General features: G+C 46.6%; 1 protein-coding gene across 2 annotated transcripts; it reads left to right on the plus strand.

Moving 5' to 3' along the window:
• The first annotated feature begins 21868 nt into the window (after positions 1–21868).
• LOC138299175 (proteasome subunit beta type-7-like) lies at positions 21869–111638 on the plus strand. 2 transcript variants are annotated; one of them, XM_069237266.1, is made up of 8 exons: positions 21869–22604; positions 69363–69456; positions 77290–77387; positions 97735–97875; positions 106129–106244; positions 106383–106441; positions 109566–109717; positions 110254–111638. In XM_069237266.1, the coding sequence occupies exons 1-8, from the start codon at positions 22540–22542 to the stop codon at positions 110363–110365; spliced, it is 837 nt and encodes a 278-aa protein (XP_069093367.1). In that variant the 5' UTR covers positions 21869–22539; the 3' UTR covers positions 110366–111638. The 2 variants fall into 2 exon arrangements, with proteins under 2 accessions (XP_069093367.1, XP_069093366.1); XM_069237265.1 differs by lacking the exon at positions 21869–22604 and adding an exon at positions 43942–44852.
• The last annotated feature ends 32541 nt before the right edge of the window (positions 111639–144179 follow it).

Genomic DNA, 144179 nt, shown 5'->3' on the forward strand with positions numbered 1-144179 from the left:
GCCAGCAGCAGCGCCCCGCCAGTAGACCGCCGCCGGCCGTATTATGAGAATAATACAGCCTGGCGGTGTTCTGTTGGTGGACGCTGCTGGTGGCAGCAGCGCCTCGTCCCATCTCCTGCCGGAGGACCCCCTGGATCCAGGTAAGTGGGTTCTCCGACAGGGGAGGGGGGTGTTGTGTGTCTGTGTATGTGTATGTCTGTGCATGCGTGTATGTGGGGGGGTGTTGCGTGTTGTATGTGTGTGCATGTTTGGGGGTGTGCGTGCATGTATGTTGAGTTGTGTGACAGCGTGTCTGTGTGTATGCATGTAAGTGTGTGTGAATGGATGTATGCATATGTGGATGAATGTTGGAATGGGTGTGTGTATGCCTGTGTGCGTGTGTGAAGGGAGGGGCGTGTATGAAGGGGGTCTGGAGAGGAAGGGGGTGGGGGGAAACCTGGGGAGGGAGAGGGGGAGAGGGTTGAGGAAGACCCCTATCAGTGACAGGGAAGGGATTCCCTGTCACTGATAGTGCCTACTGCCATGGTTTTCGTGGTGGTAAGGATACCACTAAAACCATGGCGGTAGGTGTGGTCATAATCCGGCAGGCGGGCAAGTGACGGCCGCCGGGCTGGAGATTGAAGTCTCCAGCCCAGCGGTTGTTACCGCTGTGGTGGTCGGTGTGGTACTTTGGCGGTTTGTCTTCAGCCAAACCGCCAATGTCATAATACGGAGGAAAGTACCGGCAGCCAAGTACCGGCAGCCAAGTACCAGCAGCCTGTTGGCAGTACTTTCCTCCATAATAATGCTGACTGCCAGGGTCACAATGACCCCCATAGTGATTAAAAGTAATTTAAAATTTGCTACAGGGTATGTGTATACCTTTGCTCATGCATTCCTGGGCGAGGACTGTCACGGTGTGAGGAGGTTCCCAATGACGAAGCATGCCACCTTTGGTGGGTGAGGGAAATCATCCTTAAAAAGGGATATCCCAATATAGTTAGGTTACATTTGTTCCTTTTCTCTTTCTCTCTTTCTTTTTCTTGCTAAAGACCCAGGCGTTTTTCTGTGTGTTATACTGGAAGTAAACACCTTCATCGCTAAACCCACTTGGACACCAACATCAGAAGACATCAGAACCCTGCAATGTGTAACCGAGTTTTACCTACTCCAACTTGAACCAACCTTTCTATTCTACAGCACTCGGTAGCTTTATAGCTAGGCTGGTACCATAGAAGTGCATTGCCACTATGGTGCTCGCTGGCTGGTTAAATGCACAAAGCACAATGTAATGCAAAGGTAAACAAGTAGAATATACGGTCCAGGGATGTTTTGAAGGCTACATGTAGCACATGCAGTGCAGTCTGGATTTAAGGTAAAAACATAGTAAATGCAGTGCAGTTTTGTTTAAAGATCAACTAGTCTATTGTCCTTGTCGCTTTGCATATTTCTCCCTCTCCCTGTTGCTTCAGACCACCACCCTCCACATTGCTCTGCCCACCCTTAGTCGTCCTCAGTGTTGCTTCCCCTCACCTGCTTTTTATTTTAAATGTACTTTAATCGTGTTGTACTCTCTCTGGTGTCCTGTCTGTCCTCACTAGCTCCCCCTTCACTCTGTTAGTTACTGACTTCTCCCTCCTTCCGATTGCTTCTTACCATGGGCCAGGAGATGAGAGACTGGGCAGGATGCTGGTGATGTTTCCTCCTCAAGGTCTTATGGCTTTTTGATCATTATCTCTCTCATTTTTTTTCCACTCCCTTCTCCCCCTCACAACTGTGGTGGGAATATACCCTGTGTATGTACGCCCCTTCCCCCTTTTTCTTGGGTAGCTATATGGCAAGTGTGTTAGCCGCTGATGTACAGAGGGTGTAGCAGGCAGAATGTATCATGTTACTGGGACTTTGTATCTCTAGGAGCTATTTTCATGATTTGGCGCAATGGTAGCCTTGTTGTTTTACAGCGCCAGGAGTCCCTCACCGATGTGACCTATCCTAAGAAGGCTATTCTACACCCATCAAGGAATTTGTATTAAGCTATTGAAACTGCCAGAGTTGGATACGCTCCTCAAGGGTGTGTGTTACATTGTCAAATCTGCTATCTGATACTAAAATAGTTTATATGAGCTTCACGAATAACCCCATTATCTGACAACCTGGAGTTGGAAGGGCAGAAACAACTTGTCTACTTGTATGTTTCAAGAATGTGCAGAACACAGTTGTATGCAAAACGCCCATAATGTGCCTAGGAGGGCAGTAGTATGCTCACATTTAACATTTCACTGTTGACAGGTCTTCCAATTGGTTTAAATGAAGTAAATGAGTACTACATATCCCAGAATGCACTCATAAGCACTGTGTCATGTCAGCAGCACTTACAAACTTCAGAAAACAGCATGCAGGGCTCTTGCCAGCTACTGCTGGCAGCAGTGAGGGGGTGAGCCGTTATAGAAATGGGGGCTGTAGGGATTACCTAGTAGTGATGTCAGCTGCACAATAAGAGGCATTAACTTGGAATCATGTAAAGACTAGGACTAGCTTCAGAGGCCATAGACGGCAGGCATGCCTGATGCTGGACTTATGTGAGCGCGGTCACGGGTCCATCTTCTCCCCCAGTCCGCCAGGGAAGCTGAAGGCACGGGTTGTATGTACTTTATTATGGTAACACAAATACTAAAATACTAAAATACTCCTCTAGAAGGTGAGTAAACACACTTTTATATACACATTAGTAGTCAGGAATTCGCATAGAAGGCAATAGCAAACAGTGAAATAACAGAAAATAATGGGGACTGTAGAGGGAGACCAAACCATATACTACGTAAGTGGAATGCGAAAGTCAGTCCCCCACCCAAGGAAGTGGAATCTGTAGGAGGGAGCTGGAGGAACTAGGAATCCCAAAAGGTAAGTACCAGGGTGCCCCCCCCAGTGACTAGGAGCAAAGAGGTAAGTACAGTAGCGCTCACTTCGCTCACAAGGGGTGGGTGCGGCGCACAAGGATGGGGGAGTAGGAGGGGTTAACATTTAATTAAAATATTTTTTTTAAAATAAAAATGTACCTGATCCTCTTTCTCCCATCGCTGCAAGCAGGCAGAGGCTCCCAGACTGCCCTCCAGCAATCCTGACGCTGCTTTGAGCCCAGCCAGGGCGCTCCCAGGCAGACTGGGAGCCTGTGCATGCTCTCTCCAGCCCGGCAGCTGTGTTGCTGGGCTGGAGAGAGCCCTCTGCACATGTGTGTTTGGCCGGCCCGAGACGGCCAGCCAAACATACATGCGCACTGAGGGGAGTGCACTCCCCTCACTGCTCATCACCCAGTGGCCCCACCCCTTGAACAAACGAAACGATAATAAACATGGTTTATTATCATTTTCTTTGTTAAAGTTTAAGTTTTTGCACCTTCTGCTGATGGCGGGGGGAAGGTTGAGCCGCCACTGGGTAAGTACCTGTTTTTTCCCTAAATCCACAAGTAAGCTTTGGAAAAGGACTGTGCAAGACCCAAGCGAGACTGGAAGAAACCAAAGGTAGATTATGGCAGAAGAGGGCTTGCAAGAGAAGGGGACCAAGACTAGTTTGAGTTGGAGTGTCTGGTTTGGGCAGGAGACACTACCCACCTTTCTGTAGATGTAGGACCAGGTCGATGGTGAAGACCAGGAGTTGGCTCTGCAGCACAGGAGCAGAGGAAGAGTTCCAGGAGCGATGCAGTCGATGTCCCATGTCGGAACAAGAGTTGCAGTCAGTCAGTGGTGTGGAAGAACCACCAACAAGCCTTGGCAAAGGCAAAGGCAAGAGTTGCAGATGAAGAGTTGCAGAGCTGCTGGGGACCAGGAAGTTCCAGGGGGACTCAACCCATGGAGGGGAGACCCAGGGGAACCTCAGCAGTGAGGAGAATTGGAAGCCGAGGATGCAGCCCCTATAGGCAACTCACAGGCAACAGGCACAGGAGTCTCAGTGAGGCCCACTCAGGACACCTGGAGAGGAGTCCCACGTCGCTGGAGCAATATGAAGGAGGAATGTGCTTTGCTGGGAAGAGTGCTGGAGACCGGGGCTACAAGGAGCCGGAAGATCCCTTAGAAGAAGAGCCAACAAGCCATGGTAGCTGAAAAAGTCACAGTGCACAAGAGTACTGTCCTGCAAGGACAGGCAAGGGCTTACTGTCTCCCAAGTTTGACAGCTCATAGAGAGGACCGAGGGGACCACTACAGACCACCCCCTGTGTTGTAGGATCCATGCAGTTTTTCAGGAGAGAAGATCCATGCAGCCAGTCGCCGTTGCAATTGGTGCCTTCTGATGCAGGGGAGTGACTCCTTCACTCCAAGGGAAATTCCTTCTTGCTTCTTGTGCAGGCTGAATGCTTGTTGCCCTCAGAGGATGCACAGCCAGGGAAATGTTGCAGTTGCTGGAAGGAGCCGGAAAAACAATGTTGCAAAGCAGAGTCATCCCTGGAGTTGCAGATTGTTGGCTCATGGAGGGTCCAGTTGCAGTCCTGGTGGCCAGAAGATGAAGTAAACGATGCAGGGGAGTCCTGCTGCAATCTTGCACATCGAATCTAAAGCCCCATCCTGGAGGGAAGACCCTAATTAGCCCAGGAAGGGGGATTGGTCACCTAGCACGGTGACCACCTATCAGGAGAGGGCTGTAACATCACCTGTCTGATCTGGCCACTCAGATGCTACCAGGGGCTTCTGTCCACCTTGAATTCAAGATGGCAGACTCAAGTGGACACCTGGAGGAGCTCTGGGCACCACTGCTGGGGTGGTGATGGACAGGGGAGTAGTCACCAAATGTGCCCTACAAAGCATACCGGTGGCTTGGGGAGGCTACCCCTCCCAAGCCATGTAACACCTATTTCCAAAGGAAGAAGGTGTTGTCTCCTTCTCCCAAATGAAGTCCTTTGTTCTGCCTTCTTGGGCTTGAGCTGGTCAAGCAGCAGGAGGGCAGAAACCTGTCTGTAGGATGGCAGCAGCGCGAGCTGCCTGGGAAAACCCTGCAAACTGGTAGGAGCAAAGCTGGGGGTCTTCTAAGGAGCCCCCAAAGTGCACGGAATCATACAACCAATACTGGCAACAGTATTGGGGTATGATTCCGACATGCTTGATACCAAAGATTCCCAGGTTCGGAGTTACCATTACGTAGCTGGACCTGCGTCCAATACACAGGTAAAATGGTTTCCACACACTTACAAAGTCCAGGGAAATAGATCTGGAGTTTGTCACACACAGATACCTTCACCCTGCTCTCTGGGCTAGGAAGGCCTGCCATAGGGGTGACTTACAGTAACCTGGTGCAGTGACCTGCAGTGAAAGAGTGCATGCACCTTTTCACGCAGGCTACAATGGCAGGCCTGCAGACACATTTTGCAGGGGCTTCCATGGGTGGCATAATACATGTTGCAGCCCATGGGGAGCCCCTAATGCCCCAATGCCATGGGTACCTAGGTACCATATACTAGGGACTTACATGGGGGCATGTGTATGGCAATTGTGGGGTGTACTAAGTCAGGAAAACCGAATTTAGAGGGAGAGAGCACAGTCACTGGGGTCCTGGTTAGCAGGATCACAATGAACACAGTCAAATCTCACTGACCTGAGACAAAAATTGGGGGTAACCATGCCAAAAAGAGGGTACTTTCCTACAGAGACCAATGAGCAGAGTGTTTGTTGTGTTCATTTATTGGGTGAGAGACCAGTTCTTCAATGGTGTTTGCGTAGTGGAGTTATAGATATTTACAAGTACAGTCGCAAGTGTGCAGATTTAGGGTGTGTTGTGGATGTACTCTGAGAAGGATCAGGTCTGCAACACTTTGAGACTGTGAGTGTGTCATTCTAGCCAGGATATTAGTCGTTTTTTTAAAAACATACAGTGGTCCCCACCTAATAAAGAATTAGTAACAATATATTGATATTCAAAATTCAAACTAACTTTCATTAACATCCGTATTAGTGGGTAGTGAAGCAAATAGGATGTGATGGTGTGCTCAGACCCCTCTCCCTTTTGTGTGCACGGCTGGGGCCTGCGCAGACCCACTCCCCATTTCCAAATTTGCGTGGCCCTGGGGTTGGAGGTCCCCAGGACCAAAATCGGCCTGCAAGGGGGCTACTCAGCCCCCCTGGCCTTTTTCATATGTGGCTGGGTCATGGAGGATGGGAAGCCAGGACCGTAATCAGCCTGAGGAGGGGGTCACATACATCCCTTCCCCCTAATATATGAATGAAATTGCCCTGTACCCAGCCTGTGCTTGTCCTTTTTTGTTTTAAAATCCTTCAGATTCTCCTCGAATTTGCCAGAAAATAAAAAAAAACAGTTTTGCCACCAACACCAGGCCAAGGGAGTCAGGGTTTTCCTACCTTGCCCCTTCTGTTTTTCACCCTTTTTTCTGAGTCCCGAGTTGGCTGCCACCACTTCCTGGTTGATATTTAGGATTCAATATTCCCAGACAACACCTTTAGCCAGATTTCTGTCAGTATAAGGAGGGCTCATGTTTATTGATGATATTTTATATTGTGTTGTGAGCCATGGCTGGTCTACAATTATGAAGAGTATAACTAAACGAAGACTGTTCAGAAGTGATGGCAGACATGACTGGCGGTGGACATGTACCAGGTTAACAGCAGGTTTTGACTGCTGTTTGTGTATGTTTACATGGGAGTTTGGGTGCAAATTATGGTGTTCCTTAAAAGGTGGACAACGGAGGTGACCATGTGAGAGCGCGTGCTGATTGTAGATAATGCTAGGATGATCAAGGTGGCAGTGGAGTCCAGGCCAGCCGGTGGCTTTGAGGGGGTCTGAACTAGGGTTAGCCCCTTCCACTGTAGGATGGCCAGCAAGATCTGGTGATCCCAAGGTATTCGGTAAATGGTGAGACTTAGAGATACCATATTAAAAGATAGACTTGTGTAAGGGTGTGGCGTCCTCCATTAGGTTCTAACATTGTGCTGCTCAAAGGACCTAATCAAGCCAGGCATGGGCAGCTGTCAGACAGGGCGACTGAAGAGTTATGTGAGATCTGGTTGACATCCATGGAGTTCAAGGGAGGAAGTCCAATGTTATGTGGATGGAAACATCCAGGTCTTGAGTGCTTGTCATAGGACTGTTGCAAGAGACCCTTGTATTTAGTTATATTAAGGTGCTCTAAGGACTTTGCATCCACAATAACCTGGGTAAAAAGTGGAATGGGTATACCGGGGGTGGGATCATATGGGAAGCTCTGGAATTTCAAATGGAGGTGTCACGATTCTTTAGACCCTTGCCCCTGGATAGGACAAGAGGTTACAGTTTTATTTGACTAACTTCAGGTTGTGACATTTTTTGTCGACTAATCATACTGCAGCTGAACTCACAGAAATTATATACAGGAGTGCTTACTACCAATGTAGTGATGATCAATGATGTTCAAATATGCCTGCCTAGAAGTCTAATATACGTGAATTAGTTCTATGGATGGTTTCTATTTAGCTGTGATGAGTAGAGGTTCATACTGTGCCTCTAACATGAATAGTTCATAAGCTGGTAACTTGAATTTCCATGTACAGCCTTGGCTAGTTTACGCATTACATGAAATGCATGTATTTCCCATGGGAGTACATACGAAAAGACACCACCAAACATTTACTCATACTTGGAAATGTGGAAAGTAAGATTTCCTGCTTCCTACTCTCTGTGACAGTGTCTCAAGAAAGGAGCATTGGAAGTTGGGGGGTCACTCTGATGGGCTTCACCATGATCTGAGGAAGCAGGTGGGCTGTGCCTTCCGGGCTAGACCGAGAACAGGTATTGGGGACAGGGACACATTTCTAGAAATCGACAGAGAATAACATTCACCATTTTACTACCCACTACCTAAAATGTTAGGAATGTTTTTCTTGTTTACATTTATAATGGGGGGTTGGACTAATGCTATACGTATGGTTACAACAGCAGCCTTTTATTTTTATTAGTTTGTAATAAAAATGCTAAGTGTATGATTGTGATATTTATTGACATCTTTGGTTCCAAATTGGGAGAACCATATATACAAACAACTTCTGGGAAAGATCTGAAGTAGTCACATTAGTGACCAAGTTGGTGAGCCCCTCTACCCTCCCAGCCCAGATGCCTCACAGGTTCCTGCAGGAAGGAGGGGGCTGGGGGAATCTACCCCAGGAGTGTGGCTGGGGGTGGCAGAGAAGGAGAGAGCAAAGATCTCCTTAGCTGCCACCAGAGGGGTCGGCAGGGGATCTGGAAGAGTCGTAGTGGACTGGGCATGAGTGGTAACCATAGTTTACTGGCTTTCAGTTGATCTTTCTTGGGGTGTTTAGGATGGGTAGCATCAGTGGAAGCATTATTAATCAGTGGCTGAAGAAGGGAGTGTGAGTGATGGAGAAATTTGTGAGTGAGAGGGTATCAAAGTTGAGTGGGGTCCTAAGTTACAAGCTGCATCACAGCTGCCTTTAAAGTCTTTAAAGGCACAACACCGGACCAGAATACCTCAATAGACGGCTCTTCTTCTACACCCCGACCCGGCATCTCCGTTCCGCCGACCTCACCCTCGCAACCGTTCCACGCATCCGCAGAACTACAACCGGCGGCATATCATTCTCACACCTCGCCGCCAAGACGTGGAACCCTCTTCCCACCCACCTGCATCAGACCAAAGACCTCCTTACCTTCAGGAGACTTCTCAAGACCTGGCTGTTAAAACAGTAGCAGCACCTCCCCTCTATCCCCCCCACCTCAGCGCCTTGAGACCCTCACGGATGAGTAGTGCGCTTTACAATTTCCAGACTGATTGATTGATTTACACTAAAGTCTTTACACTTGATCCCTATTAAAACTTGGGTCTTAGCTAAAGTCATTTGTTTATAAACAGTTGCCACATTCAGAAATAATTGTGAAATCATCCACTCTCGCCCTCCTTTCCCTTAGCCGAACTAGAGTTGGTGCTAATGCCAAAGTGAAATGTAGAGGCGCCAGCCTTGTGTGTTTGGGGACAGTCTGGAACAACTGGACCTCACACCTGAGAATCTTAGAACAGCTCAAGTCCTTCCAGTAGAACCAATTAACTTTTCTCTCCCAATAAACACTTTATTTCTTGTCAAAGCGCTGGGAAGTAGCACAGCAACATTTCAAGCAGCATCATGCAAATCCCCAATAATAACACCCTGTCTGTTTGGCCATCTATCTATCCATCCATCTATGCTTCCTTAGTTTCTTTCCATTTCATTTTTCCCTTTCCTTCTCTCTTCGCTTTTTAATTCCTCTTTATGCTGCCTCTTTCTTTTTTAATGCTTTATTGCGTTTTGCCTCCTATTCTCCTTTCCTAATTATTGCTTTTTCTTTCTCGTCCTTCATTTTTTTTTCATTGCCTTACTCCTCTTCCAATTTACTTTTCTCTATTGCTCTCCCTCTCCTTCCTTTTTAGGTCGAGCGCGCAAGCGCTTTGACTTGTTGTAAGTATTGTGGGCTGTTAACCATGCCCATCACTATCATTCGTTCCTGGGCTTCCTTTAAAAAATCCTTTGTTTTCATTGGTAAATGCTTTATGATTGTCTCGCCTTGGGGCGGTTTTGTTACCCCTTGCAGACTGGGCCTGTTACATGGAAAATTGCGCGTTTGCCAATACGTTTGACTGCGTGCAAACTTCTTTTTCCTTTTGTGTCTCTCCTTCGTGCTCAAGGCGGCCATAGCACTTTGAATCGGCTCGCTTATGTCCACTGTTTTACTTTTCATTTTCAATTTAAGTGGCAAGAAAAGTCCAGTTAGGAATTTACAATGTTAACAGCTCTAACTCGAGCAAATGCGAGATCCATTGCATTGCAAATGCTTGTTTGCATTTTGTCACCATTGCATGTGAGACACAAGATATCCCTAACGAGGTGTACAAGGCCTAGAGCATACTGACCATGACAGGGGAGACACAATTTTGCATTAAACCATACTGCCTGAGATGGACACAGCCTCACTCGAATATGTTGCCTCAGTGGGTTAAGAAATGTGTAGTAGAAATGTGTGTGTATACTGTAGGTCATAGCTTTAATGACTGGCAGTGTCGACTCGGTCTTTTATCCTGGGAAGTTCCATACAGTGAGAACCACTGCATTGGATGATAACAGCCATTATTGAAGTCCCCAGACTCTCAGTCTGTGATGTGCACTATACAAACATATAATCTGTCTATGTGTAAAATATCACGTTTATTAAATCACGTCAAATGCATGGAATTTTGCACTACTTGGTATTAATTGTGCCACTTGACCCCTGATCCCAGAACTGCTGTGGAAGCAGAAAGCTTGTCAAGCAGGCCTCTGTGCCCGCCTGGACAATGGAAGGCCTTGGCGCTCCCACAGTCCAGGGCGGACATTTCATTAATGGCCGCTTGTCTGGGGCGCAGTGAGTCATCGAGCAGGGAAAGCAATGTCTTATTTTTCTCTCTTCCTCCTCTTCTGCTCTCCCTTTTTCTTGCCGCTGCTTGAACCCGAGGGCGAGCATGTGACGCGTGCACCCAGGCCTGGATTCCTTCGTCCCCCTTAAAGACGGGGACCTTTTGGGACGGTAGGGGGGACAGAAGGGCTCTATTGTTCGCCTTTGGAATTCCTTCCTCCCCTCCTGGAGGAAAGACAGAGGTGTCCTCTTGTTCTCCCACCCTGGCATGTGCCAGTGCTGCAGCACCCCTCCCGTCAAAGCATGGCACGAGTCCCGAGACTCCCGCCAAAAGAGCAAACTAGGCTGAGGCCACGTGCCCGCTGTCTGGACTGATCCAAAATGGCCGCCGCTTGCAGCCACCTCCTGGCCTGCAGGCAGATGATGGGTGCAACCAGGTCCACGTCGGCTCCAGTTTCGTTTCCTCAATATTTGTATTATGTTCAGTTAAGGACAAATCTTTGTCAGGTCAGAGGTCAGTAGCGGACCCAGAGGCACCTTTCAGTAGCTCTAGAGAAAGGAAGCTGGGTTTAGATCAGAGGGAGCACCTGTGCATTAGGGACCTTATCCTATTCAACTACGAATAATGATTTCTTCTGTCAGAGATAAAGCCTGTCACACCTTTAACAATGTGTTCGGGGGCAGCGACAAAGCCGCGCCTGCATGATGGACTCCGACTAGGGTTATAACAAAGGCCGCAGGCACCTGCAGAGGGATGTATTGCACTCCACCCTCCCAAAAACAAGAGACCTCCGCCGCCGCCAACCCCTCCACCCACCCCCACCTCCGCCCTTAAGGAATTTTCAGGCCCATTACATGAGCTTTCACCATGAAGACAATTGATCCATTGCTGATCTCGTGGCACACTCTAGTGGTTTTTGCAGGTACTGACCCAGCATCATCTACGTGAAACTGCCAGGTCTGCTCAGGGATTGATCGGAGTCAGAATTCAACGTCAGTCACATCGACAAGGCTGACTTTGGCTTGCCATTTTTGGCAAGGGAGCCATTGTATTTATAAGAGAATTGCTTCTAAGCCGCGAGTATCGATTCTGTTTTCTGTTAACTGTCGTTAAAGTTATATAAAATCCTCAGCAAGAACATAGCAGTTAAGTTTCCCAGGTCCCCTGCGTGATGTGCTGCTCCAGTCCAGGTTTTTTACTTTGAATTATGGGGCCTGATGTCATATTTTATAATGGGATAAACAAGACTACAAGTTTCAGAATGTCAATGAAAATACTGGGCTAGAGCAGCACATCACGCATGGATCTGGGAAACCTGGCAAGGCTACACACAAGAAGCGCAATAAGAACACAGCCCCAAGGGGCTCTTCCCATGTTTGATACATCCAGCCAGTTGAGCATCTATAGGTCTTGCCAGCGACGGACCATGCCCTGTATGTGCTCTCGATTGCAAGAGAGATTGTATACAAGAGGCTTGTAGCCCGCCCATTGATTAACATTCATTGGCTTCATTGTCACTCTTATTTGCTGCCTTCTAATTGGTCAGCGTGTGCTGGCTTCGCTTCCTCTTCTTTTGGCTGGAGCATGGACCAAGTACTAATTGCTCAGCTTGATTGCTGACCTTCTGCTCATCGCGTTGTGAATGAGGTGTTCACTTTTTATGGGCGAGCACAAAGTGCTCTGTCCATTCTGTAATCTCTCTTTGGGCTTGAAACCACGCCCATGCCACTTCAGTCACTTACATTGGTTCGTGGGCTTGCCTTTTAAAATCCGCTTGCTTTCATTTGTGAAAGGCATGTATACGTCATGCCTTTTCCTGTGTTTAGCTCGCCTACACAGCACCAGTAAAGTACCAAAAACATACGAGGCTCGATGTTTTCAGCTTGAAGTCCGGACTACTTTATCTGTTTATTTTCCACGCAGCGCGATTGCGCTGCATTTTACATAGCACGATCGCGCTGCGTTTTTTTTTCTTTACAACGCTAATAGCTCTAACTCGAACAAATGCGAGACCCGTTGCATTGAAAATGCTTGTTTTTATTCTTACCTGTCATCCTTGTTGCACCTCTTGCCATTTGTAGCTATATTTTACTGTGCCACCCACACTACAAAGAAGCAATTTTCTCCTCTGAAATGTATGTTTATTGTTACAATGGATGGTATCAGCTGCTTCGATTGTGGCAACAGATGTCTGCTCCCAAATGTATTTTCACTAAGACTTGGATATGGGAGCAATTGCTTTCTTTATGCGTTTGGATTTTTTTGTCTAATGTCATATTGTTTTCTTTTTGCACGCCTGGGGAGATTAACTCATTTGCTCAGAACCACAGGGGTGTTGTGCCGAGACATAACAAGCATTGGCAAAGCTAATAGGTCTTGCCTGTCAGACCTATTGACTTTGCCATTGTCTTTTGATCATGTTGTGCAAAATGGCCATGCAGACTTTGGCAATGATCTGAAGCCATGCTGAGTAGCAGTGGGCCCTCTGTGCAGCAAGTCTAAAAACAATAGTAATAAAAAAGGCACCACAATGAAGTATGTACATTGACAGGGATGATGGGTGGCCTGTTGTTATATCACATCCTAGGGTCGCCATCGCAAAAGCCCTCATTTCAGATCCTTTTCTGTCAGATGCCATGGTGCCTTCAACTTAGGTGACCCTCCAGGGTGAATGGGAGCTAGAACTTGCTCCCAGGATGTCTGTCTTTTACACAAACCAGGTCTTCCACTTGTAGTTTTCTATTGCACATGTATTTTTCCATCTCAAGCTCTTCATCGTTTGATGGCTTTTACATTTCAAGTTTATCGAAACTGAAATGACACATCCTCTTTCAGGGTTGCTGCCGCCCAGTCCATATGGTGGGGAACCATATTGAGCACTCGACGGCCTGAACATCTCAGGCTTGGCGCCATGGCTGTGGGCATATGAGGGGTTTGTCTGTACTCCCAAAAGAATTAATAGATGGCTCATTCTGTGCCTTGGCCTTTAACTTGAAGTGCGGATAACCTTAGCTAAAATTCTCAGGAAGCGTTCGGCTTCCCCATTTGCCTGTGGCCACCAAGCCATGATTTTCTTATGTTTGGTGCACCAAGACTGAGAGTATTCTGTTATCTCTTGCCTGTTGAATGGGAGTCTGTTGTCTGTGCGGCGTTCCTTGATGAGACCATGTGTTGCCATGATTTGTTTCCAGCTTTGGATTCACTTCAGCAGCTGCTGTTGGTGACACCACTTTCACCTCCAGGTATTTAGATTAGTAATCAACGACAATTATCAAGTACGGTCCATCTGCCCACCCTTCTTCCCTCTGTTAAAGCTGTTGCTTAGTGACCAGACACGCTCCCCTCCATTCACTGCCATTGCAGTTTACTGACCATCTACCCCTCCATCTTTTGCAGCTTTGTGCTCATTCATCCACCCTCCCTCCATTGCTTTTCTCCACCCATCCTCTGAGAAATTTGCACTGTTGCTCAGTGGCTGCCCATCCGCCTTGGCTACTTTTCCCCCTGCTCCCCTGCCTTCCATTTCTATTTTCTCCCCAATTCTCCGTTGCCATTGTTGCTTCCCCTGATTAATTTGTATGCACTTTTGTGAAATTGTCTTTGTCAATAGGTTTCAACGGCAAGACCTATTAGTTTTACCATTGCTTGTTATAATTTCTCTTTGTCATCCTGTGTGGCCTCCTTGCCCACCCCCAGCCCCACCAAACAGACGTGTCATGGCATCTTGCTTTCCTTAGGTATTTATCAGCATCAGCTCCTGTCTGATGACCTTCCAATCTCAGGGCAAGGTTAAGAAGGTCCAGAAAAACAATTTATTCTCACTCAGTAGCACCCCTGCTGAAGGTGGTGTAGTGGGTGCTTCCCAACACTTGCAGCCAACACATGTGTTGGACTTTTTGCCTTACGCAGGGTCATCCCCAGTCTTTTTGCCTCCTTCCTCCTGGTTTTTCTGACCTCTCGCTGTTGGCTCTAGGACTCTGAGCACTTCATCACTGCTGACCAGTGCTAAAGTGCAGGTGCTCTCCCATCTAAAGTTGGTATGATTGGCTTATACCTAATTGGCATATTTAATTTACCTATAAGTCCCTTGTACAGTGGTGTCTCTATACCCAGGGCCTGTAAATTAAATACTACTAGTGGGCCTGCAGCGCTGCTTGCGCCACCCACTGAAGTAGACTTTTAAACCTGTCTCAGGCCTGCTAGCGCAGGGCCTGTGTGCGCAGTTTCCTGCCACAGGGACCTGGCATCTAAACTTCCTTGCCAGGCCCAGAACTCCCCTTTTACTACATGTAAGTCACCCCTAAGGTACGCCCTAGCTAGCCCTATGGGCAGGGTGCCATGTATGTAGAAAGGCAGGGCATGTGCCATATTGCATGGCCTGCCCTGGTAGTGACAAACAGCCTAACTTGGTGTCTCACTGCTGTGAGTGCTGCCTTCTCATAGGATTGCATTAGAAATGCCATGCTTTATGTGTAAGGGGTATTGTCTGATTTATAAGGGGTAGCGTAGGCGTGTTTGGTATGGTTGTGATGGTGATAATAAATGCTGCTTACTGGTGTGGGTGTATTTTTTATTACTATCACAGAAATGCCACTTCTAGAAAGTGCGCATTTATCTGTACTTATGACTCTGGTGTTTTGCAGCTTGACTCCAATCCACGTCTGGGCAGAGTGACAGTTGGGGCTTTGTGCATACTTTTCAGACAGCCTGTACACAGGGAGGGTGGAGGTGTCACTGAGGTGCATCTACATATTGTAAAGCCTTCCTGGGCTGAGAGAAGGGAGAGGCGGGGTACACCTACATTTGTAAAGGCTGTGCCCTGGCCTCACACAATAGGGTCGTTAACCCCGCACTGATGTTTGGAGCCTGTGCTGAAAGGAGAGAGGGGGCACTCCCAGAACCAGTTGTAACTGGCTGGAACCTCCTCTCCCTACCATTGTAAAGCACTGTAAGAACTGACTATAAGTACAGGGGAATTTTCCCCACAATTTGGAGACTCTTGGAATCGTCTTGGAACTGGACACCAAAGGCTGAAAGGACTCACCAGTAACCGCCATGGACTGCTGCTGATGTGCTGACCTGTGACCTGCCTGGTCACTGTGAAGGACTTGCCACTTGCTGCCTTTCCCTTGTGCTGGCCTGTAGCTGGGCCCTCCACCTGAGGACCTTGTCTTAAGATTCTGCTCCCCAGGGGCAGGGTGCTGTGGCCCCTGACCCCCGCATCCATTTCTTCACGAGGGGTGCTTCTCCGTGGTTGCGGCTGCCATAGCGCTGATTGCAGCGCACTTATGGAGCCTTGGGAGCTCGTAGGCTCCTTGCTGCATTGTGCCCCTTTAAATAAGATCACCGCAGCGGCCCGGTAAGCTGGAAGAACACTCTGCACCGCATCGGGTGCAGGCGAGTGTCTGCTCGGGCCCCAGGAGGGGTCTGATCTTCTTGTGGCTTCATGGCAGGACCAGGGGAAGGCGCGGGGAATGCCCTCTTCCCCCTGGCCTCTGCGTTAGGAGCAGGACGCTCCTTTTCTGCTGTTAGGTAAAATGGGCATTATTGTGCCCCCCCCAGCTTGGTGGAAGGGCCAGTGGAGGCCCGGGGGGGCTCCCAGAGATCACAGGTCCCAGGAGGGGCCTGTCATTAAACCGGAGGGGGTGCGTGGTGCCCCCCTCCTGCCCTAAGTTGTTTTTGCTGTCTTTGGCCCCCCTCGTGAGGGCCGGTTGAGGCCCTGGGGGGCCCCCAGTAATCACGGTCCCCAGAGGGGCCTGTCTATAAAAGAGAGGAGGTGCATGTCGCCCTCCTCTGACCCCAGAGTATAAGGGAGGCCCCCGTTTTGCGCATAGGAGCGCCGGGGGCCCCATTGTTCGCCTTCTAGGCACTGGAGGTGCCTTCATCCAACCAGGTACTGTTTAAAGGACCAATATAGTTGCAATCCAAAGTTCTTTCTACAGACTTTTGTTTGATTCATATATTACCTACATATGTGTATGCAAATGTTCCTTTTATGGACATGCTTGCTAATATGTTTTTCTAACTTGCCATATGTTTTTGAATGTTCCTACTATGGGCATTTTATGATATTCTTATGACAAGTGCTGTGATGTAATAACATGTTTTACTGACTACTGCTTATGTTGCAGAATACTGAGTAACCTCTGAGTGTTATGTGTGACTACTGCTAGGTTGCAGAGTAACTAATGTGTAACGTTCTGACAACTGCTAAGGTAGCAGGATAGTACTGATATGTGATGTTTGGTCTGCTAATTGCCTTGTGTACAATACAGTATATTTTCATATAATCTGGTGTTGTGTTTCCTTTGTGGTGGGGATATTGCGTCACATGTGTGTGTGTGTTGTGCAAACGCTTTACACATTGCCTCCGGGTTAAGCCTGACTGCTCGTGCCAAGCTACCAAGGGGGTGAGCAGGGGTTATCTTGGACGTGTAACTCCCTTGCCCTGACTAGAGTGGGTAAGTTCTGCCTGGCTGAGGTGCATACCCTAGCCAACCAGAAACCCCATTTCTAACGTTGGTCGTCAGCGGTGAGGATAGGATTTGCGCTTGCACAATGCCATTGTGACTCATTATTTCACTACAAGGATTGCGTTTAGACCATCACGTTTGGCTTCTCTTAACTTTCTCTCTTTGGTCATTTTTCCTGTTTTCAGTTCTCACGCTTGGGTATTGTGGCTGTCCCATTTGAGTTATTTGTACCTTTTCAAGATGGGGCTTACCTTTGATTTAGAGGACCTGCCGTTTTACACGCGGGGGAATTAGAGGGGTTCTGTAGAGAGAGAGGGCTGCCTGTAGGAGGGGACCTCAGGAGATCTCTGAATTTCTTTGAAAGGTTTGTGACATATACCCAGGGAGGGAGTGTGCTTAGGGGGTACCCAGAGGATCCTGAGTGTAGCGAGGGTTCCCAATGGGAGGGCTCCCAGACCTCATCCCTAGAGAGTGGTAGAGAGACTGATCAGGAGGGTGAGAATGACCGGTTGGGGACGCCAGTTGACAGGGAAGACCCCAGTGATAGGGAGTCCCTTGCTGGGTCCAGTGTAAGAAGCAGGGCTACCTCTCATTCCTTGGCGCCTTATGAGCTAAGAGATAGGCGGGAAGAGAGGGACCTGAAGTTGCTGTTAGCGCGCCTAGCTGTTGAGGAGGGAAGGGCTGAGGTAGAGAAGGCCTTAGTACAGGAGAGAATGGCAGAGGCAGAGAGGGCCCTTGCCAGAGAGGGACTCGCTGTTGAGCGCAGTCTGAAGGTTCTGGACTCACCAGCGCTGCAGGTGGAGTCCAGTGGTGGCAGCAATGTACAGTGTTGTAGCAAAGATGTTCCTCACATACCCATAGATCTGGTACCTAGGTTCCAAGAGGGGGGTGACATACGTCAGTGGTTAAAGGAATATGAGAGGGCTCTGGTAGAGTGCAGGATCCCTGAGAAGGATTGGGGAGCTGGTCTAGGGAGCTTTATTCCTGAGGAGGGGAGGGATGCCCAACTGACTCTAGAAGAGAGTGACAGGGAGGGGTACTCCACTATGAAGAACGCACTGAATGAGAAGAATGGTTTTTCCCCTGAGGAATACAGAAAGAGGTTTAGGGGCGGTAAGAAACTGTCCCACCAGTCTTGGGAGGAGTTTGTGGAGGATTGCTGCATTGCACTAGATGGATGGGTGAAGGGTAGCACAGTAAACAATTTTGAAGGGCTGTTTAATCTGATTGTCAGAGAGCACCTGCTTCGTTGTTGTTTTTCAGAGTTACACCAACACTTGTCAGTGTGTGAGATCTCTGACCCCAGGGAGCTTGAATAGGAGGTAGACTTCTGGTTGCATACCAGAGGGTCTGGTGCGGCATTAGGGGGTGTTCCTAATGAGAGTGGTCTAGGTGCTTCCCAACCAGGTGTGGTGGGAAAGGCTTGTGTCCCAGGTAGGTCCCAGTGTATTGGGGTGGGTAAGGCACCCCATGTCCAGTCTCAGAAGAGAGGGAATGGGGTTGGGCTGAGGCCCAGGGTACCCGAGCTCCAGTCCCAGGTCTTGGAGGGTTCCATGAGTGAACGCCAGGAGGTGAGCCTAGCCTGTGCCGTAGGGCCAGCTGTTCAGAAGGATCCCATTTTGTCATTAGGACTTGGGCGGGTGGCTGGTGATAGCGTTCCGCCGGTCCTGGTGTCTGGTAGTCTTGCTCTACAGCAGAGGAGGCAGAAATCCAGGCATAGGGTTGAGAGGGGGCTGCGGGCCCCATTGGAGAACCTGGAGGGTCAGGGGTCAGCTCTGAGAGCAGAGCCCCCCAGGAATGACCTTGGTGAGACCATTTCTGGGCTGGGGGGAATCCAGACTCTGTCAGATGGGCAGAGGTCAGGAGACCTGCGCCAGCCAGACTCTTGTGTGGCCCTTGGGGAAGGTGTTTCCCTGGTGGGGGTAGGTGTGCCCCCCAGGAAGTCCTGGTGCGCCAGGCAATGATTCAACCACAGGGTGGTGACTCTGGGTTGGATGATCAGGTTCAGGGGGTAAACTCTGACCTGATGGGGAGTAGGTGTGCTCCCAAGGAAGTCCTGGTGCGCCAGGCAGTGGTTCAACCGCAGGGTAGTGACTCTAGGTTGGATTGCCAGATTCAGGGGGTAAGCTCTGATCTGGTAGGGAGTAGGTGTGCTCCCAAGGAAGTCCTGGTTCGCTGGGCAATGGTCCAGTCTAAGGGTGTCGTCCCTGGACTAGATAGACAGGTTCAGGTGGTAAACTCTGACCTGTTTGGGGGGGCGGTTAGTGTGCTCAACCCCCCTTGTGAAACTTCTGGTGGCTTCTCCCGAGGTGGGGAGATGCAGGACTCTGGAAGTGGGGTTCAGGGAGGGGGAAGCTCGCCCCGGACCCCAGTGCAACCCAAGGGTGTCGTCCCTAAGTTGAGTGGTCAGTCGCCAGTAGTGATCCTGGGCTGGCGAGAGAGTTGTGCAGGGCTGCTGTAACCAGCACCCTGGCAAGTGTGGATTCTGGTGATACCCCTCCTAGGAGAGGAGGGCGGGATCCTAGAAGGAGGGGTAGAGGGAGGAGAGCCTCGCCTCTAGTCCCTGTAGAACCTATGGGTGCGGACCCTAGGTTGGTGGATCAGTGGCAGGGTAGAGCCCCTGAACGGATTGGAAGTGGAGTGGAGAGAGGTTGCTTTGCACCTGGGGCTACCGTCCCCCACTCGTTATGGTTTCAGAGACCAGAATCTCCTAGATGGCCTGGGGCCTGGTTCTGGCCATTGGCAGCTAGAGAACCCCCGTGGGTTGGTCTAGACTGCCTGGGAAGCATTAACAGAGAGATCCAAGTGGAGTCAGGAAGGCGTAGAACTGGAACATGCCCCTGCTGTTATGGGCCTGGGTCCTTGTTCTATCGCCCCAATCAGGGAAGTACATCAAGGTATTGATTGTTCTCCCCTGGCTTTTGGCTGGTAGGGGTTGTGTTGGACTTTTTGCCTTACGCAGGGTCATCCCCAGTCTTTTTGCCTCCTTCCTCCTGGTTTTTCTGACCTCTCGCTGTTGGCTCTAGGACTCTGAGCACTTCATCACTGCTGACCAGTGCTAAAGTGCAGGTGCTCTCCCATCTAAAGTTGGTATGATTGGCTTATACCTAATTGGCATATTTAATTTACCTATAAGTCCCTTGTACAGTGGTATCTCTATACCTAGGGCCTGCAAATTAAATATTACTAGTGGGCCTGCAGAGCTGCTTGCGCCACCCACTGAAGTAGACTTTTAAATATGTCTCTGGCCTGCTAGCGCAGGGCCTCTGTGCACAGTATTCTGCCACAGGGACCTGGCATCTAAACTTACTTGCCAGGCCCAGAACTCACCTTTTACTACATGTAAGTCACCCCTAAGGTACGCCCTAGCTAGCCCTATGGGCAGGGTGCCATGTATGTAGAAAGGCAGGACATGTGCCATATTGCATGGCCTGCCCTGGTAGTGACAAACAGCCTAACTTGGTATCTCACTGCTGTGAGTGCTGCCTCCTCATAGGATTGCATTAGAAATGCCCTGCTGTATGTGTAAGTGGTATTGTCTGATTTATGAGGGGTAGCGTAGGCATGTTTGGTATGGTTGTGATGGTGATAATATATACTGCTTACTGGTGTGGGTGTATTTGTTATTACTATCACAGAAATACCACTTCTAGAAAGTGCGCATTTATCTGTGCTTATGACTCTGGTGTTTTGCAGCTTGACTCCAATCCACGTCTGGGCAGAGTGACAGTTGGGGCTTTGTGCATACTTTTCAGACAGCCTGTACACAGGGAGGGTGGAGGTGTCACTGAGGTGCATCTACATACTGAATAGTCTTCCTGGGCTGAGAGAAGGGAGAGGCGGGGCACACCTATATTTGTAAAGGCTGTGCCCTGGCCTCACACAATAGGGTCGTTAACCCCGCACTGATGTTTGGAGCCTGTGCTGAAAGGAGAGAGGGGGCACTCCCAGAACCAGTTGTAACTGGCTGGAACGTCCTCTCCTTACCATTATAAAACACTGTAAAAACTGACTATAAGTACAGGGGAATTTTCCCCACAATTTGGAGACTCTTGGAATCATCTTGGAACTGGACACCAAAGGCTGAAAGGACTCACCAGGAACCGCCATGGACTGCTGCTGCTGTGCTGACCTGTGACCTGCCTGGTCACTGTGAAGGACTTGCCACTTGCTGCCTTTCCCTTGTGCTGGCCTGTAGCTGTGCCCTCCACCTGACGACCTTGTCTTAAGATTCTGCTCCCCAGGGGCAGGGTGCTGTGGCCCCTGACCCCTGCATCCATTTCTTCACGAGGGGTGCTTCTCTATGGTTGCGGCTGCCATAGCGCTGATTGCAGCGCGCTTATGGAGCCTTGGGAGCTCGTAGGCTCCTTGCTGCATTGTGCCCCTTTAAATAAGATCACCGCAGCGGCCCGGGAAGCTGGAAGAACACTCGCGCACCGCATCGGGTGCAGGCGAGTGTCTGCTCGGGCCCCAGGAGGGGTCTGATCTTCTTGTGGCTTCACGGCAGGACCAGGGGAAGGCGCGGGGAGTGCCCCCTTCCCCCCGGCCTCTGCGTTAGGAGCAGGACGCTCCTTTTCTGCTGTTAGGTAAAACTGGCATTATTGTGCCCCCCCCAGCTTGGTGGAAGGGCCAGTGGAGGCCCGGGGGGCCCCCCAGAGATCACGGGTCCCGGGAGCGGCGTGTCATTAAACCGGAGGGGGTGCGTTGGTCCCCCCTCCTGCCCTAAGTTGTTTTTGCTGGCTTTGGCCCCCCTCGTGAGGGCCGGTTGCGCTCCGAAGATGAGCTGGAAAACTACAGTGTACAGTGGTTTTCAGCTTGTTTTCACTGCCACCGTGTGAAATTGGCTTCTCACTGGGTGATTGTGTGAAGAGAGCCTGCGGGCGTGGGGGGGGGGGGGGGTTGAGGAAAGACGGGAGCACATCCCTGCCTTCCTTGATAGCTTTACAACGCAGAACAAAAATCCCCTTTGGGCAGGGCCTTGGAGTCAATCCAAAAACACGTGTGACTTCAAATTGAAAGTGAAAGTGCTAACACAGACAGGGGGAGAGAGTGGGGAGGCAGCAGAATGACGTGAAACGAGGAAGAGACATGAGGGAGAGAGACTGAGGTGAGACCGGGGGGAGACAGACGAAGAAAGAGCGAGAGATAAAGAGAGGAGCAGAGGGCAAGAGGAGAGACAAGGCTTGAGAAGAGGCTTATAGAGAGAGATAAAAGAAGGTGTGACTGAGAAAAGACAAAGATAGACCAGGTGAAGAAAGAGAAGGTGAAGAGACGGACGAAGATAGATCAAAGATAGACTGGTAAAGAGAACAAGGGAAGAGACAGAGGACGAAAGAAGAGAGAGAGAGAGATAAGCAAGAGAGCTGGTATAGAAGCTGAAATAAGAGACAAAACTTAAGGGAAGAAAGACAAAGGAAGAGACAGAGGACGAGAGACCTGTCTACATACTGCCGGAGCGAGCCTGCTGTGAGTCTAATCAAGAGAGACTGGCGAAAGGTAACTTAGAAGAACCAAAGAGAAACCAGGGAAAAAAGTAGCCGAAGAGATACTACGTGTGTGACAAAGAGAAAAACCAGGAGAAAGACAGGCTGAGTCTAAGAAGAGACAAACAAAGAGAAAGTAGAAGACAGATCAGAGAAGACGACGAGACAGCACTATAGGCACCAAGTGAGGCGGTTGTCGACTTGGCAAGTTCGTGAAATCTTGTGAACGGAGGATCGTGTACATCCTGCCATGCTCGCCAACGGGGTCTCATTCACAGCCCCTGCAGGTGGATTCAGCTTTGAAAACTGTCTCAGGTGAGACCTAGTAATCAGTAGGCCAGAACCAAGTAGTTTTGAGTCTTAAAATAATAGCTTCTTGCTATTTAGGAGTGAATGAGCTCCATGAATGTCCTGTGGGAGGGGTTCACTGCAGAAACAAGACCATCTCCTGTGAGGAGTGTGGAGTTTGAGGGGCTCTCTATGGTTGATTTGAGGCCTCCACATTAGGATCTATGGTTGATGAATTTGCACACCAACAACCAAAAACGGTCAGCTCCATGTTAGCATTCTAAAAATGAATCGTCTGTAGCCAGGGCGGGCTCAAAATATTTTGGCGACATACAGCAAGCACATTTTTATGCATGCCATCCCATTTTTGTGTGAGCAAAGCATGTGGGACTCTGCTTATAATATAATGCGATATAAAGATCTCTATGTGGTCTAGTTCAGTGTAATTCTGAACATGTGAGCAAACCCTCCATTTCATACCCTCTCTCACAAAGCTGGCTGGGTAAAGCAAACAACTTTGTGAGCTTACAGTGGGCTTACAGCCCGCTCATTGTTAACCAATCATTGGCTTTATTGCCACTTTTGTTTGCTTGCTTCTTATTTGATGACTTGCCTTCTTCATCTTGCGTTTGTCCTTTCTCTGGAGCATAACCTCGTCATGATCCTTTTGATTGTCTGACTTGTAGCCTTCCACTATATATATATATAATCTCTCTCTCTCTCTCTCTCTCTGTTATTTTTGCTGGGACATGACTGAAAAGTATATTTTAAGGGTTGTATTTATTTTACCTTCTACATTCCACATACTTCATGGAAGCACAAGCTTTGGAACACAAAGCTTGTCCTTTTGTGGCGCTGGGGAAAGGGCCATCTGCTACACTCATTCAGATGGTGTCTGAGGCAGAAGGTGTACATAGCATGACATTTTTCCTGGAGACCCATAAATAGGCTGTTTCAGGTACTGCAGAGACAAAATGTCTACTTCATGTGGAACGTAAATTAGGCCTTGGCAAGCACTCCCATTTACTTTCTGACACTTTCTTATTCTTTTTAAATTCTGTTCAGAGTTTCCCTAGTGAAAGGTATTTAAAAAATGAACCATGCCATTTCTAAAGATTGAAAACAACGCACTCAATGTATAGTTTTGAGGTAACCTTAGACGTGTTTGCTTTTCCTTCAGGATTTTTTTTTATTGTTTTAAACAATACTTTACACACATTGACAAAGCCAATATCTCAGCATTTGCATTATAAAAGCAAGACCTATTGGCTTTGCAGATGCATGTTTAAAATGGCAATTATTTCTCTGTGTGCTTTAATACCCATTTAGAATTAGAAATGATTTAGACAGCTCTCAAATACTTTCTAAATGATTCCTTTGTGAGTTTGCTGTCTTGGGCCCATATTTATACTTTTTTAGCGCCGCATTTGCGACGCTTTTTGATGCAAATACGGTGCAAACTTACAAAATACAATTGTATTTTGTATGTTTGTGCCGCTTTTGCGTCAAAAAATGACGCAAATGCGGCGCTAAAAAAGTATAAATATGGGCCTTGGTGTTATATTTCAAAAAGTCAAAAATACTGGATTTTACTGCTTTTCTTACTGGCTTGGACATGCAAATATAGGCCAGACGGGTAAAATACCAGCCAGGTGTCAACCCCAGGAGGTGTCTGTTCCCATTTGATGATTGAGGTTCTCCAATTCTCGAAGGCCTCAGCATTCCCATGTAGTTGGTAGTCAGAGGTGGCTTGCTATGCACTGCGACAACCACGGGCCGGTAGCCTCCTGATCCTCAGACTAATCTCTGAGAGTCTTGCAATGGCTGACTTCATGGCATGAGATGCCTAGAGGAATCTACATGACATTGCTTGACGAGGCCTAGTGCCTGGAGGTCCAGCCCTTGAGTTTCCTTGGGTCCAGTCAGCGCCTGGCCCAAGATGGCCTTTCTCCACTGATTGTATTAGCTGCCTCCTATGCACCATGCTGATCTTGGAATGGCACCGACCCTCCTCGCGCCGCTCCTCAACTCTCTCGACCGTCTGAAAAAAACATATACTCGAATGTGCATTCAGTCAGCCAATCAGACGCCAGCCCTATAATGTCAATCATCCACAAGTCTGTTGCCCCACCCATCATTCTTCCTTCCTTTTCGAGGTTCACTGTCAGCTTCTGCAAAGCCTAAAGACACGTGGCTTACCTCGTGCTCAGCTGGCAGGGCACGTGCTGCAGCCGCATAGGACCCCTTTATGCGCACTCTCACATACCAGCAGGGACGGCGGACCTACACATGTAGCTTAAGAACAAATATTTACATCTGTCCGCAATCTGTTAGTAGTGCCTTCGAGTGAGTCTAGCGGCAAACCAGTTTCTGTTGTGAACTAGAAAGTGTATTTTATTTGCAGGGCACATTCTGTGAACTGAGCTGCCTCTGCACTCAAGTTTGAAAGCGGAATGTAGTTGTAGGGGGGCTGCTGGAAAATGTTGGTGCTTGATTCTAATATTTTCAGAAGTGACAATGGGCTGTGCTGGTGATTCCGTACAAGTAAATGACTTAGATGTCTCTGGCAGCCTAATGCTGCGGGGGGAGTTTTATGGTAATTACGGGTGGAAACAGATTTCCTTAAAAGCTAGGAAGAAGTTCTAAATATGTTGGAAATAGCTTCTGGAAAGTTGATACCCCACAGCCATTTCTGCAGAACACACGTTTGGGTAGCTGGGGGTTCAGCCCAGGTTCATTTATTTCCACAATGACATTTGGGCACCTGACCCTACCTCCCCCACGTGCACACGGCCGTGCATAGTGTTGTCCTTAGTGCTCTGTGTGAGTATTTGAGACACATCTGCTGTGTCTTCTCAAAGCTGCCTGTGCTCTGTTTTTGCACAATATGGTAAACATTGCCTTGATGTCTTTTAAGAAAACATAACTAAAATCAATAAGGACTGTCATTTTAATTTCAGAAATGAAATTAGTAATATTGTGCTTTTATATTAATATGCCTATCTGCACAGCACATCCTGCAACATGTAGATTACATGTTTCATAAATTACAATCCTTCCAATATAGCAGAGTGGTGTATGAACGGGCATCAGGGAGCTGCACGCAGACTGGAAGGCATGGGTGTAAAACCGGGGGCGCAGCTTGGTCAGTAAGATGGGTGGGGGGGAGGTAGACCTCAGATTTTCGGACAATTAGGCTGGCATATAATGTTTAAATATGTTATACCACAAGCAGGGTGCATGGGGGGGGGGCTAAGGGCCAGGGGAAAGAGAGAGGAATGCGGATTGGTAGGGGTACTAAGTGAAGGAAAACACATTGGGCGGGATGTACCAACACATTTTCCCATAGACACAGAATGGGTAAATCCCCTTGGTACACCTGGCCCAATGTTCTTAAAATTGCCAATATTTTTGACAATTTTAAAAACTGAGAGGAAGTGAGTGTGTTCCCATTTTTGTGTGAATGTATGTAAAAGCTCCTGGTGAAATCCAGCAGACACCTACCATACCTGACTGAAAGCATCTGTTCCCAACTACTTATCAGAAAATGCATTTATTAGGGGGGTGTAGCACCCCAAACACTCCCCCTGAAGCTATGCCCCTCTTTAGAAACGTATTGCATTTTTTTATAGTCATTCATTATTCTGAGATTGAGAAAAATGGTTCCTTCATGTAGTAATAAAGACTTATTACAGGCAACCACAGCCACTGAGTTAAATTTTAAATTCTGACTTTGTATTCCTCCAGTCCATGCATTTTTATCATATCATGCCTAGCAGTATGGATGATTTGCGAGTCCTGTAACCTTCTGTTTGTAACCACATTGTAACATTTCTTAACAGTGATTAACTTTACACACTTGTATGACTTATTCTCTCTGTATTATGTTTGTGTGTGATGTAAAGCACCCTGGCACCTCACATCGGAATGAGTAGTCATGTGAAAGAAAAAGAAAGAAATAGTAAGCGCTATTTAAATTGTTATTAGTGTCATTACTCATACAGGTAACATTTGATATTTTACGGTGAATGCTGGTCTCTTATATATAGAGGTTGAACAAATTAAAAAATCCACCTCCAAATCATAGTTTCTCCTAGGTATTTGTGAAGTGATAACAAGCTGTGTGCAATTGTTTCCCACCATTGTAATGGCATGCAGGCGTTAAGCTCCAGATAGCTCCGAGCCAGGATGATACTCAAAGAGGAGGGCTGATGGCCCTTTAAATTATGCCTTTGTTTTGGGCCAAGCTGGAAGTGAAAATAAGAAAACCTCCTCACTGTGGAACCGAAAGAAAACAACATATTAGGGGTGCTCCTGAATGTGTCCTAGTGTTTGCAAATTACTCCAGACAATTTAGCATATTTTAATGGGGCCAGCACAGATCCCTAATCTGCCTTGAAAATAGCCACCTGATCTAGGATCCGACTGGATCCCCTCACTTCCTGCACTGTAAATTCCCTACATAACCGTACTGATACACAATGGATGTGGAGCACCTACACATGGATGGCCCTGAAAAAGGATATCCAATGCGCACATGAACTGCAGCGCAAATATAAAGGCTCAATAATTTTCACTGTGGTCACATTCATTCATTTTTTCAGCTCCACTCTTGGATTCATACAATGTAAAGTAATGTGATATTAATTCTGAGATTGAGAAATGCATGTTATGGTAGTCGATTGTCTAAAAGAGGTACTGAAGAACCTGTGCAGTGGTCTTATTATAACTTGTTTCAACTTTGGGTTATTGGGTGATAATTGCAGCGGGTTCAAGCACAGGCCCTCCAATTTTTATTCACCAGCTCTCTTTGTGCCCACCCTGGAAATTCTTCACCTCTTTCGCGTTATTGACAGTGACCTACTCAGATGACGTCCAGTCAGTCAGTAAAGCAGTAGTCCTATATTTTTGTCTCGAGGGGCACCCATAGGGCAGCGCTTTCCACAATGCAATATTACTGCTTCAACCCTTGCTTAAAAAACGTGGGGCATTTTACTTTCTACAAAATATTCTAGTACTGGGACTAGAATAGTAAAAAATGCCTTTTGGAATATTTTGAGAAAAGTGGCACTTTCTGAAAGTATTTTAGGACTGAAGTTAGAATAGTAAATTTGACCTCCCAGTGTCCGCCACGCCCCCTGCTGCTGTCAGGGTGCAGATACAGCCCAGTTTTTCCATGTTAGGACTCTTGAAGTTTTACTGTTTCTTTTAACAAGTCACGTAATGCAAAAAATAGGACTGAATAAGTTAGTAACTAGCTACTAAACCTGGAATTGGTGAAATCCAAGTAACTTGGAGCAACTATAAATTTTTTAACCTACTAACACCCAACACAGCCCGACCAGATCTATTGGTGAGGTGCAGTGAGCATGGTAGTAGAAAGAAGGGGGCGTGCGTGACAGTTCACGCACTGGGGTAAAAGGTAAATCTGCAACGTGGCCTCATGTCTTGTGTGATACATACTTCCATTTCTGAAGTTTTAGTCACAAAACTTTGCGTTCGGGGCTTTGTAGTTTTGCTTCTAGCATTGAAAGTTTGCATTAGAAATCCCAGCTGGCAAAGTGCTGTAGGAACAATGCCAGAGTGGCTAAAGGTCTGTACCTGACATGGGCCACGCGCCATCTCTGGGTAGTGGAGGCGGGTGGAGCCCAGTGAAAAGGAAAGCAAAGCATGAGGAAACAAGCTGAGGACTGGATGAAGGCAAGCAGGGGGCGGGATAGAGGAGGATACCTCTGGGTGGCCGGAGCAGGTTCAGGCTGGCTGTGAATGACACATACTGAGATAACGCTGTGGGTACAGCGTCTTTGCCAGAGATCCGTGTGTAACCTGAAGGTCACAGATTCAAGTCCCAGAACAAAATGGCGGCTAGGGTAGGGCATGTGGTATAAATTTACTAATTCAATACATTTCTGATTTCTATAGCATATTTTGGTTATTGCAGTTTATGGTATTTAAAGAGACCTAGTAATGGGTGTAGGGACCAGAGGCTGGTGTCTTAGTGGACTTTTGCATCAACTGGAAACAGTTGTGTTTGACCCCAAGTCACATGGTTAGAGCCTGTCTGTTTGAGGCTGGCTTGGCTTATAGTGGGTCCCTTGTGGTACTTACATCCTGTGCCAGGTTGTAGGAGGCTGGACTGGCTTGTAGTGAGTACCAAGGGGTACTTGCACCTTGCACCAGGCCCAGTTATCCCTTATTAGTGTATAGGGTGTCTAGCAGCTTAGGCTGATAGATAATGGTAGCTTAGCAGAGCAGCTTAGGCTGAACTAGGAGACGTGTGAAGCTACTACAGTACCACTTAGTGTCATATGCACAATATCACAAGAAAACACAATACACAGTTATACTAAAAATAAAGGTACTTTATTTTTCTGACAATATGCCAAAGTATCTTAGAGTGTACCCTCAGTGAGAGGATAGGAAATATACACAAGATATATATACACAATAGCAAAAATATGCAGTATAGTCTTAGAAAACAGTGCAAACAATGTATAGTTACAGTAGGATGCAATGGGGAAACATAGGGATAGGGGCAACACAAACCATATACTCCAAAAGTGGAATGCGAACCACGAATGGACCCCAAACCTATGTGACCTTGTAGAGGGTCGCTGGGACTATTAGAAAATAGTGAGAGTTAGAAAAATAACCCTCCCCAAGACCCTGAAAAGTGAGTGCAAAGTGCACTAAAATTCCCCTAAGGACAAAGAAGTCGTGTTAGAGGAATAATGCAGGAAAGACACAAACCAACAATGCAACAACTGTGGATTTCCAATCTAGGGTACCTGTGGAACAAGGGGACCAAGTCCAAAAGTCACAAGCAAGTCGGAGATGGGCAAATGCCCAGGAAATGCCAGCTGCGGGTGCAAAGAATCTTCTACTGGACAGAAGAAGCTGAGGTTTCTGCAGGAACGAAAAGGGCTAGAGACTTCCCCTTTGGTGGACGGATCCCTCTCGCCGTAGAGAGTCGTGCAGAAGTGTTTTCCCGCCGAAAGAACGCCAACAAGCCTTGCTAGCTGCAAATCGTGCGGTTAGCGTTTTTGGACGCTGCTCTGGCCCTGGAGGGACCAGGAGGTCGCAAATTGGACCAGGAGAGAGAAGGGACGTCGAGCAAGACAAGGAGCCCTCTCAGCAGCAGGTAGCACCCGGAGAAGTGCCAGAAACAGGCACTACGAGGATGCGTGAAACAGTGCTCACCCGAAGTCGCACAAAGGAGTCCCACGTCGCCGGAGACCAACTTAGAAAGTCGTGCAATGCAGGTTAGAGTGCTGTGGACCCAGGCTTGGCTGTGCACAAAGGATTTCCGCCGGAAGTGCACAGGGGCCGGAGTAGCTGCAAAAGTCGCGGTTCCCAGCAATGCAGCCCAGCGAGGTGAGGCAAGGACTTACCTCCACCAAACTTGGACTGAAGAGTCACTGGACTGTGGGGGTCACTTGGACAGAGTCGCTGGATTCGAGGGACCTCGCTCGTCGTGCTGAGAGGAGACCCAAGGGACCGGTAATGCAGCTTTTTGGTGCCTGCGGTTGCAGGGGGAAGATTACGTCGACCCACGGGAGATTTCTTTGGAGCTTCTGGTGCAGAGAGGAGGCAGACTACCCCCACAGCATGCACAAGCAGGAAAACAGTCGAGAAGGCGGCAGGATCAGCGTTACAGAGTTGCAGTAGTCGTCTTTGCTACTATGTTGCAGGTTTGCAGGCTTCCAGCGCGGTCAGCAGTCGATTCCTTGGCAGAAGGTGAAGAGAGAGATGCAGAGGAACTCGGCTGAGCTCTTGCATTCGTTATCTAAAGTTTCCCCAGAGACAGAGACCCTAAATAGCCAGAAAAGAGGGTTTGGCTACCTAGGAGAGAGGATAGGCTACTAACACCTGAAGGAGTCTCTGACGTCACCTGGTGGCACTGGCCACTCAGAGCACTCCAGTGTGCCAGCAGCACCTCTGTTTCCAAGATGGCAGAGGTCTGGAGCACACTGGAGGAGCTCTGGACACCTCCCAGGGGAGGTGCAGGTCAGGGGAGTGGTCACTCCCCTTTCCTTTGTCCAGTTTCGCGCCAGAGCAGGGCTAAGGGGTCCCCTGAACCGGTGTAGACTGGCTTATGCAGAATTGGGCACATCTGTGCCCAACAAAGCATTTCCAGAGGCTGGGGGAGGCTACTCCTCCCCTGCCTTCACACCATTTTCCAAAGGGAGAGGGTGTCACACCCTCTCTCAGAGGAAGTTCTTTGTTCTGCCATCCTGGGCCAGGCCTGGCTGGACCCCAGGAGGGCAGATGCCTGTCTGAGGGGTTGGCAGCAGCAGCAGCTGCAGTGAAACCCCAGGAAGGGCAGTTTGGCAGTACCAGGGTCTGTGCTACAGACCACTGGGATCATGGGATTGTGCCAACTATGCCAGGATGGCATAGAGGGGGCAATTCCATGATCATAGACATGTTACATGGCCATATTCGGAGTTACCATTGTGAAGCTACATATAGGTAGTGACCTATATGTAGTGCACGCGTGTAATGGTGTCCCCGCACTCACAAAGTTCAGGGAATTGGCTCTGAACAATGTGGGGGCACCTTGGCTAGTGCCAGGGTGCCCTCACACTAAGTAACTTTGCACCTAACCTTTACCAGGTAAAGGTTAGACATATAGGTGATTTATAAGTTACTTAAGTGCAGTGTAAAATGGCTGTGAAATAACGTGGACGTTATTTCACTCAGGCTGCAGTGGCAGGCCTGTGTAAGAATTGTCAGAGCTCCCTATGGGTGGCAAAAGAAATGCTGCAGCCCATAGGGATCTCCTGGAACCCCAATACCCTGGGTACCTCAGTACCATATACTAGGGAATTATAAGGGTGTTCCAGTAAGCCAATGTAAATTGGTAAAAATGGTCACTAGCCTGTTAGTGACAATTTGGAAAGAAATGAGAGAGCATAACCACTGAGGTTCTGATTAGCAGAGCCTCAGTGAGACAGTTAGTCACTACACAGGTAACACATTCAGGCACACTTATGAGCACTGGGGCCCTGGGTTACCAGGGTCCCAGTGACACATACAACTAAAACAACATATATACAGTGAAAAATGGGGGTAACATGCCAGGCAAGATGGTACTTTCCTACACAGGTCCAGTTAACCCTTATTAGTAGAATAGAGGTGTTTCTAGCAGCTTAGGCTGATAGAAGGTAGTTATGGCTAAGCAGCTTAGGCTGAACTAGGAGACATGCACAGCTCTTACTATACCACTTATATCATATGCACAATATCATAAGAAAACACAATACTCAGAGTTACTAAAAATAAAGGTACTTTATTTTTATGACTAATATGCCACAAGTATCTCAGTGAGTACCCTCAGTAAGAAGGTAAGTAATATACACAAGTTATATGTTCACAAACCCAAAACAGGTAAGTAAGAGTAAGAATAGTGATGCAAACAGTGTAGAATTACAATAGGATGCAATAGGTAAACATAGGTCTAGGGACAACACAAACCATACACTCCAAAAGTGGAATGAGAATCATGAATGGACCCCAGACCTATGGGAGCTTGTAGAGGGTCGCTGGGACTGTAAGAAAACAGCCAGGGTGTCCAAGATACCCCACCCCAAGACCCTGAAAAGTAGGAGTAAAGTACACCTACTACCCCAAAAGAACACAATAGTCGTGATAGGGGGGTTCTGCAAGAACCACAAACACCAGCAAAGCACTGAAGACTGATTCCTGGACCTGAGGACCTGCAAGGCAAGGGGACCAAGTCCAAGAGTCACGATAGTGTCCAGGGGGGGAAGGAGCCCAGGAAACCCCGGATGAAGGTGCAAGGAAGCTGCCTCCGGATGGAAGAAGCTTGGAGTTTCTGCAACAACGAGGAGGACTAGGAACTTCTCCTTTGGATCAGCAACTCAGAGAGCCCCCACAGAAGCAGGCAGTAGCCGCAGAAGTACCCAAACAGGCACTTAGAAGATTTGTGGACCGGAGCTGGCTCAGAGTCACAAAGGAGGGTCCCACGACGCCGGAGGCAAACTCATAGGGTTGAGCACTGCAGGACGGAGTGCTGGGGACCCAGGCTAGGCTGTGCACAAAGGACATCCTGGAAGAGTGCACAGGAGCCGGAGCAGCTGCAAATTACACAGTACACAGGTTTGCAGTCTAGCGTGGGAAGGCAAGGACTTACCTCCACCAAACTTGGAATGAAGGATCACTGGACTGTGGGAGTCACTTGGATAGAGTTCCTGTGTTCCAGGGACCACGCTCGTCAGGATGAGAGGGGACCCAGAGGACCCGTGATGCAGTCTTTTGGTGCCTGCGTTAGCAGGGGGACGATTCTGTCGACCCACAGGAGATTTCTTCTTGGCTTCCAGTGCAGGGTGAAGGCAGGTGACCCCCAGAGCATGCACAACCAGGAAACAGTTGAGAAAGCTGGCAGGATGAGGTGCTACAATGTTGCTGGTAGTCGTCTTGCTACTTTGTTGCGGTCTTGCAGGCATCCTGGAGCAGTCAGTGGTCGATCCTTGGCAGAAGTCGAAGAGGGAAGTGCAGAGGAACTCTGGTGAGCTCTTGCATTCGTTATCTGAAGAATTCCCCAGAGGAGAGACCCTAAATAGCCAGAAAAGGAGGTTTGGCTACCAAGAAAGGAGGATTGGCTACCAAGAGAGGTAAGAGCCTATCAGAGGGGGTCTCTGACGTCACCTGCTGGCACTGGCCACTCAGAGCAGTCCAGCGTGCCCCCAAAACCTCTGTTCCCAAGATGGCAGAGGTCTGGGACACACTGGAGGAGCTCTGGGCACCTCCCCTGGGAGGTACTGGTCAGGGGAGTGGTCACTTCCCTTTCCTTTGTCCAGTTTTGCGCCAGAGCAGGACTGGGGGATCCCTGAACCTGTGTAGACTGGCTTATGGTGCCCATCAAAGCATTTCCAGAGGCTGGGGGAGGCTACTCCTCCCCAGCCCTTCACACCTATTTCCAAAGGGAGAGGGTGTAACACCCTCTCTCAGAGGAAATCCTTTGTTCTGCCTTCCTGGGCAGGGCTGCCTGGACCCCAGGAGGGCAGAATCCTGTCTTAGGGGTTGGCAGCAGCAGCTGCAGTGGAAACCCCGGAAAGGCAGTTTGGCAGCACCCGGGTTCTGTGCTAGAGACCCGGGGGATCATGGAATTGTCCCCCCAATACCAGAATGGTATTGGGGTGACAATTCCATGATCTTAGACATGTTACATGGCCATGTTCAGAGTTACCATAGTGACGCTATACATAGGTAGTGACCTATGTATAGTGCACGCGTGTAATGGTGTCCCCGCACTCACAAAGTCCGGGGTATTTGCCCTGAACGATGTGTGGGCACACACTAAGTAACTAGGTGAAGGTTAGACATATAGGTGACTTATAAGTTACTTATGTGCAGTGAAAAATGGCTGTGAAATAACATGGACGTTATTTCACTCAGGCTGCAGTGGCAGGCCTGTGTAAGAATTGTATGAGCTCCATATGGGTGGCAAAATAAATTCTGCAGCCCATAGGGATCTCCTTAAAACCCAATACCCTGGGTACCTAAGTACCATATACAAGGGAATTATATGGGTGTACAGTGTGCAAATGAGAATTGGTAAATTTAGTCACTAGCCTGCAGTGACACATTTAGAAAGCAGAGAGAGCATAAACACTGAGGTTCTGGTTAGCAGAGCCTCAGTGATACAGTTAGACACCACACAGGGAGCACATACAGGGCACATACTATAAGCACTGGGGTCCTGCCTAGCAGGATCCCAGTGACACAGGGGCTAAAACATACATACATACAGTGAAAATGGGGGTAACATGCCAGGCAAGATGATACTTTCCTACACTGTCTGAGTGCTACTGAGTTAAGTAACAACATATATCTGTTACACTACACTGTAACTGATTGCCTTACAAATATGTCATGTTACCTAGTAGTGGGATTGCTTAGCTTAGTCAGTGAGTGTGGGGTCCATGATGCTTTTGTACTGAAAGAGCTCAGCTTAGAAAAACAGAAAGGTGATTGATCTCAGACACAAATCTGGACCACATTTGAGTCAATCGTTCTTGCCACTGTGCCACTTTAGACCAGGACTTACCATGTCCACATCAGCCTTTGCCCTGCTCTACTAGGAAACATCCAGCCTGAAATGCCAGGTTGTTCCCCACTGTAGCTTAACATATGCGACCTCAGGAGGGTTTCACTCTTCACTGGCCTCATCATTGAACATCTTAGATCCTATAGCATAGCAAGCAGGAGACACAACTGATGATATCCGTCATACTCAGGATGTTCCACTGACAGAAACATAGCTATGGATGGAATCTGTGAATTCATCTCAGACACTGATAATTGCTCTGCGTTATGTTCCAGCTTGGACTCAGTGGGTTTGTGGAACCATGAGGCTGTAGTATTGGGAGAGCTCAGGTTGGATTCAGTGAGTGTGGACCCATGAGGCTGCTCTACAGAGCATGTTTGGCCCGGTGTCAGTGAGTGTGAGACTTATTAGGCTGCAGTCATGGGACAGTGCAGACTGGAGTCAGTGAGTGTGGGACCTAAGTGTGGGACCCATTGCTTTAACTGAGATGAAAAATGTCTGGGAACTTCTAAATGGGGTATGGCCCGTGGTCGAAGTGTAACTAGGACTCCATTACAAGAGGTGTGGCTTGTGTACGTTGGATGTGAACGAGAATCCTGTGCTTGGCAAAAGAGCCTTATTAATTAAACAAATACATGAAAATCTCAATAATACAATGTCAGTAATACATGCACTGGTAGCTAATGAGGATGTAATAGGAGGGGACCAAAGGGAATTAGGCAAGGAGGTGGAACATCCACAACTCTAAACTTTATCAGGATTTGAAACTAGATACAAGAGAATGTTGGACCTTGAAGAAGCACCTGTGTCTTAGACTGTTCATCCACTGTCACCACACAAAGTTTGTGGTCCAGTTTAGGATAAATGATTTTGCTAACTGAGACACAAGTGGTACTGGTAGAGTGTGACAAACCTTGTGTTTTATCAGTTCCTACTCTTCAACATAGGCAGAAGTTTGACTAGGGTCAGCCAATCACAAGCACAGCAAAAAACACTGCTTCATTAAGGGAACCAAAAAGACAGAAGAACATATATAGAGGGTGTCAGAACTGTTTTGGTAGTCCCGGGAGCACTCAATGGTCACTAGGTCACATCTGAGGTGGTTGAGACCTTTTACCTCTGATAACCCAGGGTCTGAGCTTACTCTGGTTTGAACCCTTGGATAGCAAAGCGAGCAGTCTAAAGCATCTCAAGGTTTGTAGCGTGGGGGGCAAATACTCTGAACTAAATGAACACACAGTAGAACTCAGTAATGTCTTTGCAGTCCAGTGCTTTAACTGTATGAAAAAGAGAAAGTAGTTGATTATAACAACTACATAATACATCACAAAGAGATTATGCAGCCCTCATCCTCCTGAGCCTCTCCACAGCATTTGACATGGTCTCCCATCCCATCCTCATCCACAGTCCTCACAACCTTGGCATCCAAGGACACACACACTCTGAAGGATCTGCTCCTTCCTGACAGTAGGTCCCCGTAGTTCTGCCTAGCACTAAATCTCTTGTACTCTTGTGATCTAATCTGCGGAGTTCCACAAGGATCCTCCCTGAGCACAACCCTCTTCAGTGCACACACAATCCCTCTAGACAGCATCAGCAGCTACCACATCAAAGTCCTCTCCCATTATGATGACACACAACTCATTCTGTCTCTCACGGACAAGACACCCAGTGCTCAGATAAAGTTCACTCCCTGCATGTCTCAAATTGCCTACTGGATAAAGACCAGCTGTCTAAAGCTGAACACCTACAAGACTGAAATTGTGATCTTTGGTAAGACCACAATGGCTGTGGGACTCCCCCTGGTGGCTAACAGGGCTAGGACTGTTACCCACCCCCACCATCCACGCCAAAACCCTTGGGATTGTCATTGTCAGAAAACTCAACAACATGACCACCCAAGTCAACACCGTCATTGCTGCATGCTTCCATACCCTGAAGATGCTGAAGAAGACTTTCAAATATCTTTCAATCAGTACCCAGAACACCATCACACACACCCAGGTCACAAGCATACTGGACTACAGGAACATTCACTATGTGGGGATCAACAAAAAAACTCAACAGAAGGCTACAGACCAGTCAGCACTCAGCAGCCAGAGTCACTCTCAACCTCCCACACCGAACGTGCATCACATCGCACTTGAAGGAGCGCCACTGGCTCCCCTTACCAAAATAACCACAATTCAAATTCCTCACCCACAGTTTCAAGGCACTACATAACACTGGCCTACCATACTTCAACAATCACATCTGCTTTCACAACCCTTCCAGACACCTCAGTTCATCCAGACTTCTATATGCACACATCCCATCCCAAGTACCCGGGTTGTTAGTGGTTAGAAATTAGGCCTGCACTGTTAGCTCTAGGCCCTGTGTGTGTTTGGGGCAGTGTTCATTTAGAGTTTACATTCTCTGCTGAACCATTGGAAGCGCTGAATGTGTCTGGCCCCCACTCTCTCTCTGCTGGTGGAGACACAGATGTCATGGACGTTCAGTAGCGTATGTGCAATCTCCGGTGCTGCGTCTTCACTAGAGACTGTAGGGTAAGCAGGGGTTGTCTCCAACACATATGCCAACAGTGATGAGAGCCCACTTGCAAGTCACTGGTAAGTCTGTTAGTCAAAGTCACATGTGGAGCCTGCATGCACCACGGTTCTTGGGGGGTTGGGAGGGTGGCACAGCATGACGAGGACCATGGGAGGCAGTCACATTACCCTTTATTGGTGCAGCATGGTAGGTTCCCACAGTGGCTGGTTGGAGGGGGAGAAAACAGAGGAAACTCACTCTAGTACACAGGTCGGCTCCTGCGACGTCCATCCTGGTCTGATGTGCCAACATGTAGTAGACATATTGAAAATCTTTGGAAAAGCACACCAAGCTCAAACGGGGACATGAAGAGATCCATTCCAGCACTAAGGTCCGCTTCTGCAACATTTCTCCCAGTTACCACGTGCTTTAGTCTTACTTGAAATCTTCACCACAGCATGTCAGGCTGAAGCTGGAAGTTGCAGGGAGACAGACCCTGGCATTGCTATGTCTCTACTAGGGCTGGACTGGCCGTATCAGGCTTTGGGTGTTTCCCCGGGAGGTTGGAAAGGTAGGGGCCAGTTTTGTTACTGGGGGCCAGTTTTGCAAAGGTGCTGCAATATCAGCCTCCAGTAACAAAAGCAGCAATCTAGCATAATCCACTCACTTGTTTCCAGCCTCCGTGCAGGGTACTGCTTAATTTGACCCAGTGGTTTCCGGTGCGGGGCACCAGCACTTATTTTTGAGGGCCGGCACTTATTTTTTTGCTACAAGCATTTAATGCGAGCAAAAGACACATATGGAAAAGATGGAGGAAGAGAAAAACGAGAACGCGTCACAAAGGGAGAAAGCAGAAAGCTGCAGGAGTGAGCTGAGTGTGCAGAGAGTGGCTGTAAATGGATTAAAGAGACCCGAGGTGGCTTTAGGATTATGCTGCCTCAGTATTCAGTGTTCACACATTTAATTGCAGCAGCCGGGTTTTTCAGAGAAGAGCTTTGGGCACTGGCACGTTTTTATTTACAAATTAAGCACTGGTGCAGGGGCTGGTCTGACAAAATTGCCAGGGCCCTCCTTTCTGTCTGCCTTCATAGGCAGTTTCCTCATCCCAGTCGCTGTTGCTGTGCTTCTCTTCTTGGCATACTTTGTCCTGCAGATGTTTTCTCTGAGCAGGCCAGGTAGAATCCCTTCCAAGGCAGATCACCAGGTCTCTTCTGGCAGGCAGTAGTTTTAGGTGCTGTCCCTTCATCTCTGGGAAACTGGCTTTCACTAACACCAGCCCTGGATATCAAGTGTTTCCTGACACTGTACTTGGTGTCACCTCTTTGGTTAGCGAGATTCCTTGGAACCTTTTCAAGAACTTTCGGGCTTTCCGTCAGAGTCCTTTTCAGACAGAGCATGTCCTGGAACAGGTCCCATAGCTCAGCTCTGCAGAGCAGGCGCAGTCCATGACTCCAGGTGATGGTCCCACAGAAGGAAGTGATGAGGGGCGTCAGCAGAGAGCACCTCAAAAAGAAAACAACGAGTCGTGAAGTCCTCGCTCGTGACAGCCATCAGCCTTTAAGATCATCACCCGTGGGAGACACAAACGACAGGCAGATAGGGCAGCAACAGATGGTTCACCCTGCACTCACACAGAAGACTGCGGTCTCCACCCCCCCCGCATCTTGCCCAAGGCGAGGGGTCAGGAAGGAACAGTCAGGGAGGCCGCTGCTGGAAGATCTCTGCTACAGTCACTTTGGGGGTCATTCTGACCCCGGCGGTCATGGACCGCCGGGGCCAGGGTTGGCGGGAGCACCGCCAACAGGCTGGCGGTGCCCCGCAGGGCATTCTGACCGCGGCGGTTTGGCCGCGGTCAGAAGAGGAAAACCGGTGGTCTCCCGCCGGTTTTCCGCTGCCCAAAAGAATCCTCCATGGTGACGCAGCTCGCTGCGCCGCCATGGGGATTCTGACACCCCATACCGCCATCCTGTTCCTGGCGGCAGAGGATGGCGGTATGGGGTGTCGTGGGGCCCCTGGGGGCCCCTGCAGTGCCCATGCCAGTGGCATGGGCTCTGCAGGGGCCCCCGTAAGAGGGCCCCACTTTGAATTTCACTGTCTGCATTGCAGACAGTGAAATTCGCGACGGGTGCAACTGCACCCGTCGCACCTTCCCACTCCGCCGGCTCCATTCAGAGCCGGCGTCCTCATGGGAAGGTTGTTTTCCACTGGGCTGGCGGGCTGCCTTTTGGCGGTCGCCCGCCAGCCAAGTGGAAAACCCAGAATCACTGCAGCGGTCTTACGACCGCGGTGCGGTATTCTGGAGGGCGGAACTCTGGCGGGCGGCCTCCGCCGCCCGCCAGGGTTAGAATCACCCCCATAGTCTGTAGTACTGGCAGAGCTCGGCTTAGAGTCACATAGCGTGTAGTACTGGTAGAGCTTGGCTTAGAGTCACATAGGGGGTCATTCCGACTCCCGCCGGCGGCGGTAACCGCACGCCCGGCGGGAGCCGCCGAATGACCGCACCGCGGTCAAATGACTGCGGCGGCCATTCTGGCTTTCCCGCTGGGCTGGCGGGCGACCGCCAGAAGGCCGCCCGCCGGCCCAGCGGGAAAGCGCCTTCAACGAGGAAGCCGGCTCCGAATGGAGCCGGCGGAGTTGAAGGCGTGCGACGGGTGCAGTGGCACCCGTCGCGATTTTCAGTGTCTGCTTGGCAGACACTGAAAATCAATGTGGGGCCCTGTTAGGGGGACCCTGCAGTGCCCATGCCATTGGCATGGGCACTGCAGGGGCCCCCAGGGGCCCCACGACACCCGTTACCGCCATCCTGTTCCTGGCGGTGAAAGCCGCCAGGAACAGGATGGCGGTAAGGGGGTCGGAATCCCCATGGCGGCGCTGCTTGCAGCGCCGCCGTGGAGGATTCCCTGGGGCAGCGGGAAACCGGCGGGACACCGCCGGTTTCCCGTTTCTGACCGCGGCTGTACCGCTGCGGTCAGAATGCCCATGGAAGCACCGCCAGCCTGTTGGCGGTGCTTCCGCGGTCGTTGGCCCTGGCGGTCGGTGACCGCCAGGGTCAGAATGACCCCCATAGTGTGTAGTACATGCAGAGCTCGGCTTAGAGTTACATAGTGTGTAGTACTGGCAGTGCTCGGCTTAGAGTTAAATAGTGTGTAGTACTGGCAGAGCTCGGCTTAGACTCTCTTAGTCTGTAGTACATGCAGAGCTCGGCTTAGAGTCACATAGTGTGTAGTACTGGCAGAGCTCAGCTTAGAATTACATAGTGTGTAGTACTGGCAGAGCTCGGCTTAGAGTCACGTAGTGTGTAGTACTGGCAGACCTCGGCTTAGAGTCACGTAGTGTGTAGTACTGGCAGAGCGCGTCTTAGAGTCACATAGTGTGTAGTACTGGCAGAGCTCGGCTTAGAGTCACATAGTGTGTAGTACTGGCAGAGCTCAGCTTAGAGTCACGTAGTGTGTAGTACTGGCAGACCTCGGCTTAGAGTCACGTAGTGTGTAGTACTGGCAGAGCTCAGCTTAGAATTACATAGTGTGTAGTACTGGCAGAGCTCGGCTTAGAGTCACGTAGTGTGTAGTACTGGCAGAGCTCGGCTTAGAGTCACGTAGTGTGTAGTACTGGCAGACCTCGGCTTAGAGTCACGTAGTGTGTAGTACTGGCAGAGCTCATCTTAGAGTTACATAGTGTGTAGTACTGGCAGAGCTCGGCTTAGACTCTCTTAGTCTGTAGTACATGCAGAGCTCGGCTTAGAGTCACATAGTGTGTAGTACTGGCAGAGCTCAGCTTAGAATTACATAGTGTGTAGTACTGGCAGAGCTCGGCTTAGAGTCACGTAGTGTGTAGTACTGGCAGAGCTCGGCTTAGAGTCACGTAGTGTGTAGTACTGGCAGAACTCAGCTTAGAGTCACATAGTGTGTAGTACTGGCAGACCTCGGCTTAGAGTCACATAGTGTGTAGTACTGGCAGAGCTCGGCTTTGAGTCATGTAGTGTGTAGTACTGGCAGAGCTCGGCTTAGAGTCACATAGGCCCGTATTTATACTTTTTTTAGCGCTGCATTTGCGTCATGTTTTAACGCAAAAGCGGCGCAAACTCACAAAATACAATTGTATTTTGTACGTTTGAGCCGCTTTTACGTCAAAAAGCGGCGCAAATGTGGTGCTAAAAAAGTATAAATACGGGCCATAGTGTGTAGTACTGGCAGACCTCGGCTTAGAGTCACATAGTGTGTAGTACTGGCAGAGCTCGGCTTAGAGTCACATAGTGTATAGTACATGCAGGGCTCGGCTTAGAGTCACGTAGTGTGTAGTACTGGCAGAGCTCAGCTTAGAGTCACATAGTTTGTAGTACTGGCAGAGCTCACTATAGAGTCACATAGTCTGTAGTACCTGCAGAGCTCGGATTAGAGTCACATAGGCCCTCATTCTGACCTTGGCGGGCGGCGGAGGCCGCCCGCCAAAGTCCCGCCGTCAGGTTACCGTTCCGCGGTCGAAAGACCGCGGCGGTAATTCTGACTTTCCCGCTGGGCTGGCGGGCGGTCGCCTTCAGACCGCCAGCCAGCCCAGCGGGAAAGAGGCTTCCACGATGAAGCCGGCTCGGAATCGAGCCGGCGGAGTGGAAGCTGTGCGACGGGTGCAGTTGCACCCGTCGCGTATTTCACTGTCTGCGCAGCAGACAGTGAAATACATGTAGGGGCCCTCTTACGGGGGCCCCTGCAATGCCCATGCCAGTGGCATGGGCACTGCAGGGGCCCCCAGGGGCCCCGCGACCCCCCCTACCGCCATCCGGATCCCGGCGGTCCGACCGCCGGGATCTGGATGGCGGTAGGGGGGGTCGGAATCCCCGCGGCGGTGCAGCAAGCTGCGCCGCCGCGGAGGATTCAATGGGGCGGCGGTACGCTGGCGGGACCCCGCCAATGGTGCCGGTCCGACCGCGGCTTTACCGCCGCGGTCGGAATCCCCATTGGAGCACCGCCGGCCTGTCGGCGGTGCTCCCGCGGTCCTCCGCCCTGGCGGTCAAAGACCGCCAGGGTCAGAATGACCACCATAGTGTGTAGTCCTGGCAGAGCTCGGCTTAAAGTCACTGGCTGTGGGAAGCATAAGTCTGTAGTAGTGACAGAGCTCAGCTTAGAGTGACATAGTGTGTAGTACTGGCAGAGCTGAGCCTGGACTCACTGAGTGTGGGACTCATGAGCCTGTAGTACTGGCAGAGCTGAGCCTGGAGTCACTGAGCATGGGACTCATGAGTCTGTAGTACTGGCAGAGCTGAGCCTGGAGTCACTGAGTTTGGGACTCATGGAAGAGCTGAGCCTGGAGTCACTGAGTGTGGGACTCATGGCAGAGCTCAGTCTGGACTCACTGAGTGTGAGACTCATAGCCTCTAGTACTGGCAGAGCCTGGCCTAGATTCGCTGGGTGTGGGACTCATGAGCCTGTAGTACTGGCAGAGCTCAGTCTGGAGCCACTGAGTATGGGACTCATGAGTCTGTAGTACTAGCAGAGCTAAGCCTGGAGTCACTGAGTGTGTGACTCATGGCAGAGCTGAGCCTGGAGTCACTGAGTGTGGGACTCATTAGACTGTAGTACTGGCAGAGCTCAGCCTGGAGACACTGTGGGACTCATGAGTCTGTAGTACTGGCAGAGCTCAGCCTGGAGTCATTGAGTGTGGGACTCATGGCAGAGCTCAGCCTGGAGTCACTGAGCGTGGGACTCATGAGTCTGTAGTACTGGCAGAGCTTGGAGTCGCTGAGTGTGGGACTCATGAGTCTGTAGTACTGGCAGAGCCTGGAGTCGCTGAGTGTGGGACTCATGAGTCTCTAGTACTGGCAGAGCCTGGAGTAGCTGAGTGTGGGACTCATGAGGCTGTAGTACTGGCAGAGCTCAGCCTGGAGTCACTGAGCGTGGGACTCGTGAGTCTGTAGTACTGGCAGAGCCTGGAGTCGCTGAGTGTGGGACTCCTCGCCTTTTTCAGCAATACACATCACCCCCCTCCTGCAGCCGTCTGCTGTGTGGCTCTGTACACAGGAAGTAGCTACAATGGGTGCAGCAGGTGCAATGGCACCCAGAGCAGTGAGGGCTCCATTTAACCCTCATAATTGCTATGTTTTACTACCTCATCAGAGTCAAGGGGTCATTTTCCTCCCTTGGAGCTGAACCCCTGGTATCCAAGCTACCTGCTGTCTGTCCGTGAGGCGAGTACTGCTAATGAGTGGGTGTGAGGGGAGAAGGCCACATGCGGCCTGCTCTAAAATGATAAAACCTGTGGGGTGTGAGGACGCATGGCGGCAGTGGTTAATTTGTAAATAAAACGTGCGGTGCCCAAAGCTCTCCTCTGAAACACGCGCCTAATGCATTTAAATGTGCGAGCACAGAATACTGAGGCAGCGACAGCCATCTCGGGCCTCTTTAATCCATTTACAGCCACTCCCTGCCCCTTCCGCGCACTCTTGCAGCTTTCGTCGTTCTCCCATTGTGGCGTTTTTCTGTCTTTCTTTGCTCCGTCTTTCCCATTTATGTAATTTGTTCCCAGTAACTGCCTGATGTAGAAAAACAAATACCGTCCCTCAAAAATAAGTGCTGGTGCCCCCTCACCAGCTCAAATTAAGCACTGCATGGCGGGCTGCTCTAAAGAGTTAAAAGCTAGTCGGTGTGAGGGGAGAGAAGGCACATGCTTTACAAGAAGAACGAAAATCCCCTTTGGGCAGTGCCATGGAGCCGAGCCAAAAAGACGTGTGACCGCAAACCGAAAGTGAAAGAGACAACAGCAGACGGGGTGGGGGACCGGGGAGGCAGCAGACGAGGTGAAAGGAAGCAGAGACGGAGAAGAGAGACCGAGGAGAGACCAGGCGAAGAGACAGGCGGAAAGAGACCGAGCGAGAGATCAGGGCAGGGGCACCGACAGAGGAAGAGGCAGAGACAAAGACTTAGAAGAGACTGCCAGAGACAAGCGCAGGGAGACTGAGGAAAGACCGAAACCAGGTGAAGAAAGAGTAGGCGACGAGACAGACGAAGGGAGACCGGTCCAGAGATCAGAGACGGAGACAAAACTTGAGAGGAGGCTGATAGGGAGCAAAAGAGACCGAGGAAAAACAGCTAGAGTCCGGGTAAAGAAACAGAAAGTGGAGAGACAGACGAGGGCCGGCCCAGAGCACAGAGAAAGAGACAGAGGAAGAAAGAAACCCTGAGCAGAAAGAGGCTGACGGAGAGACACTAGCGCAGGGAGACAGAGGAAAGACAGAGACCAGGTGAACAAACAGAAGGTGAAGAGACAGGCGAAGGGAGACAAGGGAAGAGAGAACGGTGCAGATAGTGACGAAGAGAGGATATGTGAGACTAACCAAGAGAGAGAGGTGAAACTTAACTAAGAAGAACCAGAGAGACACATGATGAGATACTAAGACAAAGAAAAAACATAGAAAAGACAATCAGACAGAGTATAAGAGACAAACAAAGACAGGCGAATAGACATCTGGGAGGAAGAGAGTCGACAGGAAGGAAGATAAATTAGACAACAGATCAAGGTAGAGAGAAGAAGACGAGACAATCCTGTAGGCACCAAGTAATCTGGTTGTCGACTTGGCTGTCCATCAGTGCTGGTGACCGAAGGTTCGTGTGCCCCACCATGCTCGCCAAAGGGGTCTCACTCACGCCCCACGGAGGCGGCTTCAGCTTCGAGAACTGTCTCAGGTGAGACCTCTAGTACTGAGATGGACAGAACTGAGTGGCTTTACATCCTAAAATTGTGGTTGCCTCCAGCCTTAGGAGCACATGACCTCCACCAGTGCCCTGAGGGAGGGCTTCACCTCAGGGACACGACCATCTCCTGTGAGGGTTGGAGGAGTCAAAGGCCCTCATGGGAGAATCCTCAGGGATCCTCACAACAAACCAGGGTGGGGGCAGGGAGAGCCCTTGTTCACTGCAAACCACAGACTTTGCTGGTGCCTCTGAATATAGGGGACCATCCCTGGTCAATTCGAGACCCCCCCATGAGGATCCATGGTTTATGATGTTCACACCAACCAGCGGCGGAGGAGCGTCGCCCCCTGTCCCCCCACAAAGGCTCTGGGACTCTCCTGATATTGCAGTGCACCCTAAAATATATACATAGGCAGAATCGAGAGACTGTGTTATTTTTAATGCTCGGGGGCATTTTTACTGTCTGGGTGTAGTTTGGAGTAAGCCTGCACAGGATCTCACATGTTTCCTAGTCTGTGTTGATTTCCTGCGGGGACAAGAACCCTACCTACAACCACAATTGTTCCCCCATAGTTACCGACCCACAAGTCCTCCATCTTGTAGTGTCCCACACAAATCTGGCTGGGTGAAGCAGGGTGCAGGTCATATTAAGGAAAATGAACCCTCTTGAAAGCGGGTTACAGACACTTGTCAATACATATAAACATTAACCTACACTTCTCTCTCTCCTTGCCCTTCACCTCCAAGATGTGGAGAGTCACCTTCCCTCCCTGCCTGACAGCAGGACTTACCTTTGCAAAGGTACCAAATAATTTCACACCCAGGGGTGGTACCGAATAATTTGGCACCCTCACTGGTGCTTACCAATGCCTACTACCCCTCCCGGGGTGTAGGCCATCAAGAGGACTCTCCAACCATCTCCATCCTCAGCTTCTCTTTCAGTCTGACTCCAGGTGTAACCCATCTCTGTGCAGTCAGCCTCCAGGCCTCGGTACTTATTGGCCTTCCTCATTCCCTTCAGGGTTAAAGGCCAGGGCTTGCCTGGTGATGTTTGATGCTGGCTTGCAGAGGGTGTGGCCTTTCCAGCTTCACAACTGCAGATGAGTAAAAAGAGGGAACAATGGGCCCCCCTTTTGTGTTCACCTGTCAGTTTCAACGCCCCTTTGAAAGATGGTGCCCAGGAGTGGGCTCTGCTCAGCCATGGCAAAGACCGGCCCTCCCTGAAAGTATAGGCACGGAAGTGTACCCTACTGGCAGCAGGTGTGGGGTACCCTCTATGATCTTCTCGGGATCCCCTATATAAGTGGCTAAGTTTTTTTTACTGAATTGGCCCACATGTAGCACGCGGCAGCCGCTGGGGAATTCTGCCCCTGCCTGGTGAGGGTCTAAGGTTGTCATCTTTTTCAGTAAAACGTGCCAGTCGTTTGTTTACGTTTTGCTGTACTGGAACAACCACGTTTTTGTAGGTATAAAATTAATTTGTGTATACTTCGTAGTACTCTTTTGCACAATGATATTTATTGCTCTGTGTTCTCTAATGATCATTTGCAAATAATTTAGACATGATTTCTTGAAGTGTTTTCTGTTTTGGGTTTATATTTCACAAGGGAAACAATATTTTAACTACTCACCAGTAATTTCATTAATCTGAGTTTTTTCTTCATAGTCACAGTCATTTCCCAATGAGTTCATCTCTTCCCACAGACCCATTCATAGTCTAATTTTTTCCATAGTAGAAAGGTTATCCACTCTTCCGTAAATGGAGAAAACAATCTACTTATCTATTTGAACATAGGAAACTTAAACTGAACCATCAACTTGGAAGGTGGGCGTGTACTAAACCACTGTACAAGGAGAAAAAAACTCAGTGTAATGAATTGCCACTAGTAAAAAAAACATGACTTTCTCATTTGCTTCCTTGTTGCAGCCATTTCGCAGTCATGTATACCACAGCATTGAGAGTAATGTATGCTCAACCAACACCTGAGAGGGACATAAACAATAGAAACACGTAAAACAAACACCCCTCAAGTGAAATGTATCCAAGTGTTTCCACCACTGTAATATAATGCCACCGACAGCATTTTTGCACCAAACTCACCATAATCACTTCGCTCACAATGGATTTCGTGGATGTGCACATGTAGAATGAACCCCCCCCAGGTTGCTGTCTTACACATTTGCAGAATAAAAGGGTCCCTGAACCTCCAACTAGGAAGCTGATGTCCCCCAGGTTGCTCTTTCCTGTACAAACCCAAGATAAGTTAACTCTTTCTCTTTGTAGACAAGAGACATGAAAGTGGCTCAGTGATTGTAGTATTGGGAAGAGAAGTAGGTTGTTGCTCCCTTTATGGGAAGGGGATCATTTCCTCTTTTATATTAGACATAAAAATGAGACTATGACGAGGCCTGCTGGAGACGAATGCACAATGCATGATTTGGTACCACTGGATTTCACTGCTTGTCCCAATATTTTTTACTGGTAAAGACATAAAAATCCAGACCAGTAAAATACCGGCCAGGTGGCAATCCTAGGAGGTTCCTGTTCCCATGTGGCGATCTAGATTTTCCCTCTCTTGGCGGTCCCAACTTGCCCACAGTGTTGGTAGCCAGAGCGGTGACCTGCTATGCATTGCCTACACACACCATGAGCTGGTGGGACTGGCAACTCCACACAGACCCCTGTGCATCTCGCAGTGGCTGATTTCATGACACAGAGGGTCTTGGGGAAATCTGCATGAAGCTGCAAGACAGGGTCTAACATCTGGTGGTCCAGCCTTTGAGTCCTCTTGGATCCACTCAGCGCCTGTCCTAACATAGCATCTCTCAGAGTTGGTACCAGCTGGTTCTGAAGCATGCTTGGCTTGTCTTGGCAGTGGCCCTGCTGGCCAATTCTGGCTCTAGGATTCTTAATCTTAGGGGGCCATGAAAACACCTGGGTTGGCCATCAAGATGCGTGAGGGAAGCAAGCAAAACTCTCAAAGTACGCGCAGTGTGATAAAGCAACCTCACTTGCTGTTAGACTGGGGTACCCTGGAACCGAGCATGAGATCAGGTCAGACCACAAAAATTGGTGAGCTCAGAGTACAGGCCAATGTTCTACCATGAAATTGAAAATGCATTTGAAATCCACCGAAGCGCATAGAAGCTACTAATTGGCACACAGAGATATCAAATGTTAGCCATCCTTGCCCTTTTCTTCCCCTCTTGTCAGGGCCATAAAGATAGCAGAAGGACAGGAAAACAAACAACGCCGTAGGAGTCTTGCTACGGGGTCACGGGGCTTACCCGGTGATGTTATCGGAAGTGAAAGAGTCTGTGATGTCACTTCCGCCATCAGGGGCATTTTGATGAACTGATGCCTGTGAAGATTAATTGATTTAGAGGTCATCAGAATGCACAACCAGTGCTCCCCCCCACAGCCAGTAGCCCTTGAGGCAGTTGTCTGTGCCAAGAAACGGCTGCTTGTCGGCTCTAAACTGTGTAACGCAAATGATGCAGGTCACCTCCAGTTTCCTAGAAACGGCCATGAGGAGTTGGGATGTACAACTCACAGCTGCGAACAACGCCCAGATAACCACAGGGGTCTTGGTACACGAATCACAGCGCTGTGTAAAGGCTCTGGGGACTATCTACTAATTTCTTACGCAACACAGGGCAGCAGGCAAAGTTGCTGCATTGCCTCAAAGTGAGGCAACAGAAATGCGCCATATCGACTAATATATGGTGCATTTCTGCTGTCTCCTAGCGCTGACACAATGTGTGCTGCCTCGGTACCCTTGCACTGTGTCTGCATTAGAGGCAGGATTGTTTTTGTGAAGGAAGGGATACTAAGGTCAAGATTTATTTTTACGCACAACACATTACTGCACTGAGTTGCGCAAGTGGGAGAAAGCAGCACAGAGATATATTTATTAAAATTGGCATGCTGCCGCTCACTACTCCTGGTGCTGAAACCGCTGTCGGTCACCATGCACAACCTTTGCACCATGGTGCAGAGAGAGAGAGTGTAAGAAAGAGATTGAGAATGTGTGTGTGTGTTTTTGTGTGTGTGTGCGCATGCCATTCCAGTACAAAATCCTATGCCTAGACACATTTATAAACATTACAGACGTACTTGTGCTGTAAAATGCAGCGCACATACATGTGGAATATATGCAGAAATTAAAACATGTCTTCCTATTAGTTCCTGCTTCAAAGAGATTTATGTTTTGACACAAACCCCAGTCTTGCTAATTTAGTAGTTCAAAAAGTATGGGTGCTTGCACTAATCTGCCAATTAATACCCATCAGTTAATGCAAAGTGATTCTAAGCAGAACAAAGCACTATTTGTACTGAAATACGGGCACCTTTCCAGTGCAGATAACTTTTATGCTGCAGTGAAAAGCAGTGCCCATTCTGACAAGTAGACGATGGCACACTGCCTATCAATTTGCACTCGCAACAAACCCTTCACCTTCGTTCTTTTACTCATAAAAGGAGTGTTACGCCCATAGACCCACGAATCAGACTGCTCCCACTCTGGATTTATTATTAACCGTCAGCGATAACTATGTGCTGTATAACAAAATACCAAACAGGGGGTATTTCCAGGACCACAAAATGGTAAATTAGATAGATACAAAACAGCAAAAAGAAGTTGGCTCACATTCGTTCCTAAAAGTACGCAAAAGAAAATGAAGAAAGTACCCAGTCTTTGACGTTAAATTGGATTTACACACAGATGGAAATTACCAAATGTTTGACAGCCTAATAAACACTTGGGCTGGCGACTGGACAAAGTGGCGGGGGCGGGGGGGGCAAAACAAAAATAAATATATATATATATATAAAAAAATTAAACTTACCTGGTCACCGCACCACACTCCAGGCACAGGCTCCCAGCCTGCCCTGAGCCAATCATGACACTGCTCACAGCAGCGTTATGATTGGGTGGAGTGCCCTGGCTGGGTGCTCCAACGCAGACTGGGAGTCTGGGACGGCTCTCTCTAACTTGACAACACAGTGCCGAGTTGGCGAGGGCCCTTGTGCATGTGTGTTTGTCCAGCCCGAGATGGCCGACCAAACATACATGCACACTGAGGTGAGTCCTCTGTGCACTCCCCTCACTGCTTGTCACCCCATGACCCCTCCACCGTTTATTATCGTTTTATTTCTAAAGGTTTGCAGCTCCTGCTGCTGCTGGAGGGGGTGGAGGAGGGGGGAAACGCTGCTCCAGCATAGCTGAGGAGCCACCCCAGCTAATAAATATGTATGTCATTTTGATAATAGTATTTCTTTCCTTTCTCCATGGCTACAGTCAAAAGAACATTCCTTGCAGCAGGGCCATCCATTAGCATGTGCGAGCTGGGCCCACGCCCAGGGCGCAGACCCGCTGAGGGGCGCCAGAGCGGCCTACAGCAGTCCTCTTCAGTCATGGTTCCAAAGGAGGCTTCCTGCCCCCGTTTCTGCATTTTGACTGCTTTTCTACTCATGGGTCTCCTTTCTCCCCTAATATTCCTCCCTACCATTCCCTTTTTTTTCAACACACAAACAGTTAAATAGGATGAATGGGTGAGTCGCCAAATGTGGTTTCACCCAAAGGAAGAAAGACCAGCCTTGCCTTTTCATCATTTCAGTGGTGGCACAAATAATCTGATTTAAGACCGGAGGAAGCATGGAAGTATAAATTGCACACATGCAGATACAGCAATAGAATGTGACCAAAATCCCAGCAGTGCCTTTATCGCCCTGTAATCACACTCATTATAATAGGCACGTGGATTGCACTAAGGGCAACTAGTTGAAGAAAGAAGCAAACAGGCACCATTTCCTGTTTGTCTTTTTTAATTGCCCAAGCTAAGATAGCAGACGCCACTTACATTGTTAAATAAAAAATGTTAGCATACAGACCCCTAAAAAAATGGAACTTTACCTTTTTTATGCTGCATTTTTTTTTTAAATGCCCCCAAGAGGTGGGGAAGCACTGGAGAAGCGGCGGGGAGCCTAGTTACGTAAGGAGGCGAAAAGCAGTACATGTCAGTAGTATGATCAGTGGGGGGAAGAATGGGTGAGGAGATTAAGCTTATAGGAAAGGGTGCAACACATAAGGGAGAGAGCAACACAGAGCACGGGGGTGGGCATTTGGCTGTGGGAGAAGCACACATGGGAGAGAGCTAGAAAATACATGCACTCTCATGGAGTGTTTAAAGAAAAAGAAAAAAAGTAGCTCTCTAAAAGTGAGCACTGAAAAGAAAAAGATACAGGTCAGATAGTAAACAGGCTGTGCTTCAAAGGAGAGGCAAACACAAAATGGTATAATGTAGACAAGGAAAGATATTGAATAAAAGCAAGGAAATATAAACTGATAAAAAGCCAACAAAGGGGTGGACTCTAAGCCCGCTATAAGTTCTTGATACAGGTCAGGCACTACGTGGTAGAGGAGACATAAACAGGTATTGAACAGACTTTGCGCCGTTCTTGCTGTAATCAGTAATTGAAACCTGAATTTGTCGCTTACTTTCATGTCATAGATGATAGTTAAGTCAGTTACTTCCTCATGTACTGCTTTCTTCCAGTCATTATTCTCATGAGGTGTATCTGCCTCTTGAGACAGGCACTCCACAGCCCCGTCCCATTTAAAGAAATGGTTTGCCGCTCCCAGTGCATCACTGCAGATTAATAACCGGATCAACTTCTTAGGTGATGTTCAGCCAGCCAGTAAAGCTACACTATGGTAGTTGTGAGGAGTTCATCCTGCCCACATTCTCTACCTCCTGCATTATGTGACTTGTAGTTCTGTCTTCTCTGTTTCCACAGCAAACACAGGCATGGATAGGCTATTAGCACCAGACATAGCAGCTACAGGTCTTGGAGCTATTCAGATCCAACCCAGATTGGACCAGATGCCTGTTGGTGAAGTGCAGTGAGAAGGTGACTGTAGAGCGAATAGGGCAAGTGAGGGTTGGCGAGGTGGGGAGGAGTTCAAACTGGGTTATATCTGCCACATGGCCCCAGGTCATGCGTGATACTTGTAACCATTTCTGAATTATTTTTTTTAGCTAAGAACACTTTACTCTCTTTACTTTGAAGGTTTGCTTTTATCAGTGTGTTAAGCAATTTTTATTAATTTTCAGACAAAAACATAGTATAAATCATCTGCCTGGTAATATGCTTGTTGCTCATCTAATGAGGTACACGGTTAGGGTAGTTTCAGGCAGAAATATCACTCAAAAGGAAAAAAGAACCGTTACCCCCATGAGGAATACCCATGTCCCACCCAACTCCATAGACCAGCCAGCCGTTACCTGGCTGGTGTTGGCCTAGATTCTCTCTCCAAGGATGCAATCAAGGATGCGTCATTAAGTCAAATCCATGTAAAGACAGCTTCACCACTAGTGCCAGCGAAACGATTAGAAGTTCAAAGCTCTCAGGTGGGGCAGCAGTGCTCTCTGGATACAGCACATCACTCTATGTCACTATATTCTACTCTGCACCACTCTACGCCACTGCACTCTGTTACTCTACTCTACAACACTGCAGTCCAAGCCACAGGATTCTATGCCACTCTATGCCACTGCACTCTATGCCACTGCACTGTACTATGCACCACTCTAACATAAGCCACTACATTCTACAATGCTGCTTTGTACGCCACTGAATGATGTGCCCCTCCAACCCCTACGCCACTATACTCTGCAACACTCTACATCAGTCCACTCTACGCCACTCCACCGTACCCCACTCTGTGCTGCACCACTGTATTCAATGCCACTGCACGTTACCCCACTCTACACCACTTCTCTCCACTCAACACCACTGCACTCTAGCACTCTATGCCACTCTACTCTGCAACACAGCATTCTAAGCCACTGAACTCTATGACATCCTACTCTATTCTACTGCATTCTATGCCAATGCACTTTACACCACTGCACTCTACATCACTCCATACTATGCCACTGCACTCTATGGCACTATACTTTACTGTACTCTACATCACTCAAATCTTCGCCGCTCTGTGCCACTGCACTCTATGCCACTGTACTATGCACTACTGCACTCTATGCCACTCTGCTCTACATCACTCCATTCTGCACCACAACACTCCTCTGCACTCTACACCCTTGCACTCTACTATGCAGCACTCTAATCTACGCCATTGCATTCTACGATGCTGCATTGTACGCCGCTAAATTCTATGCCTCTGCAATCTATGCCACTCTATACGAATGCACTCTAATCTAATCTACGCCACTATATGCCACCCTGAGGAACTTCACTCTATGCCACGCCAAATCACGACACTGTGCCACTCCATGACACTCTACGCCACTGTTCCCCATTCCACTCTACAGCACTACATACAACTCTTATCTAAGCCACTAACTTTTAGCCATCCTGAACAGTAGCCACGCTGGTGTAGAACATGGCTAATAGCTCTTGCTTAGACAAGACCTATTGGCTTTAACAGTGCTTGTTTCCTTCAGGCAGCTGCAACCGTCACCTTCGCTGGCCATTGGCAGGCCCATATAACATATTTGTCAGATTTCAATTTGACTGCTGATGCAGTGCCTCCTTTCTCCCATCTTTTCCTCCCCCAGTAAATCTTCTTACCCCCCTCAGCCAGTCCGACCCCATCAGGTTGTCAACACCACTTTCACGCAACATAGTCGTTTGACAGTTGTCCAAGTTCCTCTGCGCCCTTTTCTTGGGTTCAGTTTTCTACTTTTTCTCCCTTTTGGAACTTTCTTTCTAATATTGGAAGCAGCATACTTCACACGAGTCCCCAAGATGCTCACCGCGCCTCAGATAGCGCCCAAGCAGCAGAGGGGCCGAACTCACGGCTTTCTCATGTTGAACCAGCCCACCCCCTTCCCATACTCTTATCAGCTGACATGCCAGCGGACATCCGGTATTGTCAAGATTGTAACACTGCCCATGTCATGATGGAGGACACACTGGGTGAACTACTCTTGAATCCACACATAACTATGTAATACTGAGTATAATGCCTCATGCCTATACTGAATGCCTTCCCATTACATTGCTGTTTGATTTTTAAATGTTATAACATTCAGAAAATCAAGTAAAAATTGGTTTGAAAAAAATAACACATTTTTCAGATTTTTATTATTTGTGGGGATCTCGTGATCCCATCCACGAGGATACTAGGGGTAAATTCTCTCACAAGGGCAGCCTAGTATCTGAAGAACTCTTGAAAATACCTCCTTTCAGAACCCCTGAATTTGGGGCATGTCCATCATTTGTGGAGTAAGTCTTCCTGTTCCCCGCATTCCCTCCTGCACAGGGGGCTGTCAGGTAATATTTGTGCAGCTTGGCGGGATGCATGTACCAGTCGTATAGCAGCTTTATAGTGTGCTCCTTAACTTAATATGCCATGGAATACTTGTTTAGATCTCCCCAAATACGGATCCACTGGCGCTGGGTGTATCTGTGGCCTGTGAGAGTGGTCCACACGTGTACGTAAGGATGGGCAGAAGGAAGCCAGGCCTTCAGGAGTATTTGGTATATTGTGGCGAGAGCCTCTTGGGTGCCCCCTGTTGAGTCGAACAAAGTTTTCTATCTGTGTTAGGTCCCTTTGGGCCACCGCTATCAAGGTCAGATGTCACCCAGTGTCATAGCTAGGCATACTTGCAGTCGTTAAAGGATATCATGCCACTTTTGGTATACAAAATCCTGGAGAATGAGGCAGTAACCCCGGCACCATGAATCAAACAGCCCTGGGATTAATGTGGGGGTGAACTCCTGGTTAAAGTGGATCAGTAGTACGTAGTCATGTAGAGCCTCCTGTGTTGTCCCAGATCATCAAACTGGTGGTTGTTGGGTGCTGAGGTCAAGATTTGGCAGTCTGTGATGTTTAGGTTTCCAGATCAAGTCCCACAAAAGGGGTCCTATCCATGGGCACCTAGGCTTTGTCTGATTCCCGTACACGACAGTTTGCAAGGGCCCAGAGGTGAGCGGCAATGCAATACAAGCGGGCATCCAGTAACTGCAGTCCACCCCTCTCTCTTGGTCTGCAGAGATTGGCACAGGACACACGGTTTCCTGCCTCCCCAGATATAGTTCAGAAGGTGCTTTTTAGCACCTGAAAAAGGAGTCTGGAACCCTGGTAGAGAAAGCCTTGTAGAGAAATAGTAGTCTAGGTAATATGTTGATTGTAATTGCTGTCACTCTGCCCAAACATGAAACTAGGAATGTGCCCCATCTCTGCCAATCATTACGTATTTCGGTCAGTAACGAGACATAATTTAACCAGTAGCGGTCATTTAGGGGCAGTGAGTTCTGCACTCCAAGTTAAGAAATACAGGTACATGCCCAGCAGAATGGCTGTAGGGGCTGGAGTCGGGCAATGTTGGCTCCCGGGAGAGCAAGATTTAATATTTCTGATTTAGTCATGTTGATTTTAAAACCAGATGCTTGTTGGAACTGATCTAGGTGTGTGCGAAGCTTCGGGAGCGACCTGCTCGGGTTCAGTAGAACCAGCAGAATGTCATCTGCGAACAGCATTATTTTGTATTCCTCTGTCCCAAATATAAGGCCTTTTTGCAGGAGCCCAAATAGCTCTTTGCATAGCACGAAAAGGAGAGCTGGTGGGGATATCCCTGACGGGCTCTCCTTCTCAGTGGGAAGGTTGGCGTGGTGCCCCCATTTAGAGTGATTTTTGGCTGACGACTCCTGGTACCCCGCCAGCGCCCACATCAGTCTCCATTACTCAGGCTACGAAGTGCCAGTCCACCTGGTCGAATGCTTTTTTTTGCATCTAAAGTGACCAACACAGTGGGTGTTGCTTTCTTGTTTGCCTTTTCGACCAGGTTGATCCCCCTCTTGAGGTTATCATGTGTTTGGCATTGTTTAATGAAGCCCTTCTGGACTGGGTGCGTGAACCCCGGGAGGAACCCTAGGTTTTGTATCCCAGCCTTCTGCACTGCCAATGTAATTCCAAGTACTTGTCCCTCCATTGCCAGGTCTGAGGCATTTATACCTGATTTTATTTTGGTGCAGGCGATCTGTGATTGGCCTGAACTGCTGCCGTCTGAGGAGCATTGCCCTGGCAATGTCCTGGAACAGTATGCACAGGATCTTGCAGCCTGTAGGACCTGCTCCTTTATCCCAAACACATGCAACTTGGCCAACACATGCCGGGGTCTGGCTGATCCCTCTATTTGGTGGGGCCCGTGCACTAAACTCTGTCTAGCTTGATCGAGGCGGGGCTAGCGCCAGTTTACAATGAAAAAAGTTCCAAGACAAAGCGCTCAAGGTCTAAACCCCTCACAAAGACCCCTGATTTGAATGTTGTCTCTCCAAGATCAATTTTTCAGGTCTTCGACCCTTCTCATAAGTACATCATTTTGGGCATGAAGAGCTGTGCAAGTGTCCAGGAGCTTGTGGCTCATGCCCTTCAGAGCCTCGAGGTTGGTTTCCACCTCAACAATCCTTGCTCTCACCACTTCCACATCTGACATGAGCGTGGCGATTGTTTTCACCGAGATCAGAACTTAGGCCATTCAGCTCTGTCATATTATCTGACTTGAGGTTCTCCCACAGTTCCACCTTGCAGTTTTTGAGGCTGGCCATTGATCTTCCTTTGTCAGGGACATGGCTGTCTCCTCTCTGGCAATCCTTGCCTCGCGGGGCCCTTCAATGACATCCTCCTTGTGTTGGATGCACAATCCTTTGTGCGTGTTTTTTGGGGGGAGACGTAGGTGGAGTTAGGCAGTGGGGAACCTGTGCCCTCTAAAACCTGGTGTTCTCTCCAGAGGAGCATCAGCTGGAGCCCAGGCGGATTACGTAAATGGTATGAGTCGTGTGCGGTGAGACCTCGATCCCAGATTTCGGGCTCGTCTGCTGAATTTCACAGAAGCAGGTCATGCAGTCACCACACGTGGCAAGGGGGCAGGTGGGCGGAACAAAACTCACCGGACCACTTGGTGCCATATGTGCTGCCCAACAGCAGGTCTGTGTTTCTCTATACTGTCCTAGGACCCACTTTCCCCTGCGGTCCAGATGATATTGGGGATGAGGACCGATCAATCCCTGTGGGGCAGAGGTGAGGGGCCCAGGTGCGCCAAATGTTCTTTACTGTGGAGTTAGTGGGCACGGGTCCCTATCAATCCTCTGGTTCACCAGAACCAGGAGGAATTGCTTTCTCCACAGGACTGGGTCTGTTAGGAACAATAGTATGACTTACCCCTGGGACTCCGAAAGGCCCCTCGCTCATCTGAGGCCTCGGAGACCCCTGTCGCAGTGCTGAGCTCTGCACCCCTACTCAGCGGCATCTGGGGCTAGAGCCTGGGGTGCCACTGGCATCATCATCCGCATGATGGCTGCTCCTTTCTTCCCTGCTGGGCTAGTGTGAGAGGCCGCTGCATTCTCCAGTGCCCGGGGACAGCGGCATTGTCCTGCCCCTCGACCACACCCATTGTCAGTGCCTCCATCACAGGGCGCGGTCGAGAGTTCCATGCAGCTGTCGCTGTATCACCATCCTCTGCTGCCACCCCGTGGCTACAAAACGCTCACACAGTTGCTGGTGACTCCATCGCCTGGGCACCACTTCAGGGTATCATGGTGAGCGGATGATAACATGTGAAAGGGGGCGGCTCCTCTGAAATGGCAGAGGAGCGCCACCCCCCTGGCTAGGAGCCAGCAGCAGAAAAATAAAACAATATTTTAATATTATTTTGTTTTTGTGCTGCTGGCTCAGCCAGCATGCGCAGGGAGGTTGGGGGGGCAAGGGGGTTAGCAAGAGTGGAGTGCACTGAGTGCACATGTGTGTTTGGATGGCCGTCTTAGGCCTGGCAAACACCCATGCAGACTTAGGTTTCACCAGCCCAGGTATGTTGTACAGCCAGGCTGGAGAAAATGCACAGACTCCAGGGCAGTGTCTGAGCTGCAGTCCAAGCCACTCAGACCAATCCAGACACTGCTCTCATACTAGCTTAGCATGAGAGCAGCACCAGGATTGCATGTGAAGCCTGTGCTGGTGCCCCAGTAAATGTTGGGACACCATTAGAACAGGAGCGAGGCGGCAGGTGGCGGCAGAGGGAATGGTCGAAACTGTGGTTTTTTTCTTTGTTTTCTCCATCCCCCATGCCCCCTCTTGCAGCAACCCCCAGAAATCTTGCAGATGTCAGGTAGTGTTCACCTTGGTTCGAACTGAAGCTGAGTGATCCATTTTGCCAGTGCAAAAAAACCCAAAACAATTATGTCCATGTGATGAGATCAGTTTTATGAAGTTAACATGTGTGCAGCTTTACATGATGGCCTGGCAAGAGTCGCACCCTAATCAGCTCCTGTTCCCAGTGGAAAGCAGCTCCCCTCCCATCTTACGTGATACCTTCACCCCTTGCTGACCTTTATAGAGAATATCACATTGCATTCTGGCTTGTAGTTTTGCTTTTGACATGGCCTGTTGGCTATAAAACCACACTCACTGAAAATGCCCTACAGGCTATTAGCTTCAAGTCAAGTCCGGGCAGGGTGTGGTGCGTGCCGCCACATTACAACAGGTGCCAGCCAGGCCCAGGGCTGCCAAGAGTGCTTACTTCTTATCATCATGGTTCCTACTCCGAGATGTGAATCATGCTGACTAGCAGAGAAGGGTCAGGTACCTCTGCCTCAGTGCTCATCTTGGCACCTGGCTGGGCCAGTGCGCTGGAGTGCGCCGTCTCCCTGTGTGTCTCCAGTCCAGGTACAGACTTCTCTCTCATGATACAGAAGTGGTTATCAGGAGCAGATTCCAGCAGTTTATTCGTCCACACTGCTGCCAATGAGGATATGGAGCTCCGCTATCTGAACAGTTTCCAGTGCAAATTACTTTTAATAGGCCAGTGGAGGAGCTAAACACATCAGTAGCTTTCTAGCACTCTGTAAGACACTGTGAGATCGAACACCCTGATTTCTCCGACAGTGTTACAATTTCGGGTCCCTGCGGTGATGGGGGAAAGATACCAAATGCCTTAGACTACCCCTTGATGCGTATAATGCGTTAGCCTAACCCTTGATGTGTGGCCCTCAGCAGGGCTGCTGAAGGCGTGCGCTTGACATAGGCCACGTGCCATCTCTGGCTACTGCAGCTAGGCCAAGCGGGGAGGAATGAAGGAGGATTGGGAGGTCTGCAGTGATAAAGTGAAGGGGGTGAGGACACATGCGGGGAGGGGGAAAGGGGGATAGAAGAAAGACATGCGAAGTTAAGGAGGGTGGGCCACAGATCGGCGAAGGTCAACAGGTTCCTTCTTCTTTCTCAGAGACGTCGTCTCCGGTGTTACACAATGTATTCATAAAAAGCCTGGATACGGTTACCATGGGGACAGGTCCCATTGTCCTGTAGGAGAAGTGCTTTTAGCTTTATCCATTCTTGCACAGGGGTGTTTTTTCCGTGCCCTGTAGGAGCGCCACTGACAGAGGGATAGGATGACCAGATTTTGAGAAGGAAAAACCGGGACAGGTCAGCCATAAAAGAATGACTAAAGACTTTACACTCACTTTTGTATCTGCCATGTCCCGTTTTTTTGCGTAGCTTTGTGAATGTGTGCCCATACATGTGTGTGTGTGTGTGTTTATTTATATATATATATATATATATATATATATATATACACACACACACACACACACATATGTACACACACATTTACAAGACTACATATATACGATTAGCTACGGCTTGACCTCCCACCCCAAACCCCAAACCCGCCCCCACCCACCTATCTCTGCTCCCCATTGGTCTCTCTGCCGGAAACAGACAGGGGACTGTGTTGCCTGACAGTAACAGATAAATTACTTTAATTATTTCATACTTTGTAGGAGTCTTTAACATATGCTTCCCTAGATGATCTGACCTTTTTCGGAAAAACCGGGGCATTTATTTAATAATCTGACCTTTGTCCCAAAATTGGGGCCATTTGTTTAAAATTAAGAGAAGCGTCGGGACACCGGGACAGTACTCTAAAAACCGGGACTGTCTGGGGAAACCTGGGACGTCTGGTCACCCTACAGAGGGGGTGAGTGGTTCTTCATCTAACCATGAGGCAGACTCCCCAGGTCCTTTTATTAACCCTACAGTGAAATCACCACAGCAACCAGTATCCCCAACAGAGGCAGTGCCCACTCATCAACCCCCCCCCCCAACAAACACACATCGTGGATGGCCCATCCCAACATAACAGCTCCTGCTCAGTAACAATATAGCACATGGCATTAAGCAATAGTTAAACTTGAGGAAGTACAAGAAGAAAAGAGAGAAAAGGAGAGCAAGAGAGAGAAAAAGAGATAGAGTGGGAAGAGGGAGAAAGATACAGAGACAACATGTGGACAGTAGTACATGCTCACAAACTGGCTCATTCCTCCACAAAGTCTCTCAGACGGGAGGACTTCATTGGACGCGCCCTGAGGTGGAATCTCTCAGTCCCTTGCCACTTGGGAGTTCCATTCCTGGTTCCGAGGCCTCCTGGCGACGAACGGATCTCAGGAACTGATGATATGTTTGAACTGCCTTTTCTTGAATCATCGCTGAAACCAGACAGCATCCCTGGCTGCTCATGTCCATCCGTTTCTGACAAGGGTGTCAGCGTGGGAATGGAATCGGGCTCCTCAGACACCCAGATGGTGAACACTCCTCATCGTTTCCCCCTTCCTTCGGTTGGGGCAACTGCATGTGATCATCCTGCTGGGTGGCAGGTTGTTTGTAGAATTTGAAAGTGAATTTCTCGTGACTGTCTCATCTTGCCTCTGGACTTTTACCATAGTCTCTTTTACAGAGGTCACTTTCCAAGGGTAAATCTCAAAGGATAGCAAGAAATGTCTCCAGGGATGCCGATTTTTGACTAGTACTTGATCACCAACTCGGAGAACTAGCCTCGTAGCACGTCTTGTTTGGGAGACTTGAACGTTCTGTGCCTGACCCTGACGTAGTGCTTCAGATACTTGATTTCTTAGCATTGAAGGTTCCACCACCACCTGTGGAATGGTGTCACCTAGTGCTCGATTCATGCACAGAGCGCTGGGGCTCACCTTGGTTGTGGCATGTGGAGTGAGGCAGTATTTCCTCAGAAAAGAGTAGAGGGCACACTCCATGTACTGTCCATTGGCGGATTATTCAATGTCTGCATGAATCTTCCTGCCTCTCCATTAGTTTGGGGCCAACGGGGTGTGATTTTTTGATGACGAATGCCCCGTGACTGCAAATATTCAGCAAATTCTTGACTGGAAAATGGAGGGCCATTGTGAGTTTTGAGTTTGCCCAACAAACCATAAGTGGTCCTCACCTTTTCCAATCATGGTATCGTCTGTCTGACTGTTGTTCAATCGACAATCTCAACTTCCGGGTACCTTGTGAAATCATCTGTGACCACTAGCATGCGTCTGCCGTCCGGTAAACTTCCAAAGGCAGCACTGGCCAGGTGCCACGGATCAGGTGGAATGCTCTCTGTAATAATGGGTGCGGATGGCTCTGCAGAACTAGCAGCTGACACAGCAGGCATTGTCCTACTGTCAGTTCAACTAGATCGTATAGACCTGGGAACCATACCGTGCACCTCCATCTGGATTTGGTCCTGACGATCCCTTAATGAGTTGTGTGGGTGAGACCTACCACCTGCTGTAACGCTCTTGGAATCACCAAGCGGGGGCCTTCCATCAAGCACCCTTCTGGGGACACTGCGCGTTCCAGCCGAACATTATGTAGCAACGTCAGTGTCATCCTGGCTTCCTCCATGCGATGAGAGACATTTTGAGTTGTGTGCGAGTTTCCTGATGCAACTGCAGTGATGGCTAACTGTAGGCATTCATCACTGGGTATAGCCTGAACTATGTCTTCTAGTGTGATGGGCAGAGGTCTGGACCATTCTACCAGCTGGACATATTCCTCTATTTCTTCAGCATCAGACTCCTCTTCCTCAGTGGCTGGTCTGGCATGCTTATACAAATAGTATATTCTGGGCACTGGGTCGATATACAACTGAGAAACAATAGGCCTGTAGTTGGAGGATCCATTTCTCAGTCCTTAGAGAAGGTTTGGAGGAGGATCCAGTGAAGAGAGAAATCAGAGGTTTGTGGTCCGTGTAAACAGCGAACGGTTGACTGTAGAGGTATTGGCGGAAATGGTGACAGCCCCAGTGTACCGCAATGGCCTCCTTTTAAATGTGAGAGTAACATTTACAGACAGCTCTGACTCACAGCTGGGATAATAAAAAACCCAATGTAGTATCTACCAACAAAGCTTTCTTGATTGCCTGAAATGCCTCTTCTTGGGCGGGTTCCCAGCTCCACACTGTATTGGCTTTGGTCAGTTTCCAGTAATGGGGGAAGTGAGGGCAATTAGGTTTTGGATGATCGGCCCACAGAAAGTAATCCTCCCTAGGAAACTGCGCACACCAGTGAGACTGGTGGGTGCTGGAGCTGCTTGGATGTCGTGGACTTGACTGCCACCTCTGAGAATCGGTACCCAAAGAACGCTATCTCCTTCTCAAGGAAAGCACATTTCTCTCTGTGAAGCATGAGACCGTTGTCCTTTAATCATTGGGATGTCACTTTCAGACAGGCAAAGTGTTTTTCGAGTGTAGAGGCATGTGCCAGAATGTCATCGCTGACATTGATGACACTTGCAAGGCCAACACCCCTCTGTGTCCTGAAAAACGTCTGCTACGTTTGATACTTCAAACTGAGATGTTTATACCTCTGCAGGCTCACGTGGGTGGAGAATGTGGTGATTGCTCTTGATTCCTCTGCGATCAGTAACTGATGATACCCTGCCTGGAGATCCATTTTGGAAAACCACCTCGAGCCACTAACCTCAGCTGCAATGTCATCAAAAGTGTCGCTCATGTCAATAGGCCAGATTGGGTAGGTGCATATCAACACATAGTCTGATCTCTCCTGGGTGCTTGGGTTTCCGTGCCACCACGATCGGGGATAGCCATGGTGTAGGACCATCAACCTTCTCAATAATATCCACCTGCTCTAACGTCTACCTCATGGGGTTCAGATGGAATGCTACCCTCCGATTCTTCAACGAGACAGGCTGGATGGAGTCATCAATGTGAAGCTGTATGAGGCGGTTTTTGAGGCATCTTATACCATTGAATAGGGTTGTGAACTCGATGGATGCTGAAGGCAAAAGCAGCTAGTTGGAGGTGTTCCGCTGTCGGGCAGCTCAGCAGCAGCTCAACAGCATTCCAGAGCCACCTTTGGACAGGTACACTTTGGCACAAGTGGAGCAGGATTCATGCTTGATCTCTGTTGTTAACACTCCTGCTAGTGGGAACTGCCTTGATGATCCATACACAAAGACTTTGGTGGATGTGGGGGTGCAAGATTGGTTGTAAGTTTTTCCTTGAGCAGAACAGGGCCCTTGATGCGGGTAGGACTGACACATCCATACCATGTATTAGGCATTGAGTTGGGCATGGGGCATATTTTCTTTTTGTCAGCGTTCATTGCAGCCACTGCGTTGACATGATAAGTCTTTACCTGTCACTGTAGTCATTTCCATGTGCACTGCTCACACTTAAGAGAGTTATTTGGATCGGCCCATAATCAGCATATCAGACATCTGCATCCCTGTGACTTGAACAATGTTTTCCCTGAGCTTGACTGAAAATAGCCTTGAATGAATTGAGCCTGAATTTCATTATGGCATCTGACAAGGTGCAGGTACTGGCTAGGTCTTTGAGTCAAGGGTAGAAAGGGTCCACCGACTCTTCAGGTAGCTGACGAGCCTGGTGCAGGAAGAATCTCTCATAATCAGGATTTGCTAGGAGCTCGAATTGGGTGGTCAAAGCTTGTATTAATGTTGTATATGTGAAAGGTGGGCCATCTTCGACCACAGACTTCCTCAACTTATGGATGGCCTCACCACCCCCCCCCCCCCCCCCCCCCAAATGTAGTAGCATAAGATGTCACTTACCATTGTCCAGTGCTATGGCTTCAAAATAGATCTCCAGCTGCTCAACCCAATCCTTCCATTTCATCCCTAGGGGGCTATCTATCACAAATGGTCTCAGCGCAGGAATCAAGGCCATGATGGATCAGACCGAGGCTCGTCACCACGCAGGGGTTAGAGCACTGACATGGGAGAGGCATGTAGGTACAACCCCAAATGGTGTAGCATAAGGATGGGTAATTGTAGAATGATGCTGAGGAGTCGTGGTCTGACCTGCAAAAATTTTCACTTGGTCCAGGTGCGCTGTGTCATGTGCTGTTGTGCGTCTATGCACTGGACGGGCCTGGGGAACTTTGTGCCATTTGTGTGCATGTGAATGTTCATCTGGTGCGGCCTACACAGTTATCATGCATGTATGTGGTGAAGACACAGGAGAAAATAACTCTACTGTAGGAAGCCGCATCCCCCGCAGGACACACCTGGTAGTCACCTGGTAGTCTGGGGAGTGGGCAGGTGGGCACTCCTCACCTCGACCTGTAATAGATGAAGGGAGTATGGGACCACAGCGGCAGACAGGAACCACCATGGGCAGCACACAGTGTCTTGGAAAGGCAGGCGAGGCAGCGCGACCAGGAACCAGCTGTCTGTCATGAAGGCCAATCCCTGTAGGCACTAGGTGGGGCAGCTCACCTTGGAAGAAGCAGCCTGACATGATGGCTTACCCCCGCAGCCACCACAGCATGCCAGAGGTGAGGAAGCATCTCCAGCACAAACGTAGGATGCGTGCTTGTATGGCTGTTTGTGGACGCCAGGAAACAGGAGAACCAGTGGAAATGCGGGCCAGGAGAGTGCAGTGGAACCACAGGACATGCTCTACATCCAGGAAACAAGAGCGTCGGTCATCGCGAGCAGCTGAGGCAGCACACGTAATGGTAAGAAAGAGCCCACTAGTCACCACGTATTGTGTTGGTGGCAGCGCCTCGTGTGTACTAGGCCCCACTGTAGAAAGGAAACAGCACTGCCACAGGGGTTAAGTGGTACTTCAACCAACCACGAGGCAGACTCCCCGGGCCCTTTTATTAACTCTGCAGTGACATCACCGCAGCAACCATCATTGCCGACAGAGGCGGGGTCCGCTCGTCAAACACCCCCAACAAACACACACACACATGACCCATCCCAACATAACAATGAGCATCTGCACTTCAGAGGTGTCCTCACGCGCGCTCCCACCCCACATGACTCCCGAACAATTGACGCCTTCCTGTTCAGAACTAGTACTGTCAGTACCTAGATGCATTCCTTGTGCACTTGGTATGCTGAAGGGCAGTACCACATGTAGGGGTGGGTCAATCAGGGCATAAATCAGGAACAAAGTTCCTTGTTCGTACCAAAATGCAAGAAAGAAAAGTTTTCCTTACCCAAATAAAATTTACGTCTTACAGGTGGAGGTAAGAGAGAGTCAGAGAATCACATTGCATCTTCTTATTTATACCACTGCCAAATGGTTCCACGTCGTGTGTAATAGCTCCATCCAGACCGGGATTTTCAGCAAACAGCATGTTGCACTCTGGGCTTCTAGTTATGGTCTAAAAAAATCCAAGCATGCAAAGTGTTGCTGGCGTAAAAGATAGGACTGGATGAAGGTTTATATATACATTCTGTAACATTTGAACTACATGTGATATACTGTCTACATAACATTGCTATGTGCTCCAGACAAGTTTGATTTTCAAGCTTCAAGTTTCCGCAGTGCAAGCTTTGCTTGATAAAAAACAGTTACAGCACAGCAACAGCAGTTCAAGGTTACCTCCCTCCCAGAACAGGTACATCATGAGAGTGGTGGTGCAAGATGTCCTCCTGACAGAACAGGCACACCGCAACAGGAGTAGTGCGAGCATCACTTCTTGCGGAACATAAACTTCTCAGCAGCTGTAATGCAAGATGCCCTCTGAGACAACAGGTACATCACAACAGTTGTGGTGCGAGCATAGCTTGTTGCGGAACATAAACAGCCCAGCAGCTGTAGTGCAAGATGCCCTCTGAGACAACAGGTGCATCACAACGGCTGTAGTGTGAGCATCCCTTCAACAGCTCAGCAGCTGTAGTGCAAGATGTCTTCCTTGACAGAACAGGTACATCACAACAGCTGTAGTGCCAGCATCCCTTCTTGCGGAACATAGACAAGTCTGCATCCAAAGTGCAAGATGTCCTCCCTGACTGAACAGGCACATCACAACAGCAGTAGTGCGAGCATCGGTCTGAGACAACAGGTACACCACAACGGCTGTAGCACGAGCATCGCTTCTTGCGGAACATAAACAGCCTAGCAGCTGTAGTGCAAGATGTCCTCTGAGACAACAGGTACATCACAACGGCTGTAGTGCGAGCATCGCTTCTTGCGGAACATAGACAAGTCTGCATCCAAAGTGCAACATCTCCTCTCTGACAGAACAGGCACACCACAACAGCAGTAGTGCGAGCATCGCTTCTTGCGGAACATAAACTTCTCAGCAGCTGTAGTGCAAGATGTCCTCCCTGACAGCACAGGCACACCACAACAGCAGTAGTGCGAGCATCGCTTCTTGCGGAACATAAACTTCTCACCAGCTGTAGTGCAAGATGCCCTCTGAGACAACAGGTACATCACAACAGCAGTAGTGCGAGCATCCCTTCTTGTGAACAGCTCAGCAGCTGTAGTGCAAGATGCCCTCTGAGACAACAGGTACATCACAACAGCTGTAGTGCGAGCATCCCTTCTCGCGGAACATAGACAAGTCTGCATCCAAAGTGCAAGATGTCCTCTCTGACAGAACAGGCACACCACAACAGCAGTAGTGCGAGCATCGTTCTGAGACAACAGGTACATCACAACGGCTTTAGCACGAGCATCCATACTTGTGGAACATAAACAGCCCAGCAGCTGTAGTGCAAGATGCCCTCTGTGACAACAGGTACATCACAATGGCTGTAGTGCGAGCATCCCTTCTTGTGAACAGCCCAGCAGCTGTAGTGCAAGATGCCCTCTGAGACAACAGGTACATCACAACAGCAGTAGTGCGAGCATCCCTTCTTGCGGAACATAGACAAGTCTGCATCCAAAGTGCAAGATCTCCTCTCTGACAGAACAGCTAAACCACAACAGCAGTAGCGCGAGCATCGCTTCTTGCGGAACATAAACAGCCCAGCAGCTGTAGTGCAAGATGCCCTCTGAGACAACAGGTACATCACAACGGCTGTGGTGCGAGCATCGCTTCTTGCGGAACATATACAAGTCTGCATCCAAAGTGCAAGATGTCCTCCTTGACAGAGCAGGTACAGCTCACGTTGTGGCAGTGCAAGCTTCCCTCTCTCACAGTACAGCTACAAATCAAGCACTGGTCACACCAGCTTTCCTTCCTCACATGAAGGATAAAGTATAATAGCAGCAAAACCAGAGGCATATGTACAAGTAAATGGGGTAGGGCAGTGACGCAGGTTTTTCTGCAACGCTGGCCTACTCCAATTCAAAAGGGTAGAAATGCACCACATTTACACGATACGGAGCGTTTCTATCCTTTCCCCCTGCGCTCGCACACAAGTTGCTGCCTAGTGCCAAAGCAGGCACCCTCGCACCATGGTTTAAGGGTATCTGCGTTGTCAGTAGAATTGTTTTGTACAGGAAGTAATACCTTCCTGAACAAAAAGAATCCAGAGAGGCAGACATGAAAAGTGGAAATAATGAAGAGAAAAGATATTTCTCCTCGTTGCACCTGCCTGGGACGGGTGGGGTGGGGGCGTACAGTTTCATTGCATTCCTAGGTTTACCGCTGCTTGTAAATCTGGGAATGCGTCAAGACCTGTGGGTGTTGCATGGGAACACAAACCGCAACGCCCATTGTGTGCCTTCCTGATGCAGTGTAAGGTAATGCAGTGACTTGCGCTGCGTTGCCTTACACCATATCTACGAGGCCATGAAAAGCAATGCAAAGTGGCTTTGCTTTGCCTTTTATATAAGGGTCTGCACTATGCGCTGCTGGTGCGTCACAAAAGTGATGCACCCGTGACGCAAAGAGCTTGTAAATATGCCCCCAAGTTTGCACCCTCTAGTGGACAGTATCTGCAGTGCACAATCCCCTTCCTTCCCGAACAAATCTTGTACAGCAGCAGAGTCAGCATCCGCTGATCACAGCGCAGACCCCAGGCTATTGGTCACGCCCAGATGTCTGGAGTACGTGTTTAGTCCACTACCACAGGTGAATAATGGTGAGCGGATCAGAGAAAGTGTGAGGAGAATTGCACATTTCCCACTGCTTTATCCACTAAAATGAGTGAATATATGGGTGGAAGGATCAGTGAACATGTGAGTAGTGCTGTCACTTTTACACTGCTCAGTGCACTAAGACAGGTAGATATATATCGGTGAATGAATCAGTGAATGTGTGAGTAGTGCTGTTACTTTCACTTCGTTTGATCTACTAAGACGGGTGAATATGTGGGCGATTGAATCCGACAATGTGTGAGTAGTGCTGTCACTTTAACACTGCTCATTTCACACAGACGAGTGAATATATGGGTGAATGAATTAGATAGGGTGTGAGTAGAGCTGTCAGTTTCACACTGCTTAGTCCACTAAGACAGGTGAACATATGGGTAAATTAATTAAAGAATGTGTGATTGGTGCTGTCACTTTTACGCTGCCCAGATGGGTGAATGTATGGGGGAATGGATTGGAGAATGTGTGAGTAGAGCTGTCACTTTCACACGTCATTCTCTAAGATTACACTTGCTGTCACTCTTGTTTCTGTAGCAGTGCAGTCTGAGATGCTTCTGTCCTGCTGTCACTGCTGGAGCTCCTGCTGTCCCATCTTGCAATCTTGCTTCTGTCACTGATCACAGGCTGACTCAGTCTGGGGAGTGGTCCAGATCCTGGCTTAGATGGGTGGAGAGTGGAATGGGGGTACTAGAAGGAGGTGATGACAGAGAAGACAAACCTTTCCAGTACCTTAAAAGGAACCAGTAAAAGAGAGATTATGCAGAGGTTGCCAGGAGTATGGGAGAATGCTTTCACAATAAAGTTGCCATGGCGAGGATGCATTGCTAGGATTTGTGATGAGCGGGGAAGCGTGCAGGATAGGGGTGGGACAAACTTCTGATGGAGAACCTTGTTTAGAGTACACGTTTATTGGCTACATCTGTGGATCGAAGTCTGAAAGCCCAGGCGAAGGATGCAAATAAGAATATTTACAACCATTTACCAAATAATCATCAGAAGTAGTGACAGTGGGGGATGCTGAGCCAATGCTAATTAATAATTTTATCGCAAAAAACTAGCTAGTGATTCGCACATTTCCTGTGCCTAAGGAAATACAAAAGACAATTAGAGTAAAGTAAAGAGTTGAGAACTTTGGATCAATTTTGGGTCATTGGGTGAAGACAGCAATTTGTTTATCCAGATAGGTCTGGGGCCGTGAGTCTGAAATATTCACAGCGCTCAGCCTGGAGTCAGTGAATGTGGGGACCAAAGTTCTGTAGTGAGTGTCAGACCCATGTTGCTGCAGTACTGAGTGCTCAATGTAGTGTTGGTAAAAGTGGTGTAGGTGAGGTTTACTGATCTCAGTATTTTCCTTCCTCCTTACAGGAATGTGTCACTCGAGAAGCACCTCTTGGAAAGTGGGGTGAAGGCCCCAAAACCACGGAAGACAGGAACCACCATAGCGGGTATCATCTTCAAGGTACGGATAAATTCCACCAGTGTGCCAACATTGACCAGCCAGTCTCGGGTGCTTGCTTCTATCTTGTGTGACATCACCAACAGCTGCCAGCCAATCACAGACACCCATTTCTGTCATAGGTGGCCAGTTACTCCACACTTTGTCCTCCCCTCATCTTTCTGCTAAGTGTATGTTAACACACGTATATAGAGGCAGACCGGAACACTATTATACAAAGACAACACAAAGTTCTGGCATGGCTCTAAGAGCCGTTCTACGAGCCATGCTCTCCAATTGCGGCTGCCACTCAATGGGGGTGGAGGGGCGGGACGGGGGAGGAGGAGGGAGTACAACTATTTTTTTTTAAGTATACCTTCGGGGAGACACGTTCATCTCCCCTCCACCCTTGTCCTTTTCCTGGCTACACACAGGCTTCCAGCCAATCACAACGCTGCTCTCACCAGCATGACAGCAGCATTGTGATAGGTCTGAAAGGCCTGCTTCACCAGGAGCCTGGGCATGTTCTCCACTGGGCTATGCAATACAGCCTAGTAGAGAACATGCAAAGTGCGCATGTCTGTTTGGCCGGCCCAACACGGCCAGCCAAACAGACGTGCACTTTGTGCAGCAAAAGCCCTCTTCCTGTCCCCTCTTTCCAGACCAGTACCGCCCGCCCCTTACTCCCAGGAAAAATAACATGATAATAACATTGCGTTATTATCATTTTATTTTACCTTTCCCCACAATTCAGTGGGGAGATGCTCCCCCGCCTTAATGGAGGAGACACTCCTGATGTCGTCATCATATTTTGCTTGTAACTCGTGCACCAAACATCATGCAAAAATATGATACACACTTAAAAATTCAAAAAAGTGTATTTCTGTAGCCTGTGCAGGTGTTTCATGTTAGTACATTAGATTTTGTGATATGATTCAGTGATATTTATTTGAAGTGACACTTTTAGAAAATAATTTAGAAACACTCCTCCTCCCTTATCCACCACCAAGAATACGATGCAATTGGTGAACGAGAGGCAAATCATTTGTCACGTGTACCCAATATTTGGCCTAGGTTGTGATGATAGATGGAGCAACATTGCGGACTAATAAACCCTGTACATGATAGATTATTGTGCAGATGCATTTCAAGGTGCTCTCATATGTCAAAATGAAGGAAAAGGAGCCACAGTGAAATACACTAATTGCCTAGGATCACACAGTTAGACAAGCTGGGGAGCCAGGATTGATCCTAGCTTTCCTGGTTTCACATTGTGCAATTCACCCACTAAATGGGTAACTCTTTCTCTCTCCCATTTTCCATCAACAGTTGATGGTTTGTGTTTAATTCTTTGAAGCGCAAACATCATTGCACTGTGTTAAATACATTAATGTTATTACATGTTAAATCAAGTTAACACACAGGTCTTTCTAGAAATAGATTACAAAGTTAAGGGAAAGTAGAGTACTCTACTTTCATGTTTCTATCACTTGTTTACCTTCACTTCCCCCACAAAGACATCAGGAGAGGCTCTACCCCGTCAAAGGAGGCAATTATGCGCATTAACTAGACAAAGCTCTAGCAGGAGGCTAGGGAGTTTGCTTGACAGTGGAGAGTCCAGCTACGAGCAGATGTTCACCTAGAGACCACACCATTTTTTAAAACATTTTTAATTACCCCATGATGGCCAGGGGTGCAGTTCCTGAATATTAATTCTAGAATTCTGATGGACCTTAATATTTTTAGATCCGATTATATCATTACATTGAGCTGCAATTATTCAAAGTGATAGTTTTTAAATATGAACTTAAAAACATGAATGCTCCCACTGTGACGACACTATCATTAGTGAACTAAGAGGCAAGTCAGTGGTCATGTGCACCCTGTATGTGGGCTATAGTCTTATTTTACACAGAGCAACATTAAAGTCGATTTACACAAGAGAGATCTTTGAACAGCACACACATCCACATGAAAGCTCAGCTCTTTTTGGGCTGGAGGTATCAAGAAAAACAAGCACAGATCTTGCTTCTTAAACCAGTGAACAAAACTATACTAGCCTGCAGAAAATACAAATCCACTAGTGTTTCTTTTAGTAAAGTTCTCCAGGATAGATCTGACAATGTATGCACTTCTAACGTCTGTGACATCTGGGTAAGAACTGGTCTGTCTTCTACAGAATGTGGTAGGAGGGTGGGCAGACATGCCCAGAACAATAGCGGCAGGCAGCCATTTGTAGTATGTCCTTGTGGCACCGTTCCAAGATGGCCCCCATGGTTAGAAGCAATGTGATGGCCAACTTGGAATAGTACAACCAAGATAGACTAACGAGAATACCATTCCAGGATGGCTGAAGCACAGTATTGTAATTGTATAAGTATTAGCTAACCAAATTGTGGCAGGGAACAACCTTGGAATGGAACACTATTGTTACTTCCCAACATGGACAAACTTGTGATTGCATAATGCACACAATGATTTAATTAGATAGCTTGGAAAATGCATTAAAAAACTTATCAACCATCTTAACACTTGTTGGGACCATCTGACCCCACCCCTCGGCCTGGATTTTATTTCTTCTTTGATGTATTGGAGTGATTTTTAATTATAGGGTGCTGTGTTTTTTTTACTTAGAGCTCTACCAGCTTTTTTAGTTTATAGAGAATTTTAGATGTTTGGTATGTTTGAGCTGGAAAGGACCCTCTAGCGTCCTTGTAGACAACCTGTTGATTGCGTAAAATTTGTGAGTAAATAATTAGAATGAGTGACTAGGTAGTATAAAGTAGCATTATATTACTGGGCTAACATTCACTTTATTCAGACTGTTTATTAACCTGTTTTGTTTGAAAAAAAAAAAGAATCACTGTGCACAAGCAGCATTAATATGGTGAAATGGAAAGCCTCAGATAAAAACTCAGGAGAAGGGGGAGGTGCGGAAACTACCCAGGCACTTGGCCGAGAATTGCACCCTAAACGAAATTGAGGTACTAATTGAGGAAGTGGAGGGTCTACTAGCTCCCAGAAATGAGGGTACCCTATCAGGCAAGGGAGGGAAGGGGTCCACCCAGAAGGGCATCAACACATACTTAAATAAGGTACCTGAGCTTCAACTCCCTGGCGATAACAGCAATAGTCTGGGTTCTCAAACTCAACCTTCTCCACCAAAAACCATGGCAGTGCCCCCTCAGGATACCAGGGATGCTCAAGCAATATTGCAGGTATCCGAGCCAGGTGGGTTTGAATCTGCCAACTGGTTTGTAGTATTAGAGAACTTAGAAAGTAGTGATCAAACTGCAACAACTGGCATTCTGCAACCACAGGATTTTCCCAGTGAGGTAACACTGAATCCCCAATCTTACTGAATTCCCTAAGGGGTGAAACGAATCCCTCTGTGATTGTATGGGAAAGCTGGCTAAAGTATTAAATGAGAAACCGGATAATCTATCAGCCCTGGTAGTGAATGTCAGTTCTATGCTAATGGATGAGAAAAGCAGGAGTTCTCCACTGCGCACTCCACAGCTCCTTTCCCAAGGCCCCAAGCGCTAGGAGTCTGAGATTGGCTATCGTGTAGTGGGTCCTGGTTCTGTACTAAGGACCATAAGGGGTAGAGGCACAACCAGGGATCCTAGGGATACTCCTAGCTCCCAAAGAAGACCTAATCCATGAACTTCCCCCAGAAAAGCAGAGGCACTTGCACAAGGCCACGTTAGTTTAGGCAAAGCCCCCTTGAGACCTATAAATAAACCCTACGATAGATTCATGACTAATGTGCCAAAAAGGCTGATGGGGACTCTGGAACCAGATGATTCGCTCGTTAACAAAACTATACACTGGTTAAGGGATGTTAGAGGCTGCAGATTGGTTATAAGCAGTGCTTTAAATGGGAAAAAATAAGTGCAGGTACTCATTAACATATACTAGTAGTGTGGTGGGTGGGGCTAGGGGCGGGGCTAAGAGCAAGACATGGGATACTTTGACTTATATACACGTTGCAGCACATGCCAAGGCCCATGAGAAATGTGTTTGAACAAATAAAACAAGTTAACTCGTTAAACGAAATGTAAGCGAAACACAACGCTATTTATCTTACTGGCAAACATATTTGCTGTCGTTTTGCACAATACTATATATTCTTGAACGTGCACACACAGAAAGAAACAAGCAGAGGCGCACACCCAAAGCATTCCACACAGTCCTCCTTAAAGTGCCCTGATTCTCTCTCTTTCATTCGCTTTTCTCTCACACAAAGACACACACATACCAGTAGGCAAACACACATACATAAGCAGACCCTCGTTCAAGAGACTCAGGTGGGATCAAAGCCATTTTAAACTTTCCTCCCATGGCTTTCTTACACAAATGCACACGAGTGTGTAAATGTGAATGACAGCATAGGGCCTGAATGGACCCTGTTCTGACAAACACAGCGTAAATACCCAGACATTAGGCACATAATCCCCGCTGAACAGCTCAGCAGGGCGACAGAAGCACCTTTGCTGTCAGAGGCGGGTTCAACTCTGAGAGCCCAGTGCTCACCAGCACTAGCAGCTAATGAGCCTACCCTTCATGAGTACCGGTACTCTCCTTGGCAGCAGAGAAGTGCCGGTACTCAGAGTGAAAAAAAAAAGAAGTGCCGGTACTCAGTACCGGTGAGTACCGGCCCATTTAAAGCACTGGTTATAAGGGAGGACATTCTGTATGCAAAACGTTTCACCAATAACAACTCCCAGTATGACAGCAAAGGGTTGTAACTAAGAAATTCTGCACTGGTCGGCGGGTTAATTTAGTTGGAGCTGAGAATTAGGCCCAAAATGGGGTGTCAGATCACACTCAAATTATATGCCCTCCCTTCCTGACAAAAAAGGAGGTTCATCTCCGCATAAAGCTCTAATTTATTGTCATTCGGCACCTACTCCCAATGAGCAATCCGCTGTCTCTGATATCGACTGACTCATTGGGTGTTCACATGTTAGTGTAGTTCTTTTATCAGCTAGAGGGGTGGATTCTACTAGCTTAGTGGAACTAGGTACAGTAGATACATCTTATAGCACTGGAAATAATGGGAAAAATACTTGAGATATACTAGGTAGCGCAATATGTCTTCCGGTAGTAGCGGGTCGCAGCTGTTCCCATATAGCTCTGAATGTAGGTAAAGAGGTGACACGGAGTCGCTTTATTAAAATCCTCTTATGGAATATAGCCGGAATTAAATCTAAGCTGGCTGACCAAGGGTGGTGGGACTTTATAAACCAATATCATCTTATGGGTATACTTGCTCCCTTAAGTGGAAGAACTCAAAAGATTGTAGCAGGTGATTGCAATACACAATTTACGTGTGATCAAATAAATCTAACCAATATATTATATCTCCACGTTTCTACATTGAGATCAAGGGCCCCTAAGGAAGTTAGTAGAATGGCATCTGATTTAACACAACAATTAGAGGACTTACTTCTACTCCATGGTTTAAGGATTGTTAAAGGGAACACTTGGTCAGACTCTTCCTCACATCTAACATTTAAAGAGGGAAAATATCCACAGGGGCCCCACGACACCCGTTCCCGCCATCCTGTTCCTGGCGGTAAAAACCGCCAGGAACAGGATGGCGGGAAGGGGGTCGGAATCTCCATGGCGGCGCTGCTTGCAGCGCCGCCATGGAGGTTCTGCCCAAGCAGGGGAAATCCAGCCGGAAACCGCCGGTTTCCCTTTTCTGACCGCGGCTTTAACGCCGCGGTCAGAATGGGCAATGAAGCACCGCCAGCCTGTTGGCGGTGCTTCCGTTGCCCCTGGCCCTGGCGGTCTTGGACCGCCAGGGTCGGAATGACCCCCTATATGTTATTGGACCAAGCAGTTTGGTCTCTTCTTGTTGATATGGATTTTTTTATTTAGATTGGACAGTGACCGCAATGCTTTAAGTGCTAAACTCCAAGAAACTCAGTTTATGAGCTCCATCTTTCCACGCACCATAACTAACACCCCGATAGAGGCAACAAATATTAATAAGAGAAACATCAAATGGACAGCAGTGACGAATAATTCCCTGGTAGAGAAGCAAATATATGAGCTGTTTATAGATAAACTGGCTATTTTAATATTGACTGATGTGACTAAGATCAATTTTGTTGCACTGCATTGTCAGTTCATGGCTCAAATTAGACTTTTTTTGGTTGTAAAGCGGGGTTGTTCACAAAAGCCCGCACAGAGGTGATACTCTAAGGCTTGCCACCAGGAGAGAAACCATCTACTAATAGCTATCAAAGGGGGGAGCCATGCTGATATCAGCATGGCTAGGAAAAGGTACAAAACCTGCTTGACAAATGCTAAAAAGAGATGGGAACTCGAGCAGTGGTCCTATATTACCTATGCCTTCTGGAGATTAATATTGGATGTGTCCTCACTAAACGACAACCACCTACAAGCAGTAATTCAGTGAGAGAAGTGGGTAGCTCTCTTTGGGGGACTCTATAGTGAGTGGGTTGAGGACAGGCTCTTAACTAGAAACCAGGACTGCACCGGAAGCTGATGAGATAGTACGTACTGAATTAATAGAAGCCAATGACAAGAGGGTACCATTAAGATTTGCTGTGCGTTCAAGGACAGAGGTCAGAAGTCACAAATATATTGCTAAACCATGGTGTGGTGGCCCACTGCCATCTACAAACAACACATTTACCATTGAACTGACCACTAAATGTGCACAGCCATACAGTTCTACTGATAAACCTATACAGTACACAAAAGATAATGTGGAGAAAATGGGTTTCAACAATATTTGTCCTTTGTGCATCACTACGTAAAATGTGTCTTGAATTCTTTTAATCATATTAACATCTTTATTTCAATCATTCAGCATTAGGAAATACAAGTTTTATTTTTGCTTTCCCAACTGTTTATTTATTTCGAAATATTTGTGCAGTTGATTTATAGGTATTTAAATGTTGGTGTGTGCTAGAAGAAAACAACATCCTACAGTCTTTCCTTCCACACCAGTAAGATTGTCCCATAGCTCTCTTTACAAAATCCACACACTTTGCAGTCAGAGAAAGAAAAGTAAACACCAGGTTCCCTGTTACAAGAATAACCCGTAATTTGGCAGAAGACTAGACTGACTTTTGACCTCTGTCTTTGAACGCACAGCAAATGTGACAAGGTAAAAACACAATTTAAAGTCATATTCAGTGCTCACAAGAGGGGTTACAAAGTGCTCTGAGGGCCACTGTATAACACCATAGAGGCTTTATAATATGTTGCATGGCCTCAGAGTTGCAATGGATGTCTTAAATCTATGGGGCGGATATACCCGGACTCTGAATTGGGTTTCTGCATGCAGAAATCGGGAGACTGGAGATTAGCCTTGAAATAGATAGTCTCCTACCTTAATCGGCAGGGCTGGCATATATCTAATTAGTCTTGGAAGGCATAAAGTTTAAAAATACTGTAACTACAAGGCGGTAGGTGGGTAACCAGGAAGTCCTGTGTGCAGTTACTCAGCTATAAAGTTATGTGGATTGATGGGTAGTAAGAGGATTGTGAGAGATCTGCACTCAGCAGTTCTTTTGACCTGCCTCCGCATGTATGTATGTATGTGCGCGCCCACACCCATGTCAATATGTAACTGCGTATCATTGCGCCTGCTCACCGTCTCTATGCACGTATGGTCCTCACAACAATGTCTATCAGAGCTTTTGTGTCCTTGTGTGTTCCTGTGCACAGTGTGTGAGAGAGAGGGACATATCTGTATATCTGCATATCACGATCCATGTGCATATGCCAATCTCTACATGTATGTGTTTATGCAAGCTGCACGAAAGGCTCTTTTGCTACATCTTCACCCTTTACTGCCCTATCTCACTGCAGGACGGCGTGATTCTGGGAGCAGATACAAGGGCCACGGATGACATGGTTGTGGCCGACAAGAACTGTGACAAGATACACTTCATCACCCCCAACATCTAGTGAGTATCCATGCCACACTTTCCTTACTACTCAAAACAAAACCACCAACATTTAGTGAGTATCCAAGCATCACTTCCTTTACAAGTCAAAACATAACTCCGACATCTAGTGAGCATTCAAGCCTCACTTCTGTTATTACTCAAAACATAAACCCAACATCTAGTACGCTTGGAAGCCCCACTTCTGTTACTAGTCAAATCATAACCTACACAGCTATTGAGTATCCAAGCTTCACTTCCATTACACATCAAGAATATAACTCTGATATCTCATAAATATCGCAAGCAGCTTCACTTCTGTTACTATCTAACACATAACTCTAAGGTCTGGTGAGTATCCAAGTATCCAGGTCTGGTGAGTATCCAAGGTCTGGTGAGTTATACATCAAAATATAACTCTGATATCTAATAAATATCCCAAGCAGCTTCATTTCTGTTACTATTCAAAACAGAACCACAATGTATACTGTATATCAAAGCTTCACTTCTGTTACTACCTAACCTATAAGGTTTAGGGAGTATCCAAGCCACACTTCCATTATCACTCAAACATAACCACAACATTCAGTGGATAGCCAATCCTAACTTACCTTATTGCTGCACACATAACCCTGACATATAGGGACTATCTAAACCTCATTTCTGTTGCAACTCAAACTGTAAACCCAGCATCTAGTGAATATCCAAGCAGCCTCACTTCCTTTACTACTATAAACACAACTCCAACATCCAGTGAATATCCAAGCAGCCCCACTTCCTTTACTACTATAAACACAACTCCAACATCCAGTGAATATCCAAGCAGCTTCACTTCAGTTGCTACTCAAAACATAACCACAACATCCAGTGAATATCCAAGCAGCTTCACTTCCTTTATTACTCTAAACATAACCCCAACATCCAGTGAATATCCAAGCAGCTTCACTTCTGTTGCTACTCAAAACATAACCACAACATCCAGTGAATATCCAAGCAGCTTCACTTCCTTTACTACTATAAACATAACTCCAACACCCAGTGAATATCCAAGCAGCTTCACTTCAGTTGCTAATCAAAACATAACCACAACATCCAGTGAATATCCAAGCAGCCTCACTTTCTTTACTACTATAAACATCACCACAACACCTACCATGTATCAAAGCGTCAGTTCTGTTACTACTTTACACATAACTGCAAGACCTTGGGAGTATCTGTAGGAAAGTACCATCTTACCTGGCATGTTACCCCCATATTTCACTGTATGTATGTTGTTCTAGTCTATGTGTCACTGGGACCCTGCCAGGCAGGGCCCCAGTGCTCATAGTATGTGCCCTGTATGTGTTCCCTGTGTGGTGCCTAACTGTATCACTGAGGCTCTGCTAACCAGAACCTCAGTGTTTATGCTCTCTCTGCTTTCCAAATTGGTCACTACAGGCTAGTGACTAAATTTACCAATTCACATTGGCATACTGGTACACCCATATAATTCCCTTGTATATGATACTGAGGGACCCAGGGTATTGGGGTTCCAGGAGATCCCTATGGGCTGCACTATTTCTTTTGCCACCCATAGGGAGCTCTGACAATTCTTACACAGGCCTGCCACTGCAGCCTGCGTGAAATAAAGACCACGTTATTTCACAGCCATTTACCACTGCACAAAAGTAACTTATAAGTCACCTATATGTCTAACCTTCACCTGATGAAGGTTGGGTGCAAAGTTACTTAGTATGTGGGCACCCTGGCACTAGCCAAGGTGCCGCACATCGTTCAGGGCAAATTCCCCGGACTTTGTGAGTGTGGGAACACCATTACACACGTGCACTATACATAGGTCACTACCTATGTATAGCGTCACAATGGTAAATCCGAACATGGCCATGTAACATGTCTAAGATCATGGAATTGTCACCCCAATACCATTCTGGTATTGGGGTGACAATTCCATGATCCCCCCGGTCTCTAGCACAGAACCCGGGTACTGCCAAACTGCCTTTCCGGGGTCTCCACTGCAGCTGCTGCTGCTGCCAACCCCTTAGACAGGTTTCTGCCCTCCTGGGGTCCAGGCAGCCCTGGCCCAGGAAGGCAGAACAAAGGATTTCCTCTGAGAGAGGGTGTTACACCCTCTCCCTTTGGAAATAGGTGTGAAGGGCTGGGGAGGAGTAGCCTCCCCCAGCCTCTGGAAATGCTTTGATGGGCACAGATGGTGCCCATCTCTGCATAAGCCAGTCTACACCGGCTCAGGGATCCCCCAGCCCTGCTCTGGCGCGAAACTGGACAAAGGAAAGGGGAGTGACCACTCCCCTGACCTGTACCCCCCACGGGAGGTGCCCAGAGCTCCTCTAGTGTGTCCCAGACCTCTGCCATCTTGGAAACAGAGGTGTGGGGGGCACAATGGACTGCTCTGAGTGGCCAGTACCAGCAGGTGACGTCTGAGGCTCCTTCTGATAGGCTCTTACCTCTCTTGGTAGCCAATCCTCCTAACTTGGTAGCCAAACCTCCTTTTCTGGCTATTTAGGGTCTCTGGTTTTGGGGAATTCTTCAGATAACAAATGCAAGAGCTCACCAGAGTTCCTCTGCATCTTCCTCTTCGCCTTCTCCCAAGGATAGACCGCTGACTGACCGCCTGCAAAACCGCAACAAAGTAGCAAGACAACTACCAGCAACATTGTAGCGCCTAATCCTGCTGGCTTTCTCGACTGTTTCCAGGTGGTGCATGCTCTGGGGGTAGCTTGCCTTCACCCTGCACCAGAAGCTCCGAAGAAATCTCCTGTGGGTTGACGGAATCTTCTCCCTGCTAACGCAGGCACCAAAAGGCTGCATCACTGGTCCTATGGGTCCCCTCTCATCCTGACGAGCATGGTCCCTGGAACACAGCAACTCTGTCCAAGTGACTCCCACAGTCCAGTGACTCTTCAGCCCAAGTTTGGTGGAGGTAAGTCCTTGCCTCCCGACACTAGACTGCAAAGCTGTGTGCTGCATGATTTGCAGTTGCTCCGGCTCCTGTGCACTCTTCCAGGATTTTCTTCATGCACAGCCTAGCCTGGGTCCCCAGCACTCCGTCCTGCAGTGCACAACCCTCTGAGTTGGCCTCCGACGTCGTGGGACCCTCTTTTGTAACTTCGCATGGACTCCGGTTCACTATTTTTCTAAGTGCCTGTTGGGGTACTTCTGCGGGTGCTGCCTGCTTCTGTGAGGGCTCTCTGAGTTGCTGAGTGCCCCCTCTGTCTCCTCCCCCAAAAGGCGACATCCTGGTCCTTCCTGGTCCTCAGCAGCACCCAAAAACCTCTACAACCACTCTTGCAGCTAGCAAGGCTTGTTTGCGGTATTTCTGCATGGGAACACCTCTGCAAGCTTCATCGCGATGTGGGACATCTGTTTTCCAAAGGAGAAGTTCCTAGTCCTCTTCTTTCTTGAAGAACTCCAAGCTTCTTCCATCCAGAGGCAGCTTCCTTGCACCTTCATCCGGGGTTTCCTGGGCTCCTGCCCCCCTGGACACTGTCGCGACTATTGGACTTGGTCCCCTTGCCTTGCAGGTCCTCAGGTCCGGAAATCCGTTGTCAGTGCACTGCTGGTGTTTGTTGTTCTTGCAGAATCCCCCTATCACGACTATTGTGCCCTTTTGGGATAGTAGGTGCACTTTACTCCTACTTTTCAGGGTCTTGGGGTGGGGTATCTTGGACACCCTTACAGTCCCAGCGACCCTCTACAAGCTCCCATAGGCCTGCGGTCCAATCGTGATTCGCATTCCAATTTTGGAGCATATGGTTTGTGTTGCCCCTATACCTATGCTTGCCTATTGCAACCTATTGTAATTCTACACTGTTTGCATTACTTTTCTGACTCTTACTTACCTATTTGTGGTTTGTGTACATATAACTTGTGTATATTACTTACCTTCTTACTGAGGGTACTCACTGAGATACTTGTGGCATATTGTCATAAAAACAAAGTACCTTTATTTTTAGTAACTCTGTGTATTGTGTTTTCTAATGATATTGTGCATATGATATAAGTGGTATAGTAGGAGCTTTGCATGTCTCCTAGTTCAGCCTAAGCTGCTTTGCCATAGCTACCTTCTATCAGCCTAAGCTGCTAGAAACACCTCTCTTCTACTAATAAGGGATAACTGGACCTGGCACAAGGTGTAAGTACCTTTGGTACCCACTACAAGCCAGGCCAGCCTCCTACATTGGTGTTACAGCGGTGGGATAAGTACTTGTAACTGCTTTACCACTTTGTCATTTTGTACTTTTCATAAGAGAATCATATACCAAACAGTTCAGTGTATGTACACTTAAACCAAAAAGTTTGCTTTTCTTCTCTGAAACTTTTTACAAAGTTCTGAAAAGTTTCTTAAAACTTCTAAAAGTTTTCTAAAAGTTAGAAAAAGGTTTTTCTCTGTGCTTTCAAAAGTTCTAAAACTTTTTCTTTCTTCTCCCTATCTCTAAACCTTGTACTATCATGTCTGTGGTAGATTCCACTCTCAAAACGGTCAAGGCTACTTATGACATTTTGAACTACAAGAGCCTAAGGAGTCTCTGCTTAGATAGAGGTTTAGTTATAGGAAAGAACCCTACAAAAGAGTTTCTGTTTAACATGCTTATGGTAGATGACCAGAACCAGTCTGGCCCATCCAATGAGAGGTTAGTAGAAGCTTCCCAGTCTGATTCAGAGGAACCCCTTAAGGAAGCTGGGGAGGGTTCTGATGAGGGTCTGCCCCCTAACAGGGCACCTAGTAATGCTGGTAGTAATGGAGGTTCCCATCACAGTAGGGCATCCTTTATTCCTAGAGGCCAGGTTACCAGGGTCCAGACAGATAGGGACAGGTCCCCCTCTGAAGTTTACCATTTGTCATCTGTGTCAAAGCATTCCCAACCCACCCACCCTGAGGATAACTTGTTAGAAAGGGAACTCAAAAAGTTGAGGGTTGAAGAGACCAGACTGAAGTTTAAACAGCAACAGCTGGCCTTAGATAGGGAATCCCTAGACATTGAGAAGGAAAGACAGAGGATGGGGTTAGGACCCCATGGTGGAAGCAGCAGTATTCCTGATAGTAATCCTGTTAGAGAGCATGATTCCAGGAGTCTACACAAGATAGTCCCCCTTTACAAGGAGGGGGATGACATCAACACGTGGTTTGCTGCACTTTTGAGGGCCTGTATGGTACAGTTGGTCCCTCAAAGGCAGTGGGCTGCTATTTTGTAGCTATCTTTCACTGGAAATGGTAGGGATAGGCTCCTTACTGTTAGAGAAAGTGAAGCTAACAACTACACAGTATTGAAGGATGCACTCTTGGATGGATTTGGCTTAACCACTGAATAATACAGGATTAAGTTCAGAGACACCAGAAAAGAGTCCTCTCGAGACTGGACAGATTTTGTGGACTGTTCAGTGAAGGCCTTGGAAGGGTGGTTACATGGCAGTAAGGTATCTGACTATGAAAGCCTGTATAATCTTATTCTGAGAGAGCATATTCTGAACAACTGTGTGTCTGACTTGTTGCACCAATACCTAGTGGACTCGGATCTGACCTCTCCCCAAGAATTGGGAAAGAAGGCAGACAAGTGGGTCAGAACAAGGGTGAACAGAAAAGTTCATACAGGGGGTGACAAAGATGGCAAGAAGAAGGATGGTAAGTCTTCTGACAAGGGTGGGGACAAAAGTAAACATACTGAGTCTTCATCAGGCCCACAAAAACCCTCTGGGGGTGGTGGGTCCAAATCCTCTTCCAATAATCAACCTAAAAAGCCTTGGTGTTATTTGTGTAAAGTCAAAGGCCATTGGGCAACTGATTCCAGTTGTCCAAAGAAAAACACCAAACCTCCCACCACCACAACCCCTGCTGCAAATTCTAGCGCCCCTAGTAATAGCAGTGGTGGTGGGAAACCTACTAATAGCCAATTGAAGGGTGTAACTGGGCTCACTATTGGCAATGTAATTGGGGTTGGTCTTGTTAGGGAGACCACAGAGTCTGTTTTAGTCTTTGAAGGTGCCATTGATTTGGCCCCCTTGGTTACTTGTTCCCTTAATAAGTACAAGCAACTTCTCCTAATAAATGGTGTTGAGGTCCAGGCCTACAGGGACACAGGAGCCAGTGTAACTATGGTGATAGAGAAACTGGTCCACCCTGAACAACACCTACTTGGTCAGCAGTACCAAGTGACAGACGCACATAACAACACTCTTAGCCACCCCATGGCTGTTGTGAATCCCAACTGGGAGGGTTACTGGTCCAAAGAAAGTTGTGGTTGCCTCAGATGTACATGTAGACTGTCTACTAGGGAATGATTTAGAGACATCAGCTTGGGCAGAAGTGGAGTTGGAGGCTCATACAGCAATGCTGGGCATTCCTGGGAATATTTTTGCTTTAACCAGGGCTCAGGCCAAAAAGCAAAAAGGACAGGGTAACTTGGATCCTGGAACAATGGACCAAGTGCTCCCTAAAGCTAGGGGTAGCAAGGGTAAATCCCTACCCACTGTCCCTCCCTCTACAGATGATTCCCCTTCTGAGGAAGAGGAATTTCCTCCCTGTGCAGAACCTTCACCAGATGAGCTGGCAGCAAACACTGCTGAGCTTCTGGGTGGAGGGGGGCCTGCCAGGGAAGAGCTGAGTGTGGCACAACAAACCTGTCCCACATTAGAGGGTCTCAGACAGCAAGCTGTCAAGCAGCAAAATGGGGATGTCAGTGACAGCCATAGAGTTTACTGGGAGGATAACCTCTTGTACACAGAGGCAAGGGACCCAAAACCTGGAGCAGCCAGGAGATTGGTCATTCCCCTGCAGTACAGAGAGTTTCTCCTAACTCTTGCACATGACATTCCTTTGGCTGGGCATTTGGGCCAGATCAAAACATGGGAAAGACTTGTCCCCTTGTTTCACTGGCCTAGGATGTCAGAGGACACCAAAGATTTTTGCAAGTCTTGTGTGACCTGCCAAGCCAGTGGCAAGACTGGCGGCACTCCAAAGCCCCCTCTAATCCCACTTCCAGTGGTTGGGGTGCCCTTTGAAAGGGTAGGGGTTGACATAGTTGCCCCCCTTGACCCTCCTACTGCTTCAGGCAATAAGTTTATCTTGGTGGTTGTGGACCATGCCACAAGATATCCTGAAGCAATTCCTCTAAGGACCACTACAGCTCCTGCAGTGGCAAAGGCCCTCCTGGGAATCTTTTCCAGGGTGGGTTTTACTAAAGAGGTAGTATCAGACAGGGGTAGCAACTTCATGTCTGCATACTTGAAAGCAATGTGGAAGGAGTGTGGTGTTACCTACAAGTTCACCACTCCTTACCATCCACAGACTGATGGACTGGTAGAGAGGTTCAATAAAACTCTCACAGGTATAATAATGGGACTGAAAAACTCAGGAGGAGATGGGATGTCCTATTACCTTGCCTCCTTTTTGCTTACAGGGAGGTACCCCAGAAAGGAATGGCTTCAGCCCCTTTGAACTCCTCTTTGGACACCCTGTAAGAGGTCCACTCACTCTTGTGAAGGAGGGTTGGGAACAACCTTTGAAAGCTCCTAAACAGGACATAGTGGATTATGTACTTGACCTAAGATCCAGAATGGCTGAGTACATGAAAAAGGCCAGTAAAAACCTTCAGGCCAGCCAGGAGCTGCGAAAGGAATGGCATGACCAGAAGGCTGTTCTGATCCAGTACCAACCAGGACAGAAGGTGTGGGTATTGGAGCCTGTGGCCCCAAGAGCACTCCAGGACAAATGGAGTGGACCCCATCTAACTGTTGAGAAAAAGGGTGAGGTTACCTATTTGGTAGACCTGGGCACTGCCAGGAGTCCCCTTAGGGTGATTCATGTCAACCGCCTAAAACCCTACTATGACAGGGCTGATCTCACCCTGCTCATGGCAACAGATGAGGGACAGGAAGAAGAGAGTGACCCTCTCCCTGATCCCTTTTCCGCCACTGAAGCAGATGGCTTAGTGGAGGGAGTAGTTTTAGCAGATTGTCTGACTGCAGAACAGAAAGACAACTGCATCAATGTCCTAGGACAATTTTCTGACCTCTTTTCAATTGTGCCAGGTACAACATTCTGGTGTGAACACACAATTGATACTGGAGACAGCCTGCCTACCAAAAGTAAGATTTATAGGCAGCCTGACCATGTCAGAGACTGCATTAAACAAGAGGTGCAGAAAAGTTGGATCTGGGAGAGATTGAGCCTTCTGAAAGCCCATGGGCTAGCCCAGTGGTGCTTGTACCAAAGCCTCACACCAAAGATGGAAAGAGGGAGATTAGGTTTTGTGTAGACTACAGAGGTCTCAATCAGGTAACAAAAACTGATGCTCACTGTTGGACCTGGCTTTTTGACAGGGACATCCCCAAACTTTTTGCCTCCTTCCTCCTATTTTTTCTGACCTGTTGTTGTTGGCTTTTGACCTCTTTCTAACACTCACCCTATACCCAGGGCAGATGAGCTCATTGATACACTGGCATCTGCCAAGTATCTTAGCACTTTTGATTTGACTGCAGGGTATTGGCAGATCAAATTGGCAGAAGATCCTAAACCAAAGACTGCATTTTCAACTATAGGAGGGCACTACCAATTTACAGTGATGCCCTTTGGTTTGAAAAATGCACCTGCCACTTTTCAGAGGTTGGTGAACACAATCCTGCAAGGGTTGGAGGCTTTCAGTGCAGCATATATTGGTGATATTGCTGTCTTTAGCTCAACCTGGGATGAGCACCTGGTCCTCCTTTGGAAAGTTTTGGAGGCCCTGCAAAAGGCAGGCCTCACTATCAAGGCCTCAAAGTGCCAGATAGGGCAGGGGAAAGTGGTTTATCTGGGCCACTCTGGTATTGGGGGGACAATTCCATGATCCCCCGGGTCTCTAGCACAGAACACGGGTACTGCCAAACTGCCTTTCTGGGGTCTCCACTGCAGCTGCTGCTGCTGCCAACCCCTCAGACAGGTTTCTGCCCTCCTGGGGTCCAGGCAGCCCTGGCCCAGGAAAGCAGAACAAAGGATTTCCTCTGAGAGAGGGTGTTACACCCTCTCCCTTTGGAAATTGTTGTGAAGGGCTGGGGAGGAGTAGCCTCCCCCAGCCTCTGGAAATGCTTTGATGGGCACAGATGGTGCCCATCTCTGCATAAGCCAGTCTACACCGGTTCAGGGATCCCTCAGCCCTGCTCTGGCGCGAAACTGGACAAAGGAAAGGGGAGTGACCACTCCCCTGACCACTACCTCCCACGGGAGGTGCCCAGAGCTCCTCCAGTGTGTCCCAGACCTCTGCCATCTTGGAAACAGAGGTGTGGGGGGCACACTGGACTGCTCTGAGTGGCCAGTGCCAGCAGGTGACGTCAGAGGCTCCTTCTGATAGGCTCTTACCTCTCTTGGTCCAGAGGCAGCTTCCTTGCACCTTCATCCGGGGTTTCCTGGGCTCCTGCCCCCCCCGGACACTGTTGCAACTATTGGACTTGGTCCCCTTGCCTTGTAGGTCCTCAGGTCTGGAAATCCGTTGTCAGTGCACTGCTGGTGTTTGTTGTTCTTGCAGAATCCCCCATCACGACTATTGTGCCCTTTTGGGGTAGTAGGTGCACTTTACTCCTACTTTTCAGGGTCTTGGGGTGGGGTATCTTGGACACCCTGACTGTTTTCTCACAGTCCCAACGACCCTCTATAAGCTCCCATAGGCCTGGGGTCCAATCGTGATTCGCATTCCAAATTTGGAGTATATGGTTTGTGTTGCCCCTATACCTATGCTTGCCTATTGCAACCTATTGTAATTCTACACTGTTTGCTTTACTTTTCTGACTCTTACCTATTTGTGGTTTGTGTACATATAACTTATGTATATTACTTACCTTCTTACTGAGGGTAGTCACTGAGATACTTGTGGCATATTGTCATAAAAATAAAGTACCTTTATTTTTAGTAACTCTGTGTATTGTGTTTTCTTATGATATTGTGCATATGATATAAGTGGTATAGTAGGAGCTTTGCATGTCTCCTAGTTCAGCCTAAGCTGCTTTGCCATAGCTACCTTCTACCAGTCTAAGCTGCTAGAAACACCTCTTCTACACTAATAAGGTATAACTAGACCTGGCACAAGGTGTAAGTACCTTTGTGACCCACTAGAAGACAGGCCAGCCTCCTACAGTATCGAAGCCTCACTTACATTATCAGTCAAAAATCACAACATCTAGTGAGTATCCAGTCCTCACTTACCTTATTACTCAAAACGTAATCCTGACATCTAGTAAGTGTCTAAGCCTCACTTCTATTGATACTCACAACATAAACCCAACATCTAGTGAATATCCAAGCAGCCTCACTTCTATTACTACCCTAAACATGACCCCAACATCTACTGAGTAACCAAGCCTTCATTCCTTTACTACACGAAATGTAGTGAGCATCCAAGCCTCCCTTCCCTTACTAATCAAACATAACCCTAACATCTAGTGAATTTCTTAGCAGCTTCACTTCCATTACTACTCACAACATAACCACAACAACTACCATGTATCAGTGCTTCACTTCTGTTACTACTTAACACATAACTGCAACATCTTGGGAGTACTGATGCCTCACTTCCATTATCACTCAAAATATAACCACAACATCTAGTTAGTATCCAATCCTCACTTACCTTATTACTGAAAACGTAACCCTGACATCTAGTGAGTGTCTAAGCCTTACTTCCATTGATACTCAGAACATAAACCCAACATCTAGTGAATATCCAAGCAGCCTCTCTTCCATTACTACCCTAAACATAACCCCAACATCTAGTGAGTAGTGAAGCCCTCACCCTTACACAAGACACACTACATAACCACATAATCTACTAAGTATCAAACTCGTACTTTTACATGTGACCCACTTCATAAACTCAAACATGTAACAAGTAACGAGGACTCCCTCTTAGATACCATCCACTTAATTGTCCAACCTCTAGTGAGTAGTGAAGCCCTCAACCTTACAAAAGATGCACATCATAGCCTCCAAAGTCAAGTGGGTATTGAAGCCTTCACCCTTCCACAAGACACACTTCATAGCCACATAATCTTCTTAGTATCAAATGCTCACTTTTACATGTGACCCACTTCTTAAACTCAAATATGTAACAAGTATCAATTACTCACTCTTAGATACCATCCACTTATTAACTTCCACCCTCTAGTGAGTAGTGAAGCCCTCACCCTTACGCAAGATGCACTTCATAGCCACATATTCTTCTAAGTATCAAACGCTCACTTTTACATGTGACCTACTTCGTAAACTCAAATATGTAACAAGTATCAAGTACTCACTCTTAGATACCATCCACTTATTAACCTCCAACCTCTAGTGAGTCTTACACAAGTCTTACACAAGATGCACTTCAAAGCCTCCAGTCAAGTGAGTAATGAAGTCCTCAACCTTTTATAGGATGCACTTCATACCCTCCAAACCCTAGCGAAATAAGATAGTTCATGACCTCCAACATGTAGTGAGTTTTGAAGTCATCACCCTTACATGAGACACAGTTCTTACCCTCCAACATTTAGTGAGTATTGAAGGATGAACCATTACATAAGACACACTTTATAACCTCCAACGCAAGTGAGTATTGAGGCCATCATACTTACACAAGACGTAGTTCATAACCTCCAACATCTAGTAAGTATCCAATCCTTTACCCTTATACAGGGCACAGTTCATATCAAGTTCAACATCTAGCGAGTCTCCAAGCCCTCAACCTTACACAAAACACAGTTCATACCTTCTGAAATCTTGGAAGTACTGAAGCCATCACCGCTACAGAAGACGCACTTCATAACCTCCAACATCTAGTGAGTATTGAACCCATCACACTTACACAAGACACATTTGATAACCTCAAGTGAGTATTCAAGCATTCACTCTTTCACAAAACACACCCAGAATCCACACCAAGAACCTTAGAATAATTATCAACAGCAAACTGGACATGACAGCACAGGTCAACACCGTCAGTGCATCCTGCTTCCACACCGTAAAGATGCAGTGAAAAATCTTCAAATGGCTCCCAAGCAACACAAGAAAAATCACCAACAAGTTGGACTGCGAGAATACCCTCTACACCGGGACCATCAAGCAGCTCACTGGAAGACTATAGGTCATCCAGAACTCTGCAGCCAAACTCATCCTCAACTTCCCACACAGAACTCACATTACACCACGTTTTAGGGAACTACACTGGCTGCCAATGCAAAAACGTGCTCAATTCACACTTCTAAAACACACATTCAAGGCACTCCACAACTCAGACCCCACCTACCTGCACAGTTGCATATCCTTCCATCAACCACCCAGACACCTCCGCTCTGCAGGACTCCTACATCCCAACACCCCACATATACATAGAACCAGATCAGGTGTATGGGCACCTTCTTACATCACTCCTAAAGCATGGAATGGACTCCATTCCATATCCTCGCCTCCTCCTCTCCTTGAATTCCACAAGAGGCTGAAGACCTGTTTTTTCAATTAACTGACCTACTATAGGCAGGGCTAGGCTCACACACCTGCTCAGCACCAGGATACCCTTGCGGTTGATAGCCCAGGACATAGTTCATACCTTCTAACATCTAGTGTGTACTGAAGCCCTCACCATTACATAAGACGTACTTCATAACTTCTAATATCTAGTGAGTATCCAAGCTGTCACCCTTACACAAAGATTCACTTTATACACTCCCCTATCTAGTGAGTAACCTACGGCTGTTGTATCTCTTCATATCAAATCACCTTGTAGTTTGAGCTTTAGTTTAATATTCAAGTGCATTATGAGAATTGTAGTCTTTGTTTCTTTCACCTGGAATAACTGGGCTAGCACACCTGATAAAATATATATATACATGTTCGGTGGCATGTGTAGCTGCAGATACACATGCTGTGCATAGTCCGCCGTCTGGTGTTGGGCTCGGAGTGTTACAAGTTGTTTTTCTTCGAAGAAGTCTTTTCGAGTCACGAGACCGAGGGACTCCTCCCACTTCGGTTCCATTGCGCATGGGCGTCGACTCCATCTTAGATAGTTTTTTTTCCGCCATCGGGTTCGGACGTGTTCCTTTTCGCTCCGTGTTTCGGGTCGGAAAGTTAGTCAGAATCTCGGAAAAATTTGTCGGTATTGTTTCGTTCGGTATCGGGTTAGATTAGAACAAATCAACACCGAATCTTGAAGAGCTCCGGTGGCCCTTCGGGGTTTTTTCGATCCCCCGTCGGGGCCTGGTCGGCCCGACCGCATGCAACATCGAGACTGATGGAACGGACCCCGTTCCGATTCTGTCCTAAATGCCATAATAAATATCCTTATACGGATCAACATTTGGTCTGTAACTTGTGCCTGTCCCCCGAGCACAAGGAGGATACGTGCGAGGCCTGTCGCGCGTTTCGGTCGAGAAAAACGCTCAGAGACCGAAGAGCCAGAAGGTTGCAGATGGCGTCCACGCCGACAGGACAACACCAGTTCGAGGAGGAGGAAGAAGAAACTTTCTCCATCCACGAGTCGGATTCCGAAGAATTCGACGTCGAAGAACAACCAACCGTGAGTAAGACGTCGAAACAAAAGTCACACGACAAAACAGACAAAGCCCAGGGGACGCCACCGCCAACAGGCCATGGCTTAACCCGGAAAGTAGGTGACCGTCCATCGGCACCGAAAAAGGGCGAGCTGGTGTCGAAGTCGTCCGACTCAGGTCGAGACACAGGCACGCAGCAATCTCGGGACCGAGAGAGTGGTGCAGAAAGGGGTCGACACCGAGACAGCGGCACCGAAGTTGCTCGGCACAGAGACAGCGGCACCGAAGATGGTCGGCACCGAGAGGGCACGACCCAAAAAAGAAAAAAGATCTTGTCGGAGCCGAAAAGATCCAAAGACACGGTTTCGGTGCCGAAACACCCGGCAACCGAACCGAAAACCGGTTCCTACTCAGAGGAACAAGGACTGTCCTCTCAACTAAAAAAACATAGATTTGAGGAGGAATTACAAACAATAGAACCAGATCATACGCAAAAGCGGATCTTTATCCAAAAGGATACAGGGAAGATCAGCACTCTTCCCCCAATCAAAAGGAAAAGGAAACTTGACTTCCAGCAACAAGACAAGCAACCACAAGCAAAAGTGGTAAAGAAGGTAACTCCACCACCCTCTCCACCACCGTCAACTCATGCATCACCGGCACAAACTCCACCACACTCACCAGCTCATACCACCATGAGCCAAGATGATCCGGATGCATGGGACCTCTACGACGCTCCAGTATCGGACAATAGCCCGGAGTCGTACCCAACTAAACCCTCACCACCTGAGGACAGTACATCATATGCACAGGTGGTAGCTAGGGCAGCCGAATTTCATAATGTATCGCTACATTCGGAGCCCATTGGGGATGACTTCCTCTTTAACACCCTGTCCTCCACCCATAGCCATTATCAAAGCCTTCCTATGCTCCCAGGAATGCTAAGGCACTCTAAACAGATATTTCAGGAGCCAGTTAAAAGCAGAGCCATAACTCCAAGGGTGGAGAAAAAATACAAGGCACCGCCCACAGACCCTGCTTTTATTACATCACAACTGGCACCAGATTCAGTAGTTGTGGGAGCAGCTCGCAAAAGAGCCAACTCGCATACATCAGGCGACGCACCACCTCCAGACAAGGAGAGCCGCAAATTTGATGCAGCGGGCAAAAGGGTTGCAGCACAAGCGGCAAACCAGTGGCTCATCGCCAACTCGCAAGCACTCCTAGCGAGATACGACAGGGCTCATTGGGATGAGATGCAACATTTCATCGAACACCTCCCCAAAGAGTTCCAAAAACGAGCGCAACAGGTGGTGGAAGAGGGACAAAGTATCTCAAACAACCAGATACGTTCTTCTATGGATGCAGCGGATACAGCTGCAGGAACAATAAATACTGCAGTCACCATAAGGAGGCACGCATGGCTGCGCACATCTGGGTTTAAACCCGAAATCCAACAGGCTGTGCTCAATATGCCGTTTAATGAACAGCAATTGTTTGGGCCGGAGGTGGACACTGCAATTGAAAAATTTAAAAAGGACACCGACACAGCCAAAGCCATGGGCGCACTCTACTCCCCGCAGGGCAGAGGCACATTTGGCACATTTCGTAAAACACCTTTTAGGGGAGGGTTTCGAGGTCAACTCACAGAAACCACTACCTCACAAACAAGACCACCTACCTACCAGGGACAATATCAAAGGGGAAGTTTTCGGGGACAGTATAGAGGGGGACAATTCCCAAGGAACCGGGGAAAATTTCAAGGTCCCAAAACCCCTCAAAATAAACAGTGACTCACAAGTCACACAACCCCTTCACACAACACCAGTGGGGGGAAGACTAAGCCAGTTCTACAAATCTTGGGAGGGAATAACAACAGACAGTTGGGTTTTAGCAATTATCCAACATGGTTATTGCATAGAATTTCTCCAATTCCCTCCAAACGTCCCACCGAAAACACACAATATGTCAAAACAGCATATAGATCTTCTAGGACTAGAAGTTCAAGCATTACTGCAAAAGGACGCAATAGAATTAGTACCAAGTCTACAGGAAAACACAGGAGTTTACTCACTGTACTTCCTAATACCAAAAAAGGACAAAACGCTGAGACCAATACTAGATCTCAGAACACTAAATACCTACATCAAATCAGACCATTTTCACATGGTCACATTACAAGACGTAATCCCACTGCTCAAACAGCAAGACTACATGACAACATTAGACCTAAAAGATGCGTATTTCCATATACCGATACATCCTTCACACAGGAAATACCTACGTTTCGTATTCAAAGGAATACATTACCAGTTCAAAGTCTTGCCATTCGGAATAACAATTGCGCCAAGAGTCTTTACAAAATGCCTAGCAGTAGTAGCTGCACATATCAGAAGGCAACAAATACACGTGTTCCCTTACTTAGACGACTGGTTAATCAAGACCAACACACTAATAAAGTGTTCACATCACACAAAGTATGTCATACAGACCCTTCACAAGCTGGGTTTCTCCATCAACTATGCAAAGTCACACCTGTTACCGTGTCAAACGCAGCAATACTTAGGAGCGACAATCAACACATCAAAAGGGATAGCCACTCCAAGTCCACAAAGGGTTCAAACATTTCACAAAGTAATACAAGCCATGTATCCAACACAAAAGATACAAGCAAAAATTTTATTAAAACTCCTAGGCATGATGTCTTCATGCATAGCCATTGTCCCAAACGCAAGGTTGCACATGCGGCCCTTACAACAGTGCCTAGCATCACAATGGTCACATGCACAGGGTCAACTTCTAGATCTGGTGTTGGTAGACCGCCAAACATACACCTCGCTTCTATGGTGGAGCAGTATAAATTTAAACAAAGGGCGGCCTTTCCAAGACCCAGTGCCACAATACGTCATAACAATGGATGCTTCCATGACAGGGTGGGGAGCACACCTCAATCAACACAGCATCCAAGGACAATGGGACATACATCAAAGGCAGTTTCACATAAATCACCTAGAACTGTTAGCAGTATTTCTAGCGCTGAAAGCATTTCAGCCCATAATAACCCACAAATACATTCTTGTCAAAACAGACAACATGACCACAATGTATTATTTAAACAAACAGGGGGGGACACACTCGACACAGTTGTGTCTCCTAACACAAAAAATATGGCATTGGGCGATTCACAACCACATTCGCCTAATAGCACAATTTATTCCAGGGATCCAAAACCAGCTAGCAGACAATCTCTCTCGGGATCACCAACAAATCCACGAATGGGAAATTCACCCCCAAATACTAAACACTTACTTTCAAATTTGGGGAACACCACAAATAGACCTATTTGCAACAAAAGAAAACTCAAAATGCCAAAACTTCGCATCCAGGTACCCACACCAGCAATCCCAAGGCAATGCTCTATGGATGAATTGGTCAGGGATATTTGCGTACGCTTTTCCCCCTCTCCCTCTCCTTCCATATTTAGTAAACAGATTGAGTCAAAACAAACTCAAACTCATACTAATAGCACCAACATGGGCAAGACAACCTTGGTACACAACACTACTAGACCTGTCAGTAGTACCTCATGTCAAGCTACCCAACAGACCAGATCTGTTAACACAGCACAAACAACAGATCAGGCATCCAAACCCAGCATCGCTGAATCTAGCAATTTGGCTCCTGAAATCCTAGAATTCGGTCACTTAGACCTCACACAGGAATGTATGGAAGTCATTAAACAAGCTAGAAGACCTTCCACTAGACACTGCTATGCAAATAAATGGAAAAGATTTGTTTGTTACTGCCACAACAATCAAATTCAACCATTACACGCATCTCCAAAAGATGTAGTAGGATATTTACTACATTTGCAAAAATCAAATCTAGCTTTTTCATCCATGAAAATACATCTCACCGCAATATCTGCTTACCTGCAGATTACTCACTCAACTTCATTATTCAGAATACCAGTCATTAAAGCATTTATGGAAGGCCTAAAGAGAATTATACCACCAAGGACACCACCTGTTCCTTCATGGAACCTCAACATTGTCTTAACAAGACTCATGGGTCCACCTTTCGAGCCCATGCATTCTTGTGAAATGCAATACTTAACGTGGAAAGTTGCATTCCTCATTGCCATCACATCCCTAAGAAGAGTGAGTGAGATTCAAGCATTTACCATTCAAGAACCATTTATTAAAATACATAAAAATAAGATAGTTCTAAGAACAAATCCAAAATTTTTACCAAAGGTTGTTTCACCGTTCCACTTAAATCAAACAGTAGAATTACCAGTGTTCTTCCCACAGCCAGATTCCGTAGCTGAAAGAGCACTACATACATTAGATGTCAAAAGAGCACTAATGTACTACATTGACAGAACAAAAGTAATTAGGAAGACAAAACAACTGTTTATTGCCTTTCAAAAACCTCATACAGGAAATCCAATTTCAAAACAAGGTATTGCAAGATGGATAGTTAGGTGCATCCAAACCTGCTATTTTAAAGCAAAGAGAGAGCTGCCTATTACACCAAAGGCACACTCAACCAGAAAGAAAGGTGCTACTATGGCCTTTCTAGGAAATATTCCAATGAACGAAATATGTAAGGCAGCAACATGGTCTATGCCTCATACATTTACTAAACACTACTGTGTAGATGTGTTATCTGCACAACAAGCCACAGTAGGTCAAGCCGTACTAAGAACTTTATTTCAAACTACTTCCACTCCTACAGGCTGAACCACCGCTTTTGGGGAGTAACTGCTTACTAGTCTATGCACAGCATGTGTATCTGCAGCTACACATGCCACCGAACGGAAAATGTCACTTACCCAGTGTACATCTGTTCGTGGCATTAGTCGCTGCAGATTCACATGCGCCCACCCGCCTCCCCAGGAGCCTGTAGCCGTTTGGAAGTAGATCTTCAACATTTGTACATTTGTAAATATATTACTTTAAACTTTATTTTGTACATACTTATTCATTCCATTGCATGGGCACTATTACTAGCATACACAACTCCTACCTCACCCTCTGCGGGGAAAACAATCTAAGATGGAGTCGACGCCCATGTGCAATGGAACCGAAGTGGGAGGAGTCCCTCGGTCTCGTGACTCGAAAAGACTTCTTCGAAGAAAAACAACTTGTAACACTCCGAGCCCAACACCAGACGGCGGACTATGCACAGCATGTGAATCTGCAGCGACTAATGCCACGAACAGATGTACACTGGGTAAGTGACATTTTCCATACATGAGTAACAGTGAATTGCGCTTATGTTTTTCACCGAGGGGTTGTGAGTGATGTCTAATGGACAAGTAGAGCGAATCCTGGATCTGGAGGTTGTCGGATATACAAGAAAAGCACCGGAAGTAACACTCCTGCTGACTTTGCATCGGTTGCATCCTTATGTCTCACGTTTCCTATTTCCTTGCATAGGTAGTTCATCCATTCCAGTTCTTTCTGCTCTTTTCCAGTAGTCTGAGTTTATATTATTGAATAATAAACAGGAGCACGAGGATTATAATTTACAGAACTACAAGTTCCAGAATGCAAAGCAAATCTTGGACTGGATAGGCACTTATGTATGGTGTAGACAAACTTCACACTTCTGCCTCCTGTTTTTATGCTGCCAGGGTTTTGGGGGGATCATACTGCTTAGGTGGCAGGTATGTTTGTAGGGGAGGCTGGTGGAGCTGGTGAAGACACAAATGTTGGTGATTAAGTTAAGGCAGGCCTCTCAAGTTTCTCAGTTAGCTGCAGACTGGCATGTTTTACATTGAAAATACATTTGTGTGAAAAAATTAAGGCCCATATTTATTCTTTTTTGCGCTGCATTTGCGTAATTTTTTTACGCAAATGTGGCGCAAACGTACAAAATACAATTATGGCCTGTATTTATAGGTCCCTCGCAACACAGGACCGTCACTTTTAGTAACGCTCCTGTGGCGCTAATCACAGTGCCATTTTTACAAGGAGGCGTTAAGCCACCTTTTGTGGCTTAACGCCAGCTTATAAATACGGCCCCTTCCCACACAGCACTGTGCGTGGGAGGGGCGTGTAATGGGTGTTGCTGTGGACGTGCCACAGCAACACCCATTGCATTTTGACGCTGCCTCAGATTTATGAAATCTCGTAAACCTGATGCAGCGCCAACATCTAATGCTGCTCTCCAGGGTGGTGTTCTGCCTCACGCATAGAAAAAGCAAAGTGCCAGAAATGATTGTATATGTGCGGGAAAGGTGTCCCTTCCTGCACGTAAACAATAATTAGAAAATTACGCTTTGGCATTTCTGTGCGTGCTGCATTGTGCAGCACACACAGAAGTGCCAAAGCGCCATTAGTGATTGTTATGTGCAGGAAGGGACACCTTCCCGCACATAAGCAATCACACCCCTCAACACAGACATCCTTGCACCATGGTGCAAGGATGCCTGCGTTGGCAGCTAATTTGAATGCCAGCGTAGGGCGAAACGCAGGGGTGCGCCGTGTCTCCTTAAATACGGCGCATCCATGGGTTTCTAAAATGACGCAGCACGGCACTGCCAATTTTGGCGCAGCAGAGCGATGCACCACTTATCTTTAAATCTGGCCCTATATTTTGTAGGTGTGTGCAGCATTTATGTAAAAAATTACACAAATGCGGCGCAAAAAAAGTATAAAGATGGGCCAAAATTGGAAAAGGCAGCTGGAAAAAGTTTAATTTCTTGTGCAACACCGCCACCTGCCGGCTAAATCAACAAATATGACCTCAAAAAGTATGGCTCTAACTGGGACATGCCAAGAGGGTGTTTTGGGATTAGTTTGTGATACCCGACACTTGTGCATTGACTCCTGTCTCCCTGCATCCCCCACAGCTGCTGTGGAGCCGGCGTGGCGGCCGACGCTGAGATGACCACGCAGATCATATCCTCTAACATGCAGCTGCACGCCCTCTCCACGGGCCGCACGCCCCGCGTGGTGACCGTCAACAGGATGCTGAAGCAGATGCTGTTCAGGTGGGTGCCCGGGCAGGCCTGCGGCCCCCCAGCCAAGGTAAATGTCTTATTCAGCGAAAATAGTCAGATTCCACACTCCCTCGGGCCCCAGTCTATTTCAGGTTACGTCGTTTCTGTAGCATCCACGGCAGCTTCGAGGCGCCCCGGGGGAACAGAAGAGCGAAGGAAGGGGTCAGAGGGAGAGGGTGAGGTTATGTAAGAGGTGGGAAAATCGACATTTATGAAATATGGGATAGAAAAAAAAATAAGTGAACTAGAAAGGTAGGAGCATCAGAGGGAGAGAGCTAACACGGGGAAAGATGGAGGAAGAGAGAATCAGAGGAAGGGAATGGACGTGAGAGGGAAGGAGGGAGTGGCCCAGGGAAGCAGTAACTGAGGGGGGTCAAGGGTATGAGAGGAAGAAGGAGAGCAAGAAAAGATTGGAATTAAGGGGCAGCAAGGGCCTATGAGAGGGATGGAGGTGGGGCTATGAGAAGTTAACATTTAAGGGTACTCGTAGGCAAGCAGATTCTGACCTTTAAGAATCCCCATTTTTTCGCTTTAGGGCCTCTGATTTTTGGTCTTTGGTTTGGAGCTGTAACCTCCAGTGCCATATCTTTTAAAATAAGGTGTGCTGCTGCTCAGCTGGCGGTAAGAGGCGCTGCATAGGTTACTCCGGAGCATGTGTACACGTCAGAGTGTAGTGTAAGCGAGGAGGACTGTGTGTAACTCAACCCAGCACCTGCTCATAGATCACACGGTTGTACATGAGACAAAGAACAAAGTCCCCTACTTAGGCCTTCTAATGCAATTTGGGGTCGAAAAAGCAATGTTATCTTTCTTTCTTGTCAGAGTCTGAAATGTGCAGTGTTTAAACTGTTTTTAAAAGTTGGACAACCAGTTAGAGGTGGGGAGCACCACAACTACATTTACACTACCCTTTCCCTGTCCTCCCACACATTACCAGGAGAGTGTAATATTCAGTCCTTCTCACCCACCTCCAGCAGCAAAGTGCCAGTCCAGAATCGAAGGATGGAGAGCACGCATGTCAGGGCCTGCTGCTATTGTCCCTGAGCGTGCGTGGATGTCCTGCACATGAGTTCCAAAGTCGCTAGTGGGAATAAGAAACAAGAAGTGAAAAAAAAGGAAAATACTGGTCGATGGAGCCTCATAAAACGACGCTGAAAGGTGAACGAAGGCCCGTAAGCCCCTGGGTGGGCACCCCAACAAGTTCCCCCACCATATTTTATTTGAAAAAAAACAACACCCAAAGTCTTTTGGGATGGTTACACTGATAACCCAAGGAGAGTGTTTTGTTTAAGACTGAGAATTTCCCAGTGGCTGCACCCTTTGTTTCTGAGTCATTAGTGCTTAGAATTTATCTGTTTCCTCTTCTATATTTTTTAATATGGAGAAAAAGGGAAACTTGACTTTTTGAGTGATTCTAAACTCTGTGAGTCATGGCTGCCAGACCAACTGCTGTGACAATTGACAGACACATTTGTGGCCCAGTAAGGTGTGATTGCCCAGGGACACTCAACCTGGATTTCTAACAGTACTTTATTAGTAGCAAACCCCAGCACATCCAGCTCCTTCTTCCCAATCCATCACAGATACTACCCAGAAACCTAATGATGCCAACACAAACAAATCCCAAGACAATCAAAGGCGTGTGAGAGAGAAGGCATGTAGGGATTGATAGAAGAGAACAGGCTATGATGGTATTTGTTGTTAAAAGCACATTCCATAAAATTAATCACCTTTCATGGCTTCCATTTACTGGGATGTGGTTGTGACTACCATCTTTGACCTCTGCTCACGGAGAAGCAAGCCTACTATAGATGGGACTCTAAGACCAAGACAACCTTAAAGCCTGTTCTGTAGTTACCCTCCTATTCATTTCCAGGAGGGCAAAGCGGAAGAGCTCCTCCATGGTCATAGCCATCTTCCCACCCTCAAGACATCTTGAACATGGGATGCCCTGGTACGTAATCGTCTTCTGGATGGAGTTAGAGCAAACACAAGGTACTGGGCCCAGACTGACAGTATTTATCCTAAACAAGCTGCACTGACAGGGATGATCTTTCCAGCTACTTTTGTATTTCATACAGCCAGCTGACCAATGCAAGGAGTAGCAGAGCTTCCTACACTAAAGGGAGAGAGGGCAACAAATTGTCAAAGATATGTGGATTGGGTAGTCACTGCCCATGCATCACAAGTGCCATGGAGTCGGTCTCCTTGGCAGATTAGAGGACTGATCCTTCTTTGCAGCTTTAGAAGTTTACCCAGGTACGTCTGTAGGATAGATCTTTGGTATGGAAGATGATTGCATCACAGAAACCATATATGGACCGAATTGCCACAGTTCCTCTGTGCTGCAGAGCCAAAAGGCTGCTTTAAAGACTGAATCTATCAGTGCCTTAAACCTCATGCGGAGGACTAACTTGCGCAGAAGTCCCCATTCAAACAAATTCATGTTGCAAGCAACATTTAAACACAGTGAACAAATGGAGTGCAAGAATATCTGTTAAGAGAGACTGAGCACATTTAAATCTGAGGAAATCAGTGGTATAGCCTAATCAGACAGATTCATCGGGTGTGGATCTCAAATTTCCCAACTAAAAAAAACAGTGGGCTGCAGGGTAAATGGGTTAGGTGACTAGGGCTCTGGATGGACTGTTCCCGAGAGGAGCATGATCTGTACTGATCTGCATAGGTACGCCTCAGTGACTGATTTAGAGTTTGGTGGAAAGGTATTCCCTCGCAACAGCAACGGAGGTTCCTGTCTGCCAAACTCAAGGTCTGCACATCTGATTTTGAGTCAGGCAGAATGCAAGTTTTATGCCAGTGGAGTAAAAATTACTGCATCAGTGTAAAACGCCATCTAACAGTCCTATGGAGTTTAAATTACTATGGATTACTGTGAACACTTTCAAGTCATATTGTGATGAAAGCACCCTTTGAACTTGATCTATTTTTGAAATATTGAAACCGAGGTTTAATTCATTATAGAGTTACATTCACAACTTAAAGTCATGTTTTTGAAGAAAACTAACTTGAATCATCTTGAACGCTGTAAGAACTTGCTAGATAACACAGACCTTATTGGCCAGACATGTCATGAAGTGGTGGAGTCATGTGTCCCTCTTTCTACGCTCATCCCATTCCCCTTTCTCTCTCTCTACCATTGGCATTCATCTTGTCATGTGGTCAGTGGTAGAGGGGGTTGAACTAAGCTTTGCATAAAGTTGCTGCCTGATAATGTCCCAGAGGGAAACAACTTCCCAGAACTGTCAGTGAGACCCTGGTGATTTATGAGGACTATCCAGTCTGAAAGACATCCTTGTTTCAAGAGGACTGAGGAGTTAGAGAAAGCATGGGAGGCTTTTAATTGTGGATGTTACTCTTCACCACAGGTTTTAGCATAATGTCCTGTTGGCTAAGGGCAAATGCCATGATTCAGGACCATGTTGAATCATGCTTGTAGTTCTTGCAGTTTCAGACATATTGTGGTCTGAAGCCATGGTTGATCCCATGGGCGTCTTAGGTCTCCACCCACGCCCTGCTCCTAAACTCCTGACCGTAACTGGCCAGTTTTCAATATATTGACCCATGAACTTTGTTACTGTAGAAAGACAAACCTTGGGTACTAGTCTGACTCCTGCACCAGCGAGCCAAACTTTCAAAATATAGATTTGACCAATCGGCCTGTAAAGAAAATTGTGTGCAAGACAATAAAAACACATATAACTTTCTTGATGTTTATACCAAGACAGCGATGATGCAATATCTGTTACTCGTGTCAGTCACTGATGACCACTTCAGTTATGGCCGCCCAATTACAGGACACCTTTAATGGTTATTCAAACTGAAAAAGCCTATCCTGCTAACCTGTCACATTGATCCTGGAAAGAGTATTTGTAACCGGCTTTATCAACTTAAGATCATTTCAGTTTTGAATGTTGTTCGACGTGACTTCTGCAACAATTATTCTTATCAATTTGTTTGGTCATTACTTATATCCTGCAATTGATTTGAAAAATAGATGGTCTATGTTAGAAATGGGGTCTTTGGTTGACAGCCAGGTTACCCCCTGTTCAAGCAAGGATCCTCACTCTAGTCAGGGTAAAAAGAGAATCACCCTCAGCTAACCCCTGCTTACCCCCTTGGTAGCTTGGCAGAGCAGTAGGCTTAACTTCAGAGTGCTAGGTGTAAAGTATTTGTACCAACACACACAGTAACTTAATGAAAACACTACAAAATGACACAACACCAGTTTAGAAAAATAGGAAATATTTATCTAAACAAAACAAGACCAAAACAACAAAAATCTGACATACGCAAGTCAAGTTATGAATTTTTAAAGATTAAATCCAAAAATAGCGCTTAGAAACACAAAATGCTTCGATGAGGTGTTATCACGGAGTCGTGACGGAGTCATTCCCAACAATCCGACACCAGCGGCGCCAGTCACACAGACCCCAAAGTACAGTACCTTTGGTGAAGAGTGAAAACAAGGCGATGCGTGAAGTCGGGGATCGTGGCGTCTGTGCGAAACGTTGAATCTGTGCACTTTGAGCGGGGTCAGTCACGACGTGGTGCGGTGACTTCCACAGGGTCACAGACTTCGGCGGGGCTGCAGCAGTGTCGGGCATGCGGAGTCGGTTGCAGACGGCGTCAACGGATTCAGCAGCGGCGTCGGTCCAGAGTCGTCTGAAGTCGATTTCCTTGAATTTTCATCAGCTTTTCCTTTCAAGGACCCAGGGACTGGATAGAGCACCACTTGTCAGGGCAAGAGTCTCCCCAGAGACTCCAGGTGCTAGCATAGAGAAGTCGTTGCTGTCCCTGAGACTTCAAACAACAGGAGGCAAGCTCTAAATCAAGCCCTTGGAGATTTCTTCTCAAGATGGAAGGCACACAAAGTCCAGTCTTTGCCCTCTTATTCTGGCAGAAGCAGCAACTGTAGGATAGCTCCACAAAGCACAGTCACAGACAGGGCAGCTCTTCAGCTCTTCTCCAGGCAGAGGTTCCTCTTGTTTCCAGAAGTGTTCTAAAGTCTGTAGTTTTGGGTGCCCTTCTTATACCCAATTTCTCCTTTAAAGTAGGCCTACTTCAAAGCAAAGTCTCTTGTGAATGTGAAATCCTGCCTTGCCCAGGCCAGGCCCCAGACACTCACCAGGGGGTTGGAGACTGCATTGTGTGAGGGCAGGCACAGCCCTTTCAGGTGTGAGTGACCACTCCTCCCCTCCCTCCTAGCACAGATGGCCCATCAGGATATGCAGGCTACACCCCAGCTCCCTTTGTGTCACTGTCTAGTGTGAGGTGCAACCAGCCCAACTGTCAAACTGACCCAGACAGGGAATCCACAAACAGGCAGAGTCACAGAAATGGTATAAGCAAGAAAATGCTCATTTTCTAAAAGTGTCATTTTCAAACACACAATCTTAAAATCAATTTTACTAAAAGGTGTATTTTTAAATTATGAGCTCAGAGACCCCAAACTCCACATGTCCATCCGCTCCCAAAGGGAATCTACACTTTAATCAGATTTAAAGGTAGCCCCCATCTTAACCTATGAGGGGGCAGGCCTTGCAACAGTGAAAAGCGAATTTAGCAATATTTCATTGTCAGGACATATAAAACACCTTACTATATGTCCTACCTTAACCATACACTGCACCCTGCCCTTGGGGCTACCTAGGGCCTACCTTAGGGGTGTCTGACATGTAAGAAAATGGAAGGTTTAGGTCTGGCAAGTGGGTACACTTGCCAAGTCGAATTTACAGTTAAAACTGCACACACCGACACTGCAGTGGTAGGTCTGAGACATGATTACAGAGCTACTTATGTGGGTGGCACAACCAGTGCTGCAGGCCCACTAGTAGCATTTGATTTACAGGCCCCGGCACCTCTAGTGCACTTTACTAGGGACTTACTAGTAAATCAAATATGCCAATCATGGATAAACCAATTACAAATAATTTACACAGAAAGCATATGCACTTTAGCACTGGGTAGCAGTGGTAAATTGCTCAGAGTTCAAAAGCCAACAGCAACAGTTCAGAAAAAATAGGAGACAGGAGGCAAACAAATTGGGGATGACTCTGCATAAGCAAAAAACTCAGTCCACAATAATCCTTATTTTCCAATTTTCCCATTAATTACTGTCAGCAATTATTACGTTCATTGATATTGACATATAGAATTATCTACAGACATGGATACAAGTTAGTATCCTAAAAAAAGAACACTCCTTCCTCCTGATGAAGACTGTTAAATAAGTTGTAGCATAACCAAGAAAATCAGCTTTGACATAATTTGCAGCTAATCTTCTCTTCTGTGGATGTCATAATGAATATGAGATAATGTTTCTTCTTGTGCACAGCAGCTACAGGGCTACATTAAGAATTTACTAAATTACCTCAAAATGACTTTTTTTGATCTAATGTGGAATCCTGATACGTTTCGGTCGTGGTAGGGATTTTAACATATGTTTTTAAAATATTGATTCAATAAATTCTGATAATTTGAAAAACATTCTTTGGTCTTGGCCATAGTATTTGTTGATCGTGCCTACAAGGACATTATATTATTCAAAATAATGAAGAATAAGGACTTTTCCTCACCCTAGTTATATACAATCCATAAATCATATATTTATTGTGTAGGTAAGGTGTCTGGAAAGGTTGGCATAATTCCCCTTCCAGCATAGGACGGGGAACAGATTGCTCCCACATTTAGTGGGGTGAGGATGAAGGGCTTTTTGCAGTAGAAATAAGTTAAAAAATGTTTTAAAAAGTATGTTTGCGCTGAGGGCTCCAATCCCTCTGTAGGAATTCTGTGCAATGTAGTTTTCGCACATGCTCCCCTTTGCTGTCCCCGTTCCTCTTGCCACCTGTCTGCCTTTTGGTTCTGCTAATTTTTCCTCTGCATTGTTGTGCTGCTGTTTTTGTCTCCATATCTGTATTCCCTCCTTGTTTAATCTGCGTCTTCTTGTAACCTCTGTTTTTGTTTCATTTCTATATTGTTCCGTTTCGATATTGTATTGCTGCTGTTATTTTCTTGTGGTTCCTTATAGTATACTTTTTGCATCTGCTTTCCATTTTCGTCCTTTGCTGCTCTTTTCCTGTCGTTTCCCTCCTGCTTCCCACCTCCTGCCTCCCTGCTCTCAGCGCCCCTCCCTCCTCTCAGGTCCTACTTAATGGAGGCTGTAGCTCCAAGCACCCTACCTGACAGACCACGCATGCAACGTTGGCATCATCCTGGACAGTAAGCTCACCATGAAAAACCAGATGAATGCAGTTTCTTCAGCCTGCTTCCTCACTCTTCGCATGCTCTGTAGGATCTTCAAATGACTTCCTGTCAACACCAGACTCACCGTCACTCAAACCCAGTCACCAGCCGACTGCACTATGGCAACTCACTCTACATAGGAATCACCACACACCTCCTGATGAGACTGCAGACCATACAGAACTCAGCGGCCAGACTCATCCTGGACCTCCCCAAATGGACCAACACCACCCCCTACTTCAAAAAATTCCACTGGCTCCCCATTCAGAAGAGATGTCAATTCAAGATGGTGATCCACACCTACAAAGCCATTCACAACCAAGGACCAGCATACATTAGCCACCACTTGAACTTCCACCAACCCTCCAGACAACTGCGCTCCACCTTCCTCTCCCTCATGCCCACCCCGCTACTGCCTGTGCAACAGTGGAGGGTGTTCCTTCTCCTGCCTCGCTGCAAAATCCTGGAACAACCTCCTCCTTCACCTTCAGACCTCATCCGCTCTTCTGGAATTCAGGAAAGAACTCAAGACCTGGCTGTTCAACTGAACCCCTTAGCAGCTATGCTCTCAGCACCTGGATACCCTTGCAGGTGATTAGCCGTGCTCTATAAATCTGTCTTGATTGACAGCCCATGGACAGTCATACAGTGGTAGTACACTGGGGCCCCGGGTGCTAGTAGTAAACGACAGAACCCAAAGTAGATACTGCCAGTAACTACTGGCTGATATGGAGTAAAGACCTCACACGACCCTGTTCTGAGATTTAAGGGATGCTTGATAATGATCACACTGTCTTCACATTGCCCCCCAGTTATTCATCTAGTCCTTGTATGTTGGCGCTGTAGCACCCTAGCACTGGGAGCTGAGGCAACGTAGTCACTGTGTCCTCTGTTTAGATGCAAGTGGCTGTGTATTCTGTGTGCAATGGCGGTCATGCATGTTCTCACTTCTGTGCTTATGATTGCCCTTGTCTGCCACAGGTACCAGGGCCACATTGGTGCATCTATAATTGTGGGCGGAGTGGATTGCAAGGGTTCCCACCTGTACACTATCTACCCCCATGGATCTACTGACACGCTTCCCTTCGTTGCCATGGGTAAGACTTTCTTTCCTGTACTTTAAGCATGATGGAGGTGTTTGAGTAATGGACAGCACACCATAGTGGAGAAAATGCCATAATGACACAGTGACTTCTAGATGCTGGTTCTAATCTGTTCTCATCTTACGGCCACAGGTTCTGGTGCAGCGGCTGCCATCGCTATATTAGAAGATCGTTTCAAGCCCAATATGGAGGTGAGAGTTTCTCCCCACGTAGCAATGATTTTCACTAATGTCGCTTTATGACCCAATGCACAGAATGAGGGGTGCAGATTATACTTCACATATGTAGCAATTCACCAGCACTATCAGTATTACAGAAGAGGATGCAGCCCTTTCAGTAATGCCAAAGTGCCCCAGTGATGCACGAAGTGGACACACATGCCCATGGCTCCCCCAGGGCACTCTCTGTATAACGGCCTGTGGTGTAGAGATCTTTGTAAAGTCTACAGGTCACCAGTTTGCAGGATAACCAGGCTTTTAATTCTTCAGAAGCAAACAAAATGGACACTGTTAATTTGCTAATAACACTTTTTATTAACAAAATTCACTTTGAGATGTGCAGTGCATAAATAGTCTATATTATAATAAAATGTGATATTGTATTATATTATATATTATCTATTATATTATATTATACTATATTATATTATATTATGTTATATTATATTATATTATATTATATTATATTATATTATATTATATTATATATGCTAATTTCCCTGTGGGGATTATTTTTAATATCATATGCATGCTGACGTAAGAAAACAACAGTAATACCAAAATAATGTCACATCTAATAACTTAGTATTAGTTGTATGGTCATGACTGATGTTTACATTTCCTTCTTGGTTCCTGACTACGGACCTGTTATTTAAAAGACACAGTCATTGTGTTGTTGTTCAAAAAAACTTTCTGCCAATCCAGTTGTCATGAGCAATTTTCACCACAGGTCTTTGCTCCTTTTGCCATCCAAAGCACTAGAAAAGCATACTAATGCTCAGGTTTCTTTTTTGTTGAATTCAGATCCCTTTCCTGCCTGGACTCTATTCACTCTAGTGTATGCCCATTTCATAGCACTGAATCTGCTTTACTGTATGTCACTGAATCTGCTTTCCTGTATGTCACTGATGATCTTAGACTTGCAGTGGATCGGGGAACCATGGCTCCCCAGATCCTCCTAGATATCTTGGTTGCTATTGTGTCCCAAATTATTCTTTTGCTTTGTCTTGCATATTGTGGCTCATACTCAACACCGGTAAGACTCATACTCATCAACACCCCCAGTGCCTGGACAGCTCCTTGATGGCCATCTGAGACTGAGGGGGTCATTCTGAGTTTGGCGGGCGGCAGAGCCTGCCCGCCAAACTCAACCCGCCACCTGACCGCTGGTGTCGCTAGGACACCGCTAGCCTTATTCCAAGTTCACCACAGGGCCGGCAGGCGGAAGCAGTGACGCCGGCTCGGAGTCGAGCTAGTGCCTATGTGGCGGTGCAGCGGGTACAGCAGCACCCGTCACGTATTTTACTGCCCGTAATTCGGGCAGTGAAATGCGCGCCGGGGCTGTGCATGGGGAGCCCCGGGCACCCCCATTCCACCAGCTTTTCCACAGCGGTGTAAACCGCAATGGAAAGGCTGGCGGAATGGGACTCGTAATCCACTTGCAGCGCTTCCCTGGCAGATTACAACCGCCGGTACCGTCAGGCTGGAGGCTGACTGCAGCCTGCCGGTGTCGTGGTTTGACCGCGGCGGTTCAGTCGCAGTCAGAATGTGGCGGATCGGACCGCCACTACCGCGGCGGTCCGATAGCCACCCCGTGTCTGGCGGTCTCAAGACCGCCAGACTCGGAATGAGGCCCTGAGTCCTCTACCCTCCCATACTAAATTTGTCAAAAACCTGGGAGTTTGCTTTGATCCTAGGACGCCATTTTATGCCCAGTAGTTTCTTTTATCTCCAGGTCATCCAAAATATCATTCATTTTCTTTCTTGGGACCACCACAATGTCATGGTCCATTCCATTATTATGTCTGGGCTTGACTATGCCAACTCTCCTCGGCCTCATATGTCGTGCGGCTGTCTCTTCTGGTCTCCACTTTTTGCACTGGTTTTCTTAGGAAGTGGTGGGCGTTCATGGTCCTCTGCTACTGTTATGGGGCTTTTTATGGTTTAGATCCCAAATATATTTTGAAAAAAATAGAAACTATTCATGTATCAGCCATTCCATACCCTTTGCTCTTTGGCTCAACTGTATTCCAAAAGTCCATAAACACAATTCTAAATGCCGAGATTTTGACTTTATAGTCACTAGTTGCTGGTATCCTAGTGCCAACATCAAATCATCAGGTCTTCTGATAATCATCCTAATTATTTTGGGGTTCCTGATTCTGCGCACTGCTTCCTTCTTTAGAGTTAGAATACTTTTAGTGGTATTAGCATGCTTTATAATTGTATATCAAGTGAGGAGTCATCTGCCAGCAGGACCAGCATATGCAGCAGAAGAAAGACTGTGCATGCTGCCCCATCCCCTTGCCACAACCTCAGTGACAAAAAAGGGTTCACACATCAGTTCTCCATCTGCTGCAGTCTCTTAGACACTGCACATGGTGCAAAATTGAAATGGAGTGGGAGGGACAGAGGCAGGTTGAATTCTGATTGACTTCTGTGGTGTAGAATTTCAAAGCGAAGACGAGCTGAACTTTTCACTGTTAAGTAAGATCATGAAATGGGAAGATGGCACTCCCTTCTCAGTCCACCAAAAAAATAAATATGTGCCATTTGCTCCCAGCACTGTCTGTTTAACCAGTCCCCAGTAAAACAGTTGTAAATAGCCATGGTGAATTGCCCGATGTGGTTGTGAAAATAAGTCTGCACTGGGCTGGGATTGATGGGACAAGGAGAGACCTAGCATTACCTACATGTAGGATGTTTGGCCTCTCTTCCCTCCACACCATGTGACTTCTTTGAGTATAACACAGGCTGCCCCTTCTGAAGGTAAGTGAGTGAATGTTGATCTACAGTGGTCTTGTCAGCAACATGAAGTTGCCTGTCCAGCATGTGTGATAGAAGGTGATTCCCAGAATGTTCCTCTCCACAACACCGATCTGATCATCTTTTCCTAGTGAGTGTTCCTGGAGCTGTACGTCAGTCTTGCATATGGATTTGCCATCAGACTCACCATGGGGGCAGAGAATCACCTCAGTGCTAAACAAAAGTTTCATTTTTATGTGAGTGACTGCTAGACAGGTGGACATCTAATTTGACCTCTTCTATCGCTTTTTCTTCTCTTCTACCATTTTTGGTTCCACTGTATCCCTCATAGCGTGAGGATGCCAAAGAGCTGGTGCGGGAGGCCATTACAGCTGGAATTACATGTGACTTGGGATCCGGGAGCAATGTGGACTTGTGCATCATCACCAAGGAGGGCACAGAGTCTCTGCGTGGGTATGACAGCCCAGGCCAAAGTGGACAGAGGTGAGCCTCAAACAGCTCTACTCTCTCTGTGTGTATCTGCTTGTGCATAGCTAAATTGGGCTGGGGGTGGTTGTGTGTGTGTGCATGTGCCTGTGTGTGTGCATGTGCCTGTGTGTGTGTGTGCATGTGCCTGTGTGTGTGTGTGCATGTGCACGCTAATAAACTCTTGCAACTTGCAGCTGGTCTTTTTTGAAAAGGCTATAATTGTGAACTATCCCAGTGATTTCTGCTGTGGGAAATTTTAATGCAGCTACTACTGCAGTCTATCTCCAGGATGAAGGTGTGTTTCCCTCCTGTCTGGAAGGCAAAACAGTAGAACTCTGATTGAGACTACATGAGAGAAGGATGTGCCTAAACAGGCAGTTTGTTGGATGTTTTGAGATGCTATTTGTATCAGTGACCCCCATAATTGCTGCATTCTAAGGAATCCTGTCGACAACCATTATAGGAATGTGCCTCTTTTGCTATGCTCTGTGGATTGATGTCAAGTCATCACAAGTATCTAACTCAAGCCCTCTGACTGTTGTTTTTCCCAGGCTTGGGTCTTACCGGTACCAGAGGGGGACCACAGCAGTACTGACGAAGACCATCACACCCCTGGAGCTAGAAGTGGTCGACGAGGTGGTGCAGCCTATGGACACCGAATGAAATCCTCAGTGAGCCTTCATCAGTCCTGAACTAGAGGTGTATAAATCTGTCTATCTTCCCCAGCCAGGAGCAGAGGCATGATTGTCCCCAAGCTCTACAACATAGGTGTACCACTTTCTCAATCCTATCCCAGCTGTAGCCTAATGGTGTGTGGCTAGTTTATTCTGTACTTTATGCAGTTTCTGCCACCAGCCAGAACTGGCAAAAATGCACAACTCTTTCTATCATCCCTCAGCCCTCATCCAAACAGATGAGGGCTCCTACTATCATAACTCGAGAAGGGTTCCTTGAGCAGCCCTCCGAGATGTGCAGCTCTTTTTATCCTCTCCTATAGGCTGGATTCTCTGGGCTAGATTGCACACTTCATTCATGTCACATTTAGTTCTGAGCCACTGATGAACAGCTTCTCCCATCCCCCATGCCTGCCCAGAGACGTACAACACACTTTAGACCGATCCACAGTACCTGGGCAACAGCTGTGAGGTTCCCTCCATTCTCTCACAGCCATCAGAGGTGTGCAGCTCTTCTATCCTCCTCCAGCCTTAGCCTAAGTTGGGCTGCTCCTTTTCCCTTCCGCCTATGCTAAAATATTTCAGTTCCATTGACCCCACCCGCAGGTCCAGAGGTCTGCAGCTCATAGGTTCCTCCCCAAGACAGAGTGGTGCAGTTAATTCACAATACACCAGTCAATCCCCAGAAGACATTCCTACCCTCTGTAGATACATCACTCTTGGATTTCAACATTACACTCTTCTTTTCCTCCTATATTTTAAAGGGATTTTTGATTAATTATATCAAAATAAAATCTAATGGTAGACAAAATTCAACATCTGCATTACTCATTCTTCTTGGATGTAGGGCTATCAATGTTTATAGCTAGAAGATCTCTTGTTTTAATACATTCATTCTACCATTTCCTCCACATCAATTTGATTTTGAAGCCTCTAATTTTTTTTAATGTATTTGTGTTAGATTATGCTGATATTGATTTAAATGTATTGCAATTGTTGATTTAACATTCTATAATCTTATATTGGAATGATGATTCTTAAAACATACCTTTACGGAATGTTCCGGAATCCCTGTGTGGGCACATTGCTTGAGTTTTTTACTTTACTTTTGATGGTCACATGGGTGAACTGCAATATTTCTGTTAGTATACATCATTATCACCATTCATTCAACATGAATTTGTTGTGTGATAATTTGTTTATGTGAAGATTCCTGATTTGATTTAATTAAGTAAAAATCAGAATTATGTCCCCATTGATAACATGTGTCTTTCTTTAAATGTGTTTCAATGCAGTTTTTTTTGTTTCACATTTTTTGAAATTAATTTCCATGTTTTGGACAATTGTTGAGAATAACTTATTACATAACTCATTATGTATATCACCTTACGTGATCTTCACTTTCGGATTGGGGATAGTACTTTCATGGTAGTGAGGACAGAAGTGCTGTAAATGATTACCACAAGCAGCATATAGGGGCCTTGCAACATTCACCAGTTATTGCTTTCGCCACTTCTGAATAAGTTCAGCAACCGGCCATGTCTCCCACACTTTAGTATTTTCTTCTTTTCTTGGTTCCCTGTTCCACTTATCCACCTCAATATTCTCCACCTTGGTTCCCTCTGGTTTCTCTTGTTCCTGAATTCTGCAAAACCTCTATTTCCTTAATTGTATTCACTAATCTACCGGGGCAATATATGGTGATAAGGAATAACTGGCAGCCATTTTGAAAATGTCCATAGGATATCCATGTGCTCTACTGAATCACACTGCCAGTCAACCCAGATTCGTCCCTTATCCTGAAGGACAGATGAGGAAAATCTTGCAAATTATCTACCTGTACTTGCTTATCGGTACCTTGGTGTATTATCAAAGAACCTATACATATACTATACACGCATGCTTCCATTTTCACAAAAAGAAGGTGTTGGCACATATATTTCTTGTATATATGTCTATTATGTCTTCTGTGACCGTATATGCTGTACATAAGAATTTAGTATTTTGGACACTCATGATGTGTGTGTGATGGTGTCTTGAATTCATGTACAACCATATGAACTATTTACATATACACATCATTATACATATTCTCACACACAGTAAATACACTGTATTACATACAGTTCACAGTAGGTTTACAATCATTGAGGGGAACTATCATTCGAACAAGCAGTAAACAAATATTACCATAGGCCACTGCTTTTCTAAACATAGGTTGAAAAAAGGGAGAAGGGTGCGACAAAGGGAAGTGAAAGAAATACATTTAATGGAATGATGGAATGGTAAGGCCAACAGCAATATTCCACAAACAAATAGTAATAGATCAGTACTTACAAAAGTTTATGGCCACCTAGATAGAATCAACTAAACTGTGGCTCTTCAAAACAGATTTCTCTAAAATGACCAGTTTCCATACAGAGATCTGGACAGTGTCCACAAGGGTAACATCACTCTTTTGACAACAAGAAATGCATGAAGGAAACACTGTCCGTGTCTCCGGTCAACGTTTTCCATTGACTCTTAGTTGTGGAAAACTATTAATGATGACATGGTTGAGGGATGGACAGCCATAGCTATACCAATTGTCTTACAAAAACACAAAGCAGAAAAGTGCCCACAACATGTGAAGCAGAGGCCATTACTATGTAGATGATAAACAAAATGTAATTTAAAAAGGGCTCAAAATGTTAAGGATCAGATATTGTTATGCAATCAATAGCTAGAATGTTATCAATCCTGCCCACAATATAGAGGAATAATTCAGTATTATGGAAGGCGTAATTACGGTGCCTTTAGGAATGCCAGCAGCATGTCACATTTATGCAAGGGATTGCCTTATCAAATTCTAGATTGTCCACAGTACCATAGTTATTCTGGGTATAACCAGAAGGTTGCCAGGTATGCTCCAAATAAGTCTTCAGTATGCCATCATTATGGCTGGCATAACCAGAATGTCACCATGGAGACCTGAATTATGCCAAGGATGGCCTATGTTTTGTTAGTCCTTTGGCATGTCAGCAGGAGGGATGCATATGAGCTCAAGGGAGGACTGTTGGGGATCACTGCTGGAAAGATGGTTGCGGGCAAGACTGGAGAACTGTTATGGTGGTGCTAGGTGTTTGAGTAAAAAGGAATAAATCTTCTAACAAGAACAAATTGTGATGAGAGACTCAGACCCCGACATCGAACGCACAAGGAACTCCGTCTACATTGAAGTAATAGTATTTTGCTTTAATTTGAAGAATGATCCTATATTTAAGGTTTGAGATACAGCAGTCCCAGTGAACTACACACACTGGCAATTTTTTCAAAATAACAGTTTATGTACCACTACAGGAACTATCACAGGGGCCTCGTGCAAAATTGCTTGGTCTAACGTGTGCCCTCCACAGTTTCCTGGGATACAGGCAGCATGCAAACTTTACAGCTGTGTCTGTTGTCGTTGAAGTGCGCACTGCAACCAGTTGTCAATATGCAAATTGACTGTGGTAGCCACCCGCTGAAAGATGCCGCCTGTGGAAAGTGGCAAGTGAAAACAGCAACAATGCTGATCAAGCAGGAGGAACAAGCCCAATTTCCAGTAGATACATATGGAACGCGATGTAGTGGTGGCCATTTTGGATGATCCCAATATTTTGGATCAGGCTCATTTTCAGCGCATTTCACATTAAACAGTGATGTGCACACCTTAAAGCGCAGCCTACGTGAGGACCTGAAATTGAAACAACCTCTGTGCGTGTCACTTTTAATTCAGCTGGTCAGGTGGTGACACACACACCTAAAATTATAACAACCTAATATTAGAATTATCTTCTAAGCATGGTACTGCTGAAGATATTACAACAGTGATACCCACGTCTTCTCAAAAAGGTGACTGCTGTTGGAGCCCAATTTACTTTATACAGGATTATATTCAAATTTATACACTTGTTGTTGGGTGGAGATTCCACAATGGTGACACGCTCTTCTATCACTTCAGGTGACAATCTTACTGTCTGCTAGGTGCTTGCCTGCAGTGACACTCAAACTTAAGTCCCATGCTCTTCTATCATTTCAGGTGACAATCTTACTGTTTGCTTGTCTGCGGTGACACGCACCCCTAAGTCCACCTATGGTGATACAGACACCATGTTACTGTATTTGTCTGTGGTGACACACACACCAAGTTACAGTTGGATGCAGTTTAGAGTTTTAAATAGCGGTGACAAGCACACCTATATACCATTCTAATAACACATACTGTGACACTTTACATGCTGAGTGGCAATTACCATGGCTAGAATTGATCTCCCAGCACCACAACCTTTCATGATTGTAGAGGGCGAGTCAAATTTAAAATGGGAGAAATAGAGGGAATATTTTGTTCACTATATTGACACATTTGAAACTGAAGATTTAAGTCCAGAAAAAAAGAAGAAACTGTTATTGCATTGCCATGGAGGATTGAAAGTGTAGAATTGCATGGAAAAGAAACCCTGTTCAGGGGATGGAGGGGACGCATTTACACGTACTTTGGCAGATTTAGATACTTACTTTTCACCTACTGTATGCAAAGCTATTGACCGTTATAACTTCTATCATATAAAACATGGTGTCAATGAAAAGATAGAAGATTAAGTAGCAGCTGTGAGGAAACTGGCCCTGTCATGTGGATTGGTGGGGCTGGAGGATGAATTAGGACGAGATCAAGTGATTATGCATTGTAATAATCCTAAATCTACAGGACAGATTGTGGGTCCATGGTGAATCTGGGCTACAGGAAGTTGCTTCTATAATTAGCAAAGCAGAACTTACTTCCAGATGTGTGAAAGCGGTAGTGCCTGGTAGTAAAAAAGAATGTGGTAAAAAAATAGATAAAATAGTCAGGAAAAAGTTAATATGAAGGATGACCAGGAAGGTAATAAGAAAGAAGCCAACAGCACTGGAAAATGGCAATTTTACGAGGGGATGGAAGACTTAAAAGGCAAATATTACTGTTGTGGTAGCTCAATTCACCTAGCCCATGATAGCAAACATCCTGCAATTGGTTAGAAATGTGCTAAATGTGGAGTTAAGGGGCCCTATGCACATGTGTGTCGTAAGACCAGAGTATTTAGGTGTGTTGTGGACGAGGAAGAGCAGGACGATGACCTATCTAGTTCTGAAAAAGAAATTCCTGAAGTGTAGTGCGTAGATGACTGTGTAATGGTTGTTAAAGGTCAGGGTAGGATGAAACCTATTAGTGACATAGTGGCTAGAGGAGTTCAGGAAGTGTTGGTGGCCGATCCTGGGTCACCATACACAATAATTTATAAAGAAAAATGGATGAATCTATTGTGTCTGATAGTAGGATATAAGTTGGAGAAACCAGATATTAAATCTCAGAGTTTCACAGGGGAACCCATCAGTCTTTTAGGTTTCCGTAAACTATTGTTTGAATTTAAAGGCAGGGAAGCTGATTGTAAGATGTACATGGTAGAAACCGGACCTTCCGTCCTAAGGTGGTAACATCAAGGGGAATTGGATATTTTGCTTGGTTCTAACCGTGCGGACCCAGTTTTGATCATGGGTGGTGGCAAGCAGGTAGGAGAGCATATGAGAAAAAGATTTCCAACCATATTTACAGGTACGGTAGGTGAACTGAAGGGGTTGGTGCACAAAATAGTTTTAATGAAAGATGGTGGACCATGTGTGCAGAAAGTGAGAAACATTCTGATGAGTGTGAAAGAGGAGGTAGTCAGAGAGCTGAACAAATTGGTAGATACTGGCACAATTGAACACCATTGGACGAGAAGTAATCTGTCATAGAGAGAGAAACCCTGGGGTGTGTATGGGGGTTAAAGCATTTTAGACAATGTATTTGGGGAACCTAAGTAGTACTCAGGAGTGATCACAAATCTCTTACTAAAATTCTCACATCACAAGTACTTAACAATGTGTAAAAAAGGATAACTAGGTTGTCCATGCAATTGTTAGATTATGTGTATGAAGTACTGCATGTCCCAGGTGCTCACAATAAAATTGCAGATTTCTTAAGTAGGTTACCTTTGCCTGTAATTGAGAACACAAGTAATGAATGGAATGATTCTTAGTAGCTATGGTATTATCAGAAGAATGACAAAGTATTGAGACTGATGTACAGTTGTCTTCTTTAAGATAAGATCGTATAATACCAATAGTCATCTGTTATGTCAGAGATGGATGGCCAGAAAAGAAGCTATGAGATAAAGATTTGATTCCATTTTGGGAGGTGAAGAATGAATTGTCCATAGAGGAAGGTTTACTGTTGAGGGGTGGAAGATTAATTCCACTGAAAGTCATGCAGGAGAGAGTTGTTAAACCTATGTCATGAAGGACACCTGGGCATGGTTAAGAACAAGAGCAGAGTTAAACAGTCATATTGGTGGCCAGGAATAGAAATAAGAATTGAAGCAAATATGAGAGAATGTCTTAAGTGCATTAATTCAGACAAAGCAATGGTTACATTCAAACCTCCATTACATCCTACTGAGATTCCGTAAAGGTCCTGGGAAAGGATATGGGTGGACATTTTTGTGTACGGTTTGTCCAAACTCATCTTAGTAGCTGTAGACGATTTCTCAAAGTGGCCAGGGATAACATTTTTACATTGAGCGGATGCTTGGGCGGTTGTGAATTTCCTGGAAGAAGTGTTTTACTGAGAAAGTCTACCCAGGGTGATGGTCACTGACAATGGGGAGCAGTTTGTTTCTGATGTTTTCAAAACCTTTTTGGCAAAAATTTATTTTGCACAAAAGTACGGCTCTTTATCACCCCGAAGGGAATGGAAACGTTGAACGCTTTGAGAAAGTGATAAAAGGAATAATTTAATTATTTAATAGCAATTACATGAATTGGGAAAATGAACTACTAAAAACTGTTGCCGCTTACAGAGTAACTCAGTGCGAGGCAACAGAACATAGCCCTTTTGAGTTAATGAGAGGGCGAACACCTCGCACTAAGGACAACATCGGATGGATATACAGCACCAAAAGAGTTGATTGGTCACCAAGGAAGGTGAAGAGTCATGGAGTTAGACCAGGTGAAATATAAGCAGAGACATAAGACGTTGCATGGTGTAAAAAAAGTGAACCTCAAAGTGGGAAATTTAGTGAAAGTGAATAAAGGTAGTCTAGTCAGGTAAGGAGAGAGTAGATTTTCTGAACAATTACGGGTAGTCAGAGTTCTTTGTAATTCTGCGCACCTTAGTGATGGCAAGGTGTGGCATGCAAAGAGGCTGTCATTATTTAAAGGAGACAAAAGGAAAAGTACACCTGAAGTACGAAAGTATGATTGGATCGGAGATACAGTTACCAATGGAGAAATTTCTCGCCCAGGTAGCACTCTTTTTAAGAGGTTGTCAAAGGAGAATGTAAGAACCAGTTGGAACACCAATAGAGAATTAAGGCCCATATTTATACTCAGTTTGCGCTGAATTAGCATTATTATTTTTTTTTTACGCTAATTCTGCGTAAACCTAACTCCATATTTATACTTTGGCGCTAGACACGTCTAGCGCCAAAGTTATGGAGTTTGCATCGTTTTTTGCTTGATTAAAACTACCTTGCGTCAATGAGATGCAAGGTAAGCATTCCCAGGCAAAAACCCACGCTATGGCCCTAGCGCCATATTTATCTTCCTGTGCTGAATTCACGCATGGGAAGAGGAGAGCCTTAAATAATGACGCTAAGCCTGCATTATTTGACGCCTGGGTATGGGCAGGCGTTAGGGGACCTGTGGGCCTTTTTCCATGGTCAGAGACCTTCGGGACACCCCCACCCACCCGCACCAGGAGGACACCTAAGGATGGGAGGACCAATCACAGGTAAGTCCAGGTAAGCATTTTACATTGTTTTTCAAAGTGCCATGGGGGGGACTAACTTGGGCTCCCATACATGCCACTGTGCACAATGGCCGTGCCCGGGGGACATTAGTCCCTTGGGCATGGCACTTGGGCTGGGGGCATGGCTCCTGTCTTTTCTAAGAGAGGAGTCATGTCTAAGGGGGTTGTGCATAGATAGAATGTTGCTAATCAGATTAGCGTCTGTTTTCTGACTCTAACCTGACTAGCGCCATTCTGTCACGAACAATCTCCAGTCTCACCTATGACTCCCCCACCCGTTTAGCGTCAGGAATTTTGATGCTAACCAGGCCTTAGCACCAGCTCGCAACAATCCATAAATATGACACCCGGCAGGCGTCCAGGATTGGGGTTAGCCGGCGCTATACTTTTTGACGCAAACCTGCGCTAGGTCAGGTTTGCGTCAAAAAGTATAAATATGGGTCTAAGTTACTAGACCGGGGAGGATGAGTGTGAAAACTAGATGTTATGAAAATTTTATGATGAAGGTGAATGCCAAAATAGAGTAAAATGTGGTATTCCATCCTTATTTATCATTATGATACACAGGGCCATATTTACAAGAAAGTGGCGCACCTCTAGTGATGCGCCACTTTTCTTGCGGCCCCTTTGCGTGCCCTAATGCCACCATGGTAGCACCATATTTACCATACGGCGCACCATGGCACATTTTAGGGGCAGTAGCATCATTTTTTGGACGCTATTGTAACGCTATACTGGATTAGTGAAAAAAAAGGGCTTTACAAGGGCGCAAACGTAGTTTTCGCCACCTTGTAAATATGGCGCTATGGTAATGGCCCGTTAGCATCACATTTGCAGCAGCAAAAAACATTTGCTGCAAATGTGGTGCTAAGGGGTGCAAGGGCTTTGTAAATCTGGCCCACAGTATGTAATTATTGTTATTTATATATCTTATAGAAAGGTTAATGCAAAGTTGATCTACCAGGCATCTTCTAGTTATTAGTTAGTATCCTTTATGATGGATCAAATTTATATATGTTCCATTCTTTCAAATCAGTATTTCATATTTTAGAACTTGCAAAGCAAAGTTTTATTTATGTTTCTATTGTAATTATTTTCTCCGGATTATCATATTGTTTAAATTATTAGCCACATGTTTGTTCAATTTTAAGAAGGGGGGATGTGTTGTGTTAGTCCTTGCATCATCACTCTAGAAGGTGATGATGCACTGGAATGCTATGAGCTTAAGATAGGAATGTTGGGGATCACTGCTGGGAAGAGAGTTGTGGGGAAGATTGGAGAACTGTTATGCTGGTGCCAGGGGTTGGGTAAAAGGAAATAAATCTTCTAAACAAGAATAGCTCTCCACGTCTTCTTTTGAACACAACAGAATGGCGACGAGAGGCTCAGACCCCACCATCAAACCTACAAGGAACTCTGTCCGCATTGAAATAAGAATTTTTGGTTTAATTAGAGGCATATATTTAAGCTTCAAGATACAGCAGTCCCAGTGAACTACATGCAAAAGCAGGTTTTTTAAAATAACAAGACAAGCTCTTCGCATACCACAGTATGTAAAGGATGGACCACTGATTGCCAGAAAAAGCCAGAACGTTGTCACGTGTGAGTACATTATGCCCATGATGGACCACTGTTACGTCAGAGATACTCAAAATGTTCTGAATGTCTACAATATCTTAATGAAGCATTACTGCAATGTCAGGAACAGCCATAGCATCATGAAGAATGCCCTTACCAGGTCATAGCCCACTATTATGCCAGTGAAAGACAGAAATCTAGCAAAAGGTTTCAGATCAAGGACGGAGAGGTATTATAAAAATGCCATCAATGGGCCTTATTCATAAAGGTGAATTTAGACCTAAAGTCTAACTTTAAACCTGAAGTCTAACTTTAGACCTCAAGTTTAAGTTTAGACTTCAGGTCTAACTTAGACATCAGTTCTAAAGTTAGACCTCAGATCTAAACTTAAACTTCAGGTTTAAAGTTAGACTTCAGGTCTAAGTTTACCTTTGTGAATTGGGTCCTCTGTGTCTGGAATGGGCTATTATCATGCCATTGAAAAACAGAATCTCATAAAGAATGTTCACAATATGTCAAGGATGTGCCATTATTATACCAGAGACAGTAGAATATGCTCAGACCCACGATCTCCCAGAATGATGGCAATGGTTGGCCAGTATTATTGCAGGGCTATCCAGAATATTGTCAAGAAAGCCAACACATTATCAAGGATTGGGCCACCTTATTCCAGGGATATCCAGAACACCATCAAAAATGCCTGTGTTATGTGATAGGCCATCGTTTTCCAGAGCTTGAATGAATAATGTCACGTATGCCTGCAGTGTGTCAATGATGGGTCATTATCATGCTAGGGGTAGCCAGAATGCCATACAATATCATGGATGGACCACTACCAATACAGAAACAGCCAGACACGTGGGACCAATGCCATCAATATAGCGAAGATAGGTCATCACTCTGCCAGGGATAGCCAGAGTTTTATTAAGACGTCCATAATAAGTCAAGAAGAAGCAGCCCATAAGTGAGCTACCCTCTTGCCCTTAGCACCACCCGAACATCTCTACCCACAACTATTACCTCTCACAGAAATCCCTCACAGTCCCGCATGCACACACACATAACACATACACACAACACACACACATGGATGCGTACTCCCGCTGAAGCAACGAAGTAGCTAGAACGGCATGGCAATATAGACAGGCAAAAGTTGCAATGGAAAACTTCCAGGTGTCATGTGTTGGTGCAGGCCTCATTTGCCTTAAACAGACTATGGTGGGGTTGGGGGAATATGAGGTGAATTTATATTAATCTAATCTCATCTTACTGCATGAAAGTGTCATTCTGTGCTTTACGTTCCTTCTGGGAATTTTGTTCATAAGGAAGTTGTTTTCCAGTACTCCTCTGGTACTGTCGGTGGGCTGCAGTGTGTTAAAGTTGCTCCAACTGTTCTGATTTACACACATTCTTCATATAATTCTACCCAAAGACCTTTTACTTTGCAAGAGCCAATACTTCCAAATCCTCCTACAGCAAGAACAACACCCTTGTGCTCAGTTTTTCCTAAAAACTCAATCACGATAGGACAGTTAAAGCAACCATATTTTAAAAAGATTGGATATAAATGAATACGAAGCAATTTTAAAAACCTTGTATAATCTATATCAAGAACTCTGCATTACTTTACTCCAGAGGCGACATGAGCAAACATCTAATTTGTTAAATAATTTCAATTTAATCCTTTTCATTTGGGTGGCACCAACCTACTGCCTCAAAAGTGCATAACATATTTTGGGTCAGCAACCAACTCCACATAGTTCAAACAATTACACCCTCAGAAACGTTCTTGCTCTATCAACAGAAGATTTTATCAAGTAACAAAGAGACAACCCACTCAGATGGTCTGAATGCTTTCTAGAAAATAGATCTCAGGTCGTCCAAATGGCAACTTTTTGTTCAGATTTTAAATCTATTGCTTGTGGTGTACCTGAGGGGTCTGCTCTCAGTCACACTCTTTTTAACATATATGTTGCTCCCTTAGCAGATCTGATTGTCTCTTTTGGCTTTCAGTTATATGGCTATGCCACTCTTCCACATAGAGGCAACATTTACCATCTCCTGGAGAAGTTCAAAGTTTGTTTGATCAAGGTAGTTAGCTGGATGAAAGCCAATTCTCTCTGACTAAATTCAGATACAACTGAGGTTTTGATATTTGGTAATGCCTGGATCTGGTTTTCTATTTTGTGGCCCTAATCGCTAGCAGAATGTCCGGAACCAGCATCCACTGCCAGTAAACTGAGTGTGCTATTTGATAGCAAGCCCTCATTTGAGTACCAGATCAACAAGTTAATGTCTATGTGCTTCCTGTTAATGAAACAACTAAAGAAAATCCTCCCTTTTATTCCTCAACATTCTTGACAGTTGTTGTTGCAAGCTCTGATTGTAAGCAGACTGGAATATTGTAGTGCTCTTTATAATGGACTGCCGGATTGCCTTATAAGGAGGTTACAATTTGTACAGAATGCAGCAGCTAGACTTTTGACACGGTCTCGTCTTCAATTGGCTCCTTGTTCATATGAAATGCCGGTTCAAGGCTCTTTGCATAGTTCATAAAGCCCTTTACCGCGTAGCACGGTCTTCGAATATGTCTGATATGTTTAAAAAATACATTCCTCCTAGGCTGTTTCACTTGACCTCTGCCTGTCTGATTACCTTGCCTAAATACTAGACTGTAAAATTGGGAGGGCAGAGTTTTTCTGTGGTTATAGCTCAGGCATGGTACAGACTGCCATCTGAGATGGGCATGCCGATGTTTCTTTGTGGTGTCTATGCCCAAAGGCTGCATGCTGGAGGGGGGGGGGGTCCTTTTTTTTTTTTTTTTTTTTAAGTTTCATACAGCCCGAACTCGATCGGAGGAACAATTTACATGAGTACCACTAACGTACGTGAAGTTTCTTATAACGCAATCTCAATCAGAGGAGTACTTTACATGAGTACCACTTATATACAAGTTTAGCAGTTGAAAAATATACAAACTGGTGCGTTTTAAACAAAAAAAACACAGAAAACCTCAACGCAGCTCTACCAGCACAGTGAGAGGGCCAATGCTACAATATTCACTGCACTAGGGAAACTCGCCCCATACTGCTTTGCGGGGCATTTCTTTTCCAAAACACTTTGGCCCCTAACTCAACCTGTGGTGGTCTACAACAATGGGACTACCACTAAACTGTTCAACACAACACGCTCTTTCTGTGTAGGTCATCTCTGGGTCCCCACAGTAGGTTGTGGGGGCAGAATAATAACCCCTCCCACCATTCAGTGTCTTTTTAAGCTCTCTCACGGCTGGAACTTTGGTCTTACAGCTGGGAGTAGTTTGTGTTTTAAGGGCCTTGTTTGTAATATTATTCTAGTAGGCCTGAAAATGTGTAATGCACTACGTCTTCTAGGGGCTAAATATATGGTTACATTGCATTACATTCTTCCATTCTCTTTTCAGGTGGTTATGCTCTCTAGGGGCTGACTATATGACTACATGACCATGTTTCTTACAAATGCTATTTTTATTGTGGTGCTCTCTAGGGACTGTTCTGAGCATTACAGTCAAGATTCTACAATAGTTGCTGCACTCACACACAGCACAACATGATCTTTCTGTCTAGGTCATATCTGGGTCCCCACACTAGGTTGGGGGACCCCAAAATAATATAATCAAAATAAATATAATAAATAATGGCAGTATTTTAATTTTTTGCTGCAGCTAGAGGAAGAAGGTAAATGGAAGTGCTTTAGTTATATGCAGGGCCACTGGAACTATGTGGCAGAGTTGACCAATTTATGTGGCAAGAAAAGTCCAGTTATGCATTTACAACACCAGTAGCTCTAACTCAAGAAAATGCGAGACCTATTGCATTGCAAATGCTTGTTCTTTTTGTGGGTCTTACTGCATGTACCCCAATCTTACCTCTGTGCAGAAATGTTGTTTCTCTGTGACACTTCTAATCTACTTGGAAATGAAACATGCTCCAAATTCTTACTCTCGTTCAGTTGTCTATTACACAAATTTAATGCAACCGGCTATTGAGCTTAACGCTCAGCATTTGTGGTATATAAATGATGAGAAACCCTGCAATCTTCACTGAATATCAGTAGACTAAAAATGTTGTTAACCGTTAAAAGATCCTCGCTTACTTCACATCGAAAAAACAGATATAGATCTCCCACAAGAAACACATCTCTCCCAAGCCGAATCTTCTAAATTGATTGAAAATGTGCGGTATGCAACCAGAATACAACATAAACAAGCACTGGTAAATGCAATAGGTTCCACCTATGTGATTAACATGCTGTTTTTTGTTGTAAGTTGTAGCGTGGTGAGCAGTTGTGCAATATACGTTACTGAAACTCCGTTAAAGTGTGATGACTTGTTTTTTGAGAAAGGCAATGTATTATGCTGTTACTATAAAGTGGGGAGATTAGATAAAGGGCGGAGGACAAAGGAAAAAAAAACATGCATCTGAGAAGTACTCTTGAAATGGGTGCAGCTATGGGGAGATTAGGTAAAGGGCGGAGGAAAAAAAACAAAGAAGCACAGCCCAAACATCTAAAAAAGGGCTAAATGTCACTTTAAAGGCAGAAACCACCTGGGAAAGGGAACTAAGAGCTTTGAGATTAGCAGCACAATGTTGTGACCAGCTATCAACATAGTATTGGGCATGTATCGTTAGGTGTATAGTTGAATGATGGTACTTTCACTTTGAGATGCTGGTCTAACAAACTTTTTTTCTGCTAAAGTGTTTGGATAATTTAGTTAGAGGCTTGCAGGGGGGAACTAGTGATTTTTTGCCTGCCTTTGGTTCTGTGACAAGTTGGTAACATGCTATGTTGCACCAGGTGCAAGGAGAACAGAGCCTGTGGGCTGCTTTTGACAGGGTGCAGAAAGGACTACACTGAAATTTGGGGCATGCATTACTCACAAGACTGGATCATTTGCTTGTAGCACGCTTTCTGTGTCCAGCTCCTCTGCTTCAGCTGCATAGTGATGTGCCGCTTCCAGCAGGGCAGCGATTGCTGTCCAGTGAGACGGGGTTCCAGAGTCCAGACCAGGGCTGCCATGGCAGTCACAGCCTGACATCGGCTAAAACTAGGGGCCTCATATACAAGAATCTGACGCATTGGAGCTGATGCGTCAGATTTCTGGTGCTGCCCTGCGACCCCCTAAAGACGCCATGGATCCACTGTATTTACAATACAGAGCTCCATGGCACACGTTTTCACAGATGCATCAGAAATTCTGATGCAACTGTGGTGCTAAACTCACGCATTGCAGGACTAGCTTAAACAAAACACGCTACTCCAGCAATGCGAGGAGGCTCCCATTGAGAAAAGACTTGTGTCAATTTTACACCTGCTGTGAGTAGGCAGTAAAATTCTGATGCAGTGAAGTCGCAGAATGACACAGTGAAATGTTGTAAATTTCACAGTGTCACTCCTGCGTGGCGTTTCCCCTGGGAACGCCTAGCTTTCATACATTATACCTGGCGCAGTTATAATGTGATGCAAGGCTTTACAAACTGACACATTGGGCCTAATGCGTCAGTTTGTAACTCTGGAGCAGTGTAGAGCACTGCTTGCGCCATTGTTGCATAAAAAAATTGACGCAACGGTGGTGCAAAGACCTTGTAAATAAGGCCCTATGAGTGTGAGCAGTGCCATAAACATAGTGAACATACCACGCATAGTTGTTTTTCATCCTCAGTTAGGTGATGCAGAGACACTTGCTTTCAATTAATATTTCTGTGGCCATGTTTTAATGCTAAATGTTCTTCATAAATACAAAATATTGAACTGTGTGAAAGGCAGTAAAGATTGCAATGTAAGACTTTTGAATTTACTTAACATCAAAAGAAAATATTATGTAGAATTTGAACTCATTTAAAAATATAAGTTTTCATATATCTGGAGTAATCTTTGGACTTGTTTTCCTTTGTAATGTAAGTTATAATTCTCAATAACTTTTATGTTTCATGAAAATGTCTCTGTGAAGCTAAACATGTAGGACATGCGGCTATGAATTACAGTTAGTTGAGAGGCTTCCCTCAGTAGTCCGCTGCGATTTGCATTAGTCTCTTGTTTGTTTCAGCAGCAGGTGGCTCTGGGTAAACAGCTGCGTCCCCTGGGAAATCTTCTAGCCAATGACCTTCTACGAAAGGGGATTTCCCGCCCGTTTCGCTTGACCACAGACAGCGGGTTTAAAGGTAGAGGCAACAAACAAGCCTTGTGGCTAAAATTCACAAGAAAGCTGCATTGAACTGCACTGGAAATGGGAACAGTACTTTCCTTGCAGCAGGTGAGTGAGGTTGATATAGTAAGTACACCAAAGAACACACATGCCAGCGGGCAGCCCAGTGAGGCTCGTGTTGTTACCGGAATACTCTGCGATGCTTTCTGCTGTGTATCATCACAATAGCATAACCAGGGGCAGGGCTCGGGGATGAAATTGAGGCTTGGAGAACGATGCATCCCAAGCCTCGTGGAATAAGTGAAAGTGCAGAAACAAGAGAACGAGGCGCACACTGGAGAGAAAGCACACTAGAATGCTGACCTTTGTCAGCAGCAAGGCAGTCACAAGTAGATTACGTGAAGAGCGGAAGACAAACAAAACAAGCAGAGAGCAAGCGCTGTGCAGCCAAAACATAAAAAAGAGCTCCACAAAAGCAGATGAAAACAGTACTTGGGCCATGGGACTCTTATAAGGGAAACACAGGAACAGGAAATAGTGTGCTACAGCCAATAGAAACAGAGGAAAAGTAAGTGACAAGCACAGGAACCAATGAAAAGCAAGGGCAGAATGTAAGCCCCTTTTGAGATTTACACTACAATAGATTTCTCAAGCACAGTGCAAGTGCTGTGCAGGCGACACCTAAAAAGGGGGAGCAGCTATCCTAGTACATAAGAACCTGTAAAATATGTAAGTCATGCTCACATCCACATGGCAGATATATATTCACCACACGTCAAATCCATTCTTTCTATTTATGCCCCTAATGGTAGCAACTAAGATGTCTTCTCTGATCTGAGTAGGCTACTGATCACACAGATGTTTTCAAGATAATAATAAGAGGCAACTGGAACTTCGTTGAAGATCCATTCTCTGATAAATCAGGCATCCTGGATGCTGGCAAGGATCTCAAAAGGAAGCTCTTGAATGACTTGCTAGATGGCCACATCTTGCTAAATCTTTGGTGGTTACTGCACCCAGGAGACCAATAATATACGATTCTATTGTGTGCACACTGTACTGAAACCAGGAACGATTATTCTGTGGTATCTGACGCTGTAACAAGGCTGCGTGACTATGAGATACGTGATAACAGCCTCCCAGACCATTCCGCAATAAAACTAACAGTGGATCTGGCTATTCCCACTCCTCCAAATCTACACTGTGGAATGCCCACACAGAAATTTACAGAGCCTGAGGAAAAGAAGAAACGACATTAAATTCTACATGATTTTATGCTCCTCAATGAGCACTCTGTTTCATTAGCGCAAAACCGTGGGCGACATGCAAAGCCTATACAGGAGGCCCGCTCATGAGAGAATTGGCAACGCGCAAGTGGAAGGTTGCACGTACCCTGCATTTGCTAGAAGACCAAATACAGGAGATGACTCTTAGGCACATATTTATACTCGGTTTGCGCTGAATTAGCGTATTTTTTTATGCTAATTCAGCGCAAACGTAACTCCATATTTATACTTTGCCGCTAGACACGTCTAGCGCCAAAGTAATGGAGTTAACGTTTTCTGGACGTGAAAACCTACCTTGCGTGAATGGGATGCAAGGTAGGCGTTCCCGTCCAGAAAAGGACGATATGGCCTTAGCGCTGTATTTATCCCCCCAAGCTCAAATCCAGCACGTGGGAATGGGAGCCTTAAATAATGGCGGTAGGCTAGCTTAGCGTCATTATTTAACGCCTGGGTATGGGCAGGCGTTAGGGAACCTGTAGGCATATTTCCATGGTAAGGGACCATGGAAAGAGCCCACAGGTGCCCTTCCCTGGCCCTAGGGACACCCTCACCAACACAACCCACACCAGAGGGACACCACAGGATGGGGGACCCATCCCAGGTAAGTCCCTGTAAGTATATATATTTTTTTATTTTTTTCGCACCCGGGGGCCCTGACTTGGGGCCCCCTGCATGGCGCTAACCCCAATGGCCATGCCTAGGGGACATTCGTCCCCTGGGTATGGCCATTTGGGTGGTGGGAATGGCTCCTGTCTTTAGAAGACAGGAGCCACGTCCATGGGGGTTGTGCGCCAGAAAATGGTGCTACACTGCTTAGAGGCATTGTTTTGACTCTAAACAGTGTAGCGCCATAATGCGGCGCACAAGCTCCGGTTACCCCTTCGCCTCCCCCACCCTGTGTGCGTCCTTTACAATGACGCTAACAGGGCATTAGTGCCGGATAGTGCCATTCCATAAATATGGCGCCCGCCCGGCGCCTTGGATTGGCGCGAGCCGGCGCTATACTTTTTCACGAGAAACTGCACTTACGCAGTTTTGCGTGAAAAAGTATAAATCTGGGCCTCAGATACAGAATTTTGCCCACGCCTGAAATGTTACAATTGTAAATAAAGGCCAAATTTGACCTCAGGTCGCTTTTTAAATGGGCATTGTCAAGCATCAAATTCAAGCTGTATGAGCACAGTGATAATGCAGGTAGACTAATAGCACTGTAATCGATGCAACAGGAGTCTGCACACTCAATCCTGGGTCTTACTTCCTCAAAGGGATCACAGCTCAGTACTCCAGTGCAGATAACAACAGAGAGTTCCACCTTCTTTAAACTATTATATAATGCGGATTCCGATGAGAAGAGCATAGAGGCAGAGAGACACTTTCTTGGACCTTATTTCCCCTCAAATTGACAGATGTGGCAGCTTAAGATCTAGAGGAAAGTGTCACAGATGAGGAAATTATCCAAGCTATAAATAACATGCCAGTAGATAAAGTCCTTGGAGATGATGGCATACTCAATCAATTCTACTGTAGCAGTGTAAAAATCCTCACTCTTCCCACCCGCCCCCTCCCCAACGCTTTGCAAAGTTTTCAAAGTGGTGGAAGACAATGGAAGTCTCAAACAGAATTCAGAAGAGCCACTATTCCGTTACTTCTGAGACCTGATAAAGATCCCTCCCAATGCAACAGCTACAAACTCATTTTCCAAATCAACACAGATGTAAAACTCTTCTAAAAATACTAGTACAAAGATCGAAGAAACTCATTCCCCTGTGCCAACGTAGCCTACTAGGCTTTGTGCTGGCGAGACCTTTTGCATTGCCAGCACCCCCGAAATTCATTAGTTATCTAACTTACGAAAGACAATGCTCCTGAAACGTATGTCTCCATATACACCACACTGGCTGCACCATCAATGGTGACTACTAAAGAATTTCAACTGAAGTGAGTGTTATCATGCTCTGCATTTGCCACAATGCATCTGGGCTAATTGTGTGCTAGCATGCCAGGCACTGTGCTCCCTCCTTCCTTTGTAATTGGCTCCTTGTTGACTTGTTGGGCTGTCAAGATCTGGGATGCACCTGCGCTCTGGGAGTGTTATGAACCTGAGAAGAATGCATGCAGCATTGCCAGCATCCCCAAATTTCACTTGTTACTCTCTGATGAAGAAGGACAACAATTCTGAAATGTGTCTAGATATACACCATGCATCTGGTCTAATTGTGTGTTGCTGTGCTTCTTCAACTACCACTGACATTTTAAAATGGTGAAAACTCCAACTCTCCCTGTGGGGTTGAGTACAAACAATAATGCTGGTGGTTAGCACCAAGATTTATTTACATTTTCAGTGTGGTTCCCCTGTCATTTCCAAAATCCACAATTCAGCACCTAGATAAACTGACCAAATACTCTCAATGAGGGTCATTGTGCCCAGGTCTCAAAATTTCGAAACGCCAAGCAGACACAACTTCTGGAGGCCTCAGACTCCCCCAAATGGACTTATACTATAAAGCTCATCACTTGGTACACCTTGCACACTTCTCTACGCATCTTGAGACTCCAGATTCACAGAAAGACATTTGAAAGGTAACACCCAGGTGTAACGTGGGCGTAACCTGCGGCATCCCTATTTCTGGATCCTCCGAACCCTCTGCCTAAAGAAACCAACCTGTTGTGGGCTACTGAACACAAGCATCTGCAGATAAACAGCTCCTTACACAGATAAGCTCCAATTTGAACCAATATTCGCTTCTCGTTGGAGGTCAAGCAATATCCTAGAAAGAGTGATCTGCCAAGGAAATAAATCACCTGGAAACTGTAGCACTTCATTTGAAACTTAATTGATTGTCAGCACCATTATCTGATTCTGCTACACATCTATACTTGAAACAGAGCTCTTTCAAATGGCTTATCTCTGGATGGAAAGCCACGCTGTTAGAGGGATTTCATTCAAAGCCCCTATGGTGTGTATAGAAAGACAGATGACAAAACACCCTAGCCACTGAATACGCTGATGAAGACTAGTCCTCTCTTCTAGCCGCGTATACCCATGGTTTGCGAGAAGCTAGACTTAAATGTAGTTTCTTCAAATTATTGATAAATAGCATAGGTTGCCTCAGAAGTTGCAGTTAACTAACATGATGATGTCATTGTTTCTTTGGCACTGACAGGACCTAGAAAGAGACATGCTACACTTGTTATGGTCTTGCTCCATCCTGAGTACATTCTAGCAGAAGGTTACAAGCACAATGAAGGCAAACAGCACAGTAGTCTTAGGCTTTGTTCATAAGCTTGTTCTGCTGCGTGAAGCGTCTGAGTTTCCAGATGGAGCTTCTATGTGAGAAACAGTCTGCATTAGGCTTGCATCGTGACATGCTATCAGACTGTTTGCAGAACATCAACAAAACAAAGACTAAAGCCCTCACTATGACTTTGGCAGTCTTTTCACAAGATCACCAAAGCCACGGGCTCCAGAAGACCGCCAGTGCTGGCGGTCTTCCGCCTGCCATATTACGAGTACTGAAGGATTTCCACCACAATTTGGGTGAAAATCCCTCAGCAGTCGTGCTGGCAGTCGGAGGCGCTGGGGCGGTTCTACCACTGGCACCTCCCTGCCAGTAGGACACCGCCCGCTGTATTATGACCAATAATATGGCCTGGTTGTGCCCTGATGGTGGGGCGCTACCGGCAGTGGAAGCACCCCTTCCCTGCCGGACAACCTCCTCCCCGGATTAGATAAGTCAGGCGTCCGACAGGGGAGTGGGGCGGGAGGGTGAGGGGTGTTGTATGTGTGAGTGTGTGGTGTCTGCATGTGTGCCTGAATGTGTGTATGCATGGTTGTATGCGTGTCTGAATGTAGAAGTGAGTGCGTGAATGCATGTAAGTGTGTATGAGTGTGTGTGCGAATATGAGTGTTGTGGTGATTGCGTGTTTGCGTGTGAGTATGCATGTTTGGATGGGTGTGAGTATGCATGTCTGGATGGGTGTGAGTATGCATGTTTGGATGGGTGTGAGTATACGTGGTTGAATGCATGTATGAGTGCTGAGGTGAATGTGAGTATGGATGCGTGTGAGTGTATGCGTGCATGTAAGTGTAGTGTAGGTGAATGAGTGTATGCATGGTGCGTGTGGGTGTCTGTGTGTGTATGTCTGTGGGGGTGTTGTATGCTGGGTGCATGTCTGCGTGTGAATGAATGGGTGTCATGAGTGTGTGTGCGCATTTCTGCGGATGTGTGCGTGAATCGGAGGGTGGGGAGTGTGTGCATGTGCATGTGCATGTATGCAGGGAGGGGTGTGGGGGGCGGGGGTGCTGTGTCTAAAGGGGGGTGAAGGGGATTGTGCTTCCTGTGGGGGTGGGAGAGCTGTCTACCGGTGACCAGGAACAAATTCCCTGTCACCAGTAGCCTTTCCGCCAGGGTTTTCGTGGCGGTGCTACCACCGGAGAAACCCTAGTGGAAAGGCAGCTCATAACCCCACCAGCGGTCATTGCAGGACCACCGGGCTGGAGATGCTAATCTCTGGCCTGGCAGTCCGACCGCCCTGTCGGTACAGGTGGTGAACTTCGCTGTATTGCAGCCAAGTTCACTGCCGCGGTCCTAATACGGCGGTCCGCAGTGGGCACCTCCGTCTCATAACCACTTTCCTGTAAAAAGGAGTCTGACAATGTCGAGTTTCGTATGGAATAACCAAAGCCATCACACACAAAAACAGACCAAGATCAGGCTGCAAACAAGTATGGCCATTTCACTGTAAGGTAGACCTATAGTTCGATATATATATATCTGTGTTTCCTGCTTTGTTTATTACCACTGTGGCCATATGAGTATCATATGACAGCTGAACATCATTCTTTAATTCTTTTGGCATTTCCAGGATGTAATTTACCAATTTGAAAGTCAACATGTTGAAGAATTCAGTTAGTAGGCCATTAAGCCCCAGAGCCTTACCCAAATATATCTAAGTTATTGAACCTGATACTTCCTTTTCATAGAATAGAGGGTCTTAAGATAGGTCACAAAACATTACGTTATTTCCGTTGGATCCTAATTTCCTGTCAAGAATAGTGAGTTTCACCCAGCTGCTTTCTTCATCCCTTATCTCAGTCCACACAAATAGTTTGCCATCCTTGTTTCCTAATTCATAAGTCTCTTTTGTGTCACCAGGAAGTCATCATGATCATCGAGAGCCCATCTCCAGGTCGCCTGACTGTAGAAATCCCTTCTCTACAGAAGTTCTGATAGCCTCTGAGTTCGTCAAGGCTGATGTATAAAATACTGTGCATACATCCTTAAAATCAACACTAGAATATCAATGAGGCACAATATTGAGGACAAAATATTGAAATTAAATATCGAGAGATAAGTAAGTTTAGATGTTCTATACCTAACTGTGCCCATATGTGGGTTCAAGGTGGGTAGACGTGGAGTTAGAAATAATAAATCTATACTTCCCTATATGCACTTACCTTTCAGTATTTTATCCCACAATATTCTGTCCTCCACAGTTTTCTTGTACCACAATATTCTGAGGGTCCATATTCATTAGTACACCCCGATTGAGCCTGTCTTCTATTAATAGTCTAGTAGGCTTTCTACATAATGACCTCTGATTCAACTGTTCTCTTATTTATTTAGGAATAGTAATCTGTGTTTGCCCCAGGGTGAGCCAGGCTTGATTTCAAATGAACTCCATGATCACTGAATCTATAATTTTTTGCTGGGCCGTTCCCAGTCCAAACCATCTGTGAATTACATTGGTTTTGGTTACAAGTGGCTGACTGTCTACCTACGACTGATAAATAAACCATTTTCGGCCAGATGTAGAAAGCCTTTTGCACGTTGCAAACTGCGAAAAATGCAGTTTGCGACGTGCAAAAGGCCTAACGCGATGCACAACCTCAAATTGCGAGTCGGTACCGACTCGCAATTGGAGGCTGCGACTCGCAAATAGGAAGGGGTGTTCCCTTCCTATTTGTGACCGCATCGCCATGCTGATTTGCTTTGTGACCGCGAATGCGGTCGCAAACCAACTCGCAGTTACCATCCACTTGAAGTGGGTGGTAACGCATTCGCAAAAGGGAAGGGGTCCCCATGGGACTCCTTCCCCTTTGTGAATGTCAACAAAAATGTTTTTTCAGAGCAGGCAGTGGTCCTATGGGCCACTGCCTACTCTGAAAAAAACGAAACCAAATGGTTTTGGAAGTTTTTTCTTTTTGCCGCTCGTTTTCCTTTGAGGAAAACGGGCTGAAAAAAGAAAAAAGAAAAAAAAAATGCTTTATTAAAAAAAGCAGTCACAGACATGGAGGTCTGCTGTCTCCAGCAGGCCACTATCCCTGTGAGTGCATGGACTCGCTATGGGGTCGGAAACTGCGACCCACCTCATTAATATTAATGAGGTGGGTCTTTGCGACCCCATAGCGAGTCGCAGAAGGTGTCTGAGACACCTTTCTGCATTTGGTTTTGCGAGTTGCAATTTGCGAGTCGCTGGGACTCACAAATTGCAAGTCGCAAAATTATAGCTACCTACATCTGGCACTTTGTTATGTTATTTTTGTTTATAGAGTGCAAATTCACCAATGGTTTCTTGATGTTTACACACAATACTTCATCAGCTAAGAGACAAAAAGAAATTATTACTTGCTATCATAGGCTTGTTTAAGAGCCAGGTTTCTAACGGTGTATGAAACGTCCCAAAGTCCATTTTCTGCCAGATCATGTCTGGTAGGGCTTTCCAAGTGACAAGGTCCACCACGGACTAACTCCAGCCTCCCAATCTATGTTTATGGATTTTTGGTACCACAGGTCCATTTGCTTCAGTTAATTAGGAATGGGTTTATATTTCTTGATTCCTTCTGCCACATATTTAGGGGCAATTCCATTCATGCTTTTAAGTACAATGCAACTCACCCTTAAATTAAATGTGTTCCTTTATGGGAAGCCAGTGTAGTTTTTTAAAATAAGGATGTAACATGGGTGTGTCAAGGAAAAAGAAATATCAGCTTTGCGGCCTTTCATTGGATAACTCAACGATTATGCCATCCAACATTTGATAATCCTACATAAACAGAGATGGAGTAGTCAAGTCTCGATATAATAGCTGCTTTCACTATTAGTTTCCTCACCTCAACAGACAGCAAAAGTGCAATTTTCCCCAGCATGTTTAATATAAATCAGCATTTAGACATTATGGGCCCTATCTGGGGTTATAACGTGAGGTTTCCATCAATCACAACCCCTGAACTCTTTACAGGTGTTTAGGGGTTGATGCTGACCTGCGTTCGCTTGGCCAGTAATGAAATTCCCAAGCCTGGTTCTATTGTTCAGTAGGACTATTTCTGCAATCAGATTCAAATGACTGGTTGACATCAAGCCAGCGATGAATCTCATGGTATACTGAAACCTTTCATAAGATGAGGGAATATCATCTTCCTAAAACAACAATTGGGAGTCATCTGCATAATTATATACACTACATCCTGCAGCTATCAGAGCCTTTGAATCACTGACATAAAATCAATGCATACAATCGAAACACAAAAATAGCTCAAAATAAATATTGTTCACAAAATATTGACTTCCTATTCTTAAGTAGTAAGACCACAAATATAGAGAACACAAATATCATTGTTAAAAATATTGATTATTACTCAGATCGAAAACAAACATATTGTCACCTTTAAATAAACACATAATATGTAAAAAAAAAAGATTCTCAAATATTGCCATACTGGGCCCATGTCCATGATCATCAAGTCACAAACATTCAGCATGGTCAACTAACTAACCGGTTCTTAGACTTCAAAGAAACCCCATACTTTGAAACATTGATGGGTTCTGTTGTCCCACCACTTGCTAAAAGCATCTGTGTGAGGTTTAGGTTGGGCAGTTGGCCTCTCAGAGCAAATCAAGTGGGAGAAAGAACAAATTTATAATATTTGTCCTGCTTGAAATTCGACTTCTGAGACTGAGGAACATATTTTGCCCTTCTGTAAGGGATATCACATTGTGACCGGGTCGGCCCGATCTCCGCCGAGGCGCCTGCAGGACAAGAGTCGATTCCGCGTTCCCATGTTGCCATGGGAACGCTTTCACTGCGAGGCCGGCGTTCGGAGGTTGCCTCGGCAACCTCCGATGACGATGACTCCTCGGATTGGCCGGCGGGAGGCCAAATGCCGGGAAATCTCCCAGAGAGAGGAGGAGCAGGGCGAGAGGAGGACGACGGCGGCGGCGACAGCGGGAGAAGCAGAGAGTAGAAAGCGAGCAGAAAGGAACCCCGGGAAGGAGAGGAGAAAGGCGGCGGTCGGAAAGGGCAGCCACACCATCCTGACGGCAACCTCGTGGACGGAGGACAGCCCCAGTGGTCAGAATCCTAAAGAGACAACGCCAGGAGGAACAGAGCTGCACAGGAATCCAAGGGGACCAGACCAGACGACAACAGGACAGGAGACCAACGAGAGGACCTCCACAGAGCCAGCCACGGCCCCGGAGGGTCGTGGCTCGGGAAGGTACGGTCCTTGTGGACAAACCGAGGGGCACTGTAAAGGGAGACAAGCTAGGGAAGGGAGGGAGGCAGGGCGAGGGGAGGACAGGGAGGGAATCAGAGGGCACAACAAAGGAAGGAGCACGTAAAAAGCACCAAAAGCAAGCACATTTAGTATATAAAGTAATAGGCACATAGCCCACAGTCCTCACTGGCACCCCCCCCCCCTCCTTAACCCATTCCTCAGTATTTCAAATAATTAAGGGACGTATGTAAAGGCTTTCATTCCACTCACCCGCGGTATTTGTTCCCTCTTTTCCTATATGGTACCCGGGACCCCATGAGGAAGATCCAAAACGACACCTAAAGGGAAGAAGAAGAGGGATACCCATTAGGAAGAAGAAGCTCACCACTCAAAGAAGAAATAGATCCTAAACCGTTTTGAGGATCCGATACATCATTCCTTTGAATTTAACAAATAAATACTTACCTTAATAATCCAAACTTACCTCTACTGTGTGTCTATACTGTGGGGACTGCTACAGTGGTGTCAGAAGTGGGATTTCGTTAACCCCCCCCAATTGCAGTCCAAACAGTATCCACAATGAGTGAAAGTCCGTCATTAGAGACCATGGATCAAGCAGCTAGCAGAAGGGCAAAGACACTTACAGCTGGAATGGGAGGCCCAACAGCGAGAAGCCAAAGAAGACCGAGAGGCCCTACAATCTGCACTGAAGAGTCAGGCGACCATACTGGCGAATAACCAGCTAGTCCATGAAAGCGCGATGAAAAAACTAACTGAGACTATTGCCGCTAGCAAGGTACATCCGAATGTACCTAGTTCGGTACTACAGAAATATCAGGAGGGAGAGGATCCAGAGTCCTTTTTTACCAATTTTGAAAGAGTGGCTTCCTCCGCCCTGTGGCCGGAAGATAAGTGGGGACAGTATGTTGCTCCCTTGCTCACAGGTATCTTACAGTCAGCATATCAAGCAGCCAACCCGGGCGGTGTCACCCCTTATCAAGACATAAAAACTAGTATACTAGAAAGGGTGGGACACGACACAGAATATTACCGGGTTAAATTCCGTAAAATCAAATGGGGCGTCAATGAAGATCCCAGAACCTTTCATTTTCGAGTAAAGGATTTGGCATTGAAGTGGTTAGGCCATGTTGGAAATAGTCGGGAGGAGGTTATCAAAACCATCATACTAGAACAATATCTAGACGGTCTACCCCCATCCACAAAACACTGGATCAGGCAACACTGAGACGGCCATTGATCTCGCCTGTGCTTTCCATCGGTCTACCGATGTCAGGAACCCTCCAACGCGAAACACCCTTAAACCGATTCTTCCGAATCCAAAGTCTTTTTAAAAAAATCCACCAGACCACATAGTACCACGAAGATTTCCGGAAGGCCCACTGTCAATGGGACCCCAATGCTATAATTGTGGCGAATGGGGACACATTGCACGTATGTGTCCCCAAAAACAAGATATCGGGGAACCAATGGAGATAGGAATGACAAAACGAAGGGTACTATGTACGGGAAAGGGTGCCCTCAAATTTAAACTAATGATAACCGTTAACGGGAAAAGGGTGTATGCCCTGGTTGATTCCGGCTGTAGCCAATCGGTAATCAGAAAAGACTTGATGCATGATGACACAGAAGAGAAACAATGGGTATCTATATGTTGTATACATGGAGATAAGGCCCAGTATCCTATAAAGGTGCTCCAGATCGTGTGGGGACCCTATCAGGATTTCCTGCCAGTGGGAATAATGCCCCAATTAATCGAGGAGTGTATCATCGGGACAGACTATATCCACTTCCAAGAGTTGTTGGATCACGTCAGAGATAACAAGGTAGTCAAAGATTGGTGGAGAGAGGCTCCTTTTGCAGAGAGTTTCATTGAGTGTCCAGCTGATCGTAGAAAATTGTCACGAAGAGAAAAACGACATGAGAGGGAGGAATATCGGAAAACTACAGGTGAAAATTCTTGCGGAGAAATAGTGGCAGAACTCCATGAAGCTCCTAGTAGTTTTAGCCAACAACAGAGAGAGGACCCCTCCCTTCCCCATGCTTGGAGGTCGGCCGTACCAGAGGAGACTGAGGAGGTGGGTCCCTACTTTGTAGTACAGAAAAACGTATTATATTGGGTAACTACCACCCGGCTGGGTGTACGTAAACACCAACTTCTAGTACCTACCGACTATCGGGATCATGTCCTCACACTAGCACATAATCACCCAGGGGGAGGACACTTTGGGTGAGAGAAAACCGAAGAATATTTGCTCAGAAAATTTTACTGGCCTGGGGTATACGCCCACATACGAAGGTATTGCGCCCAATGTCCCCGATGTCAGTTAACCGAACCTGGTAGGCCTAGGAAGGCACCTCTTTTACCCCTTCCCATTATAGACATTCCCTTCAAAAGAATAGGGATGGACTTGGTCGGACCCCTAATTCCTTCATCAAAAGGACATACCTACATCCTAGTCATTGTGGACTACGCCACACGATACCCAGAGGCTATTCCCCTGACGAGTATGACGACCAAGACTGTTGCCCAAGCAATGATTAATGTCTTTGCTCGACTTGGGTTTCCCCATGAAATCCTTACAGACCAGGGTACCCCTTTTATGTCCACCCTAATGAAACAAGTGTGCAAAACATTGGGGATAGCTCAGATCAGAACCTCCGTATACCATCCTCAAACAGACGGACTAGTAGAACGATATAATCGAACCATTAAAACGCTACTTAGAAAAATTGTCAATGAGACAGGGAAAGATTGGGATCAAAAGTTGCCACTCGTTCTGTACGCCATACGAACAAGCATCCACTGGGCATAGCCCATTTGAGTTGGTGTTTGGACGCCAACCTCGCTCCCTGCTAGACATGGCGGTAGAAACCTGGGAGGCTGAGGCTGAGGAAGGGGGAACTCCTTTGTTAGAATATGCTCAAAAATTGAGAAAACACCTACACAGCTTATGGGCCGACGTACATGCGAACATGGAACAGGCCCAACAAACTCAGAAGGTCCAATATGACAAAGGAAGCAAACTACGAGTTTTCCAACCCGAGGACCAGGTCCTAATAATGAGGCCCACCTCCGAACACAAACTCCTCGCCAAGTGGCAAGGGCCATATCGAATAGTCAAAGCAGTTTCCCCCGTCACCTACCTTATTGAAATATCCTCCCATCCGAGGAAAACACAAATATACCATGTAAACCTGCAAAAAAAATGGGAGACACCCGAACAGCCTGACCATACCGTAGAAATGGGTCAGTTTATGTGTCCCAACAAGACACTAGATATCGAGTTTTACCCTACCACCCCATCCACGAGGTTACTCTACCCTCAGTGGACGATACTTTATCTGAGGGGCAAAAACAACAAGCACATAAAATATTAAAACAGTGGCAACCGTTGTTTTCGGAAAAGCCAGGAAAAACTTTCCTAATACACCATAACATACGTACAAATCCCGGTATTATCACTAGAGAGCGTCCATATCGCGTTCCAGAAGCTAGAAAACAATTAATTGAGGAGGAAATCAAAAAGATTTTAACCTTAGGAGTCATCGAACCGTCCAATAGTCCCTGGTGTTCACCAGTAGTCCTAGTACCAAAACCTGACGGTAGTGTCAGGTTCTGTATCGATTTCCGCAGACTTAACGCGAGCTCCCTGTTCGACACCTATCCCATCCCGAGGGTAGACGACGTTCTCGAAAAACTAGGAAGAGCAAAATACATGTCCACTATTGACTTAACAAAAGGATATTGGCAGATTCCCCTAGCTGCTCAGGATAAAGAAAAAACAGCCTTTTCCACCCAGTCAGGGTTGTATCAATTCACAGTACTACCGTTTGGGCTTCATGGAGCACCAGCAACCTTTCAGAGGTTGATGGATAGGATCTTAAAACCCTATCCTACATTCTCCGCCGCATATCTAGACGATGTAGTCATTTTTAGCGAATCATGGGACGACCATTTAGTACACCTACAGAAAATATTCCACGCCCTTAAAACAGCCGGCTTAACAGCCAATCCCAAGAAATGTATCATAGGTAAGACAGACATCTCCTATCTGGGTTATCGGATTAATCAGGGTACTCTCCAACCTCAAAATCCGAAAGTGGATGCTATTTTGCATGCCCCTCTTCCGCACACTAAAAAGGATTTACGCTCATTTTTAGGATTAGTGGGCTATTATCGACGTTTCGTTCCGCATTACTCCACCATAGCAGCCCCTCTTACGGACCTCCTCGCTAAACACCATCCCAATCGGCTTTTGCCTTTTTCGGAGACACAAAGTGCGAGTTTTGAACTACTAAGGAACTCCTTAACCTCTAACCCCATCCTACGCTGCCCGGATTTTACAAAACCCTTCCACCTTTACACCGACGCCTCGGATGTTGGGCTTGGAGGGGTTCTAACGCAACCTGATGATGAGGGGCATGACCACCCCGTCGTCTACATCAGCAGGAAGCTATTCCCTCGAGAACGTAATTACCCAGTTATTGAGAGAGAATGTTTAGCTATAAAATGGGCCATCAACTGTTTACAATACTACCTCCTGGGTCGGCCTTTTATACTATTCACGGATCACGCTCCTCTTACGTGGTTACTGCACATAAGGATACAAACTCCAGAATACTCCGCTGGTTCCTTGAACTCCAACCATTCTCTTTTCAGGTCCGCCACGTACCCGGATCTCGCCAGGCCCCCGCAGATTATCTATCTCGGTTTCCCCTGTCGGCAACTGTCCTAGAGCAGGACAGTTCTTGGGGAAGGGTGTGTGACCGGGTCGGCCCGATCTCCGCCGAGGCGCCTGCAGGACAAGAGTCGATTCCGCGTTCCCATGTTGCCATGGGAACGCTTTCACTGCGAGGCCGGCGTTCGGAGGTTGCCTCGGCAACCTCCGATGACGATGACTCCTCGGATTGGCCGGCGGGAGGCCAAATGCCGGGAAATCTCCCAGAGAGAGGAGGAGCAGGGCGAGAGGAGGACGACGGCGGCGGCGACAGCGGGAGAAGCAGAGAGTGGAAAGCGAGCAGAAAGGAACCCCGGGAAGGAGAGGAGAAAGGCGGCGGCGGCGGTCGGAAAGGGCAGCCACACCATCCTGACGGCAACCTCGTGGACGGAGGACAGCCCCAGTGGTCAGAATCCTACGGAGACAATGCCAGGAGGAACAGAGCTGCACAGGAATCCAAGGGGACCAGACCAGACGACAACAGGACAGGAGACCAACGAGAGGACTTCCACAGAGCCAGCCACGGCCCCGGAGGGTCGTGGCTCGGGAAGGTACGGTCCTTGTGGACAAACCGAGGGGCACTGTAAAGGGAGACAAGCTGGGGAAGGGAGGGAGGCAGGGCGAGGGGAGGACAGGGAGGGAATCAGAGGGCACAACAAAGGAAGGAGCACGTAAAAAGCACCAAAAGCAAGCACATTTAGTATATAAAGTAATAGGCACATAGCCCACAGTCCTCACTGGCACCCCCCCCCCTCCTTAACCCATTCCTCAGTATTTCAAATAATTAAGGGACGTATGTAAAGGCTTTCATTCCACTCACCCGCGGTATTTGTTCCCTCTTTTCCTATATGGTACCCGGGACCCCATGAGGAAGATCCAAAACGACACCTAAAGGGAAGAAGAAGAGGGATACCCATTAGGAAGAAGAAGCTCACCACTCAAAGAAGAAATAGATCCTAAACCGTTTTGAGGATCCGATACATCATTCCTTTGAAATTAACAAATAAATACTTACCTTAATAATCCAAACTTACCTCTACTGTGTGTCTATACTGTGGGGACTGCTACACACATCCAGCGCAGAAAGTGGATTCGCCCGATATGTTTAAATTTTGGGATTAGGCAGTATCTGGAAGCCTTCTGAATCCTAAAGACGGATACTTCTGACCCAGTTGTGTATTCGGTTAGCCGCTTCTTATTACATGTCTGGTTCAAGCGTGAAAAGCTACAGAATGACTCCCCTTCTTTATTCTGAGATGTTATGCCAGACTCCTTGCTGTAATGGGACTACCTAATGAATTAGCTGTTGGGCTGGCAAAGTATAATGCAATCTTGATGCAATGTCATTCATCCTTTTAAGAATGTGCACTGTTGTCTTGTGTTGAAGTAGTGTACACTCCTTTGCAAAGTCTGCAAGGTACCACACACCATGCACTTTATTCAGTCTTACTGAGTTATATTTTAATGGATAAGTAAATTGATTTTATTTATATATCTTATCTGTTGCATGCAACGGTTGTAGCATCACCAGTCTTTTGCTATTGCTTTTTATTGAATACTGCAGTGTACTTTCTTATGATGTTAAGTGATTAGGAATTGGGTTTTAGAAGATTGTTTTTACAGTTTATTTTTGAAGATGATGTGCACTTTGATGGTTTAAAGAAAAACCAAATAAAGTATTTATGATGATGGTCTCTACAATAATATTGCTAAAATAATTACATTATCATTAATAAATATTAAAAAACACTGTAAAAGAAACCTAAAACATTGTATAATCATGTTTAAGTTAAATATAAATATATTACATCACCAAAATATTTACAATTCACCACAATAAAATATATAACTGAAATCATAACAATACAACCCAAAAAATTAGCACAAGTTATATGTACCTTAGGCCGTGAGTTATAGTTACTTAATATAACTCTAACTAAAACTGTTGAATATCTCTGGTTTTGTTCGAATAAATTCAGAACCTAACTATGATGTCCCTTAACCTGTGGTTTTTCAAGTGAATTTTTAAGTTTTTTAAATAAATTCTGTTTCCTAACTATAACGTCCTTTTAACCTTAGTTTTTTTCAGTATATAAATATATATATATTTATCACAATTTGCAATTGCGCTCATATATTCTAATATCCTCTTACATACTGGAGTAATAGTACTTCCCACATACTACAAACCACATGGGCAGTGAAGCACATAAATCGCTTATTTGATAAAACATGTTGTATATTTTGACATTTTCTTCAGAGACTTAGGGCCAGAATTAGATCTTGGCAGAGAAGTTCCTCTGTCGAAATGATGACGGATATCCTGTCTGCCAAAATCTAAATACCATAGAAAACAATGGTATTTAGATTTTGGTGGACGGGATATCCGTTACTGTTGCAACAGAGTAACTCCTCGTCCGAGATCTAAATCAGGCTCTTATCGCATGGGGCATTATAACTGTTGATGTTTTTTGAGTACATATAGGTGGTCATTACAACCCTGGCGGACGGTGTTAAAGCTGCGGTAATACCGCAAACAGGCCGGCGGACAAAAAAAGGGAATTACGACCCTGGCGGAAACCGCCAACTAAGACAGACACTTTAACACACCGCCCGCCATGGCGGTACAGACAGACAGCGCGGCGGTCACCGCCAACAGACAGGCGGAAGACAGTGTACCGCCCACACTATCACAACACACCAATCCGCCACCTTTTCCGGGGCGGATTCACCATGGATAAAAACACGGCGGAAACAGCTTTTGCTATGGGAAAACGCTCACCTCAACACATCCCACAAGGAACGAGGACACCATGGATCCGGAACTACAAATACTCCCCGCCCTTGCATTCCTGCTCATCTACGACCAACAGCGACGTAGGCGCAGAACATACCGGTGAGTACCGCACCTACGACACGGGGGAGGGGGAAGGCAAAAGTTACGGGGACACCCACCAAACACCCCACCCCTACCCTCGCATATTACAACATACACACCAATGCATTCACAAAAATCACAGTAACAACCCACAATTCCCCCGGAAGAATGCAAAGACAAAGCGAATAGCGGACAAACTTTGTATTGTGCCAATATACTACTCATTAAAAAATATACGGATATATATATCACGAAATCTGTCAAAAATAAATGTACAATACAAGAAGTAGTGCAGATATGTACACAACAATGTCCGTGCACCAACAGTCCAAAAATGCATGGGCGACGCCCACAATAGATACCTGACCAAAATCCGAGAGAACACTGCCGGGGCATCAGATAGAAACACTACAGGCACCTCAGGGGGAAGGGAAGGCACGTCAGCCAGATGAATGCGAAGCCAGATCCACGACGGGGCTCCATGACCATTGATGCATCCTGGGGAGTGCAAAGCCACAGTCTCTCAAGTCACTTCAGTGGGTGGGTTGCCCACTGTGCCATCCTGGAGAGTGCAAAGCCACAGTCTCTCAAGTCTCTACAGTGGGTGGCTTGCCCACTGTTACTTCCTGGGGAGTGCTAAGCCACAGTCTCTCAAGTCTGACAAGTGGGTGGCTTGCCCACTGTTACATTCTGGGGAGTGCAAAGCCACAGTCTCTCAAGTCACTTCAGTGGGTGGGTTGCCCACTGTGCCATCCTGGGGAGTGCAAAGCCACAGTCTCTCAAGTCTCTACAGTGGGT

This window comes from Pleurodeles waltl, chromosome 6 (genome assembly GCF_031143425.1).
Source record: "Pleurodeles waltl isolate 20211129_DDA chromosome 6, aPleWal1.hap1.20221129, whole genome shotgun sequence".
Taxonomy (NCBI): Eukaryota; Metazoa; Chordata; class Amphibia; order Caudata; family Salamandridae; genus Pleurodeles; species Pleurodeles waltl.

Excerpts from the sequence above, each read along its gene's own strand:
- LOC138299175 (XM_069237266.1), top strand. The coding sequence starts at position 22,540 with ATGCTCGCCAACGGGGTCTCATTCACAGCCCCTGCAGGTGGATTCAGC. Across the intron at positions 69,457-77,289 it reads TAGCGGGTATCATCTTCAAG|GACGGCGTGATTCTGGGAGC; the intron begins GTACGGATAAAT and ends ATCTCACTGCAG. Across the intron at positions 106,245-106,382 it reads GCTTCCCTTCGTTGCCATGG|GTTCTGGTGCAGCGGCTGCC; the intron begins GTAAGACTTTCT and ends TTACGGCCACAG.